At 40.9% G+C, this 144,179-nt stretch overlaps 1 protein-coding gene across 2 annotated transcripts; it reads right to left on the reverse strand.

Annotated features, from left to right (window-relative positions):
• Positions 1-17,575: 17,575 nt before the first annotated feature.
• Positions 17,576-118,067, reverse strand: ajap1 (adherens junctions associated protein 1). 2 transcript variants are annotated; one of them, XM_052094674.1, is made up of 6 exons: positions 116,988-118,067; positions 57,490-58,208; positions 25,056-25,143; positions 24,140-24,382; positions 22,060-22,182; positions 17,576-20,695 (listed from the first exon to the last, which is right to left on the reverse strand). In XM_052094674.1, exons 1-5 carry the CDS (start codon positions 117,014-117,016, stop codon positions 22,110-22,112), a joined length of 1,152 nt encoding a protein of 383 aa, XP_051950634.1. In that variant the 5' UTR covers positions 117,017-118,067; the 3' UTR covers positions 17,576-20,695; positions 22,060-22,109. The 2 variants fall into 2 exon arrangements, with proteins under 2 accessions (XP_051950634.1, XP_051950635.1); XM_052094675.1 differs by lacking the exon at positions 116,988-118,067 and adding an exon at positions 95,605-95,661.
• Positions 118,068-144,179: the final 26,112 nt, after the last annotated feature.

Below are 144,179 nucleotides of genomic sequence, written 5' to 3' on the forward strand. Positions count from 1 at the left end.
CCTCGATATTGCATCGCGCAGACATCAAAACTGATGTGACCAATTTTAATTCTAGTGAGACTTTTCTAATTTAAAGCATTACGGAAGAAGTCAGGTCGAACCTCTCAAACTGTAGGCAGCCCTGACATGCCAAACAGCACTGAGCAACACTGTGATATGCGCTAATTTTGTATTTTTTTATTATACATCATCACCTTTACAAAAATATTTCATGATTTTACATGAGTAAAAGTAACTGTTATATTTTGACGAAATGTTATAGTTTCATATGAAATAATCTAAACTACCTCATTTTAAATCAATAGTGCCAGTTGTAGTAAAAGTTTCAAGATGTGTTTCAGCTACTACAAATTTTTTGATAAATACTATAATTTGGTATTATTATAACTATTATTTAAGACTATTATTTAACACTGACCTAACCATGGTAACGAGGAGCCTTTCCTTCTGTGTAATATGTGTGTTCTGTTTGAATTATGTTTGAAATTAGGAAACAAACGGGATAATACCACTTGATTTTCAATGTAAAATCTGGATCCCGAAGCAAAACCAGTTGATAAGCACTGAGTTAAAGGTACAGACAGGAGCAGTCTGGCTGTGCTGTCGTGCACCTACAGAATATGTTAACTGTTAATAGGACATTACTTTAAAAGCTCACACAGCTGATGTTATTTTTCATTTAGTAATTAATTTAATATGCTATGCTAACATGTAAACTAACATACTTTAATTATATAACATGTTAATGTTACATGGTATTTTTTTATCATGTTTATAATTCGGTTTATCATTATAATTCTGTTCGTTTTCTTATTTATTCTATTCATTTTCAAAAGGGAGACTTTTTTACATGTACTTCCATTAAAAAAAATGGTTTCAATTATAATAAAGTGTTTGTTCAACCAAAAAAAATCACTCCTTTAAAGGTCATTGTAACTGATAATAATAATTGTGTAATACCGTATACCATGAAATTTTCTGAAAATATCATACTGTTGCAACCCTAGTAAGAGGTCAATGCAACAAATTTGCATATTTGATTAGTGACCTAGACATCTGCAGAATCAGAACATTTCTTTATTTGAAAAGTTTTTTGTACAAATGTAAATTAGATTTAGATTTTGAACTTGTGCACCCCATTGTACTGTATAACCTACAAATCTGCCCTAAAAGAGGTAGTGTGTATGTGAATAAGTTGTTTGCTTGTTTGTTTGTTTAATTGTTTGTTTGTATGTTTTTATGTGGGTAAGAGGGTATTTTTGTGAATTATATACCCAGTTGGCTAGAGCTGATCCAATTTGGCCCAAAAACTGATGCAAAAAATATATATATATATTTACTGATAAATAACTGAAAAGCACAAACTTGCATCTACTCCTGTTCAAGAGATGACAGAGTGAACAAAGCAAGTCATACGAAACATCAGCCAAAATCGTCAGCTCATACTGTAGACTTAGACCAGATGGAGATTTAATTCTCTATACAAATTAGTGCCGCCCCTGAATATGCAAATACTCAGCCTGAAGAAATAATGCATCAGTGGAACAGGAAACTATAGCAAAATGCCAAATTCCAGCAAACTTCTGCAGAACACAATCAAATATATTTTGAAAAATATATGTTTGATTGTGTTCCACAGAAAGAAAAAAAAGAAAGCCATACAAGTTTGGAATGACATGAGGGTAAGTAAATTTCATTTTACATTTTCAAACATTTTCAAATGTTTAACTATAAAACTTTAAAGTGTTTTTGGTAGTGCATGTTAACGTACTTCTACACCTAAGGTATTTTAAGATCGACAGAGACTACCACAGATTTTCTCTTTCACCATTGACATCCTTTGGATAATGTTTTTCACTTTGCGTTCTGCATACTATGGATGTCAGGCATTTCCACCACAGAAGAATTCTGAAAAACATGAATAAATGTCTTACATTCATACACCAAAACAGCCATCTGTGACTGAGGAGTGCTGTTGTGCAAGGTTTAATCACAGCTACAGATTCAAGCAGACACATTTCAGCATGCTACACAGGCTACAATCGTTCATCCACACCTATCAAACCCACGGCAGCTCCAATATGCAACTCATCTACCAGTCATTCACAGCAAGCCACACACAGGAAGTGACTTTTACACTTGGCAAGCACTCATCTTCTCAACACCTTGATTTACAACAAAAACAAAACATTTTAGAAAGATTAAGATAGGACAGGATGTGGGATGGAACTGTTTATTCAGGTCAGAGATAGAGAGAGCTGATACTCACAGTTATTCAGACATTAGTAAACACAGGGTGGTGTGTGAGATATACTTCATCAGTATGTGCCCACACTGAAATGAATCATACTCTGGGAATTTTGTGTGGATCAAGATTAATCTTGTGTTAGCTGAGGCAGGAGATGTTCTGAAAAGAGCTTTTGGATTACACTCTTACCTCAGAGCAGAATGCTTACAAGAACATCAAAGGCTCTCTCTCTCTCTCTCTCTCTCTCTCTCTCTCTCTCTCTCTCTCTCTCTCTCTCGCAAACACACTCACAGACACCTTCTCTGATATATGTACATTATAAGGGATAGAGACTATGAAGATTATTTTTGTTGCTTTCCTAACAGACAACCCCTTAAACTTCCTCTGGGTCAAAAACAAAGATAAATAAACTTCACATTAAAGAATCAAGACAGAATAAAATCTTAATTAGTTGTGCTTGCTAAAACAAGTGTTACTGTTACAATAGCTCATATAGGGTTATGGATTTGAACAAACTCTCAACTTTTAAGTTGGAAACTTTAGCACTCAACTGATCCTGCCTAATTTGTTGAGGTAAGGTGTGCTATTATTTTTCTAAGCAATCAGGCATACAATGTTCACCTGGGAGATGATAAAATGAACAAAAACTCCCATATGCTTACATTAAAGGAAGGGCACCAGCCATATCATGGGACCAAAATACCATATCATAGATACTTGGGCAAGTAAGCTACCACTTAGCAACAGAACCACTCAGTAGCACCCTGGCAACCACGCTCGAATACCCTAGCACCCTAGACAGATTTACATGGGCATACACCAATCACATTTTCAATTTTATTGTTAGATTACTAATCTGCTTGAAAGCAAAATACCACATGCAAAATTACAAGCCCAGACCTTAAGGCCCAGACGTGTGTCTGTTGCATGAGAGGTTCATGCTTTCCCCCAAGCGCTATCTTGAATTAGTTGTGCCAGAGGCTTGTATTATTTTTATTAGACTAAAGCATGCATGGAAAGACACTGCTTCCCCACAAGTCTATCTGGTTGCTGCTTAGAGATCTGTCCAGTCCCAAGAAAACAGGGGAAAGGTCACACTGGCGGAGTCATGTCTGAGAAATATGAAAATGTCTTGTTTGTAATTGCAATCACACAACATCTGTCTTCCCACTGTAAGCAGAGGATGGAATCACTACAGGAGGAGGCAATCACAACATGTCTGAATACAAAATCAAACCTAATGTTGAAATAAGTGCCACCCATCAGCCTTTATTGTGTTCTCAAGAATGTAAATTTTTCTGGAAAGTCCCTCTCAGTTGATAGTTGTATACCACTCACTAACCAAGTATATAAGTGTAATAACCAATATATAAGTGTGCACAATTATTAAGCAACTAAATTACTGTGGCAGGGAGGAGGGCAGAGGTGTGAAGCATCATGCTAAGCATCATGCTAATCAGGCTAATCAAGCCCTCGAGAGGGATAAAGGCAACCTGATGCGGCAGTTCCAGGGAGAGAGAGTTACCCAGCTGCCCAGCATGTGTTTTTGTTTGTCTTTTTGTTTAAGTTTGTTATTAAACTATTATATTATATTATATTATATTATAATATATTATATTGTTAAGCTGGTGCAGCAACCCAGGAAGGAGGAGGGATTCACCGTGGTAGAGTCCTCACCACTACCAACCACCCCAACGGAGCAGCCGCAGCCATCTGCTGGGGGACGAAGGAGTGTTTGTGTTTTTCTTTTTGTTTAAGTTTGTTATTAAACTATTATTTATATTGTCTCTTCCTTTCCATTGAACTTCGTTACAATTACAAAAATAATTTCTCCCAACTGTTTATTCACAATTTTTAGAGTAAGTGCAACAAATAAGTAACACAAAATGACAATTAAATAAAAATGTAATAACCTTTCAAAAATATTCAGTGACCAATATAGCCACACTTCTTTTCAATAACTGAGATGAGCCTTCCATCCATGGAGTCTGTAAGTTTCTTGATCTGTTCACGATCAACTTTCACTGAAGCAGCAATCACAACCTCACAAATGCTGTTCAAAGAGATGTATTGTCTTCCCTTACTGTAAATCTCATGTTTGAGAAGGGCCCACAAGTTCTCAATAGCATTTAAGTCAGGCGAAGAAGGGGTCAAAGTCATTATTATTGGGCATTTTTGAGGCCCTTGCTTGCTAGCCAAGCAATGAAGTACTTGGGTGCATGTGATGGAGCATTATCTTGCATAAAGATCATGGCCTTCTTGAATACTGTGAACTTCTTCCTGTACCACTGCTTGAAGAAAGTAATTTCCAGAAACTGGCAGTAGGTTTTGGAGTTGAGTTTCAGTCCCTCTTCTACTCGAAAACTTCCAACTACCTCATCCTTAAGGATAGCAGCCCATACCAGTACCCCTCCTCCACCTTGCTGGTGCCTAACTCGAAGTGGTGCCCTGTGTCCATTAGTGATCCAGCCATGGGCCCATCCATCTGGTCCATCAAGATTCACTCTCATTTCATCTGTCCATAAAACCTTTGAAAAATCTGTCTTCAGGTATTTCTTTGCCCAATCTTTATGCTTCAACTTGTGAATCTTATTCAGAGGTGATCGTGTTTCAGCCTTCTTGACCGTGGCCATGTCTCTGAGCACTTGACACATTGTACTTCAGGACACTCCAGGTAGGTTGCAGTTCTGGAATATGGTGGCACTGGATGATAATGGGTTCCTGGTAACTTCACGTTGAATTCTTCTCAAGTCTTTTTAGTTAATTTGTACCTTTTCTTCTCCATGCCTTTTTGCACCCCAGTTGACTATTCGCAGAAAAACCTTTGATTGTCCGATGGTCATGCCTCAATAGTTTAGCTATTTCAAGAGTGTTGCATCCATCTGAAAGGTATATTAAATTGTTTTACTTTTCAGTAACTAGGTTTCCATCCAAGGATTTTTTTGCGAAAAGTAAATACACAATATTAGGAGAAAAACATCAGTGTGCTTTTTTGGAACACTAGTGTAACGATTGCTGCTGGCAATGATGAAGATGATGAAGTGAAGAACCAAAGTGCAATTTATTAATAAACATGAAACATAAATATGAACATGTCTTTAAAATATGACTAAACATAAACTTGGTTTGAAAAACCTTCACATAAACCTGACTTGACATAGACTTAGCATAACATGTTACCAAACACACACAATACATGACAATAGACAATGGCAAACATGAGGTTTAAATACATGACATGGGAGAACAAGACAAACAAGTTAACCAATAAAAAGACAGAACTGATTACAAGATTACTAGACAATAAACCAATGAAAATGCCCTGGTTACTTCCGTAACCTCCGTTCCCAGATGGAGGTAACAAGATGTTGTGTCGATAAAGTGACACTAGGGGTCACTCTTGGGAGCCTGAGACACCTCTGATCTTTGATAAAAGGCCAATGAGAATTGGCGCATGGTATTTGCATGCCACTCACCCGAACATACGGATCTAAAGGAGCTGGCGTGCATACCGCTCATTCGGGTTTTGAGCTGAGGAGCCGAGAGTAAGGTCTGGTTAGGCCAGAGTGCAAAAGTCCTCCAAGTAATCCTCCAGGGGAGGATTCCCCAGACATAGGCGGAGGAGCTGGATAGCTGGTTTCATAGTACAGTCAGGTATTTCAGTAACGATTTCTGCTGGCAATGACAATGATGAAGATGATGAAGTGAAGAACCCAAGTGCAATTAATATTGTTTTAACGTGAAATCCTAAAACCCTTACTATAAATGCGAAACATAAACACAATTATGAACTTGACTATAAACTATGTCTAGACACAAACTTGACTAAAACTGGACTTGACATAAACATAACATGACATGACTTGACTAGAACAAACAACAAAGTTACATTCACACACACATATAATACCCAACAATGGACAGTGACAAACATGAGGCTTAAATACATGACATGGAAGAACATGACAAACAAGTTAACCCATAAAAAGACAGAACTGAAGATAACTAAACAATAAACCAATGAAAAAAAGACACATGAACATGGAGGGAAACAGGAAACAGGAATCACATGAACATGACATGAAACAGGAAATAAACTTTCAAAATAAAAGACATGAAAAACATGAATCAACAAAACAGAGCTGGACCGGTACCGCCTGGATCTTTGTGGTGTTCAGGAGGTCCGTTGGACCGGCTCTGGCTCTTGCCACTATGAGGGGTGGACTGTCCTCTACTCGGGGCAGGTGACTGCCAAACAACAGGGAGTGGCTCTTCTTCTGAATAAAAGAATGAAGGCAGCGTGGGAGCGTGGCGGTGAGGTGTGGGAAGCTGTGAGCCCCAGGTTACTTTGGGTTCGCCTTCCCATCAACCAGAGGCGAGGAGTGGTGGTCGTGGTTATTTATGCCCCCACTGAAGACGAACATCCATTGAGGGATGCGGAAAGACCGATGAGTCAGATGCCTTCTATGACCTCCTGTCACAGGTGTTGGCTAAAGTGGCCCCTCGGGATAGAATCATCATGTTGGGTGATTTCAATGCCCAAGTTGGTCATGATGCTGGCACCTGGTCAGGAGTGATTGGAAGACATGGGCCTGATCAGCTCAATAACAACGGCAGGAGGCTGCTAGATTTTTGTGCAGCCCATGGGCTCGTAATTACCAACACACTGTTCCAGCATCAGCGCATCCACACAACATCATGAATGCATGCCGGGTCCAAGCAAGAACATCTGCTGGACTACATAGTGACTGAACAGCGGATGCGGGCCCATGTCCTTGAAACCAGGACCTACCGTGGAGCTGATCTGCCCACTGACCATCGACTTTCTTCCACTCCGGTGGTGGGTGTAAACCCAGGACCCCTTTCAAACCCATAGTGGCCTGGTCTAGGTTAGCTGATGAAAGTTGCAAGCGAGAATTTCAGTATCGCTTGCAGCTGGGGTTGGCATCATCCCCCACTCCTCTGGATGTCGAGGGGAAATGGGCGAGGTTTAGGACTGTGGCTCATGTAACTGCAATGGCAGTTTTGGGCACACGGTCCAGACCTCCTCAGAAACCCTGGCTGACGGAGGAGGTGTTCAGGCTGGCTGAGAAAAAGCGACAGGCCCACTCTCATCATTTACAGCATCCCACGTCAGAGAATGAGGAGGCTTACCGCAGCCTTCGCTCGGAGGTTCGGAGAGCCGTGAGGCGCTGCAAGGATGGTTGGTGGTCGCGGGTTGCTGAGGAGATGGAGTCTGCCTCGGTGGTCCGCGATCACAAATCGCTCTTTAATTCCATCAAAAGGGTTACTTGCAGCGCCACACCTATTACCATCATTAGGGGGAAAAACGGTGATCCAATCTCCGACCCCCAGAAACAGGTTTGCAGATTTGCTGAGCATTTCTGTGAGGTCCTGGAGGAGGGGAAGTCCCTGAGCCTGGAAAACATTGTGGGAAAAAGTGGGGATGACCCTGCTGGGGCTGCAGTGCCACAAATAATGGAGGAAGAAGTAACTCCCTGTGGGTGGCTGGCTGAGGTGCCATCTTTGGAGGAAGTACTAAAGGCGATCCGGAGCCTGAGACCAGGAAAGGCACCGGGCAGAGATGATCTCCCCAGTGAAATGCTGAGGGAGGGTGGTGTTTGTGCACAGACTGCCCTACATGACATCATAACAACAGTCTGGACCACTGGGCGGGTTCCGCAGGATTGGAAGGATGCCCTGGTGGTCCCTCTCTTTAAAAAGGTGGACCGCTCAGATTGTAATAACTATAGGGGCATCTCACTCCTCAGTGTGCCGGGAAAGGTCCTGGCAAGGATTATTCAACATCGCCTTGCCAGGCAGGCTGAGGAGAGACTTGCGGAGCCCCAGTGTGGTTTCAGGAAGGGGCGGTCTTGCAAGGATGCCATATTCTCTGTCTGTCTGCTAAAGCAGAGGTGTAGGGAATTCCAGAAAGACCTACATCTCTGCTTTATGGACCTGGTCAAGGCCTATGATACCATCAGTAGGCCTGGGCTCTGGGTTGTTCTTCGTGCTTTCGGAGTCATTGTGGAAAACATTGTGGGAAAAAGTGGGGATGACCCTGCTGGGGCTGCAGTGCCACAAATAATGGAGGAAGAAGTAACTCCCTGTGGGTGGCTGGCTGAGGTGCCATCTTTGGAGGAAGTACTAAAGGCGATCCGGAGCCTGAGACCAGGAAAGGCACCGGGCAGAGATGATCTCCCCAGTGAAATGCTGAGGGAGGGTGGTGTTTCACCTGGGAGTGTGACAGGGATGTCCTCTGGCTCCCACATTATCTAATATCTATTTCGACCACGTGTTTCGTGAAGCCTTCGATGGCTGTACTGGAGGAATTTCCCTCTGGTATAGATATAATGGGAGGTTGATCGACGCCCGGGTGCGGTCAAGGGATGGCTCCCTATTGGTCAACCACATTATGTATGCTGATGGTCTGGTAATTGCTGCTCACTCAGAGGAGGAATTGGGGGCGTTGCTGATGAACCTGGAGCTTGCCACCAAGAGATGGGCCCTTACCATCAGCCCAACCAAAACAAAGCACCTTCCTGGGTATTATGTACCATCAGACAATCCACCCCCACAGCTCCCAATTGGTGATGGGGCAGTTGTGGAGAGAGTGGAGTGTTTTCCATACCTGGGAAGTGTGCTTATGACCAGCTCCGGTTTGACAGCAGAGGTGTCACTCCGAATCAGTCGAGTGGCATTATCTTTTCATCGGTTGAGTAACGCTGTGTGGAAGCTACCCGGTTTGTTGCTTCGCACGAAGCTTCAGGTATTCTCGGCCACGGTCATTCCCTCCCTTCTCTATGCTTGCGAAACGTGGACCACCCTAATGGAACATCATCGCTGATTAGAAACATTTAGGCTGGCCTGCCTAAGATCCATCCTGGGCTTAACCAGGCTGGATTGTGTGAGGAGCTCACAAATCTTTGAAAGATGTGGACAAAGTCCCATCGGTGAGCTCCTACGGCAGGCAAGATTGCGTTGGCTGGGTCATGTAGCTTGCATGCCTGGCCACCGCATGCCTAAACAGTTTCTGTTCGGCCGGATAGAGGGGGCTAAGCGGGCGCAGCACGGGCTGGAGAAGAGATGGAGTGATGTGGTACAGGAGGATGTGGAGCTGAGTGGACTTGCCCATGACTGGTACCAGCGGTGTCAAGATCGGCCTCTTTGGAGGAGGCTTGTGAAGGATGCTGCTGGCCAGTTGGAGGCAGTCGCCCTCCAACAACAACGGAGGGCAGAGGAGCGACGCTCACAACAACAAGCAAAGAGCAGGGTGGATAAAGCACAGCAAGTTGGCACAGTAGGGGGCACAGGTGGTGCATCAGCCAGTCATCTCAGTCATTCGACCCATGTCACCTGTTGGATCTGTCCCGTGACCTTCTGCCAGCGGGCGTTCGACACTTCACGTGGCCTTAACGTGCACATAGCCTGGCACAAGCGTCGTGGTGACATCACCGCCACTTAGTGGCGAATGGCGGTTGTTGTTGTTATATGTGTAGATAGATAGATAGATAGATAGATAGATAGATAGATAGATAGATAGATAGATAGATAGATAGATAGATAGATAGATAGATAGATAGATAGATAGATAGATATACACACTCACTGATCACTTTATTAGGAACACCTGTGCACCTACTTATTCATGTGATTATCTAATTGGTCAATTGTGTGGCATCAGAACAAATCTATACAAATCTGTGTGTAGGATTCTGTGCTTTGTTTGGCCATTGATAAGTCATATCTGTGCTTCTCCAATTTTGAAATTCACCACACTGGTGGAAACTGGATCTCTGCCCCTTTACTGTCATGTAGATCTGCAGATCAGTGCATGTTTACTGAGCATGCACAATGCCTGCTGCAGTGAAGGCTCATCTTTTGTTTGTTTAGCCTTTGAGGAAGTTTGCCACAAGTTGATGCATTTAGGTCAAACAGTGTGGTTTGCATTATTTGTTCTACATTTCTCTGGGGAAAAGATGAATATCAGGGTTAATGTGCCAGTTGTTGACAAATAATTTGTGACATGACCTCTGTTGTTTCCATCAGCACAATTATGTTTGATAGTCTAACCCTCAGATTCACTGTGGTATGCTTGTCTGCTTTTTCCCTCACTGACTTGATTCTCTTACAAGAAGCTTAATAGCCACAAGAATAGAGGTCTAGAGCCTGTTTAGGATGTTCTTGAATATTTATTGAATTTGACAAAGAACATTCATAGATGAGGATTTTAAAACAGTGGAGGGGCAGGTTTTAGGACAGAGATAATTGAAGATTCTAAAACTATAGTGGAGGAGATTCTACTGTGTCAGTGCATTGTATCAGTGGATTCTATAACAATGGTGGAGAGGACTCTGTATCAGTACTGGTGTTTCTACAACAGTCAGTATGTTTCATGGACATTAAAAGTTTGATTTCAGTGAGACTAAAACAATGCCGCTCAGAGCCATGCCCTCCTCATTTCCTTTGTTCCCGGAAGTGCACAAGGAGCTGACAAGTTCGTGGGAGGCACCTTTTTCTGCCTGGTTCCGAACTTTCAGCTCCCCTGCAATCACTACCCTCGATGGTAGGGTGGCCAAGGGCTATTTGGTGATTCCCCCGGTGGATAAGACGCTCCCGTCAGACGCTCCCATCCAGGGCCTGTAGGTTTACATCATCCCTGATGGCCATAGCCTACGGTGCCGCCTCCACCCTGCATGCCATGGCTCTCCTCAAGTCCACCAAGACAAGGATTGATGCAGGAACTGTGCTCGTCGACCTACTTTGCCCTCCAGGCAACGAAGGTCACGGCGCAGTCTCTAGGGCAGGCGATGTCCACCTTAGTGGTCCAGGAGCGCCACCTTTGGCTCAGCCTGGTCTATATGAGAGAGGGCAACAAGACACGCTTCCTTGACGCCCCCATTTCCCAGGTTGGCCTGTTCAGGGACACAGATGGAGGCCATACAACACATCCTGCCCCAGCACGGCTCAAGATCCCACACCCCGTCTGCTCAAGGTGTCCCCCTGCGGTGACTGCACCGGCTCCACCGCAGCCTGCCCCGGCATTGAGCCCACCGCAGGAAGCAGCCGCCACCTGTATCATGGCCGTCCGCCAAGATCCTGAGGATGGCTTCGAAGCGCCCCTGAGACGGGTGGCCCAGGGAGGAGGAGACCCGCTGTTCCTGAGCTGGTGAACAGGCCATTCCATCCCCTAGTGGAGGGCCGGGAGGAGATTATTTTGTTTCAATTTCATTTAATTCCGCTGCACAATCAAGTAGCTGCGGTACCCAAAAGTTCAACAAATAGCAGTTTCCTCATTCCCTGGGTCACATATTTGGTGGGCATGGCCTTCATTATGACCACCGTCCACCATTCCATTTTGGCAAGTTCGGCGGCACAAACACGGCCACACCCGGACGGTTTCGATGGACTGTGGGGACAATAAACCTCCTTCCCCCTTCCTGATAAGTATCAGGAGCCAGGTGAGTGGCAATTTCCCTCGACTCATCACAGACACAGGGCTCAAGCCCCTTCAACGTCGTGCTTCAGGCTCTTCCCCGCCTCGAGGCCCCAACCGTTGGTATGGCCGATGAGATTGTCCCTTTGGTCCCCCTTGCCCGGAGCTTGGACGCAAGGCTAGTGCTCTCCAACTCGTCGCAATGGCTTAACTGGACCTCGGTGATGGGCGAGAACGCCGCTACCTTGCAAGCAAAAATCGCTAACCTCCTATGGAAGGATGCAATAGAGCCTGTCCCTCCGGCCCGCATTCTAGTGAACGTCCAGCATCAAGATTTGTTTGCGGCGGTAGACCTGAAGAACGCGTACTTCCATGTCTCGATTCTACCTCGACACAGACTATTTCACGATCTTTGACTTTTTTTGTTCCTCTGTGGTGGAATGAGCTTCCAAACTTCTCACTATCAGCTGATACCATCTAAACATTAAAGAACCAGCTGAAAACACAATCTGTTCCATGAGCACTTAATACACACTAATTGCACTTACTATTGAACTTAAATTGCACTTACTGTAAACAAAATCTTCAAAAAACTCTTTACTACTCCTGTCACTTTGAAAACCTGGCTGTACAGCACTGCAGATATTCTTGAACTTTGTATGACAAATTGCTTGCTATGTTCCTTATTTGTAAGTCGCTTTGTATAAAAACAACTGCTTAATGACTAAATGTAAATGTAATGTAAATGTATGCTCTAGACCAGTGGTAGACAGAGATTTTAGAAGAGTAGGCTAGTGGCAAAGATTCCAGTGGAAGAGCAGATTCTAAATCAGTGATGGTGGAGAATGTAGAACAATAGAGGAGTAGATGCTGAAATGTGGATGTGAAGGACAGTCTCTGAATTGGTAGGCCATGAGTGTCAGGAAGACAGTGAGAGTGACAGCAGCTCCAGTGAGCTGAAGGTATTCTGTGCTCCCATCTTACACCTGCTGTCCTCCACAATGACAAAGCATTGCTCTGCGTGCATAATGACAGTTAATAAAACTAACAGCTGGAAGAGTGTGTGTTAGTTTGTTAGAAACAGTGAGCACAGAAGTGTGTAAAGTATATATTTTTGTGTATATCTTTCACATATCTGTGAGTATGCGTGTGACGATTTTCCTTTGTCAAGTAGTCTGGTGTGTGTATGCAGCTGTCAAGGAGTGGAAAAGCTGCAAGTGTGGCTGTCAATTGGTATCCTTTTATTTGTGCGTGTGTGTGTGCGTGCATGCATGTGTGTGTGTGTGTGTGCACGCACGTGCACAGAATACAGAATGTGTGTGACTGTCAGGAAGTATATGAAATGGTCAGAAAAGGCAGTGTGGAATGGCTTTCTTGGGGCAAGCAACAGGAAGCAGAGAAGAGAGATAGTAGAGCACAAGTAGAGAGAAAGAAAAGTAAATTGCTTCTATGTTTTGTAATATTTACCTTGATTTTATCAAACCAAATTGCTTAAGAAACACAAATACACTTGTCGTGATTAAAAAGCTTTTCAAAATCTTTTTGTGTGTGTGTTGGAGAGAGAGAGAGTGGGAGAGAGTGTGACAGCGAGAGACAAGGAAAGGCAGAAATCTGAGGCTGAAGCAAATGCAGCTGAGAAGGCGTGTCAGTACCCTGATCACAGGGGCCACTGGGATCTCACTATAGAGACCGTCAGACCACTGCTGCAGTGCTAATGAAGATCTGAGCAGTGGGCTGATGGTACTGTAGGCAATATAGATATAATTTATGCAATTCTGATTCAATTATCAGTTGGTTTGTGTGCCCGTTAACCTGCATATTATCTATTACTACTTTTAGTCAAAAACTGATTAGTAAATAACTGAGGTTTGTGGATGGGAGCAAGCACTGCTAGAAGTGTCCAAAATTAGCCCTCATCAAGTGACAAGTGCAAGAAAAATTGGCTTTGGCGAGTAAATAAAACAGTGGCCAGTGGCTGGAAACTTTATTAAGAACTGTAACTTGTAACGTCTGCCAGAGGATTTGGAGCCTGCCCAGATGAATCAGGAAAAATAGTAAATGCAATAAGGAAAACTCAGAGGCAAATGATCAGGTAGTCCCACAAGGCTATATAGATGTTTGACACAAACACTCTCTTCTCATACATGTCAAAGAGCGAGTATAAACAGGGAAAAGTAATACTTTGTTAAATGCTACAAATAAAAGTAGAGGTGAGCGCATTAGCTATTTAACAACAGCATACACCATTGAAGATGTCATCTTAAAGGCACATCAACATTCATGTCATAACAGTACTTAACATTAGGTGGCCGTTACAAACTCCATTGACACATGGTTTAATTAAACATTTTAGAAGGATAATCTGAACCTTGCTGATGTACAGTAAGTGATGTCAGCAATTCAAATGTCCACTAAAGAAACGTTTATTTTTTTCGACTTACACTTATTCTAGAAAGTTTTAACTTAGTGGAAGATTTGCGATCAGAAGTTATAGGCATGTACAGAGACAGTATAAGATGTAATGGGTCACTGGTATAGTATGAATGGGAAAAATCATAGCTCTGAAATGGAAGTCCAGCATTACAGTTAAAAGAGCCAATCACCTTTTTGATAGAGCCATCGCCTGGCAGTTTTCAATGAGACATTTTAAATGCCATTATTGAAATGTAGTATTCACAGTCTGCCATGATTACTTTAATCAATGAATACTAGTGTCAAATAACAGGATGGTTACTGAGATCCAATCTGCTTTTAGCAAGTGAAAATATAACTTTTCAACTTGTTATTGCATTTTTGTAGCCAAACTTTTATTCAACAGCTGTCTTGCTTGTGACATTTTTATTAATTTGTATTATTATTATTACAGTGAATATTACATTTTACTATAAAGTTGTAGTATATTTTTATTCAATTTCTTCAATTTCAGGTATCTAGATTTTATTTTGAATTGTGCTTTTATTATGACAAGTGTTTTTTTTTTTGCCGGAAGCTTAATTTTTCCAAATAAACAGTTTGTGCACAGTGTGGTCATTGAAGACTTTCAAGTCACCTCTGAAATCTCTTTACACTGGACTTTGAGTCTGGAAAATAAAATGTATGGCACAGATTTGGAGTGTTTGTATTTTAGATTACTGGTGTTTGTGTATGTGGTCATTTTGAAATGTTATGTTTTCAATTTTATTACTGTGTAGCCCTAATTTCAATATGATATAAATAAAGCTGAGCTGAGTTAAGCACAAATGAGGTGATTTGAATTATCTAAAAATATATTTTACATGTGCTGCTTGGTTCACAATGGATTAGTGCTCTGCTCTGTCATCTCATACAACATGAATGATTCTCAATGTCTGTGGAGTTTCTAGAGGATGAGCTGTCAGATTTATTTAAAGTACACTGCTTGTCCACACTAAGATTGCAGCCTTCAGTTGTTTATTAAATCACACTAGGACAAGTCAATTTATTGTCCATTTTAGCGTACAGGGAGTAACAAAGTACACGTTCAAAATAAGCATCTGAGCATTATAAAGTTGTTGTGTGTCGGTCATACTGCACTCTGGTACTGGACAGAGTTGTTTTCATTAAAAGTAGCAAATATTTGTGGTCAGTAATTGTTTTAATATTATTATTCTTCATTTACAATTGGTTGGGCAGAAGGGTGTGTCTAAAAATGCATTTTGGACCCTGCCTGCTAGTGTAAGTCTGGTCATGCGTGTCTGGCTTTAGGTTGATGTCTTTGTGGGGCTTTGAGATCTGTCTCCTGTCTAAAGCTCTATGCAGAGATGTGCATAGGTCTGACAGCAGGTATTCCTCTCCTTCTCTCTCTCTCTCTTTCAGCGCACCAGAGAAGAAGTGACCTGGCATAAGAACAAATCAGATTAAACCGACCAATTCAGATGGGGATATCAGATAAGAGAGCCGGCTTAAGAAATTTCCTAACAAACATTTATCAAACTGTTAGAGATATAACTCAAATTGTGACAGAGGTATGTAGAGAGAAATTGAGAATAGAATAGAATAGAATAGAACAGAATAGAGTAGAACAGAATCTTAAAACATAGATTTTGACTGTGACATAATACTTAAGGCAATAAAAAAAAGAAGAGCCCTTTCAAATATCCCACCCAAATTTTCAGTTTATCATTTGGAAATATTTTACATTAAAACAGGAAAGAAAACTGCAAACGTTTAAAAATGTCATGGGTTCTGTAAGGATAAAAACAGTAAAGTTTGTGTTGTTAAAAGATGTGAACGATGGCCACAAGAATCTAAGATACCTTGAAGTTCCCATCTGGCACTTTAGTTGAATAGAATAACTTCAGTGAACAACAAAAATCATCTGCTTCTTGGGGTATCCATCAACATGGACAATATTTTGGCACTTTGTGTGTTGATTTCATGGCACAATCCTTTCCTCAATCTTTAGGTCTCTCTCTCTCTCTCTCGCTCCCTTTCTGTTTCTTTCTAATTGTTTCTACCTCCTGTTGTTCCTTCGGGCATGATGGATTGTTATAATTTTCCATCTCTATCATCAGAGAAGCACTGCTCATTAGACTTTGTTTAGCCTAGTCGTGTGATAAATTACAAGAAAATGTTACATTTTATGGAAAACAGTTAAGACAAATCTTACAGCAATCCATCTGTCAGCTCACCTGATGAAACCAGTTTAAACTCGTACTGATGGTGTATGAATCCTGGTTGTTTAACTATCCACAAAAAAGCATTTATGCATAGACATCTGGAAAACAGACACATCTAGCTCAATCAATAGGCAAAACAAACAAAAAAAGGATAGTGACTACCAGCAATTTTGCTCAATGCAACTTTCACAACAACAACTATCACTGGATGCGTGTAACATCATTTTTTTTACAAAACAATCAGCAGTAACATGCCTGTATACAGTCATTTTCTTTTTCTGAATGACTTTTATTTTCAATATCATTTTCCCAGTCCAAATAACACCCCATAATCATTTTACAAACATTTTATGTTGTTTATAGAAAGACAGCCCATTTCATTTTAACATCTTATTAATAGCAACTTGAGAGAGTACTAAATGTACTGATTCATTCTGATGACAGCTGCATTTACAGTGGCCAAAACACAGAGAGCTTAAGAACAAGAATCAAAATCAATGTCACCTGGAAATGTAACTTTACCAATACCTACAAAAGAGAAAGAGAAGTCTCAAAGACACAAAATAAAAGTACACAGCACTATTTTGACACAGAGACTGTCAGTTCATTCAGCTTCCATGTTTGTGTTTTCATGTGTTTTTATTTTTTTGTTTTTGTATTTTTGTATTTTTTATATTGTGTTGTGTACTATATTCATAGATCTTATATAAAAGAAAAAAGAGGTACTCGTCGATATATTAGACACAAATATAAAAAAGTTAAGTTACACAAAGTACAAAGTTTGTATTTCTATGGCAACAAGAGGACAGGTGTCAGGTTGTATTTGTATGGAATATGGAGCATTGTAATAAATTCTACCTGCGGCAAATCTAAAGCCAAAGACCATCTCGTATACGTCCTCGCAAAGCATCACTAAAGACTTTCCAGTTTCTATAAGTTTAAACGGTTTTGCCAATCTCTTGTCACATAAGGAGGAAGTTGATGTAATCTCTCCCGACAGGCATAGGCTTTTGGGGGGAAGTTTAGGAGTACGCTCTGCACCAAATGAAACCTGACATAGTGAAACAGGACTGCAAATGTGCAATACAAAATACAAAATTAAACAAAACTGAGGCAAACAAAGATCATATATATATATATATATATATATATATATATATATATATATATATATATATATATATATATATATATATATATATAAAATCTTAATAGATAGATGATGCCTGAGTATTGTACCACATGAAAAAAAAATACAAATACAACACATGACAACAAAATAATCCTTTAAATTAAGCAGTGCATAACTTACATGTCAAACAATGAGGAGGGCTCTGATTTTTAAACATTCTTAAGAAAAAATAAATATTGCACTGGATTGAGCAGACTTGGTTGTTTCCTTCAAAGAAAATGTTAATATAGATTCTAAACGAATTAAAAGCACATTCAGGTATAACGCACAGATGAAAATGGTCAGTTAACCTTTTATTCTGCTTTTGGTTCTACGGATTCTGAGCTCTGTGTCAAGATTGAACAAGAAATCAATATTACATACTCAATCAAAGCTCCAGACATGTTTATCAGACTCACAGCATGAAATCTTCCCCTCCTGTGCTGGCAGTCATACGGGCCAGGTGTCTGTGTGGTGTTTATTGGCTTTTTTTTTATTGACGTTTAGTTTATTGAGCTGTCGACTGATATAGTTAGGAGTCGTTTTCATTCTCTGAAAGCTAGAAAAATTATAATACACAGATTAACTTTTTTAATGTAACTCAAAAAAGAAAGATATCTACTGTATGTCATACAAGTCCTATCTAAAGCAATCTGTTTCAGCATATACTTCGACTCATCTCCTGATAGACTCCTGATAGATCTGTCACATTCTTTGGGATAAAAAAAAACCCTTCCATAATTAGAGGATAATGTGTAAACACTGCAAAAAATCTGTTTCCCTTGTTAAATGTAGTGATTCCATTCATTATTAAAATGCAATGCAAATGACCTGGGATTTCCTAATTAATAGGAGAACCACAGCAACAGCTGAAACAAGGTTTTGAGGCTTGACACACAAAGTAAGTGTCAGTAACATCTGTAGCTAGTTATGCAATGTAAACAAAAACTTTTTCTCAAACGTATCCACTGATTCTCTGAAAAATAGAGCTTAAAAAAAATCACACAAGATAGAATAGAGTTAAATATATAGAAAACACATTTACACATGTACATAATACAGAGCTTTAGTAATCCTTTAGTACATGGTTATTAGATTTTTCTAAACGATTGGCCAGCGCAGTTCACATTAATCAGTAAATCAGTCAATTACAGACATTGTGGAGAAGAAGAAAAAAACTTACAGTTTATGGAGCAAACCTCTATAATGATGACATACTGTAACTTCTTTGTATGTATTGCAGTCTTCCGAGGATGAAAGTGGTTATACACATTTTGAGTCACATTTGACAAAATACAGTACATGTACAATCAAATTTACTCCAAAGAATTTCACTTTCAGTGACAGACTATTGCAAACAACTACTTTCACTGTTCACAGTGTTTGCCTTCGTTTTGTACAGTGTCATTTCTGTTTTTAATGATTTGGGGATATTAAAGTTACATTTTTTGTCCCTTATTCTATGTCCATAATCATATATAGAATAATTGGCCTAGTTTGTTCACATACTACTACCCACAACAGAGCTCTTTGGTCTGGCAATGCTTGAGGAGTGTTGCGATCTCAGACACACACGCACTTATACACACAGACACTCACACACACACACACAAAGTCAAAGTGTCATTTATATTGACAGGCAACTCACTGAATTTATCAATAAAAGAAATTGATTGGCAAGTTTAGTGCTTTGTGCAAACTACTGCACTGCTGATATCTATTAAAATTATTGGCATTAGACATTTCATTTTCTGGTGAAGGAACATTTCAGATGGACTATTATCGTTTTTCAGTCAGTTCTGCTCGATTGAACCAATCTATGAAAAACAAAAAACAAAATGCTTATAAACTAATAAACAACTATAAACTAATAGCTTAAATAAGAAAAAAATGTCACACAAAAGGACATTCCTTGATTTTCCTTGTATGTAACATTTTTGTTTTATATTTAGTTTCCATTATGCAAATAAATATACAGTAAGTAAACATAAATTAAAGCAAGTTGGCAGTGAACCATTACTAGGCATGAAAATAAAGTAAACATTTTGTTCTCTGTTTGAATCTTTGCACAAGACTATTAAACACTGTCTGGTGATTTATCAAAATACGCTTTGAAACGAATGCTTAGAGGAGGTTTATTATTATAATTTTTTTTATGTTTTAATGGATAATCAGTCATTATTGTGTTATTTAAACATGACCCTTATACCAGCTGATGTACTTCTGAGGGCCTGTGAGTCCGTAAACGTGTAATTTCTCATTGATTATGTTAGGTAAACTCGTACAAAAGAAAAATACAAAAAAAAATGGAAACGTGTCTTTGGCAAATAAAATAAGCTATGAATGAATACTGAAACTGAATTCTGTAAATAGGTTTCTTAAAAAAAAAACTTTCAACTCATCATGGAACCTTAGCTTGCAGATTAACAGTCCCAAAAGTACAGTTGAATTAGGTCTGTCTGACTCATAAATAACCTAGTTTATATAAAAATAGAGACTATTCCTTTAAAACGGGGCCTATAAGAATGTAGTGAAATCAAAACCTGGGTATATTCCTCAAAGGGTTCATTTTTTTTAATCTAACTGAATAGTGCTCCATATAAATATTTTTTTTTTGGACATTTGTAACACATTTCCTCAGCTATTTCAAAACATGTTTCAAATACATATTCATACATTTTTATACAAAAATGTATGACAGATTGATATTAGGAGACAGTCACTAAATATTATTTGATGTTGTGTCTGTATAATTTTCCACGAAACTGAACGTGTCCCATCTATATATGTAGTGGCACATAATGGCATTATTGGCACAAAGTTCAGAATAGTCTTTCCTCCATTCAAGCAGACGTAGCCATAGAGAGCATCTTCTCAAACTCTCAGCAGCCGAATTCCACTCCAGCACACTCACATGTGCAATTATTTACGTATATAATATATCAGCTCTAGGTATATCATCTCTAAATTACCACATGTCCATGGAAAATAATCTGGGAGTGGCATCCATAGCACTGTAATCAGTCTAGAAAAATAAACATCTTCAGTCCATTTCTAGAGAGATCAAACATTTGCACAAATCTACTTGTTCATCTCTGTTTCCATCTCTGTAATTGCTTGTTTGTTGTTGTTGCGGTTTTGTTTAGCTTTATTGTGTTTTAGTCTTGTTCTTATGCTTGATTCACAGGTTTTCCAATGGGATCCTGTAAATAGAGAAGATTGAATTTTACATCAAATTTGAGAGTTATTGAACCAAAATACATTTTTAAGACAGAGGCTGTACACTAAGTGTAAAGGAAATAATTACCATTTCTACACACAAAAAAAAGCAAACATATTTTACCATCAATTAAAGGAATATTCTGGGTTCAATACAATTTAAGCTCAATCAACAGCATTTGTGGTGTAATGTTGACTGAATAATCCCTCCTTTTCTTTGAAAAAAGCAAGCGAGGTTACAGTGAGGCACTTCCTATGGAAGTGAATGTGGCCAATTTATTGAAGGGTTTAAATCCAGAAATTTGAAGCTTATAATTTTATAAAATCATTTACATTATTTCCTCTGTTAAAACTCATGTATTGGGCCTGGGTAGCTCAGCAAGTAAAGATGCTGACTACCACACCTGGAGTCGCAAGTTCAAATCCAGGGCGTGCTGTGTGAACCCAGTCAGGCTTCCTAAGCAACCAATTGGCCCGGTTGCTAGGGTGTGTGTGGTGAGTGGTGTGTTGATGCCGTGAGAATAGCGTGAGCCTCCACATGCACTAGCAGGGGCGAAAACTTCATCAAAATGTTGGGGGGGACAATAAACATAACAATTCTCAAGAGCAATTTTTGAAGGGGACACCAAGGTTTTTTTGTTGTTGCCCCATTTGCATTTGTAATATTTTATTTCTTAAACAATTATTTTAAGAATATATCATTATATTATTTACAATACACATATTTTAATGATATTTTAGGGGGGGCCAAATTGTTTAAATCCAAATTTTTACAGTTGTTTCAGGGTTTTAGGGTTTGTTAACATAGTCATGGCAATGAAGTTGTAAAATTGGCTATAACTTTACACAGAAGAGGTTAGTAAGTGATTTTATAACACTAAAATCATGTTAACATGCATATTGTTTACGTCTTGTGGTTTATCTTTTGAAACTGAGTATGTTAATGTGCCTCACTGTAAGACTGCTTTTTTTAAAGAAAAGCAGGGGCAAATCAAAATTATTTTTTGTGGTAATCAATAAAAGCTGTTGATTGAGCTTAACTCGTATTGAACCTGGACTATTTCTTTAACATTAATTTATTGTGCAAGTTAAATGTGTCCCAAGTTTACTTTAATGACTGTATTAGTATTCTCATTTTTAGTCTATTTCTGCTGTTGGTATAATTCCAATTTCAACACAATTTTCAAAAAGATGTGAACTAACTTCAATTCTATGACTAGTGTGAGCTCAGTGAAATATTTATTTTGAAGGCTGAGGAACTGTGATTTTCTAATAGATACAAAAACACTAGAAAACTGTCAGAATTACACCATGCAGACTTCAGAGCCACCTGAAATATAATATTTACCGGGGCACATATTGAAGACGTGGGCTCAACCCAAAGGTAGTAAAAGGGCCTCAACAGGAGATCTCAAACCATTTCTCAGACACAAAGGCCACAGGGATTAGCTGCCTTTCAGTGGGCGACGGTCTGAAATAGACAGACAGATCAGCTATTCAATCCTGCAGATATAAGCACTTCTGTCCCACTCCCAGATTCTTTTTATGTGGCGGCTGTGTGTTATACCACAAACAAAAGCGCCCACAGTTGCATTTCCTTCAACTCTCTCATCCAGGTTTTGTATTCAGAAGCATACAGCATTAAATGCAGCAGCACAAAAATTATTCATACAACAGAGTATGATAATGCTTATATTGAGTCAGTCTTTTGTAATGGAGGAGTCAACGGAAGGGCAAATATCATGACTACCCAACGTCCCATTTAGCTTTAACAATACTGTAACAATTCTTAGGGAGAAGAGATTGAACTGGTTCTATTTAAAATGCACATTAAAGAAATAGTACAGCCATAAATAAAAATCCTGTCAACATTTACTTATTGTTATGTTGTTCCAAACAGTATGACTTTCTCTACAGTATATCATTGGATAACAAAATGTGAATTTATTTAAGAATATCCTGCCACTAATGAAAGTGAATGGAGACTGGGTCTGTTAAGCTCCAACATGAGAGCATCATAAAAGTAAACCATTCAAATTAAGTAAAATACACAATATTTTTAACACTTCTAAAGCCAAAAGATAGCATTATGTTAAGAACAGTAACATATTTTGGTCTGTTAGTAACACAAAGGCATTGTATGGCAAATTAAGACTTGGAATGTACAGTACAGTAGCACACTTTTCTTTTTCTTTTTTTTTTTTTTTTGGAGCCTGACAAAACCAGTCTACTTTCATTATTTGGACAAAGAGTGGTCAGCAGAATATTCACCTTTTGTGTTCCACAGAGGAAAGAAAGTCATAAGGGTTTGGAAATTATGGCATTCTTTGGTCTACTATTCCTATATTGTAATAGTTGTATCTTTAGAGAAAAAAACATATTAAATACATCACTATTAGACACAATGGCAAATAACAACCAGCAACACGTGTGCCATTAAAGTGAGTGAGAAACTGATTTTTTTCCCCTGTGCTCTGCTCTGGACCTGTGTTTCAACTTTTCATAATAAACACTAACATTATATCTGAAAGCTCTAAACTAACTGTAAGCTATGAAGAAACCAATCCCTGTCAGAATATACAGACAGGGCTGTCAATTCAGAATACTTGGACATCAGCATCTAACAGTAGTATCCAGAACCAAGGTCTTCTCCTTGAATAGATAAACAGTGGGGTCCTAACATCTAAGACAACTAGCGAAAATGCTTCGATTTTGCATTTTTCTATTTTAATACAAATTATTGCTAATTATATGTCACCTGCTCCATAATTTTAATCTTTTTACTTTAGTGCATAAAACTCAAAATGTGTTTCTGGGACAAAGTGATTCAAAATGATGAAGCAGGTCACATATCAGTATAACAATTTGAGTGAAAAGTTGACCTGAAAATGTATAATTAATTTCTTAAATCCATCTTTTGCTTTAATGATAGCTGGCTTGGACTCCACAAGTTTGTGTAAAACCTGATAATCCATGTTATTCCTGCATGATTTGGTAATGTTAAACAATAGTTTGTGTGCTTCAATGGAAGCAAGGAAATATTACCTTTTGTACAAAGTATAAAACATTGTCCCAAATTTTCTTATTTGATAAGTTACTTTTTAACATTTTTAAAAGTCCTCAAACATTCACCTATTTTCATGTTTATATTAGATTTTGAATCCCAGATTTTCAATGTGGTCTCAGACTTTTGGACCCCACTGATTTAAAAACATTATTATAATAATACATTTTTTAAATAAGACTGTAAACAATTATTCCTGTAAGATGTGTGGAGTCCACAGAAAAGTCTATGTTCAATATAAGGTTGACTTAGGGGTTTCTTACAGAGAAAGATTTTGAATCTAAGACTTTCAATGTGGTCTCAGATTTGTGTACCTTATACTATCATTTGGACATATACTTTGGTATAAGACTTTGAATCTTGCCTTTTTCCATTATAAGAGGTCTTGTAGATTGGCGTGTGCTGGATCATCTCATCCGTGTACACCGGTATGCCGGCCCGCACACACTCGTGCGAGCACTGTAAACTGTCGTTGTAGGCAGTGAAGATGTCCACCTTACTGGGCACGCGGGCAGGCGTGAAGTCGGTTAGGTTCTGACAGCTCTCCTCCTGCTGGTTGATCTTTCTCTGGTGGCTGCTGTGTCGGCCATTCCCGGATTGCGCACAACTACAAAAACACGCACCAAATTCACAAAGCCAACATAAAATCATACCTTGAACCGCTGTGTCTGTCTTAACATTTAACATGAACAGGGGAGACCGACACAGACATATTGTGTACAAGTGTCTGAATTGGATGATAAATGCTGGGAAGATTGTCCACATTGACAAACAGACTGTGTGATTGACAAAAATCGATAAGAGTAGATACAGTATATGGTCAAAAGTATGTAGTTACCCAATTATGACACCAGTATGTGCTAGTTGAGCATTTTGTTCAAACCCACAGCCATTAATAAGGAGCTACTTCTCCTTTTACTGCTATAACGCTTCCACTTTTCTGGGAAGGCTTTCCTCTAGATGTTGAAACATTGCTATGGGATTTGCCACAAAAGCACTGATGTTATGTGATGGGACCTAGCTCTCAGTTTGCATTGTAATTCATCCCAAATGTGATCAATGGGGTTCAGGTCTAGGTGTTGTCCTCGCTTTATTCATAGGGGCCAAATGTTTGTACCACTAGAATGTAATTTAATGCCATAGCATTTAGAGTTGTCTCTACTGGAATTAAAGGACCTTGTGAAACATGATGATTAAGAAGGCTTGTCCTCATACTTTTGGCCATGTAGGGTAGACAGGAATTTATTGACACATTTCTGAAATAAAAGAATGTTTCCTACCAGTTTTTAAGGACTAGAGTAGTGATCAAGGCTGCGACGATCATGATGAGGGACACAGTGATGGTGATGATCTGGTGAACAGCCAGACCTAAGAGCAGAAACAGCAAAAAGAGCATAGCTATTAATGTCTCCATGGCAACATCTATGGTTTTGTTCACATTTCACCAAATTCCAATTGGTTTTAAATCCGATCTTTATAACAGACTGTCATTTCGCAAGTAATAACCTTGGATCAGTTTATGCGTATAGTAATTACCCAGAAAATCTACATCTGTTGCCATAGTTATGACTTAAGCATCAACATGGTGCAAAGAGACACAAGAGAGAAGTTTATCATTCTGAAAGAGAGTATGCCACAATGCTGAACACATGTGGTGCATCAGATAACATATCTGTCAGAGACATGACTGTATTTTCACATTCATGCCAGACATGTTCACAAGGGTAGTTTAATTACCCCTGTATATGGCTATACAAGGGCATAGATGTTGTTTGACCATTGCGGGGGGTTGAAACGTGAAGCATTTACCCATGTTTCATTGATCGTGGAACAACATGTTACTTGCTTGTTTTGAAATATTTAAAGTCTACTTCTAGGTATTGCCTTGTTAATTTATTCAAACTTGTCTAATAAAGTACAGAGCATTTCATGGCTAACTTTTCTCTGTTGAATTCAGTGAAACTGCAGACTGTCAACATTAAAGACTTTTAACATTTAACACAAGACTTAAACCATCATTAGGATAACATCTATGAAAACTTCGAGCGTAACTGTTTTCGGTAAAAACCGAACCATATGGTTCATCACCCACAGTTCGGAAAGCATTGAGTAGATGTTTCACAGATGGTTCACCTCAAGTTTAATGATGCATCTAGAGCACAAGTTTTGGTGAAGAAAACAAAGCGTCAAACAAACAGGCACTGTTGCAACCTCCGATAATGCACCTGAATGGATCTGTAGATGGTTATGCTCCACCTGTGATTCACACGTGTCAACTTGCTAACATCACTGTTTTGCACATGTTGTGTGTATTTGAAAATGGTAAGCGGAGAAAACAAGCCACTGATAGAGAAGCCCTCTGCTTTTCTCCTTTCTGGGAACATTTTCTTTTTGCAGTCAGTTACAACAGAAATGGTCAAAAGACGTTTAGAAAACGAGTGCCTCGACACGAGTGCCTTGTACTATAATAAAGTATATGTCAATAATGCGCGTGAGGGTTTATTTATAATGCACGAGTAATACATTGATACATGATTAATCTTTTACACCGACATCACCCAGTGAAAGAGCCACAGGTGAGCCAAATCTGCACACAATCCATTAAATTTTTAAGCAGACACTCCCCACAATAGTGCAGGTATTTTTATTTTTTTTTCTCCCAATATGGTAAATGGTCTGCACTTATATAGCAACTTTTTAACCTTAACAGTATTCAAAGCGCTTTACACTGTGACTCATTCACCCATTCACACACACATTAATACACCAATGGCAGTAGAGCTGCCATGCAAGGCGCTAGCCTGCCATTGGTAGCAACATGGGGTTCAGTGTCTGCCCAGGGCAGTGTTTGCCCAAGGACACTTCGGCATGTGGAGTCGGGATTCAAAACCACCAATCCTGCGATTAGTGGCCAACCCTTTCTACCAACTGAGCCACAGCCACCCCATGTGCTCTAAGTCCTAGTAGTGGCATAGTGACTCACCTCTGATGAAAACTAACCATGGTTTTACTATAGTAATACTGTAGTAACCATGATTAATTTCACCATGGTATTCTGAGAAGAAATAATTGTTTTGATACAATTAACCATGGTTTTATAACAGAAATACTGCAGTTTCTATATAGTAACCATGATTTTACTATATATCGTAACCATGACAGTAACCATGTTTATACTGTGGTTACTATGATTTTACTACAAATAAGATGGTTAAACTATGGTAACTGTTGTAAAACCATGATTATTATTTAAGGGTAAACCTGTTGAAGTGTTTATCAAATAGATTATTCTTTGAATTTGGCAGTACTATTTTTTTCTGAACAAAGCAAAATTCTGAACTGTACTGAAACCGTGACAACCATGATTGTAACCATTACACCCATAATGAAAACCCCATATGCATGACAACTGCATACACTCTATAAGTAGGGATGGGACGATATGGTTTTCAAACTACAGACTGATATGCGATATGAGGTTTACGATTCAATATAATCTTGATTTGATACAATAACACTTAGTTTGACAAAGTCAAATCAGTCTATCTATCTATCTATCTATCTATCTATCTATCTATCTATCTATCTATCTATCTATCTATCTATCTATCTATCTATCTATCTATATAATCACATTTTATATATAATAATGATATGAGCTGTCAGTGTTTGAAATAATGTAAATGTAACATTGAGTTTCCATCTCTGATTCATACATAGTCCTGGATGCTGTTTCCAAAATACATTTCTTGTTCACTCATTCACCATTCATTGCATAGCGAATGCCATGTGAGTGTAAATTAGCTAAATTAAACAGCTGTAGAGACTACAGCACTTTGTGTATGATGTCACAGTCACATTGTGTCCCGAATGATGAAAAAATACTTAAAATCTGATTTTAATAGGATTTCAAAAAATATACATACGGATATCAGATTAAAAAAAAAAAAAATGGACTTAGCTGTTTAGACTGCAAACAACTGAACCGATTTGAGTTGGACATGCCAAAAACATTGTTTTTTTTTTTCTGTCTGTCTGAACAAAGCCTATGAGTGCCTTTTGATTGCTATAACATTGACACACTGAGGCAAATTATTCACTAATTAGATGCACACTGAATTTGCCTGCATCTAAAGTATTTAAATAGTTATTTTATAAGTATTTAAATAAGTTATTGTCATTCCTTTCCATGCAAAAACACCTCCTTTCTATGTAAATTAGGCTTATTATAGCTTGTACTTCATTCACAAAAATTGCCTGCCGCAATTTAAATCGAGCAATTACCGCCAGATGAAATAAGGCGGAAAAATAAATGTAATTTAAAAGAGATGTTTGTGTACGTTTTCTTTCCATCATATTAGCTATATTTAAACAAATAATGTCCGAATGATGGACTGCTATAAGCTGGCGTAAATACAGATGCATCAAGTGCACGTTCTGCATATTAAAGAGATGATTCAGGTGTCTGGATCTTAGCAGTCAGTAGCCCCGTTCACACATGCAACCAGGTAAATTACAGGAAAATCATTGAGTTGCCTTTACTGGTAAATATACCAAATTTGCCGTTCACACATACCATCAATAAGGACATTTATAGGTAATGATACAACTTCGCAATAAGAAAAATTGCCAGAGCGAAATTAACCAGTATTTTCAAAAGGGTCATGTTCACACAAAAAACCTCTAAACTGGAAATGGTAGGCAATTTTCTGGAAAAGGCTGTATGTGTGAATGTGACTAGTGATGCTGTTCAGTCCTGCCAATGTGTGTCAGAGAATGGTGGTCTGCTGCATCTGATATTTAGCACTCAGAATCGGCCAGCAAGTTCGGATTTTTGCATGGAAATTGCATTCAGCAGCGATTTTGTGGGCAAGTTTGTGCTGTTTCCTGATCTGCATAATTCCTTTGGTGAATCGTGTGCCAAACCAAATGCAAATTCCTGCTGCTTTTACCAGAGCAATAGGCCTACATTCTAAATTAACTACCCCCACTATATCTTAAAAGTAGATATCAGTGGCTTTTTGTAACCTCTGTCTGCCACCTGAAAGCAACAGGATAGAGATGGCAATTATACCAGCTGACTAAAATTCTATGACCAACAATTAATGCAAAAAAGGACTCTCCATTCAATACAAAAGAGTCACAAGGACTATTAGCAATGCTGTCTTTCACACTATTGTGCTCTCCATTGGACAAAAATTAGACCCTGCGGGAAACCACAGTTATAGACTTTTAGATATAAAGGGTGCCCCAATTTTGTTTCTCAATTGAGCTGATAAGCATGAAGGAAACAATTTAATGGATTCCAAATCAATATTTTAGAAGTGTGTTTGTGAGTCTGTGAAGAGAAGCATCCATATTAAAGATCTGAAATCCTGAGCAGAAGATAGAATCTAAGACCACAGTAGGGGGGCTGAAGCATTTATTTGAGTTTGCAGTATCTAAGACAGATCCATAGTTTCAGCATTCATTTATACTGGGCTCAATTTCAAAGTAATTGGTTAACCTTATCTCATCTGGCACAGAAGCCTTACATGGGGAAAACTGTCAATCTGAATGTGCAACAGAGCTTATAAGCGTGCACTCATATGTAATGCAAGCTATTTTATAATATTATCTAGATTACATTTGTCTGCATATTTTGTGTTGTAGGATTTTAATATTTTATTTATAGCACTACAAGTCAAAAGTGTGGACACAGCTTAACAGTAAAGTCATTAAAACTATGAAAGTGCATGCAATATGTAGTGAGCCTTTTAAATTAATTAAAGGAGTTCCCCTTCTGTCACTCACTCAACGTTGTGTCGATGTAGTGACACTAGGGTTCTCTCTTGAGCACCTTGGTTACCTCTTATCTTTGAGAAAAGGCCAATGAGAAATGGCGAACATAATTTGCATGCCCCTCCCCGGACATACGGGTATTAAAGGAGGGAAGCATGCAAAAGTTAATTAATGTGCAAAAGTGACTGATATTTATACATATTAAGGGTCCTTCATGTGACTCGCGTCAGCATTGCAGAATACATTGAAGTCATACAAAATACAATGAAGTGACACCACTTTACACCAAAGTGTTTTTCACACACGCGTTTTTGCGTACTAAGCAACGAGAAATATTAAAAACTGTCCAAATTTGTGGAGACATTGAATGTCTCATCATTTATTTTAATTAAATTTTACCTCATCGTTTACGAATATCAGAGACCCCAGTTATTGAACTAATATAAATTCACCAAGAAAACGCTTAGACCTAAACATAAACGAATCCTTTTATTACTTTCTGCTATCAAAGCAACTGTAAGCTTTTTCTCTCTCTTCCAAATACATGTTTTAATGTTTATTGTGCACACCACCCTTTTTTACGGCAAACTCGTAAAATCGGCCTGTGACGCTTTCTGCAACTCTTGTCATGTGGGGGGCAATGCGGCGCTTGGCGCTGGGTTCAGCCTCCAGAACCAAATTAAAACTTCCACGAGAAGTCGTCTGTCCGAGGAAAAGATGCAAAATCTAATGACAATTGCCTCCACATCAGTCTTCCTTGATGCGTTTGGTTACGCAGACGAGCACCCAGCTTAAGTCGATGCAGACGTGTTTTGTTTATATTTTAATCGTAGGCCTATTTTTTTTTTTTTATATTGTATAGTTCATATTTTAGTGGCCTCCGCTGTCACTGCGGGGGAAAAAAACATTCATCTGCTTCGTGTGGTGTCTCTGATAATAAATAAATGCATAATGTGCTATATGTCCTGTAAGTTCATGATTAAAAATGAAAATGTGAATGAAAATAAAAGCTATTAAATGTTTTATTATCATTAAAATAAGAAAATTAAAATGACAGGTAATAATAGATTGTGACAGAATTTTTACGACCCTATTTATCAAAATGACGAACTATGAGAAAGTCTAACGCAAGCACTGTATGTGACTTGTTTTTTACATTACAAGTAAACACACTACTAAGACAGACAGAAAACATGGACAAGTTCTTGAAAAGGAAACATATTGACAATGGTTAGCCTATGTGGGAAAGTGGTATGCCGTAGAATTCTTTAGTCGTAAAAAGTGTGGCGTGGCAGAAAAAAGGTTGGGAAACACTGCCCTAGTGTCACTATATCGACACAACTTCTCGTTCCCTCCATCAGGTTATGACAGTAACCGAGATGCTTACATGCATGCTGGACACTTGTTGGCTCCTTCTTTTTTACTGTTCAGTGCAATTCATCCATTTAAAAAATAAGAATAATTACAATTGTTAATTTAATAGTTTCGTAAAGAAATTTACTTGTAAGCCTTCCTAAGCCATCCCAAAGTGGGATCAGATGGAGAAACTTTCAAAGGGATGCCAAAATTTGCATACCACTCCGGTTTTGAGTAGTGGCACAAGTTTAAGATGAAGATTAAAGTCAAGTGTATACAAACTTTTATTTATATTAATATTTTAATAATAATATTTTTTTCTCAGTATTATAGTAATTAATTTTAAATTCAAATAAATGTAAATGACACGGTGAAACAAATGTAATGTATTTATTCCCTGGTATACTATTGGTGTGCAGTTTGGACATTTTCTCTGTATTCTATGGTCATTCTAAACCAGCCTGCTCATAAATGTGGAGCAGCACATTCTATGTTGAACCCTCTGTTTACTATATGATAAAAGCCACCTTGGACATTTGAAACAAGATTTGCATTGATATTGGGGCGGGGTGCTTGGCTGTAAGCAGACACAAACTCAAGACTTTCATATATTTTGTTGTCCTTGCAGATAAACAAAATAATCAATTGCACCAAAGCCAAATGCTGCATTGGAACAATTGTCAAACTGTTTGCATTATTCAGTATACAGTAATAAAAGTGATATACCATCTTGCAAATAGCATCCCCAAACTTCCTTTATAAGGCATTCATCCTTTTTTATCTAACAGGGCAGCATATGCAATATGATAAGTGATTGTTTTGCTGTGTGAGGGGGTGTCAGTTTGCATATAATTTTTCCTTCTTGTGTCCTTGTATAGGCGTGTCTTATTTTAGAGCCAAATACAGGTATGTCTCAGGGCTGATAGGAAGGGCCAAGTTGAGCTATACTGTGTTGATGTACAAAAAAACAAAAACTATGGGCTGCTTTACTTAACCCTACTGAACTCTGGAGTGCTGAGCCCTCAATTTCTGGCTGAATAATATACATTGGCAGAGAGAAAGAAAAAAGATAGAAAGGGATATAAACAATGGTGAGAGAGTATAATACATTTGTTATGTGTGTCTGAGTATGTGTCCTTAAAATAATAACAATAAATAATACAAATAATAAAATGTCACAACAAATCTTTACTTTTTTGCATATCTTCATGTCCTTATCTTTCCAAACCCATATGCTTATTTTTGTTTCTTTTTATCTGGGAACACAAAATGGGAATTTTTGAAGAATGACAGTTCACATTGACCATGTCTGTCAAGCTCCAGAAAGCATTAGAAAATCTACATAAAAGTTGTACATATGACTTGTTCTCTCAAAGTCATCTGAGTTCATTTGACAGACTGAAATTTAAGTCATAATGCACTAAAAAACTTCCTGTTCACCATAGCTTTCAAATCAAATATGGCACCAATGCCTCTGGACGTCCATAGTTTTCAAATGTCATTTTATTTTAATTTTTTATTTCCCTAAAAAATCTAACACAATGTGATTTTATGGTATTTTTGTCCATTTTGAAGCTTGACTAACATGGTAACTATAAAGTGTTGTAGTATGGGAGAGAATGTCCAGGATACTATTGTAACCTCCTATTGTAAGCAGCAAGCTGCATCAGACTGCTCGTACCCTTCCCCAACAGCCTATAAAAAAAGTCATAAACTTTTTGGGTTCTTTGCATACCCTAAGGGGGGGACAAGCGACATGCCATTTTCTCTCTCTATGTTTATCACATAGAGTTAAAGCAGCTGGGGCCTTTTAACTCTATAACATGCATTGGGGAAGTTGTTCTTTTCCAACTTCCAGTGAAGTAGGAGTAGCTACAAATACAGGATAGGGGACTGCCCAAGGGAGACACGGGTCATCTGGCACGGGTCATCTGGCAGGGGGACCATACCATGAAAAATACACACAGGGGGATTAATCCGTGAAGGCCAACCCTGTGGAACACCTATTCCAGTACAGAGTAGTTAGTACCCGTATTGGGTCTGGTGGGGAATTCCATGAATTCATGGACCAGAGGGCTAGGGAGGAAAGACATCCAGGGAGCGCGAGTTTAGTGGACTCTCCTGGGAGAAAGAGTGCACGTGATCACCTCAGTGGAGGGGAAGGGTGCTATGTGCAAGCGGAACACCCGGTCAGTCATTCCGTATTCTCGAGTTCTACGTGCTCAGACCTGAGAGAATACAGGACGAAACCAACTCAACCCTGAGATTGTAGAATCTTGTAAAGGTATTATGTGTTGCCCAGCCCGCCGCTCTGCAGATGTCTGCTAGGGAGGTGCCATTGTCCAGTGCCTACTAGGATGCCACACTTCTCGTCGAGTGTGCTCGAACCTGCAAGGGGGCGGGCATGGCCTGGGTCTGATAGGCCAAGGTGATGGTGTCGACGGCCCAGTTGGCTAGCCTCTGTTTGGAGACAGCGTGCCCTTTCCAATGTCCACCAAAGCAGACAAAGAGCTGCTCAGAACATCTAAAGCTCTGTGTGTGGTCCACAAAGGTATGCAAAGCATGCACCAGACACAGCAAAGAAAAGGCTGGGTCTGCCTCCTCCCGGGGCAGCGCTTGCAGGTTCACTACCTGGTCCCTGAAAGAGGTCGTAGGAACCTTGGGCACGTAGCCCGGTCGAGTTCTTAGGACGACATGGGAGTCTGCCAGACTGAAATCCAGGAAAGTGTCGATGACAGAGAATGCTTACAGGTCCCCAACCCTCTTGATGGAAGTGAGCGCGATCAGGTGGGCCTTCTTAAAGGAGAGGGCTCTAAGCTCGACTGATTCTAATGGTTCAAAGGGGGGTCTCTGGAGGCCTGAGAGGACCATGGATAGATCCCATTGGGGGAACAGGCATGGCCTGGGAGGTTTCAGCCTCCAGGCACCTCTAAGGTACCTGATGATAAGGTCGTGCTTCCCTAAGGACTTACCATCCACTGGGTCGTGGTGAGCCGATACAGCGGCTACATATACCTTCAAGGTGGAGGGGGACAGCCTCCAGCCTCTCCTGCAATAAATGAGAACACTGACCCGACTGCATATCTCCACGGGTCTTCACATCAGGAAGAATGCCAATTAACGAACAAACGCCATTTCAGGGCATAAAGCTGCCAGGTAGAGGGAGCTCTTGCTTGGTTGATTGTGTCTATGACAGCAGGTGGTAGGCCACTTAGATCTACCGCATCCCATGCAGGGTCCAGACGTGGAGGTTCCAGAGGTCTAGGTGCGGATGCCAGAGGGTGCCCCGTCCTCAGGGGAATTTGCCAGGGAGGTTCTGTCGAGGGGAGCGTGAGATCCGAGAAAGAAAGAATTGGTCACCATTCACTTTCATTGAATGAAAAAGAGATGGAATGAAAGTGAATGGTGACTGGAGACCAGTATCCTGCCCAACATCTCCCTTTGTGTTTCACAGAACAGGGTTTGAAACAACATGAGGGAGAGCAAATTATGTCCGAAGTTGAAGATAGAAGTATATATATATATATATATATATATATATATATATATATATATATATATATATATATATATAGAACTGGATTGTTCATGATGTCATATCAGTGAAGCCATTGTGCATATTGCTATGCCAAAACATTCCAATGTCCTTATTGACTTAATAGGAAATCATCTAATTTCAGCAAGTAAATATTAGTCATTCAATCACCAATTTTATATCTGAAATCTGCATTTACATCCCTACAACTCAAACATCCTACACATGTAATTATTTTCTGGAATAACATGGAATTTTTTCTGTTTCTTGAAAACCTGAGCAAGTTGTGTATATAGTTAAACTCAGTTTACATACACCTAGCCAAATACATTTAAACTTCGTTTTTAAAAATTCATGGCATTTATTCGTAGAAAACATTCCCTGTCTTAGGACAGTTAGGATCACTACTTTATTTTAATAAATGTCAGAATAATAGCAGAGAGATTTATTTCAGCTTTTCTTTCATCACATTCCTAGTGGGTCAGAAGTTTACAAACACTTTGTTAGTATTTGGTTGCATTGCCTTCAGATTGTTTAACTTGGGTCAAACTTTTTGGCAGCCTTCCACAAGCTTCTCACAATAAGTTGCTGGAATTTTGGCCCATTCCTCCAGACACAACTGGTGTTACTGAGTCAGGTTTGTAGGCCTCCTTGCTTGCACATGCTTTTTCAGTTCTGCCCACACATTTTCAATCAGACTGAGGTCAGAGCTTTGTTATGGCCACTCCAATACCTTGACTTTGTTGTCCTTAAGCCATTTTGACACAAATTTGGAGGTATGCTTGGGGTCAATGTCCATTTGGAAGACCATTTGCGCCCAAGCTTTAACTTCCTGGCTGATGTCTTGAGATATATACACATAATTGTCCTTCCTCATGATGCCATTTGTTTTGTGAAGTGCACCAGTCCCTCCTGTAACAAAGCACCCCACAACATGATGCTGCCACCCCATGCTTCACGGTTGGGATGTTGTCCTTCGGCTTGCAAGTCTCACCCTTTTTCCTCCAAACATTACAATGGTCATTATGGCCAAACAGTTTAATTTTTGTTTCATCAGACCAGAGAACACTTCTTCAAAAAGTAAGAACTTTTTCCCCATGTGCACTTGCAAACTATAGTCTGGCTTTTTATGGTGGTTTTGGAGCAGCAGCTTCTTCTTTGCTGAGCAACTTTTCAGGTTATGTCGATATAGGACTCATTTTACTGTGGATATAGATACTTGTCTACCTGTTTCCTCCAGCCTCTTCACAAGGTCCTTTGCTGTTGTTCTGGGATTAATTTGCACTTTTTGCACCAAATTATGTTAATCTTTAGGAGACAGAATGCGTCTCCTTCCTGAGTGGTATGATGGCTGCGTGGTCCCATGGTGTTTATACTAGCGTACTATTGTTTGTACAGATGAACGTGGTACCTTCAGGCATTTGTAAATTGCTCCCAAGGATGAACCAGACTTGTGGAGGTCCACAGTTTTTTTTCTGAGGTCTTGGCTGATTTCTTTTGATTGACTAAGTTTGAAGGTAGGCCTTAAAATACATCCACAGGTACACCTCCAATTGACTCCAGTTAGCCTATCAGAAGCTAATTGTCTAATTAAGGCTTTACATCATTTTCTGGAATTTTCCAAGCTGCTTAAAGGCACAGTTAACTTCGTGTATGTAAACTTCTGACCCACTGGAATTGTGATATAGTCAATTAAAAGTGTAACAATCTGTAAACTACAGATTGCCGTAAACAATTGTTGGAAAAAATATTCATGTCATGCACAAAGTTCACTTGCCAAAACTGTAGTTTGCTAATATAAAATCTGTGGAATGTTAAAAAAGTTGAGTTTTAATGACTTCAACCTAAGTGTATGTAAACTTCTGACTTCAACTGTATCTGTTTAATAACCAGCACCCCTATTTTTGAGAATTTTCTGAAAATGACATACCCAAATACAAATGTCTGTAGCTCCTAAACCATATGGTCCACATTCATAACTCTGATATTTTTTTAAACTAGACACTTGAAACTTTGTTACCCAAGAGTCATATTAATTCAAAAGTAGCATAGGAACAGAGTAAAACAAGGTCAAATTTACATGAAAGTGACTCACGATTTCTATGAATGAACTTCATTTAGGGAAAAATGTATCAGACTTTTATGTTAAAGGCCTGAAAACACCATAAAGATAAAACTGAATGTCTGACCATGTTCTGATTCAAATTTGAAGATGATACTCCCAAAAATGTAGTTTCTGTAAGCTTTTATTCAGGGAAAGTCTAGGCGTCCTTTCCAAAAGGCCAGTTGGAGACTCCAAATCAACATCTGGTAACCAAATGACATAAGGAGTAAACACTACATACTACATACATGTATATCAATTCAGAACTGTTCTGCTCATCAAACCACACAAGAAAAAATGATTTCAGCACAACATTTTAACATTTTAACAAAATACTCTTTATTTTGAACAATTCTGATAGCAAAAACAGTGAAACAAAAAAAACTCACTTCATGTATGCATTTCAAAAGTGATCGTTTTACAACTAATTAATAAAATATATAAAAAGAAAACAACATTTGTAATTGCAACAGTGTTTTTTACTCAAATAAATTACAATAAACTGATAATTATAATAAATATCCAATTACTAAAGAAAAAAAAAAGCAATTATAGTATTTACAGTATTTATGTTGATCCAAGGCAGTCACTAACAAGGTTTGTTACCAACTGGAAACCAAAGCCACTGAAAGACAGGAAAGATAAAGATAAAGATATTTTTGTTATATTATATGCATCATAAATATAATGTGTGTGTGTGTGTGTGATATAAATATTATGTCTTTATGTATAATATACAGCTATCACCTAGCTACTCGTGCAGCCTCGTGTCTTTGCTAGTCATTTTATAATCAAAAACATGATATGAACAGAAAAACTGCCAATACTTCATAAACATAAAAACTCAAGACGATGTGTTTCAACTTACCGATCTAATATGGGATCGAGTCCATGGAGAAACATCTCCTCTTCAGCCGAATCGACACTCGACACCGTGCTCTCTCTCTCTAAGATGTCTGTTTCTGCGTCTTTCTGCTGTTCTTCGTCGCTACTCCTCATTAACTCCTCCAAAACACTCTCAACACCACAAAAACTCCTCTTCAGTCGACGATCCATGATGTAGATTGTTAGATATAATGTTAGAATAAATCCGCGCGTTGAAACGAGCTCCGTGTAGCAAAACAATGGTAAAAACTGTGCGTGCTGTGCGTAAAATGCCGAAGAGCGCACGAGTGGACGCACTTGTATTAGACCTATGTATTAGACAGATCTTCTGAGGTAAACTAAGCAAACTGTCAATCACTGCAATCGTGTTTTAGTTGGTTAATACTCCCATCCATCAAAATTTTGCTGACTAGACATTGGGTGGCTTTTATCCAATCAAAAAACGAGGTGCGAGTGTGACAGGTCCCGCAGGCTGTTGGTGCGCTCCCTTCATATTTTGGTCATTACAGAGCCTGTGATTGAAGGAGAGAAACAGGGAATGGCTCATTTTATCGGAAACAGTCCAAACTACGGGGAGAGATGGTTTTTGAACATTGGAATACAAATTAGAATCGATATTTCATTGAAAGTGAACATGATGGATTACTCTAACTGGAAGCGCTCATGAAAACTGAGGAGGATATTTCGTTTTTTCCCTATTTTTTTGTTGTTTTGGATTAAAAAGTGGGATGCATTTTGAAGAGTAGACCCTTACATTGAAATGTATGCTGGTGTTTCTTGGATTCGATCCGAACTGATCTGAACCATAGGAGATGAAAGATGAGTATTGCCGTTCATTTTGTTCATATTTACAGGGTCGGTCTGTCAGCATTTAATTTAACCCTTTCCTCTCTGGTGTATTGATTGCAAAAACACGTTCAGAACGTGATTTTTGAGTGTTTTAGCTATCAAATGATGCATAGTTTATGATAGTTGATTGAATATTTGTTATAAAACAAAGGTAATAAAATTATAAACACGCCCCCACGGCCCGCCCACGCCCCCTTGCGGGTATAAGGCGTTAAGGTCAGTTGAGACACAATGACATCAAAGTAAAACACATTCACCAAAGCACCAAAATTATTGATGGCAAGTCCAATGATGATTTTTCATCATTGGTAGTTTTTTTTTGGTCAATAAATAATAAAAATTACAGACACTTGCAATACAATATTTCAAACTTGCAAATATGCATTGTTTCTTATTACAACATAATATACACACTGAGCATTTTATTGAGACTGCTATAGTCCTAATCAAGTGCCTGATATGATCTTCTGCTGTTGTAGCCCATCTACCTCAAGTTTCGAAGAGTTGAGCTTTCTGAGATGCTATTCTGCTCTCTACAATTGTACAGAGTATTTATCCGAGATTCTGTAGCATTTCTGTCAGCTCTAACCAGTCTGGCCATTGTCCGTTGACCTTTCTCATCAACATGGCGTTTCCGTGCACAGAACTCCCGCTTACTGGATGTTTTTTTGTTTTTGGCACCATTCAGAGTAAATTCTAGAGACTGTTATGAGTGAAAATCCCAGGTGATTAGCAGTTACAGAAATACTCAAATCAGCCTGTCTGGCACCAACAATCATGCCACAGTAAGAAATCACTGAGATCACATTTTTCCCCATTCTGATGGTTGATGTTAACATTAACTGAAGCTCCTGACCCGTATCTGCATACTTTTATGCATTGCACTGATGCCACACAATTGTTTTATTAGATAATCACATGAATAAGTAGATGTATAGGTGTTCCTAATAAAGTGAGTGTAAATTAGTTAAATATAATTAACACTAACTCTGTTAAGAATTTACTCTGTAAAGATGTGTTTGTTCCATGCAATTTTAATTCACTCAGTGTTACCGGTTGTTTGTTTGTCCTAGAGAAGAATTCGGTTAAAGCTGTTCTTCGTCTTATGCATTGCAGAGGCATTCAGGCACTCGTTTACTACATATTGAAGTTCTCACCCTTCAGATGCATCTGGGAACAGCTTGCCTCACTTTCTCTCCCTGTGTCCTACGTTTGGTTCAGAACTGGATTAATTTTATCCCAGTCCCTGGTCGGAACACTGCTCCTTGGCATAGAGTCCCCCAGCTTCACCAACACATAAACATATCGGACAGCTATTTAAATTTCTCTCTCTTGCTCTCTATCCCTCTTTCTCTGAGATGGAAGCTAGCAGATTGAATTGAGAGAGAGTAGGGCAATGTATTCAGGCGTTTATGCATCTGTGAAATTTTATGAGAGGAGCTCTCCGCCCTCGACCTTGCTCAGAGTTGTTGGCTTCTTGCCCTGTTGTTTTATGTATTGATTTCAGGTTGAAAGATTCATTCTCCCCATTCTGTCAGACCTAACTCATCACATTTGTGTAGTATAGAGCTTTATAATACCAGAGTAGATGAATGTAAATGTATGCCCATTATTTTCTTATTACTGCGGCCCAGGCTGTGAGAACAGGAAGTACATCACATTGTCTCACCTGAAGCTGGGATGAGAGAGATAGGCACACCAATTTTAATCAGGGAAAGTGTCAGAAGGGTAAAGCAGCCTGGTACTGTGGTTCCTGTGATAGATTCACCTTGCTTTAGGTGCTTGGGGTGAGCCGTTGTTTCCCTGGGCACCTTGCCAATAATGAGGACAAAAGAGCCCAACTCCCAGAGGTACTGTAGCTCAAAAAATCCCAAAACCGCAAAGACATGCAGTCCTCGAGCCCAGAAAATATCTCTACTAGAGAAAGTTAAATTACTAAATTACACTGGGGTGCTGTTATTGTTTAAAAGGGTATGATAGAGTAGTATCGATAACAACTGCCAGTTTCAGCCATTTTGGTGGTAGCTTTTAAAAGACAACATGAAATACAAAATTGCCCTAAACAGTATAGTTTCTTAAAAAATGTGCTTGGTCTAACGAAGCATTATTCTGCTGACCAAGGTCGTGCAGCCATCGAAAATAATATAAGCCAATAACATCATGGTCCACATTTTACAATCCAATCAAATCCTGATGAATAAAAACATATCTTTCCCACTGAATATTGTAATATTCTGTGAATGCTGTTTCATGTTCTCTTTACCACGGTGTACACAAAACTAGAAATGCATGGCTAACTATTACATGACATAACAAAGATCCATTTTAAAGAACCCATGATGTCAAAATTGGAGTTTTGTGGCTTTTAGCGCCCATGTCTTTCAGCTTTGAAGCAATCTACATGCTAGTGTGCTCCTAAAAGTTGACAAAATGATAAAAATGTCCCGCTCCAATTTTCATCTAATAAAATGTTCTGGATAGAGAACGTCTCCTCCTCCTAATTCAACCTTTATAGAAAATCATGGTTCAAGGTTCATTGCTATGTCGTAAACTGAAGGTTATGTGCTCTGATATGTCCTGCCTCAACTTCCTGTTTAAATAGTAAGTATGCCAATGCAGGAAATAAAACTGCACTTGTCAAGTGATTTAATGGGTTCTTTAGAATTAAACACTGGCCAGCACTACACAGAATAAACTGGTCAAAATAAAAATTAGGCCCAACAAAGTAAAATGACAAGAGACTGCCATTAAAATAGGGCAGTAGTGGAAAGAAAGAAAGTAAAAAAAATCTAGGACAAATATAGAACCAAAATACCACAGTTTTAACACGATAGACCTTGAGAAACACATGCAAAGGAGACGCACTCAGGGGCCAGTATTTTAGCTGAAGGTTATGAGTCTGTACTGGGAAGCACTGTGCTGCTGGGGCCCCATTGAGCAGGGACCTCAGAGACAGACAATCCTTTATCCACCTAAAGGACATTTCAATTTGGAATGGGACTTTGGCTGGATCTGTCAGCTAAATGCTCTATTAGTGCAGCCCAGGCCTGGCATCTGCAGCTACAGATGGCTGTAAAGGACTAGTGAGATGGAGTGGAAAGGAGATGCCTTCTCTGAGTGCTTTCAATCATGCTGTGGTTTGGCTGGAAGAATACTGCTGGGGGAGTATGGTAAAGCCACAGCTTTGATTGCACATTCAAAATGCAAGTACACACACATACACATACACACACACACACACACACACACACAAAAAAACCTTCTGTCTGGGGTGGTATGACCAAAATCTTATATCATGGTTTAAGTAATTAAATGTAATAATAATCAACATAAAAAAAGGTTTACTGTGTTAATGCCAATTTTTTCATAATCGGGTGAATTTGGTGCTTTACCAATTAAAGATGCTACATTTCATTTAATTAGATTATTTTCTCTTTTTATTTGGAACTTGATAGGCAAAAAACAAAAGATAATATAATTCATAACATGAATTTAATGTCTAAGTAACCAAAAAGACGTAAAACACAAAACATAAATTACATATAGCTTTAATTTATGATTGGATGAGCTGTTATAAAATAGCCGATCAATGCATAACTGTGACCACACATCAGTAAATATAATATAAATAGTATAGCAAAATCTCTGGCGGTTGACACATTTCTACCATTGCACAGTATGTATCATCATACTTCACAGTTGTGGTAGCAGGGTGGGGGGTCATAACATAAAATTGTATGCAAGAGTATCCAAGATCCATACTTGTAATAAACTGCTATGCAGCTGCCAAGTTTAAATTGGCTTAACAGAAGCAGCGCTCTCACCAAAAATCACACCTTGGAAATTCATTGTAGCTTTGCAGCAAATCCCAGCACTATCACCTGATTTTCACAGTAATCTAAGAACTCGATTGGGTTTTTAATGGGAGTGGTATAATTTTATTATCAGTGAAATCTCAGAGAGAGATAGACAGACTGAGTATGAGGAGATAGAAAAGGATTGTTGATGATGACTGTGTCCTATTAAAATGAAAATCAGTTCTATATTTTTTTTTTAATTTTGAGCTTATGCATATATTATCTGTGCATGCTGAATCTGTGGGGTAAGGAATCTATTTTTAAATAATTTTCCAAAAGCAATTATAATTTTTTTTGTAATATGGGGATTTTCCCTGAAAAGACAATTTCAGAACAAAAGACCCGTATGCACCCATCATTCTAATGAGAATTATGAGAATATAGTCACCATTGAGGGCACCTTATCTGCTCCTTTGTCACATGACTATCAAGTTATTTCAAAGTGACAGACTTAGTAATTGAAAAATTATGAGCAATGTCAATGGATTGGATTTGTTCAACTTCAGTATTTAAACAGAACTATGATAGAATGTAACATACAAAGCCCACAGTTAAAATTATGCTTTATAATTCAGCGTAGGCAATTAATGTGTTATTTTACGCTTTGTGATTCATTTTTTTGGCTTTAAAAGCAGGGGTGTACACCAAAAATAATGTCTTTTGAATGTAGTTGATGCGTGAATGAATGCGATGGTTTTGCTTATGAATGCAACCATTAATCATGCATGGGTGATCATTTGAATATCAGCACGCACAGATTTGCTGAGTACATTATGTAGAAAACTGTTTCTTAGTTCTGCAACAGTTGTACACTCACAAACCATTGAGAATGACTGAATCTTTATTATTACCATTCTGATTGAGAAGTGTACCTTTGTAATTTTATCCACTGTTTAAGTCTAGTGAAGTTACAATGGATGCAGTGGCATACGTTACATTTGGAAACTGAAGATGGGGAAACATCCACAATGCAGATATCTGAGTGATTCAGTCACTGACTTGTATTCTGTCTATCTATTTCAGAAACCTTAACTTGAAGTCAACATAAAATAAAAATTACTCTATTTTCCTATTCTTTTATTTTGAAAATTTCAGCAATGTACACTTTTCCAAAGGTGGGTGGGCGGTAGTTTGGTTAGAAGAAAAAAGTGTTTTTCTTTGTAATCGTATTTAAATTGTAATAACTTGCTCCTCTGAAATTACTTTCTAATTCTGCAGAATTTCATCACTTTAGCTGTATGATATATTATATTGTTAACTAATAGGTAAATAGCTATTTAGGCATTGTTTTATTGTGAAATATTATTAGGTAACACCCACTTTCCCTATAAAATCCATTCCCCATGGAGAAAATTGTCCCGTTGTGCATTTATTCTTGTTGAATATCCTGTTTCATTCAGAAATATGTCACATTACGAAAATAAAATGGGTTGCAAACAGCAACTAATGCTGACTTAACAATTAACCCTTTAATTTACATTTACCATAATGACAACTATTAACCCTTTGTTGAGGAATAAATAAAATAACTCATATCTCATACTAAATTCTGATAAATGCTGATAAAAAAAATGCAGTCCACACCCCCACCATTCCTTTGGGTTTCTGTTCAAAGAAATGTTTTCAAACCTTTTGAATGCCCCTCTCTCATTCATTAATGAAAATAGCCCTGATGAAAGTCTTGCCAACAAACTGACACCCACAAGCTGCAAATATTCAGGAACCATCTCTAATTTGGATTGCTTCGGAGCTGCATGGGAGGAAGGGGTGAAGTCTTTCCTCCTCCGAGTGTTAACCTCCTCCCCTCTGCTGCCTTTGTTGTCCTCCCACACGTTCCACCTGGTTGAGGGAAAACTCTCATTGCACCTGCTGATGGTTTGCGATTTCCAATTAACGTAGATGTCAAGATGTCAATCTCACTTGACTTCCACTGAGCTACAGCAATCCAAAACACTTTCTGCAAGAAGACCGAAAGAAAAAGAGAGGAAACAAGGAGGTTCAGAGCCAATTATCCTAAATTCCTTTTTTTTCCAGGTTCAAAGGCTTTCTACCATAATTCAATCGCTCTGTACAGTGAGGGAGGGAAAAGTGGCCAAACTATTGCTCTAAACACTGTGAATGTGGTACTTAACACATAATGAAGTTGCCCTTGATTGAACTACTTCATTGCTGTCTGTCAGAGCAACCATGTGAGTTTATCAAGTGCAAAAAGGTTTTCCACTGTAAACCTGAACGGTCCATATTGAACATTCAATTTTGGGAAGAACAGCACCTCTAACATAATGGCTGTTTCTGAAACCTACTGCCTCAATGCCCAGTCAGGTAATGACTTAATAGAAAACATTTTTGTATGAAGGTACTGTACCTTCTAAAAAAAAGCTGTTTTCTGACTGCCTTCCAAGGCATCATAACATAATTTCCAATGATATAGACCAAATTCAAGTGAGCTTTAGAGTTAACCAAACAAATATTTAATGACTACAATGCTTATTTCAATCGGACATTTGAAAAAAGTTTGTGTTGTTGGAGACGTGGCCAAGTGACATCTGTGGAGAGCGAGGCTGGGAGAGGAAGAGCAGTAAGGATTGGCACCTGTGGCAAATTATCTCTAACAGCTGTTTTGTGTTGCTGTGAGAGCTGGAGAGAGATATGAGGGCAGTCCAGACTGCTGGAGGGGAGAGAGTGCGACGCATGAAGCCATATTGTGTGTGTTTGTTTTGTTGTGCTGAAAAGGAAACCTTTGTGTTCCAAAACTGTTTTCCTCCTTCACAAACCAGTAAGAGATTTATCACCAAGACATAGGCTGAAAATAATGGACATTTATAAACAAATATAATCCTTTCAACCACTCTTTCAAATGTAATTTTTACTCTTTTACATATACAGTGAAGGACAAATCTATGCTGCCTTCAAAAACCAACTAGGAGAAGGCATCTTAGTAGACAGGATGTTACGTAAACCATTCTGGCTGCAAAGACAATATTTTTGAGCTTTCGGACAAAGCCTATATTGTTCATATTACATAGTGGGTAAGACACATCCCTAAGGGCTTGTGAGTGAATTTATCACACCTGTCAAGGAATTTATAAAAAATGTCAAGCCTTTTAATGAAACTGGAACACATTTAAATTCTAACTAAAAGCAATCACTTTTTAACAGCAACTTAGAAGTTGTTGCACCTGAAACATCTCATAATATTGTTCTAGAATATAATGTCTTCTTGTAGACTCCTTGGAGACCTGAAATTAAATCTTTCCTTAGTAGCTTAAAAAAACACATCTCATTATAAGGAGGATTGACAGATATAACAGCTGTGGTTTAACGGTAGAAGTCTCAACACCTGTGTTGGAGACGATGTCGGATATTCTCCTTGGGGATCAATGAAATAGATCTGATTGTATTTTTGCAACAGGAAAAGGATTAGTGGATTAGATGAGAATTTGCATTTGAGTGGAATGTGAAATTCCCAGCTCCACTGTAGTTATTATAATTCTCATATTACTATTGAACACCCTTCATTGAGCAGAGCATCTCACTAGAGTTATTAGGATGTCACAACATAATTTCACTAAATTAACAAAAAATTTGCTTTTCGAACCATTAACTTTTAAGCACAGTCCAGTTTGAATACATGCATAATTTTGTCTTTCCTTATTAAATGTTCAATTAACCTTTGAGCCAGGGGAGGTGATAACGAGCTCAGAGCACAGAGCAGCAGGACTGTAAGGCATTTTAAACAACTCACGCACACCGTTAACCTGAAGGCTCCATCTGTGATCTTCATGGTAATGCTAGTATCTTAAATAGAGACAAATGACACACACAAACACTTACAAGCAGGATTCAAAATTAACTTTCACCAAGCGCCAAGTATGAGTAAAAACTGTCTTTAGCAAGGAAGCCAATAAGAGTTATTCGCCAGTTGGTTAGTAACTTTATTAGGAGCTACAACATAATACATGTTTCAAGTTAAACCGTAAGAATGATTTTGATGATGAAAGTCACATAGGGTAAAACAGGGCTAAAGGCACATCTTAAGTAAAAATGTGCTTTTATTCTGGTCACAAGGTTTTCATATATATATATATATATATATATATATATATATATATATATATATATATATATATTGATGGAGCAACATAATTTGTGTGATATAATGTTTTTTTTAAAGAAAAGGTGGTGAGGGAGCCACGCTTGGGGTAAAAGGCCCCCAGGGGGGTTATAACGATGTCATTTAGATATATAGGGCAATAGATATGGTGCAAAATTTTAGAATTTGACTTCAGAAAAGGGTGCATGATTTCCTGCTATATTATAAATATAGATATATACAGTTTCATTTTCTGTTAATGCATGATTTTCTGTAAAGCTGCTTTGAAAAGATGTGTGTTGTGAAAGGCACTATACAAATAAAAATTATAATGTGACTTGTTAATTTCAAACACATTTGGCATTTTATGACATCTCAATTATTCTATAAACAAATTAATCTCCATTGTGATTAGATCAGTCAAGTTGAGACCACTTTGAAAAATTTTCTGTACAAATCTATTCCACCTTACTTAAAAAAAAACGTCTCGGGTTACATGTGTAACCCTTGTTCCCTGAAAAAAGCAGAACGAGATGCTGCGCTTTTGCTAAGCGCTATGGGGAACAATCCTAGTTTTGACCGAGCTGAAATAATGTGTGGAACACGTCAATGAACATTGACCGGAATTTATAGCTTCAGCTGATGTAATCATTAGATGCACCTGCAGCCAGGCTATAAATGGATACGTCATCAGGTGTCATCAGATACTTCTTTTTGAAGAGCAGTCCTGGGACGTCCCAGTGCGGCAAAGAAGCGCAGCATCTCGTTCCGCTTTTTTCAAGGAACAAGGGTTACACATGTAACCCGAGACGTTCCCTTTACAAAAAGCTTCACTATGATGCTGCACTTTTGCTAAGCGCTATGGGGAACGCAATACCCACACCGCCGCACTGGGGGCTGTCCGGACCCCTACGGTTGTGCAGTGTACTCAAAAAAACGCGAGAGGACTCAGACATGAGCTTGAGATGTCGACTCAAGGGCATAGGAGTAAGAGTAACATAAACATCTAAACCATTACATTTTGATGAATGTGTGCGGAGAGGACCAGCCTGCCGCATCACAAACTTGTTCAGGCATGAGCTGAGATGTCGACTCAAGGGCATAAGAGCCCGGAGTGCAGAACATCCAAACTATAAAAGTCAAATGAATGTGTGCGGAGAGGACAACCTGCCGCATCACAAACTTGTTTAGGCATGGGCTGAGATGTCAACTCAAGGACATAAGAGTCTGGAGTAGCAAAGCATCTAACCCATAAAGTCCGATGAATGTGTGCGAAGAGAAACCTATCGCAACAGAAACTTGTCCAGACATGAGCTTGAGATGTCGACTCAAGGGCATAAGAGCCCGGAGTGGCAGAACATCCAAACTATAAAAATCGAATGAATGTGTGCGGAGAGGACAACCTGCCGCATCACAAACTTGCTGCAGAGGGAGACCTCTAGCCAAGGTTTTAGAGGAGGAGAGCCCTCTGGTAGAGTGTGCCCTAAAACCTACTGGCGAAGCTTGACCGCGCACCTCCAAGGGCACCCCGCCCACCAAGCCGTGGCAAACCACAGTGGCCACATTGAACCTGGCAGTTGCGAGGCAAGTGCCCGCTGACAGTTGTTTCTACAGAAAATCCAGAACTGAAGCAAACTGGCAGTTAGCTGGTTGTGTAATATGAACTTTAGTAGAAGGAAACGCATGCAGGCGCATTTGTACTATGTATGCATTACTACGATCACCCCCCCCAGGCAGAAGAGGTCCTCTTCTGCCATGTAAAATCTACCCAGATCAGTTCCAAGTGGAGGGAGCCCTAGCACTTGAAATTGTCTTGATAACCTCAAGAGAAAAACCTGTGAACCTCATTTGGTACCTTTAGGGGCCAGATATGAAAGGTTTTACGATTCGGGCCAAGGATGAGAAGGTCCTCCCTGTTCAGAATCGCCCAAGGCGAGCCGTCGAGGAGAGGTATTACCTCCGAGAAACATATCCTGTTCGGCCAATAGGAGGCAAGACCCTTGCTGGTGAACATTGCCAAGACTCCCGGGAGCAGAGAAACCGGGGAAAGAAATGCATACAGACGCATTCTGGGTCATGTATGTGTCTTAACGTCCAGACCCAAGGGGGCAGGGTGATTTCAGGAAGAAGTAGAGGAGACACTGCGCTATTCATAGAGGCGAAGAGGTCCTCTTTTGCCCTAAGATCTCACCCAAACTTGTTCCCTGTGCCTGAGATAGAAGATCCTTGCTGTTTGGAATTGCCCAAGGCGAGCCATCGAGGGAAGAAATTAGCTCTGAGAACCAAGCCCTGTTCGGCCAGGGCAGTGCTATCAGTAAGAGGCAAAAACCCTTGCTGGCGAACTCTGGACAACTACTACCTTAGGGTGGAGTTCTTAACTCCCCCGTTGATATTTTCTGTCTGGACAGTAAATCTGCTCCCACATACGGCCATCCAGAGATATAACTGACCTGAGTGACAGGAGCTTGCCCTGGGCCCTAAGGAGAATCAGACGCATCAAAAATACAGCTGACAAGAACATGGGTCTCCTTGATGATTTATGTAAGAGGCTACCGCTGTATTGTCCACCTGCACCAAGACATGGCAGCCTCAGGAGGAGGTATTTCAGGACCAGAAATACAGCCGTCAACCCGAGACAGTGACTGTGACAACCGAGCTGAAGACCCTCCTATCCCCTTAAGCTGGACGACCACTTAAGGCTGCTACCCCGCCCGTCAGGGAGGCATCTGTCGTTAGCAGCCTGCGACAGCAAGACGCACCTAGAGTGGGACCCAAGGCAGAAAACCGGGGTCTGAACCACATAGAAAGGGAACGAAGCCTGAGGCGCGTAACCCTTATTGGCCTAGGGGTTTTGGCCCTTGGAAGAAATCCCCTGGCTTTGGGCCACAACAAAAACGTTCTCATGAGCAGAAAGTCCAGAGGGATCACCGTGGATGCGGTCGCCCTGAGACCTGTAAATTGTTCATACTGATAACAGTGCAACCTTGAGTGCTGACTCCCGGAAGAAAGCGAGGCAAGTGCGAAGCACTTTGCCTGTTAAAGCAATCGCAGTGCTCGCACCCGCCCTGCTGCAACGCGAGAGCAGCGTCCTTCCCCCAAACAAACAGAGCAAAAACTGAAACTAATGCGCATCGTTTGCGGTTTTCAGTCATTCTCTCTTTTTTTCTTTTCTATTTTAGATATATATATAATATTTTCTAAACAGAAGAGAAAAGAGAAAAAGGTTCACTGCACACTGCCTAACCAATTATAACTCCTAACAGAGGAAAGAAAGTTTTGACAGGGTTTGTGAAACACACAGAAACAGAATCGCTCTGAAAAAAGAGTTTCTGACGACACCTGGTGACGTATCCATTTATAGCCTGGCCGCAGGTGCATCTAATGATTACATCAGCCGAGGCTATAAATTCCGGTCAATGTTCATTGACATGTTACACACATTATTTCAGCTCGGTCACAACTAGGATTATTCCCCATAGTGCTTAGCAAAAGCGCAGCATCATAGTGAAGCTTTTTGTAAAGGGAATATGTGTTTTCTAGGGGTCTTTAGCCCCTGTAACATTTACATTTATGCATTTGGCAGACTTACAGTGCACTTATTACAGGGACAATTCCCCCGGAGCAACCTGGAGATAAGTGCCTTCCTCAAGCACACAATGGTGGTGGCTGTGGGGATGGAACCAGCAACCTTCTGATTACCAGTTATGTGCCTTAGCCAACCACGCCACCACCACTCCATACAGGGGGGCTTTGTACACCAAATACCATCACTCAGTCACTTTAATTTATAGGACAGCTATTAAAAAACTTTTGAATTAATGACCTTTAACAAAACTAAAAATTATAAATAAGCATTTTGTCTCAAAATAAATTTGTAAATTCCCCTAGCTACATTGATTTGCAACATCTAAAAAATATATAAAAAAATTACATCAAATTGATGCAACATTATCATTTAGAGATATTAGCAAATATCTCATGAATCAGGAATATTTTGTAGTGCATAGAGACAAACAGGTGTTTAGGAAAGTACTGTGGTAGTCTATGTTGCTAATAGTGTTTTGGAAGAAAATAAAATCAAAGGAGCTTTTTACCCAGCGGGGCCTTTAGCCCCGGTGTACGCTAAAAATCTTCAACTTTATAAAACAAATGGCATGTCACACATCACACCATCAGATGTTTATCTGAAGAACGTTACATTTAAAATTTTCTTCCTTTTCCAGAACTCTATGTGGACACAGACATGTAGAATATTCCTCGTATTTAGTAAAATTATCTCAGAAAAATTGACATTTGGCTTCCGAAAGTACATGTACCTTGATACAGTATGAACCCCATTCAGCCAAATTACTGACAAACGCCATCCCCCTTCAGACATTTTTGCATGGAGTCAAGTGCAAGTACATTTCCCTCTAGCACTATTGATTGCATTGCACGAGCAACCCCCCCGAGACACGGGTTCTGGTCCATTTGGAAAAATGGTGAATGCAATTTGGAGATTGCATTTTCACTCGAAAATTTAATTTTTACTCCACGGACAGTTAGGTATAGGGTTGGGGTTTGGGTTATGTGCCCATGCGGCCTTATGCTAAACAGCACTTCCAGCTTCAGCCACTGAGAGCAGTAATTCGAATTTTGGTAAGCACAGACCAATTTCAGTAGCAAAATGTTTGACCTACTGTTGCCAAAATAACAGTGTGATTAGGCTGTTAAGAGACCAAAACGAAAACATGAGGAAAAAAATCATGTTGTGTCCTCAGGATTTTATGAGGCTCATCATGTGACTGCGCTGTCTGTCACAAATATGCAAGGAAAAACAGCAAAATAATCACATTGTCAAAGTGATCAACTATATTTTACATTTATCAGATGCTTTTATCCAAGTGCTTTCAATATAAGTGACACAGTGCATTCAAGTATACATTTATCAGTTTGTGAGTTCCCAGGGATTTGAACCCATAAACTTGCTGTTGCTAGCACCATAATCAAGCAGTTGAGCTACAGGAACACATATTTTTTTAAATAAAATAAACACAATATATACAATTATACAACACAATATATCATGGCAGGTAATTATTCTCAGGTTTGGCCCTTGATTGGAATTTCATTTTGGACTCTGTTTATGAGCAATAACACAGGCTTTCATGCACAACACAGGCTTTCATGCACACATAAACACATAAAAGCATGCTCTTATGCACATGCACAAAAATTTAACAGTAAACAGCTGAATCACTGTGGTCTCTAGCGATAAAATCTCCATTGTGCTCCCAGAGACAAGACTGTCACCAGTAGAAACAATATCAATCTAAAATATAGTTTAGTCAGCACTCAGCTGATGGACAGAAGCTGGTACGTGATACATTGCACACAGTTGCGATGCAATGTTCCTTGGGGGAAAGCCAGATACAGTTCATTATTAAAGTGTGCAGTTTCTAGGCTGTCTCGGATGCTCATGATTAAAACAAAAATAATAAAATTGGGGAACTTGTCCAAATGTTTGGTTTAAATAACGATTCAATCAGTCTTCTTTGTGTTTGGATTGCTTGAAACACAGTAAATAAACAAGGACGTAAACTTTTTTTTTAAGGCAGAAAATGGGTAGCATTCCCAAGCAGAATGTTTGGGTTAAATCACGATTCAATCAGTCTTCTTCATGTTTTGATTGTTTGCATCACAGTGAATAAACAAGGACATCAACATTCTGTTTAGAAGTAAAAAATACATGTACAAAAAATATGTATTAATTAATATAGTTTAAAAAATAAAATTACTTTTTTGTCACATGCTGGTAAATAGTAATTTACTGTATAAACTTTATTAAAAAACAAAACTTTGTTTACCAGAACATTGTGTTATTTATTAAAGTTTTACAACCATTGCATTAACCTCTTAAGAACCTTGCCATTTTTGGGGATTTCCGCCTGGATTTGGCCTACCCAAATTAAAAAGCTTCCCATTCCCACATACTTTGGCCTAAATACACAGTTTTGGTGTCATTTTACAGGAAACTCTTTGAAGTTGCATAAAACACTGCTAAAAATAAAAAAAAAATTAAATATATGTTGTCTGAACAGTAATAACCCTCCTAAAAAAAGAGGCGCTTTTTGATTTTTTTTATATAAATTCATTTTTGAAAGTGTATAACTCAAGCCCTGTAAACCCTAGCAGCAAGCAGACAGTTTTGGCTGTTTCCACTAGATGTCAGCAAATACCTGAAAAAGGAATTTTGTCTGTATCATGTTTTATTTAATATCTATTTCAATTTATTTGAAGGGAGGACTATTACCTTTTTTTGGTGTACTTTCCGCCTACCCAAATCTAAAGTCTCCCCATACCCATATACAGTGCTATAAATGCAAAATCCCAGTGTAATTTTACAGAAAACCCTTTGTCATTACATAAAACACTGTTGAAAGTGGTAAATATGCGCTCTGGTGTCTGGTGAGACGCGTCTGTGTGTTTTGCGCACGTAACCTACCCAGTGATCACTTCACAGTCTGGATGCAATATCACAGCCCCTGACTGGTCTATTTGATCTTGAGAGACATTGCCGGAAAGCGGAGGGTCTAAGCTTTACGGCAATATATGCTTTATCCGGATCGGATGTTTACATATTTTCCTGGATTGTTGAATATCATATAACATTACTTTGTGGTGTTTCTGCACTCGTGTGACATATCGAGGGATTACTTGGGCACACAACCACAGAAAACACTGAAAAACGGCTCATTTTGCAGAAAATAACCTAAGGTAAAGGATTATGTAGCATTTGTGGCTAACTGTGCTGTCTAGTGCGAGTAGCACGGCAAATATTCAATAATTTCACTTCATGATTCATTCGAAGTGTATTAGATATGTGATTATACCTCAATAAAAAGACTTATTGGAACTTCTTACTGGCAATGAGAGCTTTCATTTGATACATGGTTTGTACATGTGCGTCATATTTGAGCGATATGAGACATATGTATTCAAAATAGTGATGTGTCGTTCATGAACGATTCGTTCATTTTGAACGAATCTTTAATATGACTCGGGACTACCGAGTTGTCTCAGAGAGTGATTCGTTCATTTTGTGTTGACCGCGCATGCGCGCAACATCGCATAAGGTACATGAAGTCATAAATGATTAGTTCATCTTTCGCGAGTCTTCGGGTTCGGCCGGGTCCGAGTCTTTCGTTCTTCCTGTCAGTCCCATAGAGACTATGCTGTCAGTACCGGAAAGAGAAATGATTAGTTCGTCTCTTCGGTTTCGAGTCGTTCGTTCTTCAAGTCAGACTCACAAACCCATAGCACTATAAACCCGAAGACTCGAGAGTCGAGACTTGAACTAATCATTTATCTTTCCGGATCCGGACTGGTATGCTGCATGTGCATGCAGTCAGTGAGTGCATTGGCTGCTGTGTCACACCACACGGCCCACACACAGACACTGACGAGTCGACATCGACAACTAAGTATTTTTAACGTTTTGAAGTTCGAACCCGATGACACAAGAGGCGGAGAAAAAGGAGGTGAGGTGAACTAACTGCAATAGCTTAAACTTAAGACCCAATTAATAAATTAATATTTCGGTTTCTTATAAATTGGCTTTGGCTGCATTACCCTATAGTTTATTTTTATTTATTTATTTCAAATTGAATCAACATTTTCGTAAGTAGACTACTTGATGTTTTGGGCTATTTAACATGACATTTAATTATATTCTGCTGAAATGAACGAAATGACTCGAAAAAAGATTCGTTCATTTTGCTGAACGAGACTCAAAGATCCGAGTCAGTAAAATGATCCGAACTTCCCACTACTAATTCAAAAACGCACATAATTATGACACGACTTTTGATGGGTGGAACTATGTAATTTATTGTAAATAAGTTACTTAGTGTAAAACAAATGCCAAAGTGATGCATATCTCAAGAAAGTAGACATTCTAAGCTTTCAAATGGTACCAGATATGAGCTCATAACTCCTCCGCATACATTTAAAATTGGAAGTACATTATTACTGACGTAATTTTAAATCCCGGAACCGGGATCGTGGATTTTAAGATGTTTTTAACTGTGTTCTATGCACCTGCCCTAAACCACCAAGGTAAGATGTATTTATTTGTATAAGGTTAACAAAAGCTAAACTTCTCATAAAATATTAATTGCAGTTCCAGCAAGTATGACAAAATATTGTTATGTCCATTAGCAACATGTTCTGTTGAAAAATATCACCATTAGTAAAAAAAGAACTAGAGCATCAATACTAATGCTGCTGGTGTCCTGGACTTAAAAGAGACATGTGAACAAACAGTGACACTTATCTCCTTGCACTTCACATGCTCTGACATGAACTGAGCTGGACAATTGCTCGTATGCCTAATGCTCTGGTTTTGTATTCATGGCCCATGGCTTTTTCCCCCCATTACTCGACATGTCAGAAGCAGTTTAGTGCTGGTGCAGGTGTTTGCTAGAGGCTAAATTTACCTGAGATGCTCACTGAATGGGGATGTGGAGGGACATCACCTTGATTGGAATTTCATTTCATCAGACAGGTTCAGTTCTACCTCTGCAGATATGGATAATTATGACATGCATTAAGTGCACTACACTTTCATACTGTATATGAAAGGCACGTCCAAGGGTATAGATTTGGCTTGAACATTAAAAAAAAAAAAAAAAAAACAGGACTGACTGTCATTATATTATTTTACTGCTCAGATTTTAATATTCTGATGTTGCTTATTATTTGTTTGAGTCAGTGATGAGTGACTTTCCAACATTTTCTTTCCTTTATGGCAAAATACCACTTAAAAGAGAGCTATGGACTAAACAATTTATTCAATTTTCACGCCTCAGTTGTATTAAAATAGCAATTAACACTGGTATTTCTCCTATTCCCCAGATAATTAAAATATGCAAAAACATCACAGCATTGTCTAGATGAGCCAATTACACTTGCTTCCACACACTGGAGCAAAAAACACAAACCAGTCAAATTAATTTAGCAGCAAATTGGAGATTAAACTGCTAACTGCACAAGAATAATATAATGGTGCTCTACAAACGTGATACACTACATCAGGTCTACCTCAGGTAAAGACTGTGAGCTGTCAATTTGCTGCTTTTGCTATCTTGCATTTACCTTCCCAGTACTTATAAAGATCAGATGAAATGAAGAAGAGGAAGGGAGGAGGTTATTGGAACAGCAATTTAGAGATTAAGGGAAGCCTCACGTTGGCCTTTAGATGTTATGACACTGCTGTCTTCACTCCAGATAGACTTAATTTAGCTAATCATTCCTTTGTTTAATGAGGCTGTGACATTTGATTGGAGGCTGACCTTTGTGTTGAAATATAATTCGACATGCATTGATGTACGTATGTTTGCCCATTCAGGGAAGTCATAAAATTGTTCTTGCTTGTATATTACTAACCATTAATCTAATTTAATGGAGGAATGTATTGTTAATGTCCCTCTCAGTGAATGTAATCTATGCATGCTAATGTGCAAAACTGGTTAAGATAAATAATTTCACAGTACCGCAGATATGCATTATACAATTGTGGAATCAAAACATCTTTTCCTCCAGTCATCAGTTAGTCCATGTTGAGTGTCATGTCAGTTGTGTTTTATATCATATGTCTGTGGTTGTACCATGCTCCTAATTGGGCATTAAACTTTCACCCAATTTGCAGACTATAACAGACCTCAGTGCACAGCATACACAGATAGTGTCAAACCAATTTGTTTGACAGTCAAAAGTTTTGCACAGATTTATGGAGCACAATAGTTGATCTACCCAGAGGGCACTCTGGAGGACTAGCCTTTGCATTACCAACAAGGACAAATTGCAGACTGGTGGTGATTAAAGCTAATGCTAATCATCATCCTTCTAGGACAAAGAATACAATATTCTCCAGATGCTGAGGTTACCATATGTTGGCTACTCTATCCAGAACATGTGCAGCTGGCTCTGTCATGTACATAATGTAGATTATGAAATACAGCCAATGATCATAAATATAACAGTACGTAAGTATATATAGATGGCATATCTCCACTTCAACACCATCCAGCAGCCTCATGTTTCTCTCAATTAGCCTATTAACCAATTAAACTGAGCAATCAGAAAAACTTTCAAAAACAGCATATTGTTTTTGTTCTCTGTTTGCATTTAAATGTTGAGCAGTGCAACAGTTTTTGAAAATTTGTTTTATTTAATAGCAAAGTTTTATGAGCATGCCAAGATTTTTACCAAAACAGTAGCTAGACGCATGCTCTTGGCTCTTCGACAATTCAACCACCTTCTTTGCTGAAAGTTTTCTGCCAGTTATGTGCCAAGTACAGCTTTGAGAATGTATTCCACCCTCAGTTTTTCTAAGAAGAGCCCACACAGTGTTTGATGAACTGCCCTGTGATGAGTACCAAAAAGACCTCTGCACCGTGTTCATGCATGACCTTAAACCAATTTACTTTCCAATCCCTAAAAATATCTCTGCATGCTAAAAGCTGATGTGTCAAATTTGTGGATAATAAAATATTTTGTTCTATCCCAGCTTAATATGCAGAGACAAATGTAAGTAAACGATTCATAGGTTGCTTTCCCAAAAAAAGTAAACACTGGGGCTCTGTGACATTTTCAAACATTCCTCTGGTTGTTTCAGTGGTTAATTTAGCCCTTCACTACATGGGATCAACCAAAGCTACTAGCTGTAAAATCTGTTTGACTATCTGTTTGTTCGACCAATGGCAAACGGAGAGTTTATTCCAAAATCAGTTTAAAAAGCATCTTTCTGTATGAGACGCTAGTCTAGTGTAATGCAAATATAATGTTAAATTCTGTGATGATGCAAATGCTTTGCAACAACATTTTGCTGCACTTTATTTGGCCCATAAAAATCAGAGGAGGCTAAGATTGCTTTGATAATTGCAGTATAAAAAAAAGACAACAACTGTTATGTGCCACATGTTTTTTTGTTTTTTTCATCTTTGGGCTCCTAAACTTCTGTGTTCTGACATAGTTTCATTTGGGGGGAATAATGTTTTACACATGTGACCTGAACAACCAGATTATTTCACACTTGGCCGGCATTGAGGGCAATATTGGCATACATCTTGGAGGGCATTGACACTTGTTATTTTCATGATCAGATAGCTATCCGATCAGTAAAAATAAAGTGCCTGAACCAATGGCAGAACATCAATTTGAAAACAAAAGCTAAATCGGTACATTTATGACATTACTCATTCAGATGCCCTACCTGGTGTGTCCCCAAAGGGTTTCTGTGGTTTGGCAGTCACTCTGGAGTTAGCGCTTGGCTGTGTGGTGCTGTGACTTTTAGGATGCGTGGTTGTAATCACCGCATACGTCCTTTGGAGGCTCCGTGTAGTAGTGCTAGTTACACCAACTGTGGTGGTGGAGGGTGTTATTGAGGTGACTGTGGTGTTGGGGATCACCCTTGCATCCTCCTCAAGTCCCTCATCAACCCCTGTGGGGCCCCAGTCAATAAATCCTGCCACTGTGGTGGTCCTCCCCTCCAGGGAGTCATAGGCATCCCCTTTCAGCTGCCTCTGTGAGCGAGATAAATGCAGATTTAAATCAGATTTACTCCCATCTGGTAATGCAACTGACTTTCCTTTGTCGGAGGGGGTCAATTTGCACTCTGCACAAAGTTGTTGTTTCTGGAGAGACCGGCGGTTCCTTTGCCCCCATAACGTGGTGCCCCCCAGCTGTAATGGCAAAGGGGTGGAAAAACCATGATGCAAGGTGCCCAGAGTCCTCGTGTGCTGGCCATTGAGCATGTCCCGAATAGGCAGAGTGTGTGGCTGCCGGTAGGGCACTGTTCTGGGCAGTAGTTTGAGTATGAGCCCCTGGCCTGCTGGTGCACACAGAGACAGATCCAATGTTATATGGACAAGGACGAAGAGGATCCACATTCTACATCCCAGCATTCCCCCAGGTCTCCAAGCAACCATGGAACTGGAGAGCCGAAAAAGAAAGAAAGAAAGAGAGAAATCAGCCAAATTTAAGCACCTTAATCAGAGTGCTTGTTTTCATCCTCCACTATCACATCACAGCAAGAGGATGCAGACACAATAAGAGTCACGCAAGTTCTTTACATTAAAGACTCCCTTGTTAGATCTTTCAAAGACAGAACAGATAGGCCTATGCAGCATTCTTTGTAGTGTCCTTATTTCCAACTCCATTTTCCAGTCTAGCGATTTTCGCTCTAGGCTTCGTTCTGCTCTGTGACTCACTAAATTCTCATAAATTGAACTCCAATATTAATTAGATGTCTGATTCCCCCCTAACAGCTAGATGCTAAAAGCACTCTTCAATGTTGTTTTCAAAGACTTTTACTTTCAAAGCCCTCACACATTTACTTTGTTACATTTTTACATTTGTATTTACATTTTTAAATTTTTGTTAAATTTTTTACATCTAATAAAATTAGAATCTGTCATTGATCTAATTATCTTGACACAGATAGGAACACCTACAACCCATTCAACCACAAAATGCCCCATTAACTTCCACTGAGACTCTGCCTCTATGGTTTAAAAACCTTGTTTTTAGCCTAGGGCAGTGGTTTTCCACCTGTGGGCCCGTAATAATAATTTTGTTAATATATGTAAACATTTCTAAATCTTAATTAAATATCATAATTCGATATATAATTAAGTAAATACAAATAAATATTAAACTGTTACTGTGCGTTCACTATTCGAGATCACTGATTGGTTTGTTTAAGAATAACCCACCAATTTGTCATATTCTTGCTGCATACAGTAACTGTGGGCTACAACAGATTTAAAAATGGATAAATTGTTATCAATAGGGTCACTGAAAAGGATAGATACAGATGTTTCACATGTGTGGGAGCGGAGAACGAGCAGCTACCGCTCTGTGTTGTATGCTCAGAAGTCTTGTCAAATGAAGCTTTGAAACCGAACAAACTACAATGGCACTTGGAGAAAAAACATGTGAATATGTGTCCAAGCCTATTCAGTTTTTGGAGAACAAACTTAGAGTACCAAAGCAGGAAAAAAACACTTGAAACTGCATGCTCTGGCAACGACAAAAGAAAAGCAGTGGAGGCATCTTATCGTGTAGCAAAGCTCATCGCAAATGCTGGAAAACCTCACACAAAAAATTTGATTTTACCTGCTGTGAAAGAAATGGTTGGCGTGATGTGTGGAGAAAAGGCATATATACATAACGGAGAATTACAAGAGGTTTCCTGTAAGCCGCTGCTGGCTCAATCAACTGCCGAAGCCATATTTGATATTTTGAATGCATTATTGTGTCAAATTGAATAGATTGGTCTAAATGCGTGGGTCTGAGCACAGATGGAGCAAGAGCGATGGTGGGGCATCGCAACAGAGTCATTGCGCGCGTGAGATGTGTATTGTATCTCAGATGTGTATTGTATGAGGCTGTTAAAATAGTTAATTTCATAAAGACTAGGCCCCTTCAGTCACGTTTGTTTCAACTTCTTTGTGAAGAAATGGGCAGTGACCATGTTCAGCTTCTTTTACACACTGAGGTACAATGGCTTTCACGGGGCAGGGTGCTTACTCGCCTCTTCGAATTACGCAACGAAGCACAGATTCTTTTATCCGACTCAAAATTTCACCTTTCGGACCGCCTCAGTGATTTAAAGTGGCTTACAAAATTGTCCTACCTTTCTGATATTTTCAATCACATAGAAGTCTTTATGTTATCCATTAAGCTAAGATTGTTTCATGGTTGTTGTTTTCAAATTATTCACACATTGCAAATTACAAATGGTCAGGACTCGGGTTTGATCGCTGTCTTTTCAGTTCTGTTTCCCTTGTGTCTTTGTTTTTGTTATTCCCTTCAACCTGGCAGCTGCACGCAGCACAGCTGGTTTCTCACCTGTTTTCTCTCTATTGATTGTTCGCTCTATATCTGCTCTCGCTTTGCGCTTGTCACTTGAGCCTGACTCTAGTCTTGTTTGCTTTGTCCAGTGCTCCAGGTCTCTGCCAGATTTGACTCTGCTCATCTTGACCCTGCTCTGACTGTTCCCTCTGACTGATTGCTCCACTGCCAGTCTACCTGCTGCCGACCTATGCCTGGATCTGGTTTTCCCGTTTTCCTGAGCACTGCCAGCCCGATCTCTCGAGGCTTGGAGACCCGTTATCTGTTTTTCTGTTCATTGCCAGTTTATTCAATAAAGACTGTTAATAATCCACTTCTGAGTCCTCGGTTATTAACCCGACACAAATAGCCGGGTCCGTTAAAATGTTTGCAGTGGGCCGTGGAAATGTATGTGTTTGGTTGTGTGGGCCACGAGTTGAAAACGTTGGGAACTACTGGCCTAGGGCTTTTCCCTAAGGATTAAGGTTTGGTATTTGTTCTAGTACATTGGCCCAAGCTGTCATACCTTTTTATGAGTATAGTGTTGTATCTACAAACCAAGGATCTTTATTGAGCAAGACAGAAAGAGAGAGTTCAAAAAGGGATAAAGAATCTGTTATCTTTACTGTCCTTCGATCAAATTGGTCATGGTCAAGGGCTAATTTAAAGGGATTAATGAACCCCTACATGGCCATACATTTGTTAAGCAGTGTATATTATGGGTCTGTTCCAAAACTTATTGAACTGCCTTCGTAAGATGCCGATTTGGAACTCAGATTTGGAATTAGCAATTGTGGTGAAAAGAGGTGATACAAGAACAACGCGATACTTTAATGAGCATAAATATGCATAGCACACATTTTTGGGTGAAATAGTCAGTTTTGTCATTACTAACTTTTGGGAATAATTTTGTCCCTAGTCTAGATAACTAGCCCTATTGAGTTGATATTGACTTAGCTGAACCATTGGTAAACATATGCAGATAGATGGTAGGTCATAGATGCAGTCATAGATGGTAAACAGTTGAGGCTGTCTGAAGCTGAGACAAATCAAATTACCTAAGTGAGGAACTAGGGATGTGGGTAGATGCAGAAAGAACTGTCAGAAGGAACGAGTTATATATTTGTGGTAAACAGAATAATATGAACATCAGAAAGAGAGAGAAAACTGTAATAGCAGCTGGTTTCTCTTCGAAACCTCAGATAGTGCCACACTTCTTGCTGATAATTAAAATAGCAAGGCTTTGGTGGTAAATCATCACAGTTTATGAGGAATTTTGACAACTATCATTCCAGAGGAGAATAAACAGTCTGTCATATAAAGCGCCATTTCAAGTAATTTACCTATACTTAACAGCACGATAAAGAGCTTGTTCAGCATGCTGCTTTATCTGTTCAAGAATAAGATGGATTCCTCAAGCATGCAAGGAGAGGGGCCTTGCTCTTCATTTTTTCCCCCCTTTTGCCTCTCTTCACATCTCTCTTCTTTGCTATTACAAAGTGGACTTGAGGGATCTGGTCTGACTGAACTGGGTCAGGACCTTGCATTGGCCTCTCACCTGTGAGATTTTACCTCACTAATAAGGTAATTCAGTCCCATTGGGCAGGGCCTCAGTGGGCCCTGACTCACACTCCCTCTGCTAATGTGTTCCATTAGAATGCAATTCCTGCCAAGAACATCATTGTATTTAATTAAGGGGATGTATTGGAGGGGATGTCGTACTATTAATGATAGCAGTCCTCTGGTTTATTGATGAAATTAGGTGACTACACCATCATTTGAATTCACAGAGAATGCTAAATTAAGGGTAGCTGAAGACAGGGTGTTATTTCTATGAATAACCCCCTCCTTGGTCTTTACTTATAACGGATTGTCTAAGATTCAGGTCAGTTCAGCATAGTGTAGCCCATTTAGATTCTGCATTGTGTTTCAAGACATCATCCAAAATTCAAAGGTCTTGTTGTTTCTAGTTAGATTTTCAAAGAAAACAATTTGAATTCCCAGCTTAACAATAGTAAGAGACAGAATACCTGCCCACATTTACATTTTTCAATGTTTCATATGACTGTGTAATACATTAAACTGATAACAACTGCAAAAACAAATAAATAAAGTAGCAATGAATGAAATAAATAAAATCTTCAAGACTTTAATAAATTTTCCCCTTTTTGGATATTCATTAGGATAATGGTCAATATGTTTGCAAGCTTGCATAACATTTGTGCTTAGCCGCTTTAACAGCAGAACAAATAGACTTATTGAGAATGTAAATAATTGCTCTATATTCAATATTATTTTCTCATCCATATTTATGATAAAACGTTTTTTAATTTATTAAGGAAATTGTTAAAATAACACATTTCCGGACACATGCAAGTTAAAAGAAGAGGCTAAAAGTAAAATGGAAAATATGTTATCTTTAGGAAGCCTGAAAGACAATGATCAAACTCTTGTTTTCAACACAGAAAAAAGTGGAACCTGGTTGATTTAACCTTTAAAAATTACTTTAGCTGGTGTAACCCAAAGTAGTATGGTTGATTCAGTAATAATACATATTTTAACTTGAATATAACCAGTTAATTTCTGAAGTCTTTGAATACATAACTCAACGGCCACTTTATTAGGTACACATGCACATCTACTTATTCATGCAATTATTTAATCAGCCAATAGTGTGGCAGCAGTGTATTGTATAAAATCATGCAGATATGGGTCAGGAGTTTCAGTTAATTTTCACATAAAAACATCAGAATGGGGAAACATTTTTCTCATTGAATTAGACCATGGCATGATTGTTGGTGCAAGGTGGGACGGTTTGAGAATTTCAGTAACTGCTGATCTCCTGGAATTTTCACACACAACAGTCTCTATAGTGTAGAGCAGGGGTGGCCAATACGTCGATCGCGATCTACCAGTCGATCGCAAAGGCAATGCTGGTAGATCGCACAAAATGTAAATGTACTTTCATTCAATTTTATTAAAAAATAAATATAATGTCTTTCCTTCTTTTAGTTTCTGTCTGACTTGCACTTGACGAGTAATATTCACCAGGTGAGGTTTTGTTTATTCAGTTGCCATGACAACTAGGTTTGCAAATACGCGCCTTCCAAGGACTTCTGAGAACAGAGCGCGAAATTGCGATGCTACTGCCCGGATTAGGCAAAACTGTCTGATTCCATTCAGTGCAAGTCATCAGAATAAGTTAAATGCCCTGGCTATTGTAATCTATTGTGCTGTAGGTGTTTTGGGTTTAGTTTTAAAACTGAATGATATCAACATTGAACATTATTATATATTTTTTTATTAATTAGAAGATGAATTCCTTGTAGGGATACATGCAGTAGTCCCAACAAGCATTTTCTTATTTTAAATGAAATGTTTTTTTAGTTGGTAGATCTTATTGAGTTGGTCATTTAAAAGTAGATCATCACACAAAAAAGTGTGGGCACCCCTGGTGTAGAGAATTGTGCGAAAAAAAAAAAGTTCTGTGGACGAAAATGCCTTGTTGATGAGAGAGGTCAACGAAGAATGGTCAGACTGACAGAAAGGTTACAGTAATTCAGATAACCCCTTTGTACAATTGTAGTGAGAAGAATAGCATCTCATAATGCACAACATGTCGAACCTTGATGTGGATGGGCAACAACAGCAGAAGATCATGTTGGGTTCAAGTTCTGTCAGCCAAGAACAGAAAACGTCTTGGTTACTGTCGTAACCTCCGTTCCTTGATGGAGTGAACGAGACGTTGTGTCGATGAAGTGACACTAGGGGTCGTTCTTGGGAGCCCGATTCACCTTTAGATCTTTGAGAAAAAGGCCAATGAGAATTGGCAAGTTGAATTTGCATGCCACTCCCTCTGACATACAGGTAAATAGGGAGGCCGGCAGGCAAGTTCATTCAGGTTTTGCACTGAGGAACCGAGACAAGGACCCTGCCGTTACAGCGGTAAAGTTCTGTCTGTAGCAAGAGGGACACAATGTCTCGTTCCCTCCATCAGGGAATGGAGGTTACAGCAGTAACCAAGACGTTCCCCTTCTGTCACTCACTCGACGTTGTGTCGATGAAGTGACACTAGGGGTCCCATATACGAAATGCCACAATGACTGAACTGGTCATGTGAATTGCCGATGCAGGTGTAGGCAAGCTACTAGGTTACTATGAGCATAGGAACAGATGCACTCGGGATGCACGGAGCCTCCCCAGACACCCCAAGAAGTCACGTAACATATATGGGAGCAGGCCACGCCAGCCGCAGCCTTTTCTCTCTAAGTTTTTCTCTCCATAGAAAAATTATTCAGCTGGGACCTAAACATTTTCATTAAAGGAAGGTGTCCTTTTCTGTTCTTCTTCTATCAGGGGGAAAAGGCCCTGTGGAAGACACACCCTGCCCTGCCGGTGGTAAGTCCTGCCCTACGCAGGGGGGGAGATTTTAAAAACACAGCGACCGGGGCTGAGAGGGCTCTGCCAAGGGAGACGCGGGTCTACCACAAGGAAGGGGGAGACCTGCCGTGGAAGATACATCACAGGAGGTTAATAAGGTAATCAAAAACCTGTTGATCAATTACCCGAAATCTAGGCACTCTTCACTGACAGAGAATGCTTGCAGGTCCCCGACCCTCTTGATGGAAGTCAGGAAGGCAGTCTTCAGAGAGACTTTAACTCAACTGACTCGTGGGGCTTGAAGGGGGCTCTCCGTAGGCCTGAGAAGACCACGGAGACACCCCATGAGCGAAAGAGGCTTGGGCTAGGAGGGTTCAGCCTCCTAGTGCCTCTCAGGAACCAGATGATCAGGTCATGCTTACCGAGGGACTTACCTTGAACCACGTCGTGGTGTGCTGATATAGCAGCTAAATAAACCTTGAGGGTGGAGGGGGTAAGCTGCCCATTCAGCTTCTCTTGCAGGAAGGAAAGCACTGACCCGATTGCGCAGCTCTGGGGGTCTTCACTCCGGGAAGAACACCACTTAGTGAAGATACACCACTTCAGCGAGTAGAGCTGCCTTGTTAAACACAGTGGGCGGTAGACCAGTTAGGTCCATTGCGTCCCATCCAGTGACCAGACATGGAGATTCCAGAGGTCTGGGCGTGGGTGCCAGAGGGTGCCCTGTCCTTGAGAAAGAAGGTCCGTCCTCAGGGGAATTTACCAGGGAGGAGCTGTCACGAAGAGTGTGATGTCCGAGAACCAGGTCTGAGTGGGCCAGTATGGAGCCACGAGGGTGACTGTGATCTGCTGTGACGTTGAGGTTGCCCGGGATGTAAATGCCGGTTGTGCTTGGGTTGCCAAAGGGGAATGCCCTTGGTGAACAGAGTGTGCACACTCTTGAGCCGCGGCGGGGCAAGATGTGCCGTATTGCCTGTTGCTTCACTGCCGAGAAATGCTGGGTGCAGTCCTCGACAGTGTCGCCGATAGGCTGGCCTGGGATATGGGGCATTGAGGAACCGTGCCACGTCTGCCTCCCTCATCTCGACCAAGTTCAGCCATAGGTGGCGTTCCTGGACAAAGAGTGTGGACATCATCTGCCCGATGGATCGTGCTGTGACCTATATCACTCAGAGGGCAAGATAGGCCATCGAGCACAGTTCTTGTAACACAACGGAATCAGAACTACCCTTGTTTAACTCTTTCAGAGCTTCGGCCTAATGGACCTGAGAGAGGGCCATGGCACGAAGGGCAGAAGTGGCCTGCCCGGCAGCACTGTAGGGTTTTTGTCATCAGTGACGGTGAGTCTGCCAGGTGGTAGCGTTCAGCGGCCACAGGTGTGCCACGATCGCTTTGTCCACTCGGGGCATCGCGGCATAACCCTCGGTCGTCCCCTCATTGAGGGTAGTGAGAGTGGACGAGCCAAAGGACCGGGTTCGGGCAGTAAAAAGGTGCTATCCGCAATCACGTCAGCTCGTCATGCACTTCCGGGAAGATCGAGACTGGAGGTCTTTTATTTGAAAGGCGAGAGTTACAATTCCACAGTCGCCATGTTGAACTTATAATATTAACCCTTCAGTTTTAACAGTGTGGCCTGTCTCCTCATGTTGTCTATTGGTTTCATTTACCCATACCAGAGCACAGAACCACAGAAGCTTTTATTAACAGAGCTCAGGAGCTAAAGGTTACAGATGCTTCATGTTTGATGATGCAACAAATTATTGGGAACTTTTTAATACAATATTATCCATTATACTGAGAAGAGGCCACTCTAAGGGTACGTTTACATGACAAAGATGTACTAAAAACAGAAACGTTTGTCCTTTGTGTTTTTGAAAAGTTTCACGTACAGACGATAACATTGTCAAAATGATTCCCGTTCACGCGGATCCATGAAAATGACTAAAAATGCTGTATTATGCATGCCAGGCTAGTAGTAGGTGATGTCACTTTGTAAAGAAACATTACGCGCCTGCAGACATAAGCATTCTTCCACAGAGCATTGAATACAAACAATGAAGATGGTGAAAGCATAGAGCAATTTTGTCTGGATGGACGATGAGGTTGCTTTATTACTACAAGTGACCGTGGACTATAAAGCACGCCACCTTTTTAAGGACTCCAACAGGTGATCTCATGTTGGTCTGTTCGCCCTGGAGGTAAGGACGAAGTTCACAAAGTTAATACCTATAGACTGAACACTTAATACACGTATGCTAGACATAATCGTTTTCACAAATTCACATTTTTGTATGTTTACACGGAGATGATAAGGGCATTGTTTTCAAAAACCTTCACTTTGAAACCTGTTTTCAAAAGTTTACGTTTTCAGGCCCCAAAAATGTAATGTAAACGAACAGCCAAAATGCATAAAAAAAATGTCAGCTTTTAGTTGAAAACGTTGTCGTGTAAATTGCCCCTTACTTTTCATCTCTTATTTTTTCTGTATCCTTTCACCATCCCTCATTCCTCTCACCATACTCACTCTCTTAATAATGTTTTCCCTCCCACGTTTCTTTCTTCTCGTTTAAATTAAAGGTGATGTGTGAAAGCACAGCTTAATATGCAGAGACATCTACAAGTAAGCCATATATAGGTTGATTTCCTCGAAAATTGTAAACATTGTGGTACTATCAAAACATTGTTTGTTTGAACATACTTACCAGCCCAACATAGCAACATTGGGCTGGTAAGTATGACTTTGGGCAGTACAATCTGTTTCCCAATCTGCTTTGCTGTTGAAAACATACATTTTAGTGTGATGACGTAATAGGGCCATTCACACCGTATATGTTTTCGCATCCATCAGTATTGTTTTTCAATTGTTTTCCTATGTAAACATGCGCTAAATAGATGTATTTGACCTCTGTGCCGCATCTTATGCAGGAGCACCATGTTTTTAAGATGGTATGTCAAGTTAAAACAACTTCAACTTTCAAAAACGTGTCTCTAGCATTCTGTTCCATTTTCAGTTTTATGCTGTACAGAAGTGTAGTTGGGTGGGGTTCGGTGGATTTGTCAGGTCTGCACTGATGGGGTTATGTGTGTATATAGGAGGGTGTGGGGTGGGTCTTGTATAACTCCTCTTTATAGGTCAAGCAGTTATTTACCACCCCTCTTAGGACTAGACATGAGCAAAGCATGTTGAAATCCAACCTCAAGTGACATTCAACACTCACAGTTAAACTGTGGTTGACATAAAAACAACAAACCACAGACAATCCTGACAATCTTAATGCTAATGAAATTCCTTCATATAAATACCACACAATGCCACAGGGTACACTGTAAAAATAAATTACTTGCAATTTCTATCTTATCAAGCTATTACTACTTGATCTAACCCTTAAAACTAAGGGTTTGTTGTTTTAACCTAATGGGTTTAGGTTGATTTTGTGATGATAAATAATATTTGTACTTCATTTAGAAAACCCTTTTGTAAAAGTTTGCAAAGATGTGCTGCACTAATAAATATAAAATAATCATTTTCTAAATATGGATTAAATGCAATACATATACAATCAGCTACACATATCCAGAAGGATTATGATTAGAACTGCCACAGATTTCCTTAAATGAGACTGGAGTTTTGGTAGATGAGCATATGGTCAGGGATAAACCCAGGAACATTCAGTACTGTGCATTACTCAGCTTTCTTCACATCCGATGAGTTAACGTCTTCACACAGGACAATCAAGTACGGTGATCTCATTCGTTCAATTACAAATCATCACACATACTCTCTAGACACAAGACAAAACCTGAGAAACCGAAACTGAATGGTTTCTAACTGGAAGGCAAATGCTCAGTGACATATGACTCATGGACCAATTTTTCAGCTGAATTACACTTCAGAGAACTGTTGAAAATAAATATGGATATCATGCCTGTATTTTGGATAAGTGGGCAGCTTATATGTGAGTCAGTTGGATCCTGGTACAGCGAACTAAATCCTTGGATCAGACAGTCGGTTTATCCTAACCAGAGTAAAAACAAGGACATGTAATTGAACAGAAGGAATTATCAGTATTTACAAACTGTATTCTTCAAACTATTTTATAAAACAACCCATGGCAGGGTGATTTAATAGTTTCCATATTAAGTCAATTAAAAGTTTAATATTTACTTCCAATGGCCTTTTTAATAATAAAAAAAAGCAAAAAGCCATAAGAGACCAATATTTTACCAGGGGTAAGTGGTTTTTTTAAGGTACGACACAAACCAGAGTAACACACCAACAACAGCAATATGATAATAGATACCAATATTAAATTAACAGTAAACTTCAACCAAGTAAATAATGTAGTTAATAATCTTAAGACTGTAACATGTGAAGCAACAGAGAAACATAGTGCCTGAAAATTATAATTCACCCAAAAATGCTAATTCTGTCACTCACCCACACTCACTATTCACTTTCATTGCATCTTCTTTCCATACAATAAAAATCAATGCTTACTGATGCTAACATCTGCTTTTGTGTTCCACAGAATAAAAGGAAGTCATGCATGTAAGGATTTTGTTTTAGGTGAACTGTCCCTTTAAAGGTGCTGTTAGCAAAAAACGAAAAATAAAAAAATATATTTGGAATGATATAATAAAAGTTTCTCCCTAAAAGATATCACTGAAATAAGTGTCCTGAGATATCTCACCAGTGTTTGTGACAGCACTAGATTGTGTAAAAAGCAAACAAAATGTGATAGCATGTTCTTTGATCAGCTAATCAGAAGACTTTGATGTGCTTTCTGCCTTTCAATCATTTTGCACATTCTCATAGTGTAATAGTTGAAGCGGAATGTTCAGGTTTAATGCCATATTCAGATTCATCACAGTGTCAGTTGAGGGCGCTATTTTGTTACTATTTTTTATTTATTTTTTAAACTATGAGAAGATGCACTGCTGCTCTACTTTTTGGTGACGGACTTAACGCTGTCTTTGTAGGGTGGTGTTTTGGAAAGAAGGGGCGTGTCTAATGGCTCAGTCTCGTGGAAGTTCTAGAACAGCTAAAATCGCTCACAGCACATTTAATTTAAAATGCACGGCTCATTCAATTAGAATTTAGAGTATCTGTTTATAAGTATAAATATCAATCAACATTGCCTTTTAAAACAATAATTAAAAATCTGTCCTGAAAACTGATTCTGTAAATGGTCGGAAGTGTCTTTACAATGGCATTCACACATGTATAAACTCCCAGTAACAAACTGGCAGCTGCTGTCATGCTCACGTTGCCCCATAAGCGAGTGACCATATAAGCAGGGCTGTGTCAGAATATGCTTCCTGTCAGATCACTAGGATGTAAATGGCTGATTCACATGCTCTGATCTGTGTGCTACAGATCCAGTGTGTGCGTTAACCACTGGAGAGCTCAGCTGTGCGTGTGTTGTGACTGTGGGGGAGATATCTCCAACAGCCTAGCGCTGACATTTCATATCCCTGCAACACTGATGACAGAACATGACTCCCTCTTCACACATACGCCCTCTCAACACACACATGCGCACTCTCACACACACACACACACACACACACACACACACACACAATGCCTCAGAGAAAAAGTGATGGAAAGAAAGAGAACTAAGAGACACAAGGCACACTTCTTATACTGTATTTTTATGGACAGCAGTAGTGTTTGTAAATGTCTGGTTTAGGAATGGCCACTGGGAAACTAGAAAGGATCTTCCAGTAATTATACAGATATAGAAGTAAAGTCCCATCTTATGCAGGCTGGAGAGACATGACAGGGTTATCTGAGTATGCGAGTGAGTGTAATAATGAGGCTTAGCCAAGGAAAGGACAAATCCCTTCTCTCTCGTCAGTGGGGGGTTGTGATGTCACTGCAAAACTGCACCATTAACGCACTATAGGAAATATTTCACACGGTAATCTGCTGACAGGTCTTCAGAAATACAGTGAGATTATCTTCACTGTTATTATAGGACATGCTTGAACACTTCAGTGTAAAAATGATATTTCTGTTTACAAAAGTTTACAAAATAAGCACAGAATGATTAAAAATAAAAAAAGTGCCTTAACTGCAGTACTAAGAAATTTATGTTCATTGTCATTACATTGGATAACAATCTCATGAATTTATACAATGTTTAAGAGGATACAGTTGAGAGACAGTCGAGTTTTCTAGAGCTGAGACTCAAATTAAACTAGATAGGTAAAGTGTCAAGACAACCTTTGATGTTGGCTTGAAAAAGCATGGCCTGAAAGTTTAAAATAGTTATAAAAGCTAAACATTTGAAGGTTGTACAGGCCCAACAGTCAGACACACAAACTGAGAGAATTTCAGAGACAACAAGGCAGATAAAACGTTAGACAGACTTCAAAAAATCTATTAGAAAACATCCAGTGTCTATAGTTTCTTGAGAGACAGACAGGGTCAGTTACAAGTTTGAAATCATGAACATTCCATGGCCCGTATGAATATTTTGTCAATGGGTTAATTCCAAACAGCGTTCTTGCACCCTTGAAGGGCACTGCAGGAAGAGGACACCACACGATGGGGTGTTCCAAATGAAAGTGAGCAACTCAAGCCTTCCACAAGGCCGTTAGTGAAGGGTACATGTGATGGTCACTTCGAGGAAGTAATTTACTGTTTAGTGATCAAGAGGCCCTGGGTGGCATGTCCTTGGGATGTATTTCAAAGCAAGGTTGTCAATCAGAACATATTACATGTTCCAACTCTTGGGCAAGCGCTATAGCCCTTTTATAACGGAGCTGCACTTTCATGACTGGAAATAGCTTCCCGGGAGCATTCCAAAAGTGGCCGCAAGTGGACTGACTTGCTAGAAAGACTTTGGCCACACTCACACAGCAGCAAAATTAACCTTTTTCACATATCTGGGTTGGAGAATGGATGTAGATGAATAACAGGGTAAACTTGAAAGGCAGTGAATGGGAGACCACAACAAATAAAAATTTAGCTTATCCATTTCTTCAAACAGCAAAAGAAAAAAATAAATAAACGATTGTGCATTCACAGCTTTGCAAAAGAAGATACAAATATAGAGTGCTGGATAGTATTTTTTGTCGCTCCCTTAGCAGCTGCGTAAGAAGCCTCATCGCATCTGTGGTAACTGATTTTTTATAAACGTATTCCAGGGTAATATAATACAAGCTACAATGTTATAAATTTACACTAAATATTTTCAAAATTAGAAATATAAAAAAGTTTGCTACATTTACGTTGTTGAAGAAGGTGGAAACAGGTTTGTGAAAAGGGTCCATACAATTATGAAACCTGTATTTGAGTCACTGTCACTTTTGTTACAGGTTTTTGAAATCCGGTTTTGATTTAAGTTGCTCTTTCAAATTACAGACAGTATTCAAGCTGCTAATGTAAGCAGTTGTATGAACAGGTAATTTCTAGACTCACATCTGGAAGAACCTGAAAATATGACTGCCAATCCCAAACACTGAAACCAGAGTCGGAACAGACTTAATCACAATATTACATTATATCACAATATTCATTTAATTTAAACTGAGTTGCCCTCAGTCCATTGAACCTACAGCAGAAACATATAGATAGACAAAGTCCTGCCAAAGAGGCACTGTCAGCAAGACAACAACAAACAGTACATTTACAGTAGATACACTTTACACTTTCCCTCTGAGTTTAGGGTTCGTTTATGGTTAGGTTTATGCTTGGGGTTAGAGATAAGGTAAGGACTATGTTTCTTTCAAAGGAATGTTATTTCAGGACCAGCAATAGATGTTGAACCAGGAACACATCCTACTGTACTTGGCAAAATCATGGTCATCCTCTTAGGACAGACTAGGAATACTCTTTAAGAGGCTTCATTTGTATTTTTTTACAACTTTGCCCAGTCTTGGAATGCGTTTTTATATCATTCTCTTTCACCCCGTTCTGATGCTGTTTGGGATGTACTACCCTATTATGGGTTAAATGATAAGGGTTTGAGCTAATTAATGAATATGGGTGTTACAGTCACCAGAGAAACTTTTAAAAAATCCTCAGTCTGTGGCTCTCCATGGAAGGAGAGCATGAGAATTTGAATCTTAAAATTTTGCTGTGTGACAGTATTTAACATAAGTGTATGTCCAAGGCAAACAAGGAGAGAGTCTTCCCTTTGTTCTTTTGGGTTTCGTTTTTATTTTTAAAAATTCTCTTTTGAGAATTCAGTGTGGTAGAGCTCGTAGGAGAGCTGCCCTTCTTTTAGATTTAGTTTTAAAATCTGTGCTCTTGGCTCTCCTCAAGCTTTATTTTAAGTAGTCTCTCATTTTATAAATAGTATTTCAAATGTATTTAATTTAGTCCTTCAACACACATATTTTACCCTTCCAGAGGTTATCTATCTTTAAACCTGGCCAGTAGCAGTGTGAACCACCATGCATTTGCGTGAGGCCCTGGATGTCGGGGGACCCCCTGTAAGATGGCAAACCACTGAAGGGGTGACACGCAATTCTGTATGATGTGCGGAAACACTATTTTCACCTGTTGTGGCGCGGTTCACTTGCATTTAGAAGGCAAAGTGCTGCAGGTTCACCCATTACCGCAATGGACCCTTTTCGGAGACCTGTTATGATGCGTTTCGCCTTCTTTAACAATGAAAATGTAGCAAACTTTTTAATATTTTTATATATAATTTTATTTTTTTTTATATTTAGTGTAAATTTATAACATTGCAATTTGTATTATATTATTCTGGAATACGTTTAAAAAAATCAGTTACCACATATGCGATGAGGCTTCTATCACAGCTGCTGAGGGAGTGACTATTTCCCTCTTTTTACTGATGTTATCCAGCGCTGTATATTTTTATCCTCATTTACAAAGCTGTGAAAGTATCCATCCATCCATCCATCGTCAACCGCTTATCCTGTGTACAGGGTCGCGGGGCTGTGAAAGTATATTCGTTGATAATTTATTTTACTATTGGAGCCAATAAGTATACAAAAATACAATTTGCTTTTGTCCCCCATTTACAAGCATTCAAGTTTAGCCAACTATGACGACTTCGGCTTCGCGGCACACAGATGTGTGAAAAGAGTCCATTCCAAACATTTGAAGCTGCTTAAAGTTATTATTAGGGATGCCATATAATATCGATATATCAATTATTGATTGGCACGTTATTTTATCTATATATTTTTGAGGCATTGATATATTAACATTTGCCGACATTTAAATCAGAAGCCCAGTTGGTGGCTTTCCAATTCACTCCTGAATTCCTATTGGCCTCTGTTTAACAGTCTGGAAAAATAGCATTGGTAGACCACAAGAGGGTGATAAGCCATTTACTGAAGTCGGTCGCTGTCACAATCACACACACACAAACCAGTATTTTAGAGCTCCTTGACACAAACACACACACACACAGGATGAGCTGAAGCAGCATAGATGGCAGTTTATGAACTTTTTCAAGAATAAATAAAGTGACGTTAGGGAGGTTAGTGAAACTGGTGTAACTGTGCAACGTTATTATGCAATATCTCTGTATGTAGCATTGAATAGGTCTTTCATTTAAGCTGTCAAACCACAAAAAAACATACTTGTTACTGAAAATACATTGTGTAGGCTCCATGAAAGATACTTATACACAATATATTATCCAGTTATACTACAGTAAATATTTTTGTCTTTTGATAATGATTTGGTTCGAATCAGCAAGGTGTTTCCATCCACTGAACTGCTGCTCACTGAATGTTTTTTGTTTTTGGCACCGTTCTGAGTAAGCTCTAGAGACTGTTTTGTGTGAAAATCCCAGGAGATCAGCAGTTACAGAGACACTCAAACCAGCCCATCTTGCACCAACAATCATCCATGCATTTATCTAATCAGCCAATCATGTGGCAGCAGTGCAGTGCATAAAATCATGCAGATAAGGGTCAGGAGCTTCAGTTTATGTTCAAATCGACCATCAGAATGGTGAAAAAATTTGATCTCAGTGATTTGGACAGTGGCATGATTGTTTGTGCCAGATGGGCTGGTTTGAGTGTTTCTGTAACTGCTGATCTCCTGGGATTTTCCATGCTTTTTTTGTTGCCAAAAATAAAAAAACATCCAGTGAGCAACAGTTCTATGGATGGAAATGCCATGTTGATGAGAGAGGTCAACTGAGAATGGCCAGACTGGATTGAACTGACAAAGTCTTCGGTAACTCAGATAACCACTCTTTACAATTGTGGTGAGAAGAATATCATCTCAGAATGCTATTCTGAGATCCTGGTTGGCGCTGTTTCAGCAGCACGAGGGGGACCTACACAATTTTAGGCAGGTGGTTTTAATGTTGTGGCGATCAGTGTATATACTGTATAGTATTGTGTGTGTATATATATATATATATATATATATATATATATATATATATATATATATATATATATATATATATATATATATATTTATATATACATTAGTGCTACTGAAGTTAACACGTTAACGGAAAATATGTTTAATGCCACAATGTTTTTTTACACCGTTAATGCATAATATGACCCTTTGAATAAACTGTAGTTCATGAGAAGCAAGTAAATTCACGCAAATACGGCTAATGTTACATGCGTTGACCGTCGGGAAAACAAATTGTGGGCGACATTATGCTGATACCTGCGTTAAGTATTTGATCAATGTAGAACAGCAGTAGAAAATGCCAGCAAAGCACAGATTGATCACTGAACTTTGTAACATGATTGCAGTGGCAAGACAGCTGCCATTTGAACACCTGCCTTGCACTGTGAGGCGCGGTACGATAGTTGCGAGGATGAAAGGATGAGGTGAGTGCAGAATGAAAGTGTGAGCACGAGGCGGTTGTCTGTGTTCCGCGACTACTACTGGGTCCTTGAATAACATATAACTTGCCAGTCGGTGGAGTTTATGGTGCCCACCTAGGGAGTTGATGCCCTATGCAGGCCACGTAATATGCATATGCAGCTGTCTCCAAGCTTCTGTCACATTGTCTCTGTTTGAATGTGCACTAGCCAATGAAGAAGTTGGACACATTGCTGGAACCCTGCTGGTAATCTACACATTCATCAACCCATTTAATCCCACCGATTACAATTGTGACTAAGGTATAAAAGGAGTTTTTGATGTATTTTGCACAGAGTTGTCAATTGTAAATGACAGTGCAGACTTTTTGCATGAGTGTTCAAATAGTCACATGACCAGAGCTATTTAATTCCACTGTGCTCCTGGAAAGAAAAATCCTGTCACAATGCATTTACAACTACCGTTTTTTTGTACATAATTTGATCTGAGTTTGTGTTGTGTTAATTTTCTGTTGTTCAACTCTGTTATGTGGGGTAGGTTTGTTTTGATGACTGAATAATACATCTGGATGAAACATAGACAGACAGACAGACAGACAGACAGACAGACAGACAGACTGATTGATTGATTGATTGATTGATTCCCAGTGTGCTTTTATTTCTTTCATCACATTCCCAGTGGGTCAGAAGTATGCATATACTTTGTTAGTATTAAATTGTTTACCTTCCACAAGCTTCTCAAAAAGTTGCTGGAATTTTGGTCCATTCCTCCAGACAGAACTGGTGTGACTAAGTCAGGTTATAGGCCTCCTTGCTCACACATGCTTTTTCAGTTCTGCCCACAAATATTAAATTGACTGAGATCAGTGCTTTGTGATGGCCACTCCAATACCTTGACGTTGTTTTCTTTAAGCCATTTTGCCACAAATTTGGAGGTATGCTTGGGTTCATTGTCCATTCTGAAGACCCATTTGTGACCGAGCTTTAACTTCCTGGCTGATGTCTTGAGATGTTACTTCAATATGTCCACATAATTTTCCTTCCATTTGATGCCATCTATTTTGTGAAGTGCACAACATGATGCTGCCACCTCCATGCTTAACGGTTGAGATGGTGTTCTTCAGCTTGCAAGTCTCACCCTTTTTCCTCCAAATATAACGATGATCATTATGACCAAACAGTTTGATTTGAGTTTCATCAGACCAGAGGAAATTTCTCCAAAAAGTAAGATCTTTGTCCCCATGTGCACTTGCAAACTTTCAAGTGTTTGGAATTTGCTCCCAAGATTGAAACAAACTTGTGGAGGTCCACAATTTTGTTTTCTGAGGTCTTGGCTAATTTCTTTAGATTTTCCTATGACGTCAAGAAAAGAGGCACAGAGTTTGAAGGTAGGCCTTAAAATACATTCACAGCTACACCTCCATTTGACTCTAATTTTCCAATTAGCCCAGTATTCAATCAGAAGTTAATTGGCTAAATGCCTAAACGTTTGACCTATTTTCTTGAATTTTTCAAGCTGCTTAAATGCACAGTTAAAATTGAAACATACTTCATGCACAAAGTAGATGTCTAAATGACTTGCCAAAACTATAGTTTGGCAATATGAAATCTGTGGAGTGGTTACAATTTTTTTTTTATTATTTCAACCTAAGTGTTTGTAAACTTCTGACTTCAACGTTAGATGCAATCACACATCCACAGGAAAAAACTATTCTGAAAAAATTGTTGGACGATGTGCGGCCTGGTCTGGAGAGGGCATATTATATTTAGTTTGATAGATTATTCTGCTGATGGATGGATGGCAGAAATTCTCAATTCATCCGTGCTTCACAGTTTTATTTTGATGTGGCGAGGGAGTGCAGAGTTGCCAAAACCTTTATCTCCATGGTAATTAGTTTGTTTCGGTTTGTGGGAGAGGTAACTGCATCTATAACTAATAAAAACACCCTCTTGATTCAGACGATACCATTTTAAAGGTCAATGTCAACATTTATAATATTACAATATTATATTATTAAATACATAGACTCAATTGTGATTCACGTGATGCCTTTTTAAACAGTCAGTGTCATAATATTATAATATCTTTTTCATACTTAGGTCCTCTTTAAAAGAACCAAACTCAGACCCCTTTAAGTGGGCCAAAAAGTGAACTGAGTGAAAAAGGAACCAGTTCTCTTTGCATTGACACTATTTGTGACCTTGAAAGTGGGCTAAGATCTCTTTTTGGTCCACTTGACCCATTACAGTTGTTTTCACACTGTGTTGTTTTTGTGGAACCCAGACCACTTTTTAAAAGATAAAATGTATGATAATTATTATTGTTATGGCTATATTAAATGTTAAGAGTACAATTATCTCTAAATATTAACATATGAGATTATTAAACATGTTTAATACCCTTAAAATAAAATAAATTTGCATTAGTACAGGTGTTTTGTGAGGAGTTAAAAATAGTTTTCATCAGCAAATTGCGCTGTCATCTCCATATAAACAGAATAAGCAGCTTGTCGCGTTTCTTCTCTGTGCATCATCATTACTGGTGTACAGTATCCTGTCAGGGTCAAACATGTTTGGAATAACATGAAAGGGAAAATCACATGAGCCTGGAGCTCTTTGTGTTCACATTGCACGTTATTAGCAAACCAAACCGCAAGCTGCCAGTGAATCATACTCAGATCACCTCCCTAGATGGTCTAGGTTTGGTTTGGTTCACTTTAAAGGGCCCTGAAATCATTTGGATTGTTCACATATGGGCCAAAAATCCCGCAAACCGTGCTCAGACCCCTGAAATGGACAAAGAGTGAAAACGCCCTTAGGGTGTTAGTAGTCCTCAGGAGGACTTCTAAGCTGTTGTGGGTTTAGGAGCTACTTTTAGTGTTAAAATGCATGAATTACTCTTAGATGAAAATTGTATGAATCCTAAACTTAGGAGTGACACGCCCCTATATTTTAAGAGTTGCTCCTAAATTTCAGCTTTAGGAGCTACTTTTAGTGAATACAGGGCCAGTTTTGTAATGAGGAACATTGTATACTGTGAAATACATACTGACACTGCAGTGCACTATCATTGCTCTGTAAAAATAAAAGTTCCAGCTGAAGGTGAAGTCAATGCATCAGAAATATATTATTATTGTATAAAACAAGCCCTCAAAATAATAACACTAATTCAGCATCATATTATAATAATAAACTTGACTGGACAATAGTAAGTCATATTCAACTAGGTTCCAAAATATAAGTGAGTGAAGTTGTAGTTTTTGCACACACTGTTCAATCACAAATGTTTTGTGAAACTATATGTATTTAAAAATCGCCTTTTTATTACTTGTTGCTGTATTGGTGCATACAAATTATATTATATGATATTATATATTAGTTTTGTGAATTGTTTTATTTTTATTTAAATAAACATTTTGAATCGACTTTTCTACAGTGCTCTGTTAGGCTGAATAAAAATATGACTTAAAATCACTTGTGAAAATCTCTTGTGAAACAAAATATGTTTTGAATATCATCAGCAGCCTGAAAAATATAGAATTTATAAGTCCATATTGTCCCGCCCCAGGGGTCACCGGTTGGACAGTTGCTAGGGTCTCGAAAATCATAACCCTGCCCCTGAATCGTAACCCTGGCCAGTATGTATGTTACACCACCTCTCCCCCATATGACCCTGTCCATCTTAGGGGGTTGTAACAATATAAACAAAGCACATAATCAACACTATAAAAAAAAAGTCAGGAAATGTAAAACAAAAAAACATTTTATAGTGTTACCGTAATTTTACTGAGTGGGGCATAAACATATAACTGCAGCATATAACTTGCAAAAGTGTGGCAAAGTGCACTTTAAGAAATAATCGGAATCGATAAGTGGATTTTTAATAATCAGATTTTTGATAAGCTCCATAGCTTGTGGCTCAAGAGAGTGTGAGTGAGGAGAGTGGATTGGGAAGCCCTGGAATGATGAGACACTGCACTCTGTACTGACAGATTTTACATACACAGCAACATATGCATACAGGAATACATTATATATATATATATATATATATATATATATATATATATATATATATATATATATATATATATAGACACACACACACACACACACACACACACACACACACACACTTCCTGTCCATTCAGCCTGTCTTTCCTGAGTTCTGTTCTGAGTATCTCCCAGAGCAAGTCTTCATGCTGCTTTTCAAACATTTTAAATAGAACTCAGCAGATACAAGAGACCTTTCATTTGCATTGTGGTAGAAGATGCTCATGAATAGCTCTGTCAGGGTTCTTTTGCGCTCTCTCTCTTTCTCTCCTATTCACTCCCTCTCTCTATCCCTCATGAATGTTGTGCTCCAGGGGCAAATCTTCATGATCAAACCTGCCTATTCATCTGACTGGATGGAATAGCCTAAATGCAAAGACAGAAAGATAGAAAGAAAAAGAAAACATCAGCAAGTCTGCTCTTTACTGTGTCTGACAGTAAAATCTGCTTTATCTTACAGCAGCTCCTTTCTTTGGTCAGATGGAAAACAGACAGATAACTGATGACCTACAATGCATTTGCCTCATCTTCTCTCACTCTTACTGTGGTTAGTGCATCACAGAATGAGATTTTAAGTTTGTGTTTGGCATCTTCCCTCTCTGGAACAGTGAAAAGGATGGATTTTTGGTACCTGACAAGAGTGAAACTGACAATCACATCTCCAAAGCAATAAAATGAGAAAAGATGTATAGTCAGGGGTGTAGGAATGATCTGAAAAATGGAGTGGAACACATTGCAAACATTACATTACAAACAAAAGGATTAGTTTACACAAAAATGAAAAATCTGTCACCATTTACTCATCCTCATGTCATTCCAAACTCATATGACTTTCTTTCAATGGAAAACAAAAGGAGATGTGTTAGGAAAAAAATTTAGGGACTTAACTTATATTTAGGGTAAACTTATGGGACTTGTGGACATATGGAAAAATATACAATGACAGTAAATAGTGATTGTGGATACCATCTGCCTAACATCTTTTGTGTTCCACTGCAAAATATAATTACATTTTTGGGGGGCAAATTCTCCCTTTAACAGCTTGGCTCATGAATAATAAATAGGTGGCATAACATGTCCAAAAATGTGGAATTTGCATTCTTGTGTAGCTGGTGGTTAAGCTAGTTCAAAAGCCTCGTAGGGACATACAAGCATTCCATGCCAGGGACCAGCAACCAAAACACAACATATGCTGGTGACCAGCATTGCTGTTCTTTTCAAAAAGGAATCATAAAATAAATGCTGTTTCTGTGGCAACAATACAATCCACACGTCCTCACTTACCCCAGATCACTGTGTACCTGTCTATAATTCTGGTCCTGAAACCAAAGGCTCTATCTGCTCTATTAATAATCTATGCTTTCTGCTTGGCTGCACACTGAGTTCGTCTCATGCATGCAAGCACGGGGGCGTTGGAAGCAAGACAGGGAATGTGCTCTCTCACCTACACAGGGCTTCAACTGTAAGTGCCTTTCGGACAGTGGCGAAACAGCGACAGTTATGGAGCAAGACAGATAAAGTTTAAACAAAAAAGAAACAAACACCCATGCCAGTTTAACCAGTTTAGGAATAGAAAACAAATCTGAAAAAACGGAAAAGACAAAAACCTTTTATACAAAGGTTAGTAATCACCATGGCAACTGCATTTAGAGTCATTTTTGTAACATTTTCTGTTTCTTTGTCTTCTACTTTACTAAAGAAACAAGGGTGGCATAATTAATCTAAAAAGTAGTCGATATTAGAATTACGGTTGTCTCAATTAACAAATTGTGAATATTTTTGATTACAGCAATTAATTAAGGTCTACTCCACTGAGATATATATATATATATATATATATATATATATATATATATATATATATATATATATATATAAAACTGGATTGTTCATGATGTCATATCAGTGAAGCCATTGTGCCTATTGCTATGCCAAAACATTCCAACTTAATATGAAATCATCTAATTTCAGCCAGTAAATATTAGTCATTCAATCACCAATTTTATACCTGAAATCTGCATGTACATCCCTACAACTCAAACATCCTACACATGGAATTTGTCCTGTTTCTTGAAAACCTGAGCAAGTTGTGTATATAGTTAAAAAGCTAAAAAAAGAAGTTTACATACACCTTAGCCAAATACATTTAAAGTATTTTTTTACAATTCCTGACATTTAATTGTAGAAAACATTACCTGTCTTTGGTCAGTTAGGATAACTACTTTATTTTAAGAATGTTAAATGTCAGAATAATAGTAGAGATAATTAATTATTTCAGAATGTATTTCTTTCATCACATTACCAGTGGGTCAGAAGTTTACATATACTTTGTTAGTATTTGGTAATATTGCCTTTAAATTGTTTAACTTGGGTTAAACATTTTGGATAGCCTCACACAAGCTTCTCACAATAAGTTGCTGGATCAGACCAGAGGAAATTTCTCTAAAAAGTAAGATATTTGTCTCCATGTTCACTTACAATCTGTAGTCTGGCTTTTCAAGGCAGTTTTGGAGCAGTGGCTTTTTCCTTGTTGAGCAGCCTTTCAGGTTATGTCAATATAGGACCTATTTTACTGTGGATATAGATACTTGTCTATTGATTGTATAGATGAAAATGGTACTTTCAGGCATTTGGAAATTGCTCCCAAGGATGAATCAGGCTTGTGAAGGTCCACAATTTTTTTCTACAGTCAATCTGATTTCTTTTGATTTTCCCATGATTTCAAGCAAAGAGGCACCGTGTTTGAAGGTAGGCCTTAAAATACATTGACAAGTACACCTTCAATTCAGTACACCTCCTATCAGAAGCTAATTGGTTATTGTCTAAAGGCTTGACAACATTTTCTGGAATTTTCCAAGCTGTTTAAAGGCACAGTTAACTTAGTGTATGTAAACTTCTGACCCACTGGAATTGTGATATAATCAATTACAAGTGAAGCAATCTATCTGTAAACAATGTTGGAAAAATTACTCATCATGCACAGTAGATGTCCGAAACAACTTGCCAAAAGGTCTAGGTTACTGTTGTAACCTCCATTTCCTGATGGGGGGATCGAGACATTGTGTCGAATGAAGTGACACTAGGGAATTATTTGAAAGCCTCAGTTACCTCTGAACTTGAGAAAGGGCCAATGAGAAATTGGCAGACAGAATTTGCATGTCCCTCCCCCGGACATACAGGTATAAAAGGAGGGAATCATGTGTCAAACTCTGTATTCCAGTACAGAGTAATTTTAGTACCCGTAGTGGGTCTGATCGTGGAATTCCTCTGCTGAATTTGCAGACCAGAGGGCTAGGGAGGAGTCATCCAGGGAGCCGAGTTAGTGGGATCTCCTGGGATAAGAGCGCACGTGATCGCCTCAGTGGAGGGAAAAGGCGCTAGGGGCAAACGGTACACCCGGTCATTTGTTGAGTTCTACCAGCTAAGACCTGACAAAACAAGGGACGAGACCGACTCAACTCTGAGATTGTAAAATCTCGCAAAGGTATTGGATGTTGCCCAGCGCGCTGCTCTGCATATGTTTGCTAGGGAGGTACAGTTGGCCAGACTGGCTGTGAGGCGAGCAGCTCTCACCTTGAGCCTGGACGGAAGTCAACGAGCGTTTCAGGGGGCCGCTGTGTATTGTTCTTTTATTGATATTAAACTCTTTTACAGAAAAACATTCTCTTTTAGAAGCGCTGTCGAAGCGCCCAGGGGCAAAGCTGTGCAGAGAAGGAGAAAGCAGCTGATATGCACCGTAGTTCCAACAGCATACGCTCAACAGAGATGAGTGGAACAGTAAGTAACTTTAGCTCGCTGATCACACAACCGCTCGGCTCCGAAAAAAAACTTAACAGATCAGCTGAATATAAACATATCAGCTGAAACTGAGGTGAAATACAAACAGACATTTTTAGACTTATTTATTGTGATAATCGAAGTGTTTGTTCAGTTACTTGTTTAATGTTTTTATCAAGTGTTCTCGCAGTCACTTGAATAAGAGTGCTCACTCTCTCTTCCTCTATCACACATGCAGTGGGTGTTGAGATTGAGAGAGACACGCAAAGCAAAGCAGGTTAAAATTAACTGATATTGGTTCGACTGGAGGACAATGAATTAAACTGACTACAGAGATCAAAGCAATATGAAAACAAGCAATTCCCGGTCATTTAAGGCGATTTCGAAATCCCATTCTGACTTTTTTAGTCTCTTTTGAGGGTAAGGACGTATTGTCACTCTAAACAAGTTAGATATTACAGCTTTTCCTATGTACATTACAACTTGTGGACAGTTTTCCCCCTTCCTTTGGTGATTGTTGTGCTGCACTGATAGGCTGAACACCGGGACAGGTGAATGCTCTGACATTGCAATCCGCATATATCTTCTCCCTCGCAATGAATATTATCCATAATAAGCAAATCATACATTAAACATGATTGTCACTAGAGGGCGAAATGCAACTGTCGTATCCGCAGGTCGGAGACAGTGAAGTGGGGGTGTTTTCTCCTGTCAGTCATTGACACTCTATGAGATGTTGGGCATACTAAGATGACTGATCACTTCTGGTGGCTTCACCTCCTGCTGGCAGCTTAACTTTGCATCAGCGTCCCAGTTTTATTTATATATCAGTGGTCTACTCCCATTACGTCAAACAAATAATTTATTTAAATTAAAATGTACATGTTTTATGCAGCACTGAGCATATAACCAATCACAGATGTGTTGGTTGTGCGCATTGATTAAACAGTGAATCAGGGATGCTTAAATTAGTCTATAAGCCTATCAGTAATAACAACCGGTCCCGATGAGCAATTTTTAAGCAGTCTGGTGCACAGAGAATGGGATTAATGTTTTCCATGCTTCTAAGAAGTCTTGATTTAGTGATATAAATATAATAAATTATAAAATGTATAAAACAGCAAAAAATTAATAAAACAAAGACTTTCTCAGATTGTTTTGATTGTGTTGTCTACTTAAGGAATATGCCAATCAAAAACTAAAAAATATATATATAAATGTAAATTCTTTATGGATCTAATGATCAAATTTGAGGTTTTAAAAGGAACCTGAGTGTGTGTGCAGCTTCAAGAGAGCAAATATATATCTTTGTTGTACTCCATTTATGTAGTTCTTTAATTCTTTCATATTTCTTTATATTTAATAATTTATTTACACTGGCGGCCAAAAGTTTGGAATAATGTACAAATATTCTTCTTATGGAAAGAAACTGGTACTTTAATTCACCAAAGTGGTATTCAGCTGATCACAATGTATAGTCAGGACATTAATAATGTGAAAAATTACTATTACAATTTGAAAAATATATCAGAACTTCTTAAACTACTTCAAAGAGTTCTCATAAAAAAAAATCCTCCATGTGCAACAATGACAGCTTTGCAGATCCATGGCATTCTAGCTGTCAGTTTGTCCAGATACTCAGGTGACATTTCACCCCGCGCTTCCTGTAGCACTTTCCATAGGTGTGGCTGTCTTGTCGGGCACTTCTCATGCATCTTACCGTCTAGCTGATCCCACAAAATCTTTTGTAAAAAGATTTATAACAATCTTTTCCAATTATCTGTTGTTTAATGTCTGTGTTTCTTTGCCCATTTGTTTTTCTGTTTCAAAAGTGGCTTTTTCTTTGCAATTCTTCCCTTAAGGCCTGCACCCCTGAGTCTTCTCTTTATTGTTGTTCATGAAACTGGTGTTGAGTGGGTAGAATTAAATGAAACTGTCAGTTGAGGACATGAGAGGTGTCTATTTCTCAAACTAGAGACTCTGATGTACTTTTCCTCTTGTTTAGTTGTACATCTGGCCTTCCACGTCTCTTTCTGTGCTTGTTGGAGCCAGAAGTACACATTTGTTTTTAGTTTCTAAAAACTTTTTTTATACTTTTTTAAACTTTTTATAGTATTTTATTTTTTAAAAAATTACAGTTTCAAGCATTGTAGCATTCATTCATTCCAGACAAAACTCTGATATTTGGATATTTTCTGACAGAGAGCGAGGTCAAGCGGGAGACTGGATCTAACATTCATGGTATTGTGGGTCAGGATGTATGATTTAACATTCATTCGGCAGGATGGATCATGTAACATCCAATTAATCAATACTTACAATATCAAAGAAAAAATAATCAGCAATTATGATTTTTGTCATAATCATTTAGCCCTAAGATAAACTATTTATTTTGGTTCATGGTATCAAATGATCAGGACTCAAGCAAGAGACACAAACTCACAAATGCCATCCTAGAGAAAAAGAGAGAGAGATATACCAGGAAAGAAGGATTCACAATAGATAAGAAAGATTGCCTTATTCTTTTCGTTGCCTTAAATATGAGTTTGTACCTTTAAGGTAGAGGCCCAGAATAATAATGGTTGAAGAAGAGAGGTCAACACTGCTGCTCTTTCATGCCAGAAGGTCAGCTCTGGCTCAAGTGTCTGAACAAAATGCCTGTCCCGAGGAGCACAAAGCAAATTATGAACAGGGCTTTAAAGACTAGAGTCCTTTTCTCTCCACCTTGCCTGTTTGCATGCAAGACATGAGCCAAGATTAATCCTGCCATTATTCTATACAAGTCCTGCACCACACTTAAGCTTTTCTGCATTAAAGACAAGGGACTAATTAAAGTGATATTTAACCCAAAAATGAAAATTGCATCACCACTGACATTGACACCCTCATTTTGGTTCAAACTCATATGACTTTCTTTATTCTGTGGAACACAAAAGATGATGATGGGAAGAATGACATCCTTATTCACCATTCACTTCCATTGTATGGAAAAAAGATGTAATGAAATGTGAGTGATTGTCAGTCCTTACATCTCCTTTTGTGACCCAAAGAAAGTCATCTGTGGAACAATATGATGGTGAGTAAATGATGACAGAATTTTCATTTTTGAGTGAAAAACCCTTTAAACAACAGAAAGAGTTGAATAAGGCTCTGTCCAAAGCCTACAGAGCTCCCTAAATTGACAATTGCCTTTTAAGTCAGCATCTTAACCTGATAATAGATTGATTTTTGAACACTCTACATTGAAAGGAAATCTGTGCAGTATACAAATATCGCTCCTCATATGAAGAGACATTGAAAATTCGGCTCACAATGGTTTTGAATAATTTTATATTAGCATGTTGCTAAGTGTGGCAGGGTGGAGGGTGGGGCCAGGCCGTGATTCCGCACACCAGGCCCTATAGGCTGATTAAGCCCGAGAGGGATAAAGGAGACCAGAGACGGCGGTGCGACACCTGTGTGTGTGTGTGTTTGTCTTTTTGCTTAAGTTTATTATTAAAATATTATTTATATTGTTAAGCCAGTTCTCGCCTCCTCCTTTGGGGCATAATCACCCTAATTAGGGGCCGGGTATGCGGAATCACAGGCCCTACGCCCTGCCACACTAAGCTGAAAACGTGATACTCTAATAAGCTTAAAAATACATAGTATATTTCCACATTTGGTTAAATAGACTTTCTTTTTTTTTTTGGCCAAAAGAAGGTACCTTATAGCATAATTATTAGCCTTCACATATCAGGGTTGTTACTAGGGCTGAACAATAAATCTGTATAAAGAGTTATAAATACATTTGAAATCACTATATGGCCCAGTGTGATTATCAAACCGCGAGGGCTGCGATTTCGCTATAATGAAATTAAATAAATGAATAGTCTAAAAGGGTCAGAATATTACACGTGTGTTTTCACAATGTTTCTGTGCTCGATACACACAAATTCTATCTATCTGGTGCACTGAGTGTCGGTTCGGTGTGCTAACATGCACTGAGCACATAATATTTAAACTGCTCCAGACTCACTTTAATTGAACATTTGCATATTTGTACATATACAGTGAGGAAAATAAGTATTTGAACACCCTGCTATTTTGCAAGTTCTCCCACTTGGAAATCATGGAGGGGTCTGAAATTGTCATCGTAGGTGCATGTCCACTGTGAGAGACATAATCAAAAAAAAAAAAATCCAGAAATCACAATATATGATTTTTTAACTATTTATTTGTATGATACAGCTGCAAATAAGTATTTGAACACCTGTCTATCAGCTAGAATTCTGACCCTCAAAGACCTGTTAGTCTGCCTTTAAAATGTCCACCTCCACTCCATTTATTATCCTAAATTAGATGCACCTGTTTGAGGTCGTTAGCTGCATAAAGACACCGGTCCACCCCATACAATCAGTAAGAATCCAACTACTAACATGGCCAAGACCAAAGAGCTGTCCAAAGACACTAGAGACAAAATTGTACACCTCCACAAGGCTGGAAAGGGCTACGGGAAATTGCCAATCAGCTTGGTGAAAAAAGGTCCACTGTTGGAGCAATCATTAGAAAATGGAAGAAGCTAAACATGACTGTCAATCTCCCTCGGACTGGGGCTCCATGCAAGATCTCACCTCGTGGGGTCTCAATGATCCTAAGAAAGGTGAGAAATCAGCCCAGAACTACACGGGAGGAGCTGGTCAATGACCTGAAAAGAGCTGGGACCACCGTTTCCAAGGTTACTGTTGGTAATACACTAAGACGTCATGGTTTGAAATCATGCATGGCACGGAAGGTTCCCCTGCTTAAACCAGCACATGTCAAGGCCCGTCTTAAGTTTGCCAATGACCATTTGGATGATCCAGAGGAGTCATGGGAGAAAGTCATGTGGTCAGATGAGACCAAAATAGAACTTTTTGGTCATAATTCCACTAACCGTGTTTGGAGGAAGAAGAATGATGAGTACCATCCCAAGAACACCATCCCTACTGTGAAGCAGGGGGTGGTAGCATCACGCTTTGGGGGTGTTTTTCTGCACATGGGACAGGGCTGACTGCACTGTATTAAGGAGAGGATGACCGGGGCCATGTATTGCGTGATTTTGGGGAACAACCTCCTTCCCTCAGTTAGAGCATTGAAGATGGGTCGAGGCTGGGTCTTCCAGCATGACAATGACCCGAAGCACACAGCCAGGATAACCAAGGAGTGGCTCTGTAAGAAGCATATCAAGGTTCTGGCGTGGCCTAGCCAGTCTCCAGACCTAAACCCAATAGAGAATCTTTGGAGTGAGCTCAAACTCCGTGTTTCTCAGCGACAGCCCAGAAACCTGACTGATCTAGAGAAGATCTGTGTGGAGGAGTGGGCCAAAATCCCTCCTGCAGTGTGTGCAAACCTGGTGAAAAACTACAGGAAGCGTTTGACCTCTGTAATTGCAAACAAAGGCTACTGTACCAAATATTAACATTGATTTTCTCAGGTGTTCAAATACTTATTTGCAGCTGTATCATACAAATAAATAGTTAAAAAATTATACATTGTGATTTCTGGATTTTATTTTTAGATTATGTCTCTCACAGTGGTCATGCACCTACGATGACAATTTCAGACCCCTCCATGATTTCTAAGTGGGAGAACTTGCAAAATAGCAGGGTGTTCAAATACATATTTTCCTCACTGTATTAGGCCACTACAATTTTCTATACAAATCTAAAATAACTCAATGACACAGCATTTTTGTGGAAGGGAGATGAAAGCATTTCACTGCATTGAAAGGCTGTTGTCAACTCAACTACAAACAACAGCAACTTCTTACAGTTTTCCACCAAAATAAAGTAATATAATAATAACAATAATAAACTATTTCTATAATAATATCTTAACTTAAAATTATTATTATATTACAATAATAAAATATTCAAGTTGACTTGGTTTCAAAAACTTATGATGAAAAGTGAGCTGACCCTTTCCCAAATTGGACAAAAACATTTGCAAAGTGGACAGATGCAATGTGATAATGTTTCTTTTTCTTCCTGTTTTTCATTGATTTAAATATTTAGTTAGTTTGGCTCTTTTTAGGTGGACTCAAGTGTGAATACCTTTCAAGAACGGTATTTCTGGTCAACAGTAGAGCATGGGCAAAACATGGTTTAATTTTGGTTAAAAGCAATCACACATTTAAAAAACAATCTATTCATAATATAGCAGTTCAAATCGTGATTGCAGTATTTTCCCAAATAATTACAATTAGATTTTTTTGTCCATGATGCCTTAAAATGTTAGGTAGGCAGCACATTAGATTTTGGAACAAAGTGAGAGAGAGGGAGAGAGCCCATACACAATACACACAAATATTGTATGCACAGAGGAGCCTCCAGATCTGTGAGATGAGATTACTGACCTCAGATATACAACCTGGCAAACAGTGACAGAAAAACCAATAAACATACAGGAAGATCAGTGTAGACGAAGGAGCTTGTGAGCTGATAAGATGATGTGTGTGTTTGTGCGTGCGTGCATGTGTGTGTGTGTGTTATGTGCACTTTTTCCACAATGTGATTCTGTGGTCAAAGCAATTTATGACTCAGAGCAAAACCTCCATTCCAGAAAATTAATTAATACATAAATTAACACACAGATGAGTGAGCATGCACATTGCACAACTCAAAGTAAAAACAACAATATTCACTCTCGTGTTGTTACAGAACTTCCTCAGAATCTTCTCTGACCTGCTTTGACTGTTAGAAAGATCTTAATAATCAGCAGTTCTAAAGCATATTTAAATGTATAGTTAACCCCAAAATGAAAACTGTGTCATCATTTACTCAACGATCATGTTGTTCCAAATTCCTATGACTTTCTTTCTTCCATGGAACACGAAAGGTTTACTTTTGTTAACTTTCATGTTTCAATGAACTATCCCTTTAATTTATGTGAAATTGTCTATAAATAATTGAATAATAGAATAAAGAAGTTTGCTCAATTCACATTAAATGCACTGTTGCAAATTTTAGCTAAGCCAAACAGTTCTACATTTACTGTAGTAAAATCATTTTTGATATCAGTAATAGATAAAAGTAAAACATTTAATTTAATATCTTTATTAAAATGTATGATGAATTATAAAGGTAGTAAATTCCCACTTGATGATTTAAAGCATTTAATTGCATAGCAGACCAGTGTTAGTCATCTGATGGATAAATGATTCATGTTTAGCATGCCACATTGCATAACTGACTTGCATTACAAAAACAGCAGGGACACTTATTGCATATCTTAAATCATGAATTCAAGCAAGCATAGCAGAAACATCCAGAACTTCAGAGAAATGAGGGATGTGCATGATTAATCGACTAATTGAGTTCTTCAACACCTAGTTAACTATTAAAAATCACTACTTGAATATCAAATTGATTTTCCTTTGCAATTTGCCTGCCGCAGGCAATGCTGAATTACTGTAATTTCCCTTTGAATCGCTCACTAAATATTGCAGTTACAATTGATTCCACTGGGGGGCACTGTGGATGTGTGTATTCAAAGTGTTGTATGAGAGCAAGGAGCTTTGATGGCGTCATTGATGTGTGCTTTCAAGAAGAGCCAAATGTGGCAATACTTGAAATATTTTGATTATTAATTAATTCTATTGGTATTCAGTTCTTGTTAGAGTCATACATACCAACAGACAAGGATCTTTTATGGCGGAAAGAAAATGCAAAGCACTACGAGAAACTTGTCGAAGCTTATCAGAACAGTATGTGCATGTTACATTTCCAAACAGATGGAGCACATTTAATAAAAAAACAACTTTCACCTCTTGATAGCCTTTATGTTTCTCACCCGCACAAGAAGAGACAGTCACAATGTCGATGAAAACTGCTTTTATTTATTAGCAGGCAAAAGTACAACAGGGTAAATCCAGAAGAAGAGTGGTCAGGGGGAGCGCAAGGTCGAGGCCGGGAATCAGGATATGGTAAAGGGCAAATCTACGAAAGAGTGGTCGAGGAAAGCGTAGGGTCGAAGCCGGGGAAGTCAGAATAGTAGAACGGGTAAACAAGCGAGTTGAATAGACAGGGGAGCTAGGGGAACACTAGAGCTGGCAAAGCGAAGGGGTAAACTAAACAATAACCAACAAGAGTGAAACGAAAGGGTTGTGATATATATATATAGGGGAAAAAACGAGCAGTGCAAGTGAAACGAATAACCAGGTGATTGGGACGAGTACAGGTGAAACTAATACTCTGGTTATTGGGAGCGTGCATGAGAGCCAGAGGGGGGTGATTGGGAGTGAGCGTGTGAGCTCGGGGAGCGAGCCTGTGAGCTCGATGAAGCGGGGAGAACCAGAGGAGCGGGGTTCGTTACAGTACTCCCCCCTCTGCTACGGATGGCCGTGCTCGGTTGCGAGGAGCGCGACCTCTGGGAAGCGGTGCGGGACGATCGGGATGTTGGCGATGGTAGTCTAGCTTGAGAGTCTGGTCCAGGACATCTCTCGATCGTACCCACGACTGTTCCTCAGGTCCGTAGCCCTCCCAGTCGACCAGATACTGCAACTCGCCACCCCGACGTCAGGAGTCTAGCAAGGCCCGGACCGTATAGGTGGGTTGACCACCGACATCGAGTGGTGGAGGGGGTGTTTGGGCTGCCGTGGGCGGGAACATGGGGCTATAGAAGACTGGCTTTAGAAGGGAGACATGAAACACGGGACAAATTTTGTAGCGGGGTGGCAGAAGTAACTTGTACATGACAGGGTTAATTCGTGTAATAATTTTAAAAGGGCCGACATACTTAGGGCTTAGTTTCTTTGATGGGAGACGGAGGCGGATGTCTCGGGTCGAGAGCCAAACCCTTTGGCCCGGATGGAACAGGGGGGCAGGGCGGCGTCGGTGGTCTGCCTTAGACTTCTGGATCTGGGTAGAGCGTTGTATCCGATCATGGGTGGCTCTCCAGACCTGGGCACACCTCTGGGCCCAGGCATCCACCGCCGGAACGTCGCTGGGGTCAGCTTCCCACGGGAAAAGAGGTGGTTGGTAGCCCAGGATGCATTGGAAGGGGGTGAGACGAGTGGAGGAACTGACCAGGCTGTTCTGGGCGTATTCGGCCCAGGGGAGATAGGTGTGCCAGCTGCCCTGGTTCTGGGCGCAGTAGGCCCTCAGGTACCTGCCTATCTCCTGGTTGAGATGCTCGGTTTGGCCATTGGTTTGGGGGTGGTATCCCGAGGAGAAGTTGAGTTGGATACCCAGTCTGTTGCTGAAGGCTCGCCAGAAGCGAGACGTGAATTGGGTACCCCGATCAGAGGTGATCTCCTCGGGAATCCCAAAGTTTCGGAAGATGTGGGTAATCATAAGGTCGGCCAGTTGTGTCGCGTTGGGTAACCCGGGTAGGGGAATTAGGCGGCACATCTTTGAGAAGCGGTCAATGACCACAAGAATCTCGGTCCGGCCGTCGGAGGGGGGCAAGTCAGTGATAAAATCCATGGTGATATGGGACCACGGTCGGTCAGGTACCGGCAACGGCTGGAGGAGACCTGCAGGAAGGTGACGAGGTGTTTTGGACTGGGCACAGACTGGACATGAGAGGACATAGTCGTGAACGTCGTCCTTGAGTGAGGGCCACCAGTATCTCCTAGCGAGTAGCTCGGTAGAACGGGTAATCCCTGGGTGGCCAGAACAAAGGGAAGTATGAACCCACTGCATCAGCTGAGGGCGAATAATGGTGGGGACATACATCTTGTTGGGGGGGTTTGAGGAGGTGCGGGCTCGTCGCCTTGAGCCTGCAGGATGGCCTCCGTCAGTTCCCACCGAACGGGTGCGACGACGCACGACGTGGGGAGAAATGTCTCCGACTCAGGGGATTCCGAGCCATGGTTGAAAAGGCGAGAGAGTGCGTCTGCCTTGAGGTTCTGGGAGCCCGGACAAAAAGTAACGGAAAAGTTAAACCGGGTGAAGAACATCGCCCACCTGGCCTGTCGAGGGTTCAACCTCTTGGCTGTGTGGAGGTACTCTAGGTTCTTGTGGTCGGTGAAAACGACAAAGGGGAACCTAGAGCCCTCCAGCCAATGGCGCCATTCCTCTAGGGCCAGCTTGATGGCCAGCAGCTCTCTATTCCCGACGTCGTAGTTCTGTTCGGGGGAGGACAGCTTATGGGAGTAGAACGCACATGGGTATAGTTTAGCGGGTGTCTCGTGTGGTTGGGAGAGTACAGCTCCCACCCTTTCCTCTGAGGCATCTACCTCTACCACGAACAGGAGAGTGGGATCGGGCTGCCGAAGGACTGGGGAGGTCGTGAAGGCCTCCTTTAGGGCCTGGAAGGCCTGCTGGGCGGGTGCGTTCCAGGTGAGGAACTTCGGGTTGCCTCGTGTGAGAGACGTGAGGGGCGCGGCGATCTTGCCAAAGTCTCTAATGAAACGCCGGTAATAATTGGCGAAACCCAGGAACCGTTGGAGCTCCTTGAGCGTACTAGGCTCGGGCCAGGATAGGACTGCGGCGACTTTGTCGGTCTCCATTGTTCCCGCAGACAGGACGTAGCCCAAGAAGGAGACGGAGGGGCAGTGAAAGGCACACTTCCCTGCCTTCACGAACAGGTCGTGCTCTCGCAGTCTCTGTAACACCTTCGAGACGTGGATGGTGTGTTCAGAGAGTGTGGCGGAGTAAATTAAAAGGTCGTCTATGTAGACGACGAGGAAGAGGTCCAGCACGTCTTGGAAGACGTCGTTCATAAATGACTGGAACACTGAAGGGGAGTTGGCGAGGCCGTACGGCATCACCAAATACTCGTAGTGCCCCCTGGTGGTGATGAACGCAGTCTTCCATTCGTCCCCCTTGCGGATGCGTACAAGGTTGTATGCACTCCTGAGGTCGAGCTTGGTGAAGATCTTCGCCTTACTGACCTGCTCGAGGGACGGTTGGATGAGAGGTAGGGGGTAGGCGAACTTCACCATGGCCTTATTTAGGGCCCGGTAATCGATGCAGGGGCGAAGCCTGCCATCCTTTTTGCCCACGAAAAAGAAGCCGGATGCCACTGGGGAGGTGGACGGCCGGATGATGCCTAGACTGAGTGCCTCGTCAATGTAGTCCTCCATGGCCTTGGTTTCGGGTAATGTTAAGGGGTACACTCGGCTCTTGGGGAGTGGGGACCCCGGAAGGATATTGATGGTCCACGCTACGATGGGGGGAAGACTAACCTGGGTCTTCTCGAACACATCAGCGTAGGAAGAGTACTCAGGAGGGATGGAGACAGGGGATCTCACTTCGGGGCTCTCTACGGAGGTGGAGGACACCGGAAGGGAAATACAGTGTGATAAACAGTGGTTGGTCCAGTGCAACAGCTCCCCCGTGCGCCAGGAAATGTGGGGGTCATGAAGCGCTAACCAGGGGTGGCCTAAAACCACAGGGTCTCTGGGTGAGTGCACTATAAAAAACTGGATGAGCTCCATGTGAAACAAGCCCACTTGGAGGGACAATGGCATGGTCCGGAAGGAAATGAGACCCGATCCGAGAGGTGCCCCATCTAGAGAGTTAACTCTGAGAGGTGGCACGACCGGACTGAGTGGGATGGATAGTTTCTGGACCAAGCCATTGTCTAAAAAATTTCCCGCTGCCCCGGAATCCACTAGGGCTGGGGTAGAAAAAGAGACATTGTTAAAACTCAACATTACTGGGAGGCAGACTTGTTTCTGGGTAACGTTGAGAAAGACAGATGTTCTCACTTGACTTTTGGAGAGGGAACGCCGGGGACCGGCTGGGCATGAGTCAATTCGGTGATCCGGGGTGCCACAGTATAGGCAGAGGCTCTGTGTCAACCATCTAGCTCGTTCTGCTTGGGTTAGTGGAGCGCGACCAAGTTGCATGGGCTCGGATGTGGAAGAGCACTCGGGAGTAACGAGTTTGGGCGGGTTGAGACCCATAGAAGGATCGTGGACGACAGAGGGGCTCCGACAAGCACGGCCCCGAAGCAGGTTATCCACAGTGATGGAGAGCTGAATATAGTTCTCCAGTGACAGCGATTCTCCTCGGCATGCCAATTCCATTTGGAGCCGGTCATTCAAACCCAGGCGGTATACAGTCAACAAAGTGGGGTCGCTCCACCCGCTACCCGCGGCAAGGGTGCGGAAATCTAGTGCGTAGGCAGCGGCTGTGCATGACGCCTGTTTTAAAAACACGAGGCGGCTGCCTACATCTCTGCCAGCTGCCGGGTGATTAAAAACCACGGCAATCTGGTGACAAAACTGATCATACGACATCAAAAGGGGGCTGTCGGCGGTCCATAATGCAGTGGCCCATTGCCGTGCCTTGCCCAAGAGCAGGGAGATAACAAAGTGTACTCTCTCACTCTCAGTGCGCAAAAGGGGGTGGTATGTCATATAAACAGTGCATTGCATTAAAAACCCCTGACAAGCTTCCGACGAACCGTCAAACCGCTCGGGGGGTTGAAAGCTCGCGGCGCTGGGAAATGCGGTGGGAACATCAACGGGCACAGGGACAGACACAGGAGGAACTGGTAAAAACTGATCGGAAATAGTACGTACCGTATGCAGTATTTCTTGTATTTGCTGTCCCTGAGCCGTGAGTGCCTGGTCGTGTTTCCCAACCGTAGATCCTTGGGCAGAAAGCGCTGTGCAAATCCATCCTCCATGGATTCCATTGTGACTGTCTTCTGTAAGGTTCAGAAGAAGAGTGGTCAGGGGGAGCGCAAGGTCGAGGCCGGGAAATCAGGATATGGTAAAGGGCAAATCTACGAAAGAGTGGTCGAGGAAAGCGTAGGGTCAAAGCCGGGGAAGTCAGAATAGTAGAACGGGTAATCAAGCGAGTTGAATAGACAGGGGAGCTAGGGGAACACTAGAGCTGGCAAAGCGAAGGGGTAAACTAAACAATAACCAACAAGAGTGAAACGAAAGGGTTGTGATATATATAGGGGAAAAACGAGCGGTGCAGGTGAAACGAATAACCAGGTGATTGGGACGAGTACAGGTGAAACTAATACTCTGGTGATTGGGAGCGTGCATGAGAGCCAGAGGGGGGTGATTGGGAGTGAGCGTGTGAGCTCGGGGAGCGAGCCTGTGAGCTCGATGAAGTGGGGAGAACTAGAGGAGCGGGGTTCGTTACAATGTTCCCTTTACAAAAAGCTTCACTATGATGCTGCACTTTGCTAAGCGCTTTTGGGAACAATCCTGCATTGTGACTAGCTGTGAACATTGACCGGAATTTATAGCCTCGGCTGGTGAGATCATTAGATGCACCTGTGGCCAGGCTATAAATAGACGCATCACCAGCATGTCATCAGATCCATTTTCTTCAGAGCAAACTGTACTGTGTGTCTCACAAGCCTGTCAGAAACTTTCTTTCCTCTGCTAGGATTTAGAATTTGTTAGGCAGTGCGCAGTGAACATTTTCTCCTTTCCCTCTTTCTATATATATATATATATATATATATATATATATATATATATATATACACACACACACTCACCTAAAGGATTATTAGGAACACCTGTTCAATTTCTCATTAATGCAATTATCTAATCAACCACATGGCAGTTGCTTAAATGCATTTAGGGGTGTGGTCCTGGTTAAGACAATCTCCTGAACTCCAAACTGAATGTCAGAATGGGAAAGAAAGGTGATTTAAGCAATTTTGAGCGTGGCATGATTGTTGGTGCCAGACGGTCCGGTCTGAGTATTTCACAGTCTGCTCAGTTACTGGGATTTTCACTCACAACCATTTCTAGGGTTTACAAAGAATGGTGTGAAAAGGGAAAAACATCCAGTATGCAGCAGTCCTGTGGGCGAAAATCCCTTGTTGATGCTAGAGGTCAGAGGAGAATGGGCCGACTGATTCAAGCTGATAGAAGAGCAACTTTGCCTGAAATAACCACTCGTTACAACCGAGGTATGCAGCAAAGCATTTGTGAAGCCACAACACGCACAACCTTCAGGCGGATGGGCTACAACAGCAGAAGACCCCACCGGGTACCACTCATCTCCACTACATATAGGAAAAAGAGGCTACAATTTGCAAGAGCTCACCAAAATTGGACAGTTGAAGACTGGAAAAATGTTGCCTGGTCTGATGAGTCTCGATTTCTGTTGAGACATTCAGATGGTAGAGTCAGAATTTGGCGTAAACAGAATGAGAACATGGATCCATCATGCCTTGTTACCACTGTGCAGGCTGGTGGTGGTGGTGTAATGGTGTGGGGGATGTTTTCTTGGCACACTTTAGGCCCCTTAGTGCCAATTGGGCATCGTTTAAATGCCACAGCCTACCTGAGCATTGTTTCTGACCATGTCCATCCCTTTATGGCCACCATGTACCCATCCTCTGATGGCTACTTCCAGCAGGATAATGCACCATGTCACAAAGCTCGAATCATTTCAAATTTGTTTCTTGAACATGACAATGAGTTCACTGTACTAAAATGGCCCCCACTGTCACCAGATCTCAACTCAATAGAGCATCTTTGGGATGTGGTGGAATGGGAGCTTCGTGCCCTGGATGTGCATCCCACAAATCTCCATCAACTGCAAGATGCTATCCTATCAATATGGGCCAGCATTTCTAAAGAATGCTTTCAGCACCTTGTTGAATCAATGCCACCTATAATTAAGGCAGTTCTGAAGGCGAAAGGGGGTCAAACACAGTATTAGTATGGTGTTCCTAATAATCCTTTAGGTGAGTGTATATATATATATATATATATATATATATATATATATATATATATATAAATAGAAAAGAAAACGGTGGAAAAATGTCGGAGAAGCAAAGCAAACGATGCGTATTTCCCTGTCAAAGTTCTATGACTGTCAGGGACACGCATCAAGTTTGTTTTGTTTGTTTGGGGGAAGAGCATGCTACTCTCGTGTTGGGGCAGGACGAGTGCATGCATTGCGACCTACTTTCGGGCAAAAAGCTTCGCGCTCACCTCGCTTACTTCCGGGAGTCAGCGCCCACTCTTTCATCGTGGGGCTCTCACATATATCTGGCTGAGGAGCGAGAGACGGGTCCGTCCCTATCGCTCGCTCTCTCCCCAGATCCAGCTGATCCTTCTCATAATCTGAAGCGTGCCTCGGCGCCTCTTCGTTTCACGACGGGGGCGCTGAACCTCTGTACATTTCAAGCATAATAATAAAGTGGCTGAGAAATTACTAGAGGTGGTTACTCGGGCTGTTGCCAGACTACAGCTAGACTGGTCACGCAAACAATAGACCCCCCCCAAACGCTCCAAACAATAAGACGGTATATTAGTCCCTTATTTCTTTGATGACCTCCATGACGAGCTTTCTCGCTCATGGATGAACCCATATACTTCCGTGTTCACGTACCCTCGACGTCTTTATACTCTACTATCGTGGGTGCTGAGACACGGGGGTATTCAATGATGCCGCCGGTCGAAGAGACGCTTGCGGGCTATCTCTCACCGGGTTCGGCATTATCACTCAAGAAACCCGCTCTCCCCACTAAGCCATGCAGGACTACCTCCATGCTAGTGGGGAGGGCTTATCAAGCGGCAAGTCAGGCTGGTGCTGCGCTGCACACCATGGCCGTGTTACAGGCATACCAGACTGACCTACTGAAAGACCTGAGTGCGGGTGCAACGCTCGACAAAGAAGCCTTTTCTGAACTTCGTCGGGCCACAGATTTATCTCTCCGTGCGTCCAAGCAGACAGCCCATGCAATTGGTCGGTCTATGTTCGCTTTAGTCAGCACGGAGAGGCATTTATTTACAGAGTTTACCCACTCGATGCACGGGTTTCACCTTCCAGTCTCTTCGGAGACTCCATGAATACGGTTATCTCCAGATTCCAGGAGGTGAAAAGCCACGAGGAAGCCTTCGGGCAGTTTTTTCCTCACCGCACTCAGGGGGGCGGGGCCGTCGGCCACCCAGTCCCGCCCTGACTCTGCTAGGCAGAGTGTGGCGAGTCGTGCTCCCCCTCGTAAAGACTGGGGACAGGCTCGTCGCCCTCAGCAGCCCCCGAAGCAGGACCTCAAGGTCGTGATTTCTAAAAGAAAGAATCCCTGATGGTCTTGTACCCAGCCTTCTGGGGGTGGTTCCTCTCGGGACTGGGGGCGAGTGTACCATCCACTTCAGCCCTCCCGAAACCCTCACGAAACCTCTTCACTCCCGCCGTCTTTGGTGTTTGACAAAGGCTTCCAACAAAGAGTTGGGTTACCGTTGCTTCCTGACTTTATCCAGGACGTGGAACACTCGACATCCCCTCAACAGGAAGTTTCGAAATGAATACCCATCTCAGAGAACCTGGCAGCGTGGAAACTTCTGCCAGGCATTTCTATGTGGGTTCTGAACACAGAAAAAGAGGCTACATAATTCAATTCACTCTCTGCCCTCTGCATTTTAATGGCGGGTTCCCACTACCGTGAAACCGGAGCAGACATGTCTACTGTGGAAAGAGCTGCAAAATCTCTTGGTCAAAGGGGCCATGAACGTGTTCCCCTTCCAGAGAAAGAGTCAGGCTATTACAGCAGATATTTCCTGGTCCCCGAGGGGGGTTGCGTCCGATTTTAGATCTTTGAGGCTTGAACCACTCGGTCAGGGTGTTCAAGTTCAAGATGATAACTGTCAAGACGGTCGTGTCTCAGATCCAACATTACGATTGGCTGATCAAGATCGATCTCATGGACAAATATTTCCATATTGGAATTCTGCCACAGCACAGGAAGTTACTGAGGTTCGCTTTCGGGGACGAAGCCTTCCAGTATCGGGTTCTTCCATTCGGCCTAGCCCTATCACCCCGCACATTCACGAAATGCATGGATGCAGCACTGGCTCCTTCACGACTTTGGGGCATGCGCATTCTGAATTACATAGACGACTGGCTGATCTTAGCGCAGCTCCAAGAACTGGCAGTTCAGCACAGGGATATTGTCTTAGCTCTTCTGGTTTCTCCGGGTCTGAGACTCAACGTCAAAGAGCGTTCTCTCTCCCACACGGGGAATCACCTATCTGGGGGTTATATGAAATTCGATCACGATGCGGGCACAGTTGTCTCCCGCTTGTATCACGTCCATTCAGAACCCCCTGAGCAAACTCAGGCTAGTTCAAGGTTGCACTGTTCACCAGTACCAACAAATACTAGGTCTCATGGCATCTGCGTCCACGGTGATCCCTTTGGGCCTGCTCCATATGAGACCGTTTCAGCTGTGGCTAAAAGCCAGGGGATTTCATCCAAGGGCCAGTCCCCTAGGGCTAATAAGGGTTACGCGCCACGTGCTTCGTTCCCTTGCTATGTGGTTCAGACCCCGGTTTCTTACCTTGGGTCCCACTCTAGGTGTGTCTCGTCATCGCAGGCTGCTAATGACAGATGCCTCCCTGATGGGCTGGGTAGCGGTCTTAAGTGGTCGTCCAGCTCAAGGGGATGGGAGGGTCGTCAGCTTGGTTGTCACAGTATCTGTCTCAAGTTTATGGCGGTATTTCTGGCCCTGAAATACTTCCTCCAGAGGCTACCATGTCTTGGTGCGGGTGGGCAATACAGCGGTAGTCTCTTACATAAACCATCAAGGAGGTCCATGTTCACGTCAGCTAAATTTCAGGCACATCGGATTCTCCTTGGAGCCCAGGGCAAGCCCCTGTCACTCAGGACAGTTTATATCCCTGGATGCCCGTATGTGGGAGCAGATCTACTGTCCAGACAGAAAATACCAACGGGTGAGTGGAAACTCCACGCCTAGATAGTGGAACAAATCTGGGTGAGATTTTACAGGGTAGAAGAGGACCTCTTCGCCTCTATGAACAGTGCAATGTCTCCTCTCCTTCTCCCTGAGTCACCCAGCCCCCCCTGTGTCTGGACGTGATGGCGCATACATGGCCCTGAATGCGTCTGTATGCGTTTTTCCCCGGTTTCTCTGCTCCCGGGAGTCTTGGCCAGAGTTCGCCAGCAAGGGTCTTGCCTCTTACTGATAGCGCCGCGCTGGCCGAACAGGGTATGTTCTCGGAGCTAATATCTCTCCTCGACGGCTCGCCTTGGACGATTCCGGACAGGAGGGACCTTCTGTCTCTGGCGCAGGGGACGATATTTCATCCCTGGCCCAAATTGTGGAAACTTCATGTTTGGCCCCTGAAGGGTACCAACTGAGGGACACAGGGCTGTCACCTGAGGTTATCGAAACCATTCTTAGTGCTAGGGCTCCCTCTACCAGAAGAATCTTCAAAAAGTGGTGCAGTTCACATGGTGCAGATCCAGTTAACTGCCAAATTGTTTCAGTTCTGGACTTTCTGCAGGAAAAACTGTCAGCAGGCATATGCCCCGCTACTCTCAGGGTTTATGTGGCCGCCATTTCGGCTTGCCACACCTTGATGGACGGGGTGCCTTTGGTGAGGCATCTTCTACTCGCTCGCTTCATTCATGGAGCCATGCGACTGAGGCCTCCTGTTAGGACCAGAACTCCTTCATGGGACTTAGCAATAGTCCTGGAGGGTCTGGTTGAGACCCCCTTTTGAACCTCTAGAGTCAGCGTCTGACAGACTTCTGACTCTCAAGATGGTCTTTCTTATGGCGATTACTTCTCTTAAGAGGATTGGGATCTACAGGCTCTGTCTGTTTTGCCGGCCTGTTTAGAATTTGCCTCAGGTATGGCCAAAGCTATTCTGCATCCTCATCCTGACTACCTTCCTAAGGTGCCTTTTTCGACACTACATCCTGTCAATCTGGAAGCCTTCTGCTCCCCCCCATTTTTAACACCGGAGCAGGAAAGACTTCACGGACTCTGCCCAGTCCGTGCCCTTCAGACTTATGTCCACCGCACTAGCCAGTGGCGTAAGTCAGGGCAATTATTTGTCTGCTATGGGGGCCGCAACAGGGGGGCAGCCGCTACCAAGCAGACTATGTCACATTGGGTGAGGGATGCTATTGCACTGGCCTATGAGGCGTGCGGTCAAGCTTCGCCAGTTAGTGTCAGGGCTCACTCCACCAGAGGGGTAGCCTCCTCTAAAGCCTTGGCTAGAGGGGTCCCTCTGCAGCAGGTTTGTGATGCAGCAGGCTGGTCCTCTCCGCACACATTCATAAAATTTTATGGCAGGCTCATGCCTTAACAAGTTTGTGATGCGGCAGGCTGGTCCTCTCCGCACACATTCGTCAAATTTTATGGCAGGCTCATGCCTTAACAAGTTTGTGATGCGGCAGGCTGGTCCTCACCACACACGTTCATCAAACTTTGTGGCTTAGATGTTTTTGCTACATGTGTAAACCTTGTTCCCTGAAAAAAGCGTAACGAGATGCTGCGCTTCTTTGCCACACTGGGATGTTCCAGGACTGCTCTTCAGAAAAAGATATCTGATGACACGCTGGTGATGCGTCTATTTATAGCCTGGCCACAGGTGCATCTAATGATCTCACCAGCCGAGGCTATAAATTCCGGTCAATGTTCATTGACGTGTTACACACATATACACAGCTGGTCACAATGCAGGATTGTTCCCAAAAGCACTTAGCAAAGCGCAGGATCTCGTTCAGCTTTTTTCAGGGATCAAGGGTTACACATGTAACCCGAGACATTATCCAGGTGCATTGCCCTAATGCTGTCAGATATGCTGTAGGTATGCTCCTGGTAAGTGAAAATGTTTTTGCTGTTATTTTTTTATCTTTATATATATATATATATATATATATATATATATATATATATATATATATATATATATATTATTAATGCATATTGTTTGTTTAATTTTTTCACAAACGAAATGCAAAGTTTGTTGAAGATAGCTTATTTTGAAACTGTTTGTTTCTATAAATCATGTACATGTCATATGTGTCATTTTTAATTATGTTAGTTCCATTTAAATTTATAAGTAATTGATTACTCTTTTTTTTTTTTTGGAGGGTTAGATTACTTGATTACAAATTTACTTGATAATACCATCCCTAAAATAAAGCCATACTGCATACAGGCCTGAAAGCTAAACTTAACTTTGGTCTAGGAAAGCACAGATTTTTTAGGAAGGACAGATTGATGGCATGCTCTCTTCCTCTGTCTGGCAGGCTCACTGGAATGTGGTCAAAGTGGTTGAAGTGCTTACCCACTCATGGCCAACAACTGACCAGGAACAAAATGCTCTGATGGAGCACTGTCAAGGATCACTCTCATCTAATTTTCCCAAGTGACAATGTTTAAATCTTCCTCACATTAAAATCTTCACTAGAAAATTAATTAGTTAACCAAGCAAAAAGCCAGTTGGATGGAATCAATCATAACTCCCTTTTAATTATGGTGCACCCATAATTTAACTCCCCATTTCAGGCCTTGGGAGGTCTGAAATCTCCACAAAGCTGAATTTTTGGCAATCGCTGTCTGGTTTCAATGTCAAAACATTGGAGGAGTGTTGAAAGTTTAAAACAGGGCCTGCCCATGGCATAGGTGACTTAGGCGGTTGCCTAGGGTGCAAAATGACGGAGAGGTGACAAGAGTGTTTTTTGTTTTTTTTGTCAGAATTGCACACTCTCCCCATATATTGAGTAATAGCACTATGCGATTATATATATTATAAAAATAACCAAATTATCTGATGCACAAGGCAAGAAGCTACACAAAGAAGAGAAGCAGAAAAAGAGCAATATAAAGGTAAGAATCACAAGTTAACGACTTCCATGTCAGCCATTGATGTTTATTTACTATTAAATAGCTTATTTAGAACCTCTTAACTGGCTTTGGGCCATTTTTGCTTGTTTTATTTAAGTTTAGTGCAAGTTAAGTGCAGTGTATTTTCTTTAAAATAAACATAAGCATCTATAATGTTGATTTAATTTTAGTTATATTGCTGCTTGCTTTCACTTCACCAAAAAACTCCTAAGTGTCTTCTTTTAAAAGAGATCAGGATTGCAGCCAGTCCGTGCAAACTCTGAGAGCAAACCTTTTCAGTAATGAACTTTAGTAAAATCCCAATAGATCTTTGCATAATTTGCACACGGAGGGGACACGCGAGCAAAACCAAGTGAGAGAGGAATACATTTATTCTTTGTGTTATTTGTAAAATGCTGATGTCCCTCACACCTTTATGCGAATGTTACTCTGGCAGTAATCATTTATCAGTGTCATGCAGCCTGTTTCATTCAGTTGTGTTCTGAATGGGGTGCCAAACAAACCACTGACAAGACACACATCATGACCCATAAGCATGTAAACAGGTTGATACTTTTTTCAGAATAAAACAACTTTGTGTCTAACATTAAATAAGATTTTAGAATCTATAATTCCATAATATTTAATTTCACTATTAAACCAGACTCCTGATGTAGAGTGTTAAATTGAATACTAAATTACCACAGCATTGAAGAATGGAAAGAATAAACAATTAATAATTTTATTTAGCCTTTATTCAGTTTTACTAACACATTATAGAAAAGTAGCAGTACAACTTCAAGCAATCGCAGAATGGTCCCATCAGTATACACTTCAGAAAAGTGTGCATCATTCATTGAGTGCATGAGTGCACTACTACTTCTGGGCTTAAAAGATACAACTATTCAGAACTTTTATCTTCTCTCTTCCCTTCTCTCTTATCTTATCTACTTAACGGCTGATGTGGCCCCTGTAACAAAACAATTGCACACCTCTGCTCAATTGAATATGTAAGATTAATACTGTATTATTGTTAAGCAGATGTCCTTGAATTGGTAAGCAGATGTCCTTGAATCCCAGCAAACGCACAAAAATCCCTGCATTTTTTGAACACACAAAATGCTCCATTAATATATGTCATTTTGCTGTCACTTTCAGCGACAGATCATGTGGAAAAAAAAGGGGGGTTGGAGTTGGGTGGCGCTAGGGTTGCAGCGGTATACCGGTTTCATGGTATACCACGGTTTGAAAATTGATGGTTATCATACCATGTACATTTGCTTATCTACGGTATTGAGAAAATCACGGAGAATCTCACATGCGCGTGGGCATCTCCTTTCCTCCTTGTCTGCCTGTCAGACTCGTCAACTTGACACACACACACACACACACATGCAGCGGAGAAATTGTCAGAGAGATGCAAGGCGAGGGAGTGTGACATGAGTGTGTGTGTGTGTGTGTGAGTTAAAGCAGTGTTTCTCAACTGGTCTATTTGGACTGGGTCACGGACAGCAGGGAAAGAACAATGCCATGGTTCTCCCATTGAAAATATTTCAGCTGCCCAAGTGATAGACTATTTAGGACTGCCAAGGCAGAGTTAATGATAATCCCGAAAACAGCTAAAGCAGACATGGGCAATTTATGGCCCGCGTGCTGGATCAAGCCCTCCACATGGTTTAATGAGGCACATGGCTCATTTATCGTAAAAGAGTTTTTTTTTCATTGAATATTTCAGTTAACTTGCATTGGGAGCTAACGCTTCTCCACAAGCGTTTAACATGCTCAGGGTTGCCAGATAAGAGACGCAACACCCCCAGTCTGAGATTTATAGTTGCGCAAATTGGAAATATTCCACCTAATGTGATACTTATTTTGTGTAATCTGGCAACCAAGCACGTGAGTGCGCTTTTTCTGTCTCTCGCTTTCCACTTTGAACAAATTTAGCGATCTGTAGTGCAATATTCTGCTCAAGGAAAATAATTTTACGGCTACTCTGTGTCCATTCTTGAGGCTGCTTGTGATGTTTGGTGTTACTAATTTTGCAGGTAAACCTTCTCAGTGATTCAATTAAATATAGAAGTAGATCTCGGCATCATTGACACTCTGAGGGGTAATCATTGACATGCGAGCAAAAGTAAGACAGATAGGAATATGTATATGTATTTTTTATTTGTGCAATTTAGAAATGTTGAAGTCCCTTCACACCTGTATGTTAATCTAACTCTTGCAGTAATCAGTCATCCAGCCAGTGTTATTCAGTTGTGTGCTGAAAGTCAAACCATCAAGGAGACCCGCATCATGACCCTTTTGTAAACGGGTAAAGTTTTAGAAAAAACATGTAAACTCGCCTGCTTTGCGACAAACATGAAAAGTTCAATACATTTCTTCTTAATTTTTATTTTATTAAAACAGACACCTGATGTAGAGAGTGTTAAATTGAATAATAAATTAACAGGGAAGTAGAGATGGTAAAATACATTTATAAGCTCAGCCTTTATTCAGTTTTTTAGTGCCTGATAGAAAATTATCTACCTTTGTAGAGCAATATAATACTTTAGGCAATTGCAGAATAGTCCCATTAGTCACAGATACACTTCAGAAAATTGAGTACACAACTATTTCTAGGCTTAAAAGATACAAAAACAAATAAATGCAGAACATTGTATCTCTGTTAGGCATACCGCGTCTTGTTTCACCGTTGCCCTTTGTTTACCATTTTTGTCACTTTTGTAATTCCTTAGTTTCCACTTTTGTCCCTTTTGTAGCTCCACAGTCTCCCTGTTAGCGTTCGTGTTCTCCGTTCATTGTTTTCACCTGCCCTCGTTAATTTGCCTCTGGTTTCTGTTTATCCCCTTGTTATCTTGTTTGAGTTCTGTTTGTTCATTGGTTCCTGTCTTCCTATGTCCATGTATTTAAACCCTGTCTGTTTGTTTCGTCGCTGTCAATCGTTGAATGTTGTTAGCCTGGTATGTGTTCCCTGCCCTTTTTCTCAGTCTTGTGTTTATTTCCCCATTGAGGGTTTTTCTTTGTTTTTAGTCATTTATCTGTTCCAATAAAGTAAGCTTGCATTTAGACCCGCTCTCCTCGTCTGCCTTCGCTGCCTCCGTTCGTAACAGAACGATAGTCCACCAAATATGGATCTAGCAGCTTACTTTATGGAACTGACCCAGGCGGATTTGACCATCCGCGAATACTCCCACTTCTTTTCCACTGTTGCCATCCACATCGGCTTCGACGACACATCCCTGAAGACCATCTACCGGCTCGGGCTACAACACACCGGCAGAGGGAATTGCCGGACTCGGAGACCTCACGTGGAGGGAGTATGTGAGTCTGGTCTTGAGAGAGTTCGCTGCCGGGGAGCCACCTCTCTCGATCCCGGTTTCCGCCTCTGGGCTTTCCGTGCCGGCCACGGCCAACGAGCCAGCGTTGCCAGCTTCCTCCTTCAGGAGGAGGAAAAGAAGAAAGGCTTCTGCTCTCCAGTCTCCGCCTGCCACGGTCAGCGAGCCAGAGCCCACGCCTGCCACGGTCAGCAAGCCAGAGCCCACGCCTGCCACGGTCAGCAGGCCGTTAGCCCCCGATGTCAGTGAGCCAGCGCCTGTCACCTCAGCCGGCAGCGAGCCAGCGCCTGTAGCCTCCGACGTCAGTGAGCCAGCGCCTGTAGCTGCCGATGTCAGTGAGCCAGCGCCTGTAGCCTCCGATGTCAGTGAGCCAGCGCCTGTAGCCTCCGACATCAGTTAGCCAGCGCCTGTAGCCTCCGACGTCAGTGAGCCAGCACCTGTAGCCTCGACCATCCCTGAGCCAGCGCCTGTAGCCTCGACCGCCCCTGAGCCAGCGCCTGTGGTCTTGTCCGTCCCAGTGCCAGTAGCCATGACCGTCCAAGAGCCAGCGCCAGTAGCATGACCATCCAAGAGCCAGCGCCAGTAGCCATGACCTTCCGAGAGCCGGCGCCGGTGGCCATGACCGTCCAAGAGCCAGTACCCCCCGAGCTTTCCAGAGCTCCGCCTTCCGAGCTTTCCAGAGCTCCGCCCTCCGAGCTTCCTAGAACCCTGTCTTCCGAGCTTCCTGAGCTTCCCAGAGCTCCGCCCTCCGAGCTTTCCAGAGCTCCGCCTTCCGAGCTTTCCAGAGCTCCGCCTTCCGAGCTGCCCAAGCTTTCCAGAGCTCCGCCTTCCGAGCTTTCCAGAGCTCCGCTCTCCGAGCTTCCTAGAACCCTGCCTTCTGAGCTTCCTGAGCTTTCCAGAGCTCCGCCCTCTGAGCTTTCCAGAGCTCCGCCCTCCGAGCTTTCCAGAGCTCTGCCTTCCGAGCTTTCCAGAGCTCTGCCTTCCGAGCTTCCCGAGCTTTCCAGAGCTCTGCCCTCCGAGCTTCCCAGAGCTCCACCTCTCAAGCCTCTCGAGCCTTCCAGGGCTCCGCCCCTCCAGCCTCTCGAGCCCCTCGAGCCTTCTACGGCCCTTCTCCCTGAGCCTCCTATGGCTCCGCCTCCCGAGCCGCCTATGGCTCCACCTCCCGAGCCTCCTACGGCTCTGCTCCCAGAGACTTCTGAGCTTTCCAGGGCTCCGCCCCTCAAGCCTCTCGAGCCTTCTACGGCCCTTCTCCCCGAGCCTCCTATGGCTCCGCCTCCCAAGCCTCCTATGTCTCCGCCTCTCGAGCCTCCTACGGCTCGGCTCCCAGAGCCTCCTACGGCTCCATCTCCCGAGCCTCCTACGGCTCTGCTCCCAGAGACTCAAGAGCTTTCTAGGGCTCCACCTCTCGAGCATCCTACGGCTCCGCCTCCTGAGCCTCCTACGGCTCCGCCTCCCGGGCTCTCTAGGATTCCACTCCTCAAGTCTCTCGAGCCTCCCAGGGCTCCGCCCCTCAAGTCTCTTGAGCCTTCCTGGGCTCCGCTTCCCGAGCCTCCTACGGCTCCGCCTCCAGAGCCTTCCAGGCCTCCGCCTCTAGAGCCTCCTATGGCGCCACCACCATCGGCCCCGCCGCCACAGCCTTCCAGGTCTCCGCCTCTAGGGCCTCCTCCCAGGGCCCCTGACCCTGTTCCTGACCTGTGGCCTCCTCCCAGGCCTCCTGACCCGGCCCCTATCTTGTGGCCTCCTCCCAGGCCTCCTGACCCGGCCCCTGTCCTGTGGCCTCCTCCCGGGGCCCCTGACCCTGTTCCTGACCTGTGGCCTCCTCCCAGGCCTCCTGACCCAGCCCCTGTCCTGTGGCCTCCTCCCAGGCCTCCTGACCCGGTCCCTGTCCTGTGGCCTCCTCCCAGGCCTCCTGACCCTGTTCCAGTCCTGTGGCCTCCTCCCAGGCCTCCTGACCCGGTCCCTGTCCTGTGGCCTCCTCCCAGGCCCCCTGACCCTGTTCCTGTCCTGTGGTCTCCTCCCAGGCCTCCTGACCCAGTCCCTGTCCTGTGGCCTCCTCCCAGGCCTCCTGACCCTGTTCCCGTCCTGTGGCCTCCTCCCAGGCCTCCTGACCCGGCCCCTATCCTGTGGCCTCCTCCCAGGCCTCCTGACCCGGCCCCTATCCTGTGGCCTCTTCCCAGGCCCCCTGACCAAGTCCCTGTCCAGTGGCCTCCTCCCAGGTCCCCCAAACCTATCCTTGCCCTGTGGCCAGCTCCCAGACCACCTGAACCTGTCCTTGCCCTATGGCCAGCTCCCAGGCCTCCAGAACCTATCCTTGCCCAGTGGCCAGCTCCCAAACCTCCTGAACCTGTCCTTGCCCTGTGGCCAGCTCCCAGGCCTCCTGAACCTATACTTGCTGTGTGGCCAGCTCCCAGACCACCTGAACCTGTCCTTGCCTTGTGGCCATCTCCCAGACCACCTGAACTGGTCCCTGCCCTGTGGCCTGCTCCCAGGCCTCCTGAACCTGTCATTGCCCTTTGTGCCCCCCAGGACTTCCTGCCTGCCCTTTGTGCCCCCTTGGACTTCCTGCCTGCCCTCTGTGCCCCCTTGGACTTCCTGCCTGCCCTTTGTGCCCCCTTGGACTTCCTGCCTGCCCTCTGTGCCCCCTTGGACTTCCTGCCTGCCCTCTGTGCCCCCTTGGACTTCCTGCCTGCCCTCTGTGCCCCCTTGGACTTCCTGCCTGCCTATTGTGCCCCCTTGGACTTCCTTCCTGCCCTCTGTGCCCCCTTGGACTTCCTGCCTGCTCTCGTGCCCCCCCTTGGTCTGCTCTTGGTGTTTTTTTTATAGCTGTTTCTTTTTATTTCGGATTGTCTGGAATCCGATCCTTGAGGGGGGGCTCTGTTAGGCATACCGTGTCTTGTTTCACCGTTGCCCTTTGTTTACCATTTTTGTCACTTTTGTAATTCCTTAGTTTTCACTTTTGTCCCTTTTATAGCTCCACAGTCTCCCTGTTAGCGTTCGTGTTCTCCGTTCATTGTTTTCACCTGCCCTCGTTAATTTGCCTCTGGTTTCTGTTTATCCCCTTGTTATCTTGTTTGAGTTCTGTTTGTTCATTGGTTCCTGTCTTCCTATGTCCATGTATTTAAACCCTGTCTGTTTGTTTCGTCGCTGTCAATCGTTGAATGTTGTTAGCCTGGTATGTGTTCCCTGCCCGTTTTCTCAGTCTTGTGTTTATTTCCCTATTGAGGGTTTTTCTTTGTGTTTAGTCATTTATCTGTTCCAATAAAGTAAGCTTGCATTTAGACCCGCTCTCCTCATCTGCCTTCGCTGCCTCCATTCGTAACAATCTAAAAAGTAATACAATGTGGCCCCCTATGCTCTACTTACAGCCCGATGTGGTGCCTTTAACAAAATAGTTAAAAAATATTAATAATTACACACATCACCTTTACAAATTTGTTTCAGGATTTTACATGAGTAAAAATAACTGTTATATTTTTACAAAATGTTATAGTTTCATATGAAATAATATAAAGGTAGAATCTATTAGACCTCATTTTATATCAACAGTGGCAGTTTTATTATTTATTATTTATTTTTCATAAATACATTAATTTATTATTATTATTATTACTATTATTTAAGACTAACACACTGACCTAACCATGGTAACGAGGAGCCTTTCCTCCTGTGTAATATGTGTATAAATATGTAATATTAACAGGATAATAATGGGCTCATATAAGTAAATATGCTTTTCAATTTTTAAAAGGGGGAGAGACAACTTCCTGTAGATTTTGACATCAACAACAAAAATAATGTCACTTGATGCATGTCCTTGTACTGGAAAACAATGAACAAAACTATACAACATAAAAAGAAATGCAACCCAGGATACATTAAATACAGGTTACGTTAAATTTATGGCAGGTCGACACTTGATTTCCAATGTAAAATCTGCATCCTGAAGCAAAACCAGTAGAGAACCACGGAGTTAAAAGTACAGACAGGAGCAGTCTTGCCTCATTGTCACGCACCTACAGTATATGTTAACTGTTAATAGGACATTACTTTAAAAGCTCACACAGCTGATGTTATTTTTCATTTAGTAGTTCATTTAACATGCTATGATTACATGTAAACTAACATGCTTTAGTTATATAACATGTTATAGTTACATGCAATTTTTATCATGTTTACAATTCTGTTTATTATAATTATGTTAGCTTTCTTATTTTTCTATTTATTTTATTTTCAAAAGGGAGACTTTTTTTACACATACTTCAATAAAATATATGGTTTCAAGTTTCGATTATGATAAAATGTTTGCTGAAAATAAATAAATAACCCTTCTGTTTTCACTGATAATACTAATTGTGTAATACCGTATACCGTGATACCGTGATAACGTGATATTTTCTGAGACGGTTATCATACCGTGAAAATATCATACCGTTGCAACCCTAGGTGGCGCCAATCTAAACTCTCGCCTAGGGCACCAACAGAGCCTGGGTCGGCTCTGGTTTAAAAGGAGCAAGATTCATCACTACATTTAGATCCTTTTAAAGATTATGTGTATGGATTATCACTAACCACTGGATTAAAGCATATCAAACTGCTATTGACCCCAGAGCTGGCTATTTTTACATCAAAAGTGTCCGTCAGATTACTCTGAATGTTCTTTGGAGTGCTAAACCTCTGGGCAATCTCATCTATTTTCCCTCCATCACACTCCTCTAGTACTACTATCTGCCAAACGCATCCATTCTGTCATTACTGTTCATGTCCAATCAAATGTGCTGTCAATCAAATCTCCATAGAGACATTGTAAGCTTCACGCAAATTCTCTGAATGCATTTGGACTTGCTAATCAGATCAAGTGTTAACCTAGAGTTTCACTGTTTTAAGTAGATAGAAAAAAGTAATTATTTGAGGATGACTACTGTACATTTAATCATGTAAAAAAGTAAAAAACAAAACAATAAATACAATACAAAAGTTACAAAACTGAATAAAACAGTGAGGGAATCCTTTATATATAATACTTCATTGCCTCTTTATTTGGGTAAAAATCTATTTAAGCAGTTTAAGAGAACTGTGGTGAGGCACTTATTTCTGTATTTGTTTTGAGATTTGCAACACATTTTATCTATGCAACATTTGAATATTCAATATATTTTACTTATGCAACATCTTGATCAAATCAATGATCTCTTATTATGGCTCTTCATTTTTATCCATACCAAGACAATGTGCATTGATCCCACCAGATTTACATCTGTTTGTAATGTGTTGAATCTAAAATGATGCATGGCTTTATTAGGATATCCATTCCCTCTAAGTGCAAAGTCTCTTAGAGTTGATGGCTATGCAAACAACTCTTTGCACACCAGCTGAGATCGACTCCTAGGATTAACAAAGGCACTGTAATTTTCATCCCTCCAGTTAGTTCCTATACCAACAAAGGATAATTTTTGTACCAACATGATACAGTACATTGCATTCCTGCACAAATTAAAGCCTCTTCACGCTAAATAAACAATCACTGCTTGACCTCAATAAGTCACAATGTATGTAAAACATCCACCGAGCTTCCAGAACTCTCTGTGGCAGTTTATGTGTCCCTGGGGTCTGTATTGCTGTCACACATAGTTAGCAATTACACCGTCCAATTACATTTCCAAACTATCTGAGACTTGTAATTTGCATGTAAGCTAAAGTTCCCCTGTCTGCTTCCTCTGATGTGGCGTAAGGAGGACTCTATTACTGTCTACTAAACATTATCATGATCCAAAAACATGAACCAGAAAGGAAATTAAAACTGGGGTTCTGGGACAAAGTTTTCCCATACACACTTGATTTGATTAAACTGAATGACACTGAAACGCCACATGTGCATCTAAAGTATCATTAATGCAAGAAAAGTGCTGGTGCAAATGATTAAAGGGTTAGTTGACAAATAATTGATTAATTTAAGTTTGTGTGCCATAACAGATAGCTTCCTCCTCTGTTACTGCTTGATTTAGGAGAGCAGATTAGTGGAAAAATTGGGACATAATTTGATAGAAATAAATGTAATGGTTTTCTTTCCTCCTGAGTGGAGGAATAATGGACTAATGCCACCAGCAACTCCCCCAGGACAGCTGTTTGGCGGCATTGTGAAATGTCATATTTCTACATTCTGTTTACTCCCATTAAATCTGAAATGCCAAGACAATGCTCAGATCAGATCCAGCAAATCGTACAGCAAACACCAAACAGCAACCTAATGAATTATCCCAATTTAAATCCTATAATTAGAATGACTGGCAGATTGAAACCACTGAGCAGATTAAATCAGTTGAAACTGAGATCTCCTCTCAGACATCCAGTATATGGAAAATAAGAGGAACTGTGGGACTATGTGAGTGTGCCTTAATGATTTATTAGGCTTATTCATTGATTCTGAAGATATGAGGATCCTTTCAGGGTATAAACAAATTTTTCTGAGAAAAGAAATGAGTGAAGATTGGAATGTCTTCAATTAAAATGCAATTGTATGGTTTTGTCAAACAGCTGCTCTGATGGAGATGTTGCTACGCCCATGAAGTCATTTACTCACACTGGAGGAAAACTATCATTAAAACATAATTTTCCTCAGCAGGGATACAAGAGCCATTCTAAAATGGTTTAAACTGCCTTTAAAGTAAACAGGGACTGCAGGCCATCCTTTCCTTAATGGACTATAACAGATTGTGTCCAGCACTACAGTAGGTCAAGTTAGTACAGTGAAGTCCCTCTTTTACACTGCAACAAAAATATGCACACACACACACACACACACACACACACAAACAGACTCTCTCTATCTCTGCCTAGCACAGATCATGCCTTGGAGGAGAGGATCAGCTGTTATGGTTGAAAAGAGCTGGATTGCATCTGTACTGAGGATCGTCCCAACAAAAGGTTTACAGATAAAAGAGCCTCAACAGCCACAGGCAATTAAAGACACATTAATAAATCACTGTGTCCATGGCCCAACTGTGTTCATGGCCCACAGGCTCAATGAAACATGCACATACATATATGTAAAAGACGATGACCAGCCTCATTCCTTAATGTGTAGCTTCATTAGTTAAAAATGTATGCTTCCTCTCAAACCAAGACATCTTGAATGCTTGGAGCGGTAAACAATATAAATACTCTGAGTAAGTTTAACCTTATATAAAAGTGTTTACTGTTCATTTTCTAGATGTGTGTGAAAAAGGAGAGGGAAAGAAACATGGCCCTAGAGGGCTGGTAGGTACTATTGGTCTTGTGCCATGATGGGTAAATATGAAGTTTTATAGAAACATTATTGATTGAACAAAAGGAACTACATGAATGGTGTTAGTGTTTGTGTGTCCATGTGTGTCTATATGGTTCAGGTGTTCCCTGTTACACAGACCTTGCTGAAAGGTACTCTGCTGCAATGGTGACTCAACTAAAACTGGCCATATGACTCTCAAGAGTCTGCACATTAAATACTGCTGTACTTAGTCATAACTGTGACTTTGGGATAAATCCTGTCAAGATATATAATAATATATATAGCTATATAATATGTTGCTTGGTTCCAATTAAGCCTTTGAAGATCTCTCTGAATATGCAGATGCTAATTTCGGCAATTTCCCTGAAAAGCATAAGTTCCGTAACCAAAAATTTCAAGCTCTACTTTAAACACAAAGTACTCAAAATCTTAGAATTACTATTGTTGAGTTGAACTGAAGACAATTTCTAGAACAAAAAAACCCTCTAATGATTAAGACACTTCAGCTTTACTGACATTTGCACCATTAGCTTCTGCATAAAAAGTCATTTGTGGCCTATGGAACCCTTAAAGACTTTGTTGCACAGCAGTTTAAGTGTGGGTGGGTGCGATCGAACTGTCCTGCCATTATTTCAGACCATCAGGTCTGTCAAAAAGAGAGCAGAAGCACTCCTCGCACTAACCAGGCATTACTATGTGCAAGGCAAAATTACATCTGAAAAAAGTGGTATAAAAATGACAAGTGTCATGCTATTACACGCTACAGTGTACATGGTAATGAGATAGTTGTGTGCTGCCATATAAGACGTTGAAGGCTGTACAGTGTGCACTTAGAGAATCTTGCCTGTCAGGGAGATAGGGCCGCTTCAAGCAGGAAGAATAAAATGTAAAAATATTATAAAATTGCAGCATTTTTATACAATTCAAAAAATAGCCTTTGCAGCACAGCTTGTGTCAAAGCAAAATGAGCTAATTTTTCCAGTGACAGACCCCGTAATGAACCAGCTGCTGTTCAGGTCAGTACACTGACAGATATTCCCCACATTCCCAAATCAGTGTTTACTCTTATGAGCTCGTAAATGCTTCCAGGCCAATGAACTGGACACTGAGAAACATGCCCAGTCTGTTATATCAGGACCCATTTACTACGCCGTCTTGTGAGAACATTCAAATTGATTGTGGATATCCACATTCAAAGGTACACAGGAGAATGCAGGCTCTCAAGAGAGCTCTGAGAGGATGCATTACTTTGATGTGATGATATTAAAGAAGTTGATGGAGCAATTAAGAGATGCGGCAAATTATCTTCATCAAGGCTGTTCTGCCTACTTGCAATAGTGAGGAATTTTCCAAACAGATAAAGGGAGATCCCCTGCTGTCTCATGACCTGATTCAACTTGCTGCTATAACATATTAATAAACTCCACATAAATATGGACATGCAATTCATGCAGGAGGTTAAATGCATTATGTGTTTGTTTTCTGATTCATAGCAACAGACTGACTGATCCTTTTCACCAAAAATGTAATTTATTTTCTATATCAGATAGGAACATAACAAAACTTCAAGGATTGTCCACCTTTGAGTAAGCTCAATTAAGCAGGCTATATCATGTTGCTTGTGTCTTGGATTATCATTCTGCACTATGAAATGGCTCTATGACTAAACAAATTATGCAAACAAATATGCACATTTTTAAATTGTCACACCACAATGGTTAGAACATGAAACATTTGCACTTTATGGCATGTCACTCTGGTTAGAAAGCATCTGCTGAGAGACTCACTTTTAATGCAAGATGTTTCAGCATCCTACATCAGACTGAAACAGAACAGTGGTATTGCTTTAGCTCATCATCATTCTCACATTGAACCTGCTCTCCATGTTCTTGTTTCTAGAACAGCTGGTAAACAGATTTAATGGCAAGGACAGATGTCCAATTCTGCCTCTTAGAGAAAATGAACTTAGGTGAGAAGTTTTATGATGATTAGAGTGCTTGCAAACTTGCAAATCAAAGTAACGAAACGTGTGGTGTTTTATGGTTCTTGCGTGAATTATAACCTACAGTTTAGACAGACACTTGTATACACCACGTGTTACTCTCTATGCAAAGTGTAGGCTATAGCCTAATAAAGGTTTGTTACATGCGTGTGTGTTGGATTTATACTGTACATACATTACCCAGCTTGCTTTCCACTGGCAATTTGCACAAATTTGCACCCTGTTATCAAAATGACACTCTTACGGTGCTGTCTTTTGATGTAGTTAGTTACATGGCATTAAATTAGACACATAGAAATGTATTCCTTGCACGGTGTGATGCGCTGTGGTATGTCATAATGTTTATAGTTTAGCTACCTATTTGCGAGCGTTAAGTATATTCTCATTGCAGCACGGTTATTTGGCGACCCCTAGCGAGTGCTGTGTGGAAAAACACGCAACTTGATCCGTGATATTGTTAATTACGAGTCTTCTTGTTATTCGCACAAAGCAGCATCACTTAAAAATTTCCGCAAGAATATCAACAACGCCTAGCTTTGAGCAATATTTAAGTAAGAACTCGCATTCAAAACAGCTCATAGCAGAGAAAACAGGATGAGACGCATTAACTTGCCAAAAACTCTTCACATATCACAGGATTTTGTAAAGATGGGCGTCTAATAAATTCAGTCTCTCATAGCCGAGAGGTGTCAAACTCTCGCATTCGGAAAATAAGAAAGGGATATTACCTGCGTGTGACACACCGTTTTAGCCACATTTTTCCCGACAACAATTCCGAATCAATCCTCCTGGTATTCGTCCATTTATGCGTTCCAACAAACGTCGACGCTCGAGCGTAATGATAACCTTTAAGTTATACACCTTACTCCAGATGTTATTGATGCTAACATTCTAATGTTATATATCCCGAGAAACAGGAAGCTTGAAATAGCTCCAGGTCTATCCAGGGCGCACCAGAAAGGATTGGGCAAATATATTCTCGAAAAACAAGGACGCGTCTTGCCCCCCTTTAGTTGCTCGCTGTTTTCTTAAGTGGGCAAGGATGCGTTGAGCGACCCAGCGGCAGCGTGGGCAGCTGGACGGTTCAGTTGCTTCTCAACAGTCGCCTTCTGTGCAGTCACAAGTTCATGAAAACCTCAAATTATACTCCACTGGAAAAGTCAAGAAGCTGTGGGAACAAGGCGCAAGGTGACAGCGTCAACATCGCCCGTGAGCTGCGCTGGCGGTCACCGCGCACTTTCCTGCATTGTTATCATATCGCGCGATGGCAAAAACAGGAGAAAACGCTGGATAAAATATCGGGATTTCCGTGGCGCACAAGCATGTCACAAGAGTCGTCACATTGGCTACAGAATCTCTTCGATAGTTCTCGGATCTTTGCAGAGCTCAAATAAATTTGTGACGCGAAAAGAAAACAAGAAGAGTCATGGATGAAGCACCACTTCGGAGTTCACAGATGCACAGTTTCCATTGCATGATGAGTGAAGCGCGCGAAAGAAACGCTCGTCATTTGGATAGATAGATGGTGTTATCACCCCTGCGCGCGCTGTCCTCCCTCACTCCCTATCTTACACATCTCTCTCTCTCCTCTCCTCCTCCGTCTGACTAACAACCTGCCAGTCCTGTTTTAGCTGACAACCCCGTGACGTCATTTTAACGTAAAATATGTAACATTTAAGACATACTTCCAATCCCTCTCCTCTCAGATTAGTTCATCCGAACCCAATTCTATCCCTATCTCAGCTCGGTGAGATAAATGAGTCTGCATCTCTGCTATCAAAGCTCAACCAGTGTACAGCACTTTCCACAAGGGGGGAGATCAGTTTCTCATTCCAAGGTTAATACAGTGTCTGTGGGTTTACTGAACCAATGGACCCATATTGAGCCTCAAAATTACATGAGAATATAATGCCACATTTTTCTACCTTGTGAAACATAGAAACTCTTTGTTGTTGTTGTTAAGATGATTGATCTGCTACATTAAATGACCAAATGAGACAGAGGGGGGAAAGTGATGTAGAGAGTGCATCACCATACATAAGATATAGGCTACAGTAATGTTGAATTCCTCCTTATTTCACAATATCAGCCCCACATTAACTGACTGAAAATGAATACAACTTTGAAAGGCAGTAGCTGGAAAACTCATTAAGCCTGTGTTTGAGAGAGTGGCATTGTGAAAATGCCTTTGATGAAGAAAATGCATTCCTGACAAACACTATGTTTGGGAGAAAGAGTGCTTGTATGTCTCCATGTGTTTTTGCAGGTCAAGAGAGGGTTGTGCGGCAGGTTTATGTATATTACTTTCTATATCAGATTACTAGAGTTTAAAGACATATTTCTGAATGGAGAATTACTGAACATATGGAAGAACCACATTAAAAAGTATTGAAGATGTACAACATTGCGATCAGCTGAGGAAACCTGTTTTAAATTGTGCCAGTGTAAATTGAGTGTGTGTGGAAATAGAAACTGAAGAGATAAATAAGAGTCGTTAAAGAGCATCAAATCCAGGCTTAACTGCAAATGTTTAGCAGTCTTGGCATTTTATTGTTATTAGCTTCTTGCTTTTAGAAGAAAATGCATTTCTTACCATCTGTAAGGAGGTCATCTACACTATGTACTCAATATGAGTTCCTGTTTTCAGTAAAATGGTGGATACTATTGAGAGAATAATAGCATCTGTCATGAAACTCAATATAACAGAAAAATAGACTATAGGTGAGAATTTAGGTATGGATCAAGTGCTACATGTATCAGAAGAAATCTTTTTGGTGGAAAAATTCCATATGTGTTACAGCAACCAGACAGTCATTTTTCACAGAAAAATAAAATAATGTTAATCTTAATCAGTATTTTTGTTTTATTACCTAGTAAAATACCCAAACATCCTTAAAGGGATAGTTCAACCAAAAATGTAAATGCTCTCATCATTTACTCACTTTCATGCCATCCCAGATGTGCATGTCTTTCCTTCTTCTGCTGAACAGAATCAAATATTTTTAGAAGAATATCTCAGCTCTGTGGGTGAATGCAAGTGAATGGTGGCCAGAACTTTGAAGCTTCGACAATCACATAAAGGTGCTTTAAAAGTAATCCATATGACTCCAGTGGTTTAATGTCTTCTGAAGCGATATTTATACTATAAATGTATATATTTAAAAAAGGTCTTAAATGTTGATCTGTTTGTTATTATATTGCTTCTGAAGACATAGTCGTTGATAACTTTTATGCTGTTTTTGTAATTATTGGAACTTCAAAGTTCTGGCCACCATTCACTTGCATTTTATGGACCCACAGAGCTGAAATATTCTTCTAGAACTCTTTGTTTGTGTTCTGCAGAAGACACATCTGGGATGACATGAGGGTGAGTAAATGATGAGAGAATTTTCATTTTGGGTGAACTATCCCTTTAAAAGAACACAGATTTACTTCAAAAGCAAGATTGAGCCTTGTTTTCAAAGACATTTGACAAAATGTAGTGAGGTTTATGCTTAAAACAGAAAAATATTATTTTCCAGTGGGGTAAGAAAAATAAACTTATTTCAAAGGAAAATAAAGTAATTTTAATTAAAAAATGTTTGCTTGTTTGAGCATAAACCTCACAAAATGTTGTTAGATTTGTCTGTAAACAAGACTCAGAACCTTATGTAATGTATCTTCACAAGTAAATCTATCTTGTTTAAGGATGTTTATATTTTTTTACTGCAAAACAACAAAATACAGAGTAAGAAAATGTTTTTTTTAAGTGTACTCCCTGTAAAACATGAAAATCTACAGGAAACTGCAGTTCTTGAGCAGTTTTGCTGAGTGAGTTATTCAAAATGTTCTGTATCAGGCAGGGTATTTACTCACAGGATTACTGTGTAATCCTTACACTGATGATTTAAGCCTCCAATGTAAAGACCCTTAAATGCTGACTCAAAAAAGCATGTCGACAATGACAATGGCCACAGCAATTGCAAGTTCAATAACAATTTGGACAGTTTAGATAATTTACCTCAGTGCTTTTCCCTATCCCTTACCTGCAATAATTAGAAGACTGTAATTATTAAAACTTGTCAAGAAACTTTGTCTCACTTGAATTGAGCTATTATTTTGGCCTCAGACAATTATATTATCATATGCAAATAAAGGGGAGTTCAGAGTGTATTGTCTTTGGTAATTAGCTGAACCATGCTGCATTCATTTAGCTGCTTATAATTTGAAAGGCTGATGGTCAAGACCAAGGGTTAATCTGAGTCAGTGTATATGGTAAATTAGGCCAAAGGTGAGGGCTGATTATACCGTTATAATGAATTTTAAGCAGAGGTTCTGTTAATGTATGAAAGTTTAGTGGATTCTTAAAGCAGAGGGGCTCCAGATATAGTCTTTATTAAATCAGTTGCAGGGCCATCAACTTTAGAAGTTTTATTACATTAGATCTGTTTCTGAAAAGGCCAATACATAGATCAGTCTCAGCCTCAGACAACATGTCCACAGTAAGTTCACAGACCATCTGATGCATATTGTGTTTACAAGGTAGATATCAGTTTGACACAATGAGCACATTTGAAAAAAACTAATAACTGGATTTGCCAAAAATGTGTCAAGATAATGAAATTACATCTTTGAAAGATATTCATAGTTTTGTTTGAAGCACTTAGCAGTAAGTAAACGTTATATCCCTGACCATAACAGTTGCACTTGGTCTTCTGGGTTCTGTCTGTGAAATAATCTGTTTATGTATTACTTTTTTACAGATGTTAATTCTGATCATATGGTCTACAAACATTTATTCTGTGATTTCTGTACAGCCAATCATGGACTGATACTGCTGTTAATTATTTGACTCTTATTATATTTAATATTATTATTATTATATTGTTGTAACAACTATTTCAGATAAACTAGCCTTAAACAGGATATGAAAATAAAAAGAATTCTGGTTGGCCACTTTTCATGTTGGTCAGATAGAATCTTCCAGTCTATTAGACAAAACTCTTCAATCAGAGCACAATGATTGGTTGATAGGAAAGCTGTTAGGGGAAACTAAAGATGTTTGTTCATGTCCTCATTGTGTAAATCACACAAAACGTCATATTAACTCAAAACCAAACATTCTCAACCTTTAATGTTAAGCTCGTTTTCACTTCAACCAGAGATTATTTAATAGAGATGGGCCACTTCTATTAAAATGAATGGGAGAAATTGGAATGCCCAAAGGCAGTCAACGGATGTAGAAAGGAAATCCCGCTTAACAGGTAAAAGAGACAATCACCTTTTAGATAAAGACATCACCTGTCAATCAACTCAACAACGTACATGTGCTTTAGCTATACAAGCTGAGAAAATTTATTTTTTTTAAGCGCAATCTGAGGTAAAGAAGCACAATTTATGATTCCAGTGTTGTCAGATTTTACTGCTGAATTGAAATATGTCCTTTGATTGTAATCTTGGCCAACCATTTAGGAGATTTCAGTCTTTTCCAAGTAGATAGGAGCTGCATTGGCATGACTGGAAATTGCCTTCTGAGAGCGTTCCAAAGATGTCCGACATTGGACTGGCTTGCTAGAAAGACTTTGCTTCAACCTAACTCCAACCCTGACCCTAATCCCCAACATATAACTCACGTCAACCTGAACCCTAAATATCATGCAAATCTTATCCCTAAACCTCAAGTCCTCATTCATCTTAACCTGAATCTTGAAATCTGACATTCACCATGACCATAAATCCTCAACTTATTCACCTTAATCAGAACTGTAAATCTCCCCTCAATGTAGTGAACCAAAATCATGCTCTTACTAACCCAAACTCTTAACCCTAGTTTAACCCCTAATGTATCCAATCATGAGCTCTTACCTAAACTCTATGTCCATTTTAGCTTCTGTTTTGATAAGTATCATCTAATTGTTAGCATTTAATCTTTATATGGCAGACATCAGTTCCTCAACTGTCCCTGTAATTTTTTTAATAAAATGCTCAATAGTACTCAATGCATCAAGACATATTGTTTAGATTTTGAAGGGTTAATCAATGCTCTAGTTGGAACTGAGACTGATAAGAGATGATTTATTGATCCTTCAACATAAACTGCAACATAGTGAATTATTAGAGGAATACCTTGAAACCAAGGTCAAATCAATAATTAGGTACTGCGTGAACAACCTTTTTTCAAAAAGGTATATGAAGAAAAATCAGCCGCAGATAAATTATTTTGCTTTGAATACACGTTTAATTCGACAACAATGTCCTTGGCTGTTTCACCATATTGAATACGTAGAGGTTGCATTATGGGTTTAAAAACATTTCTTGTTTCACTCATACATCCTTCCAGGTAATGAGGTCGGACTGATTTTTATTCTTTATTCAAAACAACAGAACAGTGGGCCTTGGATATTGTGAGGAACGCTTTACACGGTGTGCTCAATATTCAGAGCTCTTAATAACCCGTTGAAAGGTGGAATAATTGCAAATCACTTTTAACACAACATGAGACACAAATAGCTGCCACAACAATAAGACAGTGACCATGACAACCAGACTGAAGAGAGGACATCTCCTCTATCTGTTAGGGAGATGCTGGCGTCGAGAGAAACAAGAGGGCCCATTCGAACACAATGAGCTGTGAGACCAAGATAGTTAACAGAACAAAGGACACCCTAAAGGGCTCATTTAGTAGCTTCAATCATTACTCTGAAGTTCCACAAACTCTAAATTTCTACTTTAAAGTTCTGTTTTATAGATTGGTTTCCTGTCCATCTAGAAGATGCAATCTGTTTCCAAAGGCTGTGGATATAGGCTTATAAGTGCTGTAAGCACTTTTTTACTACAAAGCAAAAATTGCCCTACAACCTGAAACTTTTCATTAAAACAGTTTCCTGAAAAATCACACCTGTCTATGAGACAGCCATGGACTCTGTTAATAGCAAAAAAACATCAGCAGTGACCGGAAGTTAGAAAAAGATCTGAAATCACTTGCAACGCATTTAAAGGTGACCTCAATCATTTAGTTTCTACATTTAAAACAGTTTTATAATCAGTGAATAGTGAATAAAAGAATAATGCTTTTGAAATTTTTTTTTAAAATGATTTACATTCATATGGGTTGAAGACTTATCAGTTGTTACGAAGGCAGACGAAGGAAGACAAGGGGTGAGGATCTAAATGCGGTTTTATTGAAATAATAGGACAAACAAGACTGGAACAAATGAAACATCCACGATGGGAAAACAAAACAAACACAGGAGCACACAGGTTGGAGAAACATCCACGGAGGGCAAAGATAACATTCAAACATCTACATTCAACGACCGACAGGGACTGAACAAACAACGGGACTGAACAAACAACTGGGCTTAAGTACACAGGGAGAGTGATGATCAAACGAGACACAGGTGAGAACAATGAATGACAGGCAATGATGAGGGTAGGGAACTATGGGAAGTGTAGTTTACAACAGTTGACAAGTGAAACACGGGGCAGACAACAGGGGATCGTGACATCAGTTGACTACATTTTTTTTAATTGCAGTCTTATACTGCTTATTTATTTATAAAAATATATATATTAATGCATTATGAACTAACAATGAATCATTCTATTTTTATAAGTTACCATTAACCAAGATTAATCAATGATGTAAAAAAATTATGTTAATTATTAGTTCATTATTAGTACTAATGTAATAATAGAACCTTCTTGTAAAATGTTACCATTTATTTATTTATTGGTTGGAACCTGGCTTCCTCAGTGTGGGTGCCATGTTGAGATCATATGACCAGCCAAATATTAAGCATTGTATTTCGGCAAATGTAATATTTATGTAAATTCAGAGATTTTTTTGTCTTATTTCAGCTTTTAATGGCAACGAACACAAAGCAGGAAATTGTTTCACTCTGAGTCTGAAATGTTTCAGAGTCTCATCTGCTTCAACTTCAAGAAAGCTCATTTTACATCAGGCATTCTGTGAATGGCAAGGCTTTAAATTGCACTTTCATTTCAACAGCCACTTATCGTACAAAGCTATTAGGACTAAAACTTGGATTTTACCCTCCAGGCAAACACACAAATACTGTACACTCATAAAGTTGCACCCATGCCTCCTCTAACACCGTTAAACACACACATAGAGACCCTTTTGATATTTTATGCACAGTCTCGCAGAGATTTTATGCAGACAGTTAGAGACTTCTGTAAGAGGATAATGGGAAGATTCACAGGTGATAAACAGAGTGTAGAAAATCCTGAGTTCCAGAAAACAAGGAAGCGGGAGACAAAGATTCCAACACAAGAAAGTCTCTTTTGTTCCATGAAGACACATTCTCTTCAAGGCGCAATGGTACAGCTCACACTCAAATAACTCAGGGTTTTAATATAAATAATAGTCACGGTAGCGGCCAATGCAAGCGTGGGCTCTCTCTGCCTACTGCCACTGTCTTCTCTCCTTAACCCCCCCCCCCCCCCCCACTCCTCACTGAAACACAAGACGTGTTAAACACAGGTGGAAATCATTCTCCACTCATCTCCCCCGCTTCACTCTCCACAGCACAGTGCTCGGCCACGCCTCCGCCTCCACCTCCCCCCACCACCTGACTATGGTCCTGGCCTTTTTTTGTGTTGGGGTATATGGTAGGGATGGCTGCATATGACTAGTCCTGGCATCGTTTTGCCATGGTGCTGTATGAGATTCGTGCACCCGGGAAGAGGCGAGAACTCATCAGAGAATAGTCCTTGCAACCTGGCAGCCTCTGTGATTTGGGTGGACCGGGGTGACTCAGCCAGTGATTTTTAAGTTCCTCCCTCTCCAGAACTACCATTACCAAAGTCACAGGGACTGTCTTTCTCCATAGTTTTAAGAGGTTGAGGTGGTAAATCTGATGTGTTCTGCCTCTATCCATATGCTTAACCTCATAATCGATCTCCCCGACTCATTGTGTGATCTCAATGGGCCCTTGCCACTTGGCAAGTAAATTAGAGCTCGATCTGGGGAGTAATACAAGGACTTTATCTCCTGGTGTTAATTCCTGTAGCCAAGTGCCCCTATTATACAGTTGGCTTTGACGTGCTTGAGCCTGGAGAAAATTCTTGTGTGTCAATTGCACCAATGTGTGGAGTTTTGCTCTAAAAACATATTGAATTTTGTTTTTGCTGTTTGAAGGTCCCTCCTCCCAATTTTCCTGAAGGACGTCAAGCATGCCGGATGGTTGATGTCCATTCAATAAATGGGAGAACCCCACGGAGGCTTGCGGGACGTCTTGTAGTGCAAATAATAGGGGCTCGAGCCACTTTTCTCAATTTTGAGCGTCGTCATGCATGAAGTTATCCGATTGAGGGTATCCGATTCCAATGTCTGGAAAAGCATTTCCCGACGGCTCTTTGGAATTAACAATCGGGTTGTATCTCCCCTTGTCTGAGTGTCCTGCATCACTCGATACAATCAATTTTAGTAATTTAAAAATACAGATTTGTGAGTGCAATGTCTGGCTGGAGGTGTTGGCCATCAATCACTTTCACTTGATCAAAAGTGTGCCTAAAGGTTTCCTCTCACGTCTGCTCCAGAGGGAAATCCCTAGCAGCAAATCCTCTAAAGGCTGGGAAGCCGAGACTTCCCCCTCCCTTTTGGTCTTCTGACGTGGCGCTGACGTAGACGGCCCTGGCTCCCCAGCACACCACAAACCATTGCACTTTATTGTAGGACCCCTCCACACATATTCCCCTCAATAACAATTGAAATGCTGGTCAATTCTTACCCAAAATCAGTGGATGAGTGAGACGAGGACTAACCGCCACCTCAATTCTATGTTTTTTCCACTGAAATTGAATAGAAATGGTCACTAAAACATATTCATGAATGTCTGTATGCACACACCTCACCTTCACCCTACGTGCTATACCCAGAGCCTCACCTTGAAGCAGGCATTGGTGAATCAAGGTCTGATTACAACCTGAATCCACCATGGCTTTGTAGGTACCCCCTTGATTACTCACAGGTTCCGGTATGTCAATTCTTGGTCGGGGGCAGTATGCAACATGTCAGGAATCTGGACTGACATCCCTACCTCCATCACCAGGCATTGATCCTGGAAGTGGCCCGGCTCCCTGCATTGCCAGCACACTGGCCCAGACTTTCCCCCTGAACCTGCGGCACCAGGTTCTCCAATCAGATTGGGGAACAGACACAGAGGGGGTGATAGAAATGCCCGGAACCCCCCAGGGTCCACGGAATGGGTTTCTGAGAATGAACCCCCACCTCCAGGGAGCATGGACAGGGACAGGATGAGGTAGAGGGGGATGAGGTAGAGGGAGAGAGAAAGAAAAGACCTCCCGAATATGCCATCAAGTGGTTCTCAGCTAGCTGGACTGAAGCATCCAGCAACGTTCGACAGTGGCACTGGACCCACTCCAAGGTCCTTTTTGGTAGCCAGTCGATGAACTGTTCCAGTACCACCAAGTTGACAATCTCCCCGTCGTCACAGTCCTCAGCTAGCAACCACCTCTGGTAGGTATCCCGGAGCTGTTGGACGAAGGAAAACGGCCAGCCGAATTCCCCATAGGTCAGCACACTGCTGGAGTACCCTGCTGCTGCAGAAGCTCTAGAACGCCCACCAATCCGCTGCCTAGGCTTGTAAGAGTGCTTCAATGTGCAGAGGTACAGCTCGCACTCAGATAAATCAGAGTTTTTATATAAATAATAGTAACGGCAGCGGCCAACAAAAGCGTAGTTTATCAGCTGGGCACTCGCTCCCTACTATCGCTGTCTCCTGTTTTTATAAACCCTGTCACTCCTTACTGAAACACAAGACAGGTGTTAAGCAAAGGTGGAAATCATTCAGTACTCATCTCCCCCCGCTTCACTCTCCACAGCTCGGTGCTCGACCAAGACTCCGCCTCCACACAGAGCATGAGTGATACAAAGAATGAAACAGAACAGCAGGGATCGAGAGCAAGTGAAAGAGGCACCAAATTTTGAGATGTGAGCCCTGGCCTGGTGCAGTAATTCTCTGCTCATCTACACTTTGAAGTGCAAGACATGATGTAGCTAAAGCTACTCCTCCCAAACACAGACAAAATTTGGAAAAATGTGATCTTAGTAATTTTGACCGTGGCATGATTGTTTATGCCAGATGGGCTGGTTTGATTATTTCTGTAACTGCTGATCTCCTGGGATTTTCCACACACAACAGTCTCTAGAGTTTACTCAGAATGGTGCAGAAAACAAAAAACATCCGGTGAGCAGCAGTTCTGTGGACAAAAGCACCTTGTTGATGAGAGAGGTCAGTGGAGACTGGCCAGACTGGTTCGAGCCGACAGAAAGGCTACAGCAACTCGGAGAACCACTCTGTACAATTGTAGTGAGCAAAATAGCATCTTAGAATACACAACAAGTCAAACCTTGAGGCAGATGAGCTACAAGAGCAGAAGACCACGTTGGGTTCCAACTTCTGCTGTTTTGGCTCATTCACCTGAAGGTTCAACGTGCTGTGCATTCCGCAGAACTATAGCTGCTGAAATACTCAAACCAGCCTGTCTGGCATCAACAATCATGCCACGGTTTAAATCACTCAGATCACATTATCCCCCATTCTGATGGTTGATGGGAACATTAACTGAAGGTCCTGACCTGAAATTGCATGATTTTATGCATTGTCATGCTAGCACATGTTTGGCTGATTAGATAATCGCATGAATATAGATTTTTACAGGTTTTCATTAAAGTGGTCAGTGAGTGTATCTCCACATTTGTAAGTTCTTCTTGGTTGTTTTTACCATGTTGTATGTCACCCTATCTATACATTATGTAGACCTATGTGTAATCTAGGCTGGATAAGGAATAATTTTATTTAAAGACATTACACAGAGTTTTTCCCTGCCAAGTCATTTACTCATCTGTGTTAACTGAAATAGAAATAAAAATACTAACTAAAATATATTGATAGACTAAAATAAAAAAAATGAAATTAAATGAAAAACACATTAAAACTAACAAACACAGTTGGTAAAATAACTGAAACTAAATTAAATAATAATTTGACATTGAAAACGAAATAAAAATGAAAACTGAATTAAAAACCCAAAACTATAAAAACCTTGTTATATAGCTGCAATGTTCTCTCCAGCATAGCTGTTATTAGCTGTTTGCTCACATTTTCAGGGATATCACAAAATAAAATGCATTCAAATGCACCCACACTCACATCAACTGACATATGGAGTGGGGGGGGGCTGTCCCTGTAATAAGTGCACTAAGTCGATTTTGATAAAAGCGTCTGCCGTAAATGTAGATACATTCAGCTGCAATTCTGTTTAAAGCTGAAGTGTGTAACTTTTGTGTTAAAATATTTAAAATACTTGTATCACTGATTTATATGCAACGTAAACTACAAGTAAGCCATTCATATGTTCATTTTCTCTGAAACCGTATACACTGTGTCTCTTTGGCCCTATAAAACTCTCTGTTAGTTTTGAGTGACCCATCCATTCAGAAACAACAACACTGACTCAACCATGCAATGAGTTGGGGATGGGACTATCTGTTTGTTCGATCAACAGTAGACGGGGGACATATTCACTATTCATATAACAAAGTGACACCCTTGTATTTATGTGAACTATTTTGCATTTTGACAGTTTTTCCATATTGACTTAAGTTGCCCACACCACATGTATAAATGTCCACCCAAGGATGGCATCCTGGTAATGGCACTAATAAATATACACACACACAAACACACACAAGTCCACCAACTGAGGCTGAACATTGATATTTCAATATTAGCATTTCCATCAGCATGAGCTCTGATGTATGTTTGATATACAAGTGGATCTGAGAACTAATGAAACATGTTGACACCAATATGGGCACATATTACGGGCCACCTTCAACCGTTTTAAAATCAAGATCTTTGCCCAGACAATTTCAATAATCTTGTCTCCAGACGGTGGAGGCAGATCTCAAATTGTCCAACATCTGATGTTGTCTTTTATTAAGATTCCTGATGAGGCCTCTAGAGTCTGAGTGTAACAGACTTGACTTGAACAGTTTTAACCTGGGAAGGGTCTGAAGTGTGGAAAGTCATAGCTATAAAACGGATAATACTGAAAGAGAAGAAATGTATGCCTACAACATAGTGTGTGCAGCAAAAGTTGAAATGTTCTCAATATGTGGTTTCATGACAGAGCGTCACATTCACAAACCCTTGCTTTTTCCCTCTCTGTCCTTCCAACATACAAACACAACAGCAAATGGGAGTGTGTTTGTTGGTAACAGGTTGTAATTACTGAAATTACACATCATAATTTTAATTTCTCAGGAGCAATTATTTTATTATATACTTAGAAGGATTGTTTTATCCCTCAGCATGCCAGACATTTAGGTTATTTGAACTGAAACATACATTTCAACCAAAACGTGTTCAGTGAGGTTCAGATCTGGGCTTTGTGCAGGCCAGTGAAGTTCTACACCACATGCAGTAGACTATTTCTTTATGGACTTTTTTGTGCAATAGTTTGTGCAAAGAGACCCCTCCCAAAACTGTTGCCATAAATTGGGCATACACATTTCTTTACAATGTCATGATATGCTGTTGCATTAAGGTTTGTCTCCACTTTGTATTCCCAAAACCATTTCTAAAATTAAAAACAAACAAAACACTGTGAGTCTACTAAGTGTGCACTCTTCCAAATGAGTGTGAGTTTTCCCTGAACTCATGTTCTGAACATGTGCTCACATCAGTGTGGTTAAAGGGCTGTAAAGTTTTTTTTTATACAGCGGCCCAAGCGGTCAGGCTCAACACGCTAGTAGTGGCTTCTCTATCTGTGGGCCCCATACAGGCTGTCACCTGAGGTGTTTTTTTCTGTGCTGACACTTTATAAGAGCTGAGTGTGAAAACACTAACACTGTCCCAAATGACCCCAAGTGTACTCCTTTCCTTATCAGCACTTGTCTTACCATCCCTGTACATTCCAGTGCACCTCAACAATGTTTGTCATAGAAGGTGTCGGTCATTTCGAAGAGTGAGCGTATCAACAATTTGTGATTTGGACTATGTATAATATACGTTTTGCAAGCTCTTCCCTATGAGGTCTATAATACTTGGAGAAAGCTATCCATCAGGATTCCAATTCATCTCTGTGGCAGTTGCTTGGACTTGCCAGCAAAAAAGTGTAGATACTGTATCTACCAGCAGGGGCTAACTGACCTATGCTAACAAGCCAAACCTTGACATCTAGGCTTTACCTAAACAACTAATATGACAGGATTGTCCACTCTGTGTCTTCCACCTGCTTTGGAGCACACATGATGTTTATCTGATACCATATGTTGACCTGTGCATAACATAAGAAGTCAATATTATCTGGAAAATGTTGGAGCTTGAGGTAAGTTTGTATTTAATTACTTGAAATGTTGCATTTGTCATGGGGTCTGAGCATGGCAACCGCCACAAGGGAATAAAATAATTTATTTTTCTTGATGATTAGATCCTCATGTGAGTGAAATATTTGTCAAAGTACTGTCCTTATGTTAGATATAAAACTTACTGTAAACATTATTGAGACATACAGCATCCCGAGTGACTTAATTTACATTATCAGTTGTTTTAGTTGAACATATTGACCAAAGTAGTTTGGATTGATATTCTTTACCCCTCTGAAAAGACTGGTTATGCTAGTTAGTGCTGGTTTATTTGGTGGACCAGTATAGCCGAGCTATCAGATGCTGGTCAACCAGCATGGACTTTCTTTGGAAACTGGTTGACCAAGGTAGTTCCCTATCAAAAAGCTACACTTTGATGCTGCGCTGATTTAGCGCTTTGGGAACAACTTTAGGTGTGACCAGCTGAGGGTTGACATGAAATTGACAAGAATTTATAGCCTCTGCTGGTGACATCATTGGATGCACCTGTATCAGGGATATAAATAGATGCATCACAGGTGCATCGTCAGATCTGTTGACTTCAGATCATTCTGTGTGTGTTGTGCTTCTTGACTGTCAGAACTTTCTACTTTCCTCTGTTAGGAGTTAGAATTGTTAGGCAGTGCGCAGAAACCTTTCTCTTTACCTTTTCTTTAAAAAAAATAAAAAGAATGACTGATAAACAAAGCAAGCGGTGTGTTTTCCCATGTTTATGCTCTATCGCTGTTACGGACACACACCAGTTTTGTTTTGTGTGTTTGGGGGAAGAGCATGCTGCTCTTGCATTGGGTCAGGGCGGGTGCGAGCATTGCTCTCTGTTTACATTCAAAATGCTTCACACTCGTCTCACTTACTTCCAAGAGCCAGCGCCCACTCTTTCGTTGTGGGGCTCTCGCATAGATCTGTCCCTATTGCTCTCTCTCTCCCTAGATCCAGCTGATCCTTCTCGCAAGCGTGCTTCGGCACCTCTTCGGTTCACGAGGGGGTGCTGAACCTCTGAACATTTCACGCACAATAATAATGCGGCTGAGGAATTACTCGAGGTGGTTACTTGGGCTGTGGCCAGACTACAGTTAGACTGGCCGCACGAACAAGACGCTCCAAACTAGAAGACATATTTCTGTCTGGTGGCCAAAAAAAAAAAAAAAGAGAAGGGAAGGGAAGGGAACGCTATTTCAGTCCTTCCCGTTCTTTGATGACCTTCATGACAAGCTCTCTCGTTAGGAGGAAACCTTATACTTCCCATGTCTTTGTGCCCTTGACTTCAATATATTCGACTATCGTGGGTGCCGAGGCTGTGATGCCATTGGTAGAAGAGACACTTGCAGGTTATCTCTCACCTGGCTCGGCATTATCTCTAAAGAGACCCACTCTCCCCACAAAGCCATGCAGGACCACCTCCACGCTTGTGGGGAAGGCTTATCAGGCAGCAGGTCAGGCTGGTGCTGCCCTGCACACTATGGCAGTGTTACAGGCGTACCAGGCTGATCTGTTGAAGGACCTGGGTGCGGGCACCACGGTCAACAAAGATGCTTTCTCTGAGCTTCGGTGAGCCACGGATCTGTCTCTCTGTGCGACCAAGCAGACAGCCTGTGCCATTGGCTGGTCCATGTCTGCTTCAGTCAGCACGGAGAGACACTTATGGCTCAACCTGTCGGGCATCAGAGGCAAGGACAAAATTTTCCTTCTCGATGCCCCGGTTTCACCTTCTGGCTTATTTGGTGACACTATGAATGTAGTTATCACCAGGTTCCAGAAGGTTTAAAGTCACGAGGAAGCCTTCGGGCAATTCCTTCCTCGCCGCACTCAGGGGGAGGGGCCGTCGGCCACCCAGCCCCACCCCTTCTAGAACGGAGGCTCAGAAACAAAGCGTGGCGAGATGTGCTCCCCTTCATAGAGACTTGGGACCGGCTCGTCGCCCTCAGCAGCCCCCAAAGCAAGACCTCAGGGCTTTAATTTCTAAGAGAAAAAAACCCTGACGTCTTGCGCCCAGCCTTGTGGTGGTAGTCCCCTCGGGACGGGCGCATGTATCATCCACTTCGACCCTCCCGATACCCCCACGAAACCTCTCCATTACTGCCACCTCTGATGTTTCGGGAGTTAGAGGCTTCCAGCAAAATGTTGGGTCTACCGTTGCTTCCTGCCTTAGTCCAGGACATGGAACACTCAACATCCCCTCAACAGGAAGTGTCAAAATTAATACCCATCTCAGAGAACATGGCACCGTGGAAAATTCTGCCAGGTATTTCTATGTGGGTCCTAAGAACAGTAGAAAAAGGCTACAGAATTAAATTTGTTTGCCATCCTCCGCATTTCTACGGTGTGGTTTCCACTTCCGTGAAACCGGAGCAAGCATGTCTACTGTGGAAAGAACTGCAAAATCTCTTGGTAAAAGGGGCCATAGAACATGTCAGGTTATTACAGCAGATACTTCCTGGCTCCCAAGAAGGGTGGGGGGTTGCATCCGATCTTAGATCTTCAAGGCTTGATTCGTTCAGTCAGGGCGTTCAACAAGATGCTAACTATCAAGACGGTCGTGTCCCAAATCCAACATCACGATTGGTTGGTCACGATCGATCTCATGGACAAATACTTTCATAGAGAAATTCTGCCATGACACAGGAAGTTCCTGAGGTTCACTTTTGGGGGCGAAGCCTCCCAATATCGGGTTCTTCCATTCGGGCCTAGCCCTATCACCCTGCACATTCACGAAATGCATGGATGCAGCACTGGCATCTTTGTGACTCCGGGGCATCTGCATTCTGAATTACATGGATGACTGGCTGATACTATCACAGTCTCAAAAACTGGCAGTTCAGCACAAGGATATCGTCTTAGCTCATTTGGTTTCTCTGGGTCTGAGACTCAACGTCAAAAAAAGCATTATCTCTCCCACTCAAGGAATTACCTATCTGGGCGTTGTATGTAATTCGATCACCATGCGGGCACAATTGTCTCCTGCTCGAATCGTGTCCATTCAGAACACCCTGAGCAAAGTCAGTCTAGGCCAAGTTTGCACTGTTCGTCGGTATCAACGAATACTAGGTCTCATGGCATCTGCATCTGGGCCTTCTGCACATGAGACCATTTCAGTTGTGGCTCCAAGCCAGGGGATTTCATCCAAGGATCAGTCCCCTAAGGCTAATAAGGGTTACGCGCCACGCGCTTTGTACCCTTTCTATGTGGTTTGTCCAGCTCAAGGGGAATGGGAGGATCATCAGCTCGATTGGCCCATCAACTGCCTCAAGTTGATGGCTGTATTTCTGGCCCTGAAATACTTCCTCCAGCAGACGTGTTGCACACATATTCACAGCTGGTCACACCTAAAGTTGTTCCCAAATCGCTAAATCAGCACAGCATCTCGTTCCGCTTTTATCAGGGAACAGGGATTACAGTTAAGTATCCCGAGACGTTTTGCTTGTTAAGCTATTCAAGTCAAAACAATATATGCTGGTGACCAGCAATGCTGGTCTTTTCAACATATACAAAGTATTTGATGGGTCTGGTGTTTGTTATGTAGTCAGTGTTGTTAAGTGATACAAGACTAAGTTTCTTAACAAGGACATATTAAAACCCCTGATATTTTATAGCATAAGGAATAATATTTAATTGACAGGTCAGTATTGCAGTGTTCTTAAGATATGCATGTATCAACTCTTAACCATAGTGCGAATGACAAAGACATGCACATTGTCTCATAGGAAAAGGAAACATGCTTCATTTGATTTGTGATAAAACAGAAATTTCTTAAATTTAGCTCACTGACTTCTGAGTGAACCACATACACGGCGAGCAGCATTGTTCTGAAAGCATAAAGGAAGTATCAAAGGAGACAAGATGAATGCAGAAATGCCAACGCGATTGTTCAGGACTCTGGTGAACGCCATTCAGAATGAAATCCCTCAGAATCTCAGATAAAATATGTTTAAAGCAGCTAATGTTAAAACCGCGAGTAGCCCAGATCTCGCTTTCTTCCTGGCTACTCCTCTCCATCTTTCTCTATTTCTCTTTCTCTCTGACAGGCTGGATGAATGAGGTGTACAGCTAAAGATACAAAGCAGAGATGAATACCCCCCTCCACACACACACACATACACACACATATACCCCCCCCCCCCCTTCTAAATGTCAGCCTCTGAAAAGATGGGGTTAGAGAAAGAGTGAATATGAGTGTGGCTGTGGCAGGGTGGTGTGGTGTGGAAAAGGAGACTGAGAGAGATAAACAAGGGAAAGTTCATGCTAAGAGTGCATTAAATCTGTGCTGTGACATTTTTAATAGCTTTACTCGTAATGATTTAGTCGAGCCCAACAGTATGACCCATGGACTACAGCAATACATTTAAAGTAATTTTGTCTGCAGGACTGTCCCCCTCCTCTTCCTGCAAAACACAGAGCTGGAGAAACCTACTTCTGCCTCTGGTGATTTGTAAGGATCTAGTCTAGAGAATAAGTATACAAACAATTAGTAACCTATTGAGTGTAGGCTAAGCTATGGTCTGTAGAGCTGATATTTACTGGAACTGTGATATTTAGGACAAAAAGGCAAGTTGTTTAACCATTCATGCTGAAAAGACCAGCATATGTTGTGTTTTGGATGCTATTCACCTATATTTGATGCTGATATGCTGGTGGCTTTTTATAGCCATCAACCATGGCAGATCATGCAGATCTACCAGCTTTACCCGCAACTAGGGGTGGGTAGTATGACCAAAATCTTATATCACGCTAGTTGTAACACAATAAAGATATTTTTTGCTGGAAATTCAATCTAAAATGTTTGATATATTACATAACCATGTACGGTAATCCAGTCAATTAAATAAGATATAGATGAAAGATATTTAATCTCATTTAATGACACTGTGAAACGTCTCGGGTTACATGTGTAACCCTTGTTCCCTGAAAAAAGCGGAATGAGATGTTGCGCTGCTAAGCGCTACGGGGAACAGCTCTAGCTGTGAGCCGAGCTGAATAATGTGTGGAACACGTCAATGAACATTGACCGGAATTTATAGCCTCGGCTGATGTAATCATTAGATGCACCTGAGGCCAGGCTATAAATGGATATGTCACCAGGTGTCATCAGATACTTCTTTTTGAAGAGCAGTCCTGGGACGTCCCAGTGCGGCAAAGCAGCGCAACATCTCGTTCCGCTTTTTTCAGGGAACAAGGGTTACACATGTAACCCGAGACGTTCCCTTTACAAAAAGCTTCACTATGATGTTGCGCTGCTAAGCGCTACGGGGAACACAATACCCACGCCGCCGCACTTGGGGCTGTCCGGACCCCTACGGTTGTGCAGTGTACTCACAAAAACGCGAGAGGTCTCAGACATGAGCTTCAGATGTCGACTCAAGGGTATAAGAGCCCGGAGTAGCATAAACATCTAAACCATTCAATTTTGATGAATGTGTGCGGAGAGGACCAGCCTGCCGCATCACAAACTTTTTCAGGCATGAGCTGAGATGTCGACTCAAGGGCATAAGAGCCCGGAGTAGCAAAGCATCTAACCCATAAAGTTCGATGAATGTGCGCGAAGAGAACCCTATCGCACCACAAACTTGTCATAAAAACTGATGAATGTGAGCGGAGAGGACCAGCCTGCCACATCACAAACTTGTTCAGGCATGAGCTGAGATGTCGACTCAAGGGCATAAGAGCCCGGAGTAGCAAAGCATCTAACCCATAAAGTTCGATGAATGTGTGCGAAGAGAACCCTATCGCACCACAAACTTGTCATAAAAACTGATGAATGTGAGCGGAGAGTACCAGCCTGCCGCATCACAAAATTGTTCAGGTATGAGCTGAGATGTCGACTCAAGGGCATAAGAGCCCGGAGTGCAGAACATCCAAACTAAAAAAGTCCAATGAATGTAAGCGGAGAGGACAACCTTCTGCATCACAAACTTGTTTAGGCATGGGCTTGAGATGTCGACTCAAGGGCATAAGACCCCGGAGTGGCAAAACATCCAAACTATAAAAATCTAATGAATGTGTGTGGAGAGGACAACCTGCCGCATCACAAACTTGCTGCAGAGGGAGACCTCTAGCCAAGGTTTTAGAGGAGGAGAGCCCTCTGGTAGAGTGCGCCCTGAAACCTACTGGCAAAGCTTGACCGCGCGCCTCGTAGGCCCGGGCAATAATGAGGATGCCTCTTTGAGGGCACCCCGCCCACCAAGCCGTGGCAAACCGCAGTGGCCACATAGAACCTGGCAGTGGCGAGGCAAGTGCCCGCTGACAGTTCTTTCTACAGAAAATCCAGAACTGAAGCAAACTGGCAGTTAGCTGGTTCTGTAATAAGAACTTTAGTAGAAGGAAACGCATGCAGGTGCATTTGCGTTACTACGTTCAGCCCCTCCCGAGGGGGACTGGGCGACTCGGGGAGAAGTAGAGGAGACATTGCGCTATAAACAGAGGCGAAGAGGTCCTCTTCTGCCCTGTAAAATCTACCCAGATCAGTTCCAAGTGGAGGGAGCCCTAGCACTAGAAATGGTCTCGATAACCCCAAGAGAAAACCCCATGAACCTCATTTGGTACCCTTAGGGGCCAGCATGAAAGGTTTCACAATTCGGGCCAAGGATGAGAAGGTCCTCCCTGTTCGGAATCGCCCAAGGCGAGCCGTCGAGGAGAGGAATTAGCTCCGAGAAACATATCCTGTTCGGCCAGCGCAGCGCCATTAATACGAGGCAAGACCCTTGCTGGTGAACATAGCCAAGACTCCCGGGAGCAGAGAAACTGGGGAAAGAAATGCATACAGACGCATTCTGGGTCATGTATGTGTCTTAACGTCCAGACCCAAGGGGGCTGGGTGATTTCAGGGAGAAGTAGAGGAGACATTGCGCTATCCATAGAGGCGAAGAGGTCCTCTTCTGCCCTAAGCTCTCACCCAAACTTGTTCCAAGTGGAAAAAGCCTGGCATTTAAAAAGGTCTCGATAACCTCAGGAGAAAGCCCTGTGTCCCTCAGTTGGTACCCTTAGGGGCCAAACATGAAAGATTCCACAATTCGGGGCAGGGATGAAATATTGCCCTGTGCCTGAGATAGAAGATCCTTCCTGTTCGGAATCGCCCAAGGCGAGTCATCGAGGGAAGAGATTAGCTCCGAGAACCAAGCCCTGTTCGGCCAGCGCGGTGCTATCAGTAAGAGGCAAAAACCCTTGCTGGCGAACTCTGGGCAACTACTACCTTAGGGTGGAGTTCTTAACTCCCCCGTTGGTATTTCCTGTCTGGACTGTAAATCTGCTCCCGTATACGGGCATCCAGGGATATAACTGACCTGAGTGACAGGAGCTTACCCTGGGCCCTAAGGAGAATCCGACGTGTCAGAAATACAGCTGACAAGAACGTGGGTCTCCTTGAAGATTTATTTAAGAGGCTACCGCTGTATTGTCCACCCGCACCAAGACATGGCAGCCTCAGGAGGAGGTATTTCAGGGCCAGAAATACAACCATCAACCCGAGACAGTGACTGTGACAACCGAGCTGACGACCCTCCTATCCCCTTAAGCTGGACGACCACTTAAGGCCGCTACCCCGCCCGTCAGGGAGGCGTCTGTCGTTAGCAGTCTGCGACAACAAGACGCACCTAGAGTGGGACCCAAGGCAGAAAACCGGGGTCTGAACCACATAGAAAGGGAACGAAGCCTGAGGCGCGTAACCCTATTAGCCCAGGGGTTTTGGCCCTTGGAAGAAATCCCCTGGCTTTTGGCCACAACAAAAACAGTCTCATGAGCAGAAGGTCCAGAGGGATCACCGTGGACGCGTTCGCCCTGAGACCTGGAAATCGTTGATACTGATAACAGTGCAACCTTGACCTAGCCTGACTTTGCTCAGGGTGATCTGAATGGACTCAATCCTAGCGGGAGACAGTTGTGCCCGCATTGTGATTGAACTCCATACGATGCCCCGATAGACAGTGTTCTGAGTGGGAGAGAGGACGCTTTTCTTGGTGTTGAGCCTCAACCCCAGAGAAACAGATGAGCTAAGACGATGTCCTTGTGCTGAACTGCCAGTTCCTGGAACTGCGCTAGGATCAGCCAGTCGTCTACGTAATTCAGAATGCAGATGCCCCGGAGTCACAAGGAGCCAGCACTACATCATGCATTGTGAATGTGCGGGTAAAAAGGGCTAGGCTGAGTGAAAGAACCTGACCCTGGAAGACTTCGCCCCCGGAAGTGAACCTCAGGAACTTTCCATGTTGTGGCAGAACTTCTAAATGAAGTATAGAAGTGCATCATAAGATCTATGGTGACCAGCCAAACGAGTTGTAGGGCTTGAGACACGACCGTCTTGACAGGCATCATCTTGGACTTGAACACCCACGGGTAGTTCAAGCTTAAGATCTAAGCCAGACGCCACCCCTCACCCTCCATGGGAAACGGGAAGTATTTAGTGTAATAACCTAACTCTCTCTCTGGAAGGGGAACACATACCATGGCCCCTTTAACCAGGAGATTGATTTATTTATTTATTTTTTTACAAAAAAAGAAATCCGGTTTACGGTAGTGAGAACACGCCGTTGAAACACGGAAAAGCGGCGAGAGAATTAAATCCTGATGCCCTTATAAGACCCACAGAAAAGAATATATCCGGCAGAAGTTTCCACGCTGCCAGGATCTCTGAGATGGGTATTATATTTTAACACTTCCTGTTGAGGGGTTGTCGGGTGTTTCGCGTCCTGAATAAAATGCAGGAACAGCGAAAACACCCAATTTTGACAGAAGCCTCTGCAACCCGAAACACCAAGAGGTGGCGGGAATGGAGGGGCTTCGAGGGGGTACCGGGAGGGGTGAAGTGAAGCACGCGCCCTGTCCCGAGGGGAGCTACCCCCTAATCTAGGTGCAAGACCGTCAGGGTTTCCTCTTACTAGAATTTATAGTCCTGAGGTCTTGCTTCGGGGGCTGGCGAGGGCGGCGAGACTGTCCCCAATCCCTGGGAGGAGGAGCACGACTCGCCACGCTTTGCTTTTGAGCCTCCCTTCAGTCAGGACCGAGGTGGGTCTGAGGCTTGCTCATCAAGCGCAGAACCCACACTCAGGTCGTCCAGGAGGTCAGCCTGGTACGCCTGAAAAACAGCATAGTGTGCAGAGCAGCACCAGCCTGACCTGCTGCTTGATAAGCCCTTCCCACTAAAGTGGAGGTTGTCCTACAAGGCTTTGAGGGAGAGAGGGCTTCTTAAGTGACGATGCCGAGCCCGGCGAGAGATAGCCCATAAGCGTCTCTTCGACCGGCGGCATCACTGAATACCCCGTGCCTCAGCACCCACGATAGTCGAATATAATGACGTCGAGGGTACGTGAACACGGGAAGAAAATATATATATATTTTTATATATATATATATATATATATATATATATATATATATATATATATATATATATATATATATATATTTTTTAGGGGTTCTCCAACAGAATCGCTCTGAAAAAAGAGTTTCTGGCGACACCTGGTGACGTATCCATTTATAGCCTGGCCTCAGGTGCATCTAATGATTACATCAGCCGAGGCTATAAATTCCGGTCAATGTTCATTGACGTGTTCCACACATTATTCAGCTCGGCTCACAGCTAGAGCTGTTCCCCGTAGCGCTTAGCAGCGCAACATCGTAGTGAAGCTTTTTGTAAAGGGAACAGCCCACATCCAGGGGCAAAGAAAATGAGAGAGAAATATTGAGAAAGAGATAAATCCCCCAAGAGGTCCTAAAACCGAAATATCATTTTGTTTCTACATCATGTGTTTTTTAGTGAGTGCCTAACTCAATTAACAAACTGCCTTTTAAAATGTTGTTGTTGTTATTGTTTTAGGCAAAACATTGACATTTAATTTGTAAAGTGTATTTAAGGTTTATGCTCCAAATTATGTAAACAAAAACACATTTTTGGGTGGCTGTGGCTCAGGTGGTAGAGTGGGTCAGTCACTAATCGCAGGGTTGGCGGTTCGATTCCTGGCCCACATCACTCCACATGCCAAAGTGTCCTTGGGCAAGACACTGAACCCCAAGTTTTTCCCAATGGCAGGCTAGCGTCTTGCATTGGTGTATGAGTGTGAATGTGTGTGTGAATGGGGGAATGGGACACAGTGTAAAGCGCTTTGGTAACCTCTAAGGTTAAAAAGGTGCTACATAATGCAGCCCATTTACCATTTGTGTGTTCATTAAGGGGTCTTGAGCTACTGTACATTAACTTAATTTCTAGCCAATCTTTAAAAACTTCCAAAGGGGATTGTCTTACAAAACTGTGACTTTAAAAGTTAAAACTTGGTTTGCGTCATGCTGTTTCATACACATTTGAAAGGCTTTAATTGGTTGAATATTAAATATTCACTAAACTCCTAAGGGCTGTATTGTTAGACATTACAAGTATATATCCCTGATAGTCATTAAGATGTTTAGCTATGCTTATTCAGAGTGAGAGTAAAAAAATATTTTCTATGAATCATATGAGTTTCTTTGTACTCCCCTTCAAAAAAATCTCCTCAGCTCTAGCAAAACATGATACATAATAGCTCATTAAGGTAGAATCTGCAGTTCCGAGGTGTCATAAAATATTGGCCTAAATCAAAAAGTTGACTGTGTGTCTATGTGCACCTTACTTAAGTTACTTCAGTCAATTGTGTTAAAGGAATAGTTTATTCCAAAATTAAAATGTTGTCATTATTTATTCACCCTGAAGATGTTCCATACCTGTTTGACAGCCCTAGTCCCTATTAGCTTTTATTATATCATAAAGAGTGGCCAGGATATTCTTCAAACATTCACCCTTTTTGCTCCAAGGAAGAATGAAAATCATACAGGTCTGGAACTGCATGTAGGTGAGTAAAAAAACTAATTTTCATTTTTGTTATCTGTGCCTTTAAACTTCTCATATTATCTTTGCTTATGTAAGATAAGCTTTTGCAACTCGCATTCTAATGGAAAAAATTCTCGGAAACTGATCTCAGAACAGTTCTCTTGGCTTCTAAAGCTTTATGTCTAGGGGGTTAGGTGTCATTGAGGTGATGGATTGGTCTCCGTGTGCATGCAGACTGATGGAGATGATTTATAATGTGCTCTCATGTATTGGTTCATGTCTTGTTAAAATAAAACTTGCTTCTCTTGCCAGCACTTCCTTGATTAAGGATCTACTTTCATTAAATGCTTCAGGGCCTTACCAAACAAAAACACAAAGTGCTTATCAATATCTTCACCATTACAACAGTTCCTAAATTTTATGAATGAGTGTTACACCCTATGTTTACATTGGCAAACACTGAATTAGACTTGATGTTTATAAATGGGGTCACAGTCCACTTATATTTGACAGTGTGTTCAAGAGTTTGCATTTGATTGTCTCTGGCTGTTTGGTGTTAAAGGGATAGTTCACCCAAAAATTACAACGCTGTCATCATTTACTCACTCAACATTTTTTTCCAAACTGATTACTCATATATGTTTTGAAGAACATTGAGGGTGAGTAAAAGATGACAGGACTTAGATTTTTGGTGAACTATCCCTTTAAGATGTTTTGTGCTGTATCTTGCAGATGTTTATTTTTTTGTGGCAGTGTGTGTTTGTGGTAATGTTTTTGTATAGTTTTTGGCTTTGCCAGACAGTGTTTAGCTATACACTTTTGGGCAATGATTCTGTTTTTGGTCATTTTACATGTCCATGCTTGCTTCCTGCTTTAGTGGGTAGTTCTTTGCTGGAATAAGCTGCAATATGGATCAGAAATTATGCTGATTTGTCAAAGGGGGCAGTGTTTGTTTCTCATCTGCATGAGAAGCAGTATTCCATCATGCACTTTAAGCTCTCTTACTGTGCCATTGCACTGTAAGGAATGAAGGGCTGATAAGTGCTGCTAAGTGCAGTTTCTACGCATGACAACAGCATTTTTCATCCAGATGGAGTGAGAACAGAATTAAGCCACTTTAAAGCATCTATGTCAGGGATGAAGAAAGGAACAAGGACTCAAATCCAGAGGTAAACAAAACGTTTGTTATAAAGGGCAAAAACCAAACAAAAAGAACCCAGAAGGGCATAGCATTCCTTCTGGGTCACATATGCAGCTGTCAGGAAGCCAGATAAGGCAGGCAGAGTCCAGCAGGTAACACATGTGTTCCAAAGCCACAAACGTAAGGGTAATGCAAGGGAGGAGGGAGGAAGGGGCGAAGTGCCAGAGAGCGAGACGAACAGGCGGGATTGGCAAGAGAAGCCTCATAGGCTGCGTGGGCACGACTCAGCCATGGCACAAGAAAGAGATAAGAAGACAGGCAGCAACAGGCTAATACAAACAGACAGAGAGACCACCAAATGGCACCTTGACAGGAAGAACATCCATAACAAACTGCCACAAGACAAACCACACATGGAGAATAAGTAGAGGGAGAAATTTGGAGGGTAATGAGAAAGACAAGGTGACATTTTTTTACAAATAATCAGGCAAAGGAGGGGGAAGGTTTAGAGCTCAAGACAGAACACATGGCAACAGAAACAAACAAGAACCATGTGCTCACACACAGCATAAGGGACAAGTGGTGGGATTTTGACTATCTAAAGCCTGCACAGTAGACTTTAAAAAGCCAGATTATCACCTTAACGTCCTGATATGAGTGGAAATCTGTATTGAAACACTAAGTGTTTCCAATTTGAAAGTTCCTTTTCCTTTAGGAACACTGGAGCACTAGATTGTTACAGATTTTAATCTGCCTGAACTGGAGAGTTTCTAGTGAATTTCTGGATGAAATACAATGTTTCTCCATTTCCTATCAAAATTCTAGGGTTGTATCCAAGCTTGAACCATTGTTACAAAACTTTAAAAGTACAAAGATTAAGTGTTAAATTGTAAATTAATCAGACTCTGTACAAAGACTAATGACACTCCTTACACTGTGACTCCATCTAGTTAATGTGACTAAATTGATAATTTATGATTGATATGGCAAAAAGTTTTCTCTTAAAATACTTTTTTGAAAGGAATAGGATTTAATAAAATTCCATCCTGGTAAACAAGATCACTATGTGCATGAGTCAGAGCCTCAATTCAAAATAGCATACCCGAAATACTCGGATGAATCAGCAGTTTAGTGTTACCTTTTAAGAAAGGAATATTGCTCTGGTAAAAGTCTAAAGGTAGAAACAACCGTAACAACCGGGCCATTTAGACTGAACGCGTTCTTGCACTAAAAAGTTAAACACAGCGTACATATAGCATAACACATATAACAGAATGTAGGTGTCTTGAGATTTTTAAATGTTGTAAAATTGACATGGTATCTAAAAAAATGTGAACCCAAACCTGCTCTGGTGGCTATTCATACAGTACTCACTCCTATTGGTTTGCCAAACTGAATAATATTTCTATTTACAGTAATTTGCTGCCTAAAACTCCCACTGGGGTGAAAGAGAAAAAAATTATAAGAATACATGCAGGCAGAAATTTTCAGGACAAGCCCTGCAACTATTCATTAAGCACAATGCAAAGACATCCAGTATGGAAATTCAACTGTGAGACATGCTAAGGTGAGGATCGAACCCAGAACCTTCTCCG

The sequence above is a fragment of the Xyrauchen texanus genome, chromosome 27, assembly GCF_025860055.1.
Source record: "Xyrauchen texanus isolate HMW12.3.18 chromosome 27, RBS_HiC_50CHRs, whole genome shotgun sequence".
Lineage (NCBI taxonomy): Eukaryota > Metazoa > Chordata > Actinopteri > Cypriniformes > Catostomidae > Xyrauchen > Xyrauchen texanus.

What these genes read in the sequence shown, in the direction of transcription:
- ajap1 (XM_052094674.1), bottom strand. Translation starts at nt 117,016, where the DNA reads ATGTGGCTAAAACGGTGTGTCACACGCAG. An exon ending in ACTCTAGTCCTTAAAAACTG is followed by an intron (nt 24,383 to 25,055) that starts GTAGGAAACATT and finishes GTGTTTTTGTAG; the next exon opens with TTGTGCGCAATCCGGGAATG. An exon ending in ACCTCTTATAATGGAAAAAG is followed by an intron (nt 22,183 to 24,139) that starts GCAAGATTCAAA and finishes TGTCTATTTCAG; the next exon opens with ACCGTCGCCCACTGAAAGGC.